The sequence below is a fragment of the Erythrolamprus reginae genome, chromosome 3 (genome assembly GCF_031021105.1).
Source record: "Erythrolamprus reginae isolate rEryReg1 chromosome 3, rEryReg1.hap1, whole genome shotgun sequence".
Lineage (NCBI taxonomy): Eukaryota > Metazoa > Chordata > Lepidosauria > Squamata > Dipsadidae > Erythrolamprus > Erythrolamprus reginae.
The window spans coordinates 19,816,231-19,960,409 of record NC_091952.1 but is presented as its reverse complement, the minus strand read 5'-3'; positions in this window follow the sequence as shown (position 1 = coordinate 19,960,409).

The following is a 144,179-nucleotide window of genomic DNA, read 5'->3' as shown; positions in this document are numbered from 1 at the left end:
TACCGTCTTACAGCTTACTGTCAAAATGACAGTAACATTTAGGGCTGCCACATGAATAGAAAGGATCAGTAGCAGCCATGGAACAGTGCCAAGAGTAGCAACACCAAAGCAGCTGCATCATAGATTGGACTTCGAAAATGTTTTGAGGAAGCTCTTTATCAAGGGTTAGGTGTAATCCTACTTGATAAAAACTTGTTTGAGACAAATGTTCACTCCTCCGAGCAAATTTTGAGGCTCAGAAAATAGATGGTCTACCCGAGGTCTGCTAGAGAAATAAGGAAGAGTTTAACTTAAGGAAGATGGCAGTGGGCATGAAGAATAAGGAGAGAATGGAATAGAATAGAATTCTTTACTGGCCAAGTGTGATTGGACACACAAGGAATTTGTCTTTGGTGTCAAGGTACATGAAAGTCATATGAAGAACAGTTGCAGGAACTGGGTATGTCTAGTTTAATGAAAAGAAGGATGAGGGGAGATATGATAGCAGTGTTCCAATATCTCAGGGGTTGCCACAAAGAAGAGGGAGTCAGCCTATTCCCCAAAGCACCTGAGGGTAGAACAAGAAGCAATGTGTGGAAAGTAAACAAGGAGAGAAGTAACTTAGAACTAAGGAGAAATTTTCTGAGAGTTAGAACAACTAACCAGTGGAACAGGTTGCCTCCAGCAGTTGTGAATGTTCCAACACTGTAAATTATTTAGAAGATGTTGGATAAGCATTTCTCTGAAGTAGTATAAGGTTTCCTGCCTTAGCAGGGGGTTGGACTAGAAGACCTCCAAGGTCCCTTCCAACTCTGTTGTTGTTATTGTTGTTATTGTTGTTGTTATTATTGTTGCTATTGTTGCTATTGTTGCTATTGTTGTTGTCATTGTTGTTATTATATCATTATCATTATCATTATCATTATCATTATCATTATCATTATCATTATCATTATCATTATCATTATCATTATCATTATCATTATCATTATCATTATCATTATCATTATCATTATCATTATCATTATCATTATTATCATTATCATTATCATTGAAAAGAAAATATACATGGTTGTCAAGAATCATGAGGTAGAAAAGTTAATGATTGTTAATAACAGCTCAATGATAATAGAAATCTGGTCATTGAAATCAAGACTTTGTTATTGTTATTTTTATTGTTGTTATTACTGTTGTTGTTGTTGTTGCTATTGTTGTTGTTATTGTTGTTATTGTTATTGTATTACTATCCCAGCGACCGATTAGGTCCCACAGAGTGGGCCTCCTCCGGGTCCCGTCAACTAAACAATGTCGGTTGGCGGGCCCCAGGGGGAGAGCCTTCTCTGTGGCGGCACCGACTCTCTGGAACCAACTCCCCCCGGAGATCAGAACTGCCCCTACTCTTCCTGCCTTCCGTAAACTTCTCAAAACCCACCTTTGCCATCAGGCATGGGGAAACTAAACATCTCCCCCTGGGCCCGCTGAATTTATACATGGTATGCTTGTGTGTGTGTATGTTAGTATAGGGTTTTTTTAAAACTTTTAATATTTTAATTAATTGGATTATGTATTGGATTGTTTTTCACTTGTTGTGAGCCGCCCCGAGTCTTTGGAGAGGGGCGGCATACAAATCCAAATAATAATAATAATAATAATAATAATAATAATAATAATAATAATAATAATAATAATAATATTGCTATTGCTATTACTATTATTATTGAAAAGAAAAGATACATGATTGTCAAGAATCATGAGGTACAAAAGTTAATGATTGTTAATAACAGCTCAGTGATAATAGAAATCTGGTCTTTGAAATCAAGACTTTGAGAACTAGAAGTGTGCAAATTGCATTCTGACTATGAGAGAGAGAAGATACAGAAGAAAGGAAAAATAACATATAACATGGATGATTGGGATCAAAGAGATGGACCGACTGCATGTGACAGACTGTTTTGCTCCCACCTACAAACATTGAAAGAAAAACCATTGCTACTTCCTCTTTAACCCACAATTTTAAAAATGTGTACATTTTACCTGGCTCTGCAAAAATAAAAATAAAAAAGAAACCTATCTGATTGTAAATGTGCAGTGCCACCACAAAATTCAGAGACAAAGCTAGAGGTTCTCACAACTGCTCCAGCCATGGTGATTTGCTGCTGCAGTGGCATGAGTGTTAGAATACCCATTAACTTGGATTGCTAAAAGTCTTTGCAGATCCTTGCCCTAAGAAAGCCAATTTGTTCCAATGGTTAAGAGGCTGGCCTAGAAACTAGGAGACTGTGAATTCTAGTCCCACCTTAGGCCTGAAAGCCAGCTGGGTGCCCTTGGGCCAGCAATTCTCCCTCAACCCAACTCACTTCAAAGGGTTGCTATTGTGTGGAAAACAAGCGGATTAAGAAGTTTAGGGATGTTCACTTGCTTGAGTTATTTATAAAAATCCACACACGTACATATCAGTGAATGGCTGCAAAAAAATTTACTACCACACTGTGGCAGTGGCTTATTTTGTAGGCATGGCTTACTGGCCATGTGACCAGGTGGGAGTGGCTTGATGATCATGTGATTGGGGTGGCTTAAAAGTCATGGGACTGGCTTAAAGGTGGCCAACTTGACGTCACTCACGTCAAGGGTTTGGATTAGGGTTAGGGTGCCTGGCCTCTCCTCCCCTCAAAGAGATACAGTTTCCCTATCTATTTACTATTACTGAACATCCAAAACATACCACTTAATTCTATGTATATATGCCATATGTGTACATACATATTACACACAGGAACACAAAAATATACATTATCTACTATATAATCTGTATATATATGTACGCACACACATGCACGCACAGCTCTTTTAAAATTATACACATTCAACCTCATTTACTGTGATAGGAAAAACATACCCAGAGCCCTACCATTTTTGCATATCTGACCAAACTTTTCCTACCAGTTCTGTGTACCTGACTGTATCCGTAAGAGCCCATCACTGATACACTGATAAATTCACTGTTAGATTCATGCGGGGATGAAGGAGCGAGACATAGGAACAGTTCAGCACCTTTCTATCTCTTAAGCTGAAAGCAATATGAACTGCCGGCAGCCTGCAGGGAAGCCACTTTTAAGGGCTTCCCTGAAGCCTGCTGACCACTGACAGTAATTCATTTTTCCCGCTGCTAGATTAGCCAATCAACAGTGGCCATGCAAATCTGTGCTTCAGAGTACAGCAATACATAACATACACACACACACACACACGCACACACACACCATAATATCTTTAGAGCTGAAGTGGCGCAGCAGACAGAGTGCAGTACTGCAGGCCACTAAAGCTGACTGTAGATCTGCGGGTCAGCGGTTCAAATCTCATCACCGGCTCAAGGTTGACTCAGCCTTCCATCCTTCCGAGGTGGATAAAATGAGGACCCGGATTGTGGGGGGCAATAGGCTGGCTCTGTTAAAAAGTGCTATTGCTAACATGTTGTAAGCCGCCCTGAGTCTAAGGAGAAAGGCGGCATTAAAAAAAAATTGAATAAATAAATAAATAAATAAATAGAATAGAATAGAATAGAATAGAATAAAATAAAATAAAATAAAATAAAATAAAATAAAATAAAATAAAATAAAATAAAATAAAATAAAATAAAATAAAATAAAATAAAATAAAATAAAATAAAATAAAATAAAATAAAATAAAATAAAATAAAATAAATAAAATAAATAAAATAAATAAAATAAATAAAATAAATAAAATAAATAAAATAAATAAAATAAATAAAATAAATAAAATAAATAAAATAAATAAAATAAAATAAAATAAAATAAAATAAAATAAAATAAAATAAATAAAATCTCAGGTGAATTGAACAGTGGTTGTTCGGACAAGAGTGTTATCTATTACCTGTAGTAATAGACCAACTCATCACAAACCGCCAGACAGCTGTTTGCAGGAAATGGTGATGGGGAGGTTGTTGAGAGAGATCGTTGTCTTGAAAAGAAAATGTCCACGAGGTATTTTCTAAATTAAAGCTCTCGGAGAGACAAGGAAGAACATAATGGTTGTCTGGAGTTCAGGAGCCAAGAGGTAGAATGAGACATTCCTGTTAGTGGAAGACACCAGACCACCCAAAAGCTCATCAGGATACAAATGAGAAGATTGGCTACAATTCCAACTGCAATGCAATTGAGCAAAAAAAACCCAAATTGCTTCTCTCTCAAACCCAGCCAATACGGTACTGTGGGATCACAGAGACCCAGGAAAAAATTCAAATTGGTTCAAAATTTTGTGGGTAGAATTACTCAGTGGTATTTGAGGAAGTTTGATGCACTTGAGATGTATGGTCTACCAATCAAATATATGGGGCTTCAGACACTCCTAAAACAGAATAATATTAAATAATATATAATGTTTAACCATGATGATGCAGTCAAGATCTTGACAAATGTATCTTTCCTTTTATGTACACTGAGAGCCTATGCATCAAAGACAAATTCCTTGTGTGTCCAATCACACTTGGCCAATAAAGAATTCAATTCAATTCAATTCAATTCAATTCTACCCTACCCTACCCTACCCTACCTACCCTCTCCTCTCCTCTCCTCTCCTCTCCTCTCCTCTCCTACCCTACCCTATCCTACCCTACCCTATCCTACCCTACCCTACCCTATCCTATCCTATCTTACCCTACCTACCCTCTCCTCTCCTCTCCTACCCTACCCTATCCTATCTTACCCTACCTACCCTCTCCTCTCCTCTCCTACCCTACCCTATCCTATCTTACCCTACCTACCCTATCCTCTTCTACCCTACCCTATCCTACCCTATCCTACCCTACCTATCCTATCCTATGCTATCTTACCCTACCTACCCTCTCCTCTCCTACCCTACCCTACCCTATCCTATCCTACTTCTTTCCACTGAGCTGTCTTGTAATCAAAATTTGGTCAAATCGAAACCTAGCAGTAACTGTACCTCAAGAGCATGATGGCATTTCTAGGCATGAATGAGCTGATGTAAGATGATGAATAAGATTCACCCCAATCACACTGATAGGCCGCTTGAGTTTTTTCAATGAAAATATGGTGAATATTGCAAACAATTGTCCCAGCAGACATTGGGGGGGGGGGGGGGCACAAAATGTTTACTTCTTCCTGGGGGGAGGGGCGTAACAGAAAATAATTGAGAAACACTGGCTTAGACAGCAAATAGACCTTTATTTTCCTTTTCCTTTAGTATGAGTTTATATTGAAAGGAATAATTTTTTAAGAATGGGAAAATTCTTCATAATCAGAGTTACAAAGGGTGGAGAAACAATAATCCTTCTACCTGTCAATGACTATTTCAGCTTCAATCGCAACAACACAAGAGCATGCAACAGATTCAAACTTAATATTAACCGCTCCAAACTTGACTGTAAAAAATATGACTTCAGCAAATGAGTTGTCGAAGCGTGGAACTCATTACCTGACTCAGTAGTGTCATCCCCTAACCCCCAACATTTTTCCCTTAGACTATCCACGATTGACCTCTCCAGGTTCCTTAGAGGTCAGTAAGGGGCGTACATAAGTGCACCAGTGTGCCTTCTGTCCCCTGTCCAATTGTCTCTCCTTATCTCATTTATCTTTTCTTCCTTTCAAATATGTTCACCTATACTTTTATATCTTTTCTTCTATTCTTTTATTTACTTATATTATTACATATCTTTCTCTTCAATGTGTATTATGTATTGGACTAACTAACTAACTAACTAACTAACTAACTAACTAACTAACTAACTAACTAAATAAATAAATAAATAAATAAATAAATAAATAAAGATACAGATAGATATTTTGAACCCTTGAAAATAATTATTTGGAATGCATGTGTATATTAAATGAAACAGCATTAAGTCTCTGAAACTATTCATGCATGTCATTTTGATAAAGAATTTTGTTAAATTATCATAGCACTGAACTTTGCTATGGTATGTGGAAGTTCTGGAGGTAGTGTTCATATGTCGAAGTCTTTGGGCCCTGAGGCAAATATTTCAAGTTGCATTTCTCACTGGTAAGAGAATTGAGGTGCCAATCCCATTTCCCAGTCATTAAAATTGTTACTTTTAATTTCCTGAAATTTTTGTTCCATGGCTTCATAGTTTGAATACACACTTGTAGATGTTTTCTTTGGAAGCATGGAATGTAAGTAGGATATTAGAAGACATCTGACATATTACATCTGCTTGGCTCATCTCTTGAAGGACAATTCTATAGGACGTAGCCTTTTTCTCATCTCCAGCTCATAGCTGAGGACAGATCATTTCATAGTTTTCTGAAACATTTATTGAATAATTTTCTGTCTACTCCAACACAAACCAACTCTTTGTATATGTGTGATGCTTAGATGAGGACAGAGTGGACAATAGAAATGGATATACCACATGGTGTTTTATTTATTTATTTATTGTTAGAGTTGAAAGGGACCATGAAGACTATCAAGTTCAACCCCCTGCCCAAGCAGGAACCCTATAGCACACCAGTCAAGTGGCAGTTCAATCTTCTCTTTAAAATGTCCAGAGTGTTGGAGTTCACAATGTCTGCTGGTAGGTTGTTCCATTGGTTGATCGCTCTGACCATCAGGAAGTTCCTCCTCATCTCCATGTTGAATCTCTCCTTGGTCAGCTTCCAGCCATTGTTCCTCGTTCGGCCCTCTGGTGCCCAGGAGAATAAAGTGATCCTCTCCTCTCTGTGACATCCCCTCGTATACTTGTAGACTGCTATCATGTCCCCTCTGGCCCTCCTTTTCTCTAGGCTATCCATGCCCAGTTCCCTCAGTCTCTCTTCGTAAGTCTTGGTTTTCAGTCCCTTAATCATCTTGGTTGCTCTTTTTTGCACCTTCTCCAGAGTTTCAATGTCTTTTTTGAGGTGTGGTGACCAGAACTGAATACTGAGTACTCCAGGTGTGATTGGACCAGGGCGTAGTAGAGTGGTATTAAGACTTCCCTGGTCTTGGAGTGTATTCCCCTGTTGATGCAGCTTAGGATTGTGTTGGCTTTTTTACCTGCGGCTGCACATTGTTGGCTCATGTTTAGTTGATTATCCACCAAGACTCCGAGGTCTCTTTCACAGTCACTACTGCTAAGAGGGGTTTCTCCCAGGTTGTATGTGTGTCCAGGGTTTTTTCTGCCTAGGTGAAAGACTTTGCTCTTGTCGATGTTAAACATCATTTTGTTGGTATGGGCCCACTGTGTTAGTCTGTCTAGGTGTTCCTGTAATTTGAGCCTGTCTTCTAAGGTATTGGCTACCCCCGCCAGCTTGGTGTCGTCTGCGAATTTGATCAGTTGCCCTTCTATTCCCTCGTCCAAGTCGTTGATGAAAATGTTGAAGAGTGTGTTGCATCTCTCTTGGCAGGTTACACATGGTGGTAATTTGATTTGTGATTTGACAGCCCCCTCTCCCTGTGACAGTACAGCTTTCATTATGCCACTGTGTGGATTAGATATTCCAAGTTATTGATAGGGAAGAAACATCAGTAAAGGAAGAATGGAAAATCCCCATCCATCCTTCTAACTGAGATGCAATAAAGAGTTAAAGCCAGTGATGGGCTCCTATGGATATGGTCAGGTACGCAGAACCAGTAGAAAAAGTTTGGTCAGGTACGCAGAATAGGTAGAAAAAAATGATTTTTTTTTCTTTTTTTCCCTTCTGGGTTCTGCGTATGTTTTTTCCTATTGCAGTAAATGAGGCTGAATGTGTATAATTTTAGAAGAGCTGTGCTCAGTTATCAGATGCTGAGGTTTATTCCATGTGCCGGTAGAATAACTATGGAATAAAAAATGATTTCTGCAAATAAACAAAATGGTTGAAACAGGAAGGGGAAATGAGTAGACATGCAGGAAATAAAAAAGATCAGGAATACAAGGGGTTAATAGAATTCTTTATTGGCCAAGTGTGATTGGACACACAAGGGATTTGTTTTTGGTGCATATGCTCTCAGTGTACATAAAAGAAAATATACATTTGTCAAGAATCATGAGATATAACACTTAATGATTGTCATAGGGGTCAAATAAGCAATGAGGAAACAATAAATAGTAATAGCTCTTCATGGCATCGGACCAGAATATCTCCGGGATTGCCTTCTGCCGCACCAATCCCAGCGACCAATTAGGTCCCACAGAGTTGGCCTTCTCCAGGTCCCGTCGACTAAACAATGTTGTGTGGCGGGGCCCAGGGGAAGAGCCTTCTCTGTGGCGGCCACGACCCTCTGGAACCAGCTCCCCCCTGAGATTAGAACTGTGCCCACCCTCCTGGCCTTTCGTAATCTCCTTAAAACCCACCTCTGACGTCAGGCATGGGGGATCAGAGATAACTTCCCGAGGCCTATATTATTTATGTATGGTATGTTGTGTGCATGTTTTTTAAATTATGGGGTTTTAGTTTTAATTATTAGATTTGTATTGTACATTGTTTTTTCTATTACTGTTGTGAGCTGCCCCGAGTCTACGGAGAGGGGCGGCATGCAAATTTAATAAATAAATAAAAATTAATAAAAAATAAATAAATAAAAATCTTAAGGATGCAAGCAACATGTTACAGGCATGCAGTCATAAGTTGGAGCAAATAACGAGAAAAGTCTATTTGTTTAGTAGAGTGATGGCCTTTGGGGAAAAAAACTGTTCTTGTGTATAGTTGTCTTGGTGTGTGGTGCTCTATAGCAAGTTTTGAGAGTAGGAGCTGAAACAGTTTATGTCCAGGATGCGAGGGATCAGTAACTATTTTCCCAGCCCTCTTTTTGACTCGTGCAGTATATAGGTCCTCAATGGAAGGCAGGTTGGCAGCAACTGTTTTTTCTGCAGGAGTGAGCAGCTAAGAGAAGGTATATAAGCGTATTGTGTTTGTCATAAATAATATGATATGGATTGGACTTAGAAATGTTAAAGGAAGATCACTGCTGCATGACTGAGGGTCCTTTAAGTCAATAGAATGCAATCAATAAATAACTTGACTAGCAACAAATTCTAGGTATAATTCTAAGTTAATCAGATTTAAATAGTCATCTACATAAATATATGGAGATAGAATCTGCATTTGCCAAGCTTTTCTTATGTGTCTCTTAAATATTGATTTCTACCACAGGGCTAGAAACCTACAGCCTGAGAGTCAATGGATCAGATTACTTTTCTAGTTTTGAACTTTGAATCCAGGAGATGAATATTTGTCAACTTAAAAGGAGAGTAAGGTGAATTTGATATTATTGTGTCTACATAAGAAGGAGGAAGGAAGGAAGGAAGGTTATACTACTTCATTTTCATCTGGGCTTATTCAAGTCTTATTTATTTATTTTTATTTTATTTACTTATTCATTTGTCCAATACACAAATACATAGGAAGAAAATAAACATGAAGTAATATATATAAGGATAAAAGTGAAAATAGAGGAAAAGATATATGTAAGGAAGAAAATATATATGATATATGAGATAAAGGAAAGACAATTGGACAGGGGACGAAAGGCCCACTAGTGCACTTATGTACACCCCTTACTGGCCTCTTAGGAACCTGGAGAGGTCAATCGTGGATAGTCTAAGGGAGAAATGTTGGGGGTTAGGGGTTGACACTATTGAGTCCGGTAATGAGTTCCACGCTTCGACAACTCGATTGTTAAAGTCATATTTTTTACAGTCAAGTTTGGAGCGGTTTGTATTAAGTTTGAATCTGTTGCATGCTCTGGTGTTGTTGTGGTTGAAGCTGAATTAGTCATTGACCGGTAGGACGTTGCAGTATATGATCTTGTGGGCAATACTTAAATCGTGTTTTAGGCGTCGTAGTTCTAAGCTTTCTAGACCCAGGATTGTTAGTCTATTTTCGTAGGGTATTCTGTTTTGAATGGAGGAGTGAAGGGCTCTTCTGGTGAAATATTTTTGGATATATCTTCCTCTATACAAAGAGGTTTCTTGTTTTCTATTGCAATATGCTAATAAATAATGGGTGATTAACAACTTTCTAAATGCAGGCACTTATGGCTATCATGATTGTGTGGTGAGAGGACATGGAGAGAAGGCAGCTTTACATACTGCTGGATTAATTGCAGCTATATCTCTACCATAGTAACCTATGCCCCCATCACCATTCATCTGGATTGCTGAACGGGTCCAAAGACGGGCTACAAGAATGGTGGAAGGTCTTAAGCATAAAACGTATCAGGAAAGACTTAATGAACTCAATCTGTATAGTCTGGAGGACAGAAGGAAAAGGGGGGACATGATCAAAACATTTAAATATATTAAAGGGTTAAATAAGGTCCAGGAGGGAAGTGTTTTTAATAGGAAAGTGAACACAAGAACAAGGGGACACAATCTGAAATTAGTTGGGGGAAAGATCAAAAGCAACATGAGAAAATATTATTTTACTGAAAGAGTAGTAGATCCTTGGAACAAACTTCCAGCAGACGTGGTAGATAAATCCACAGTAACTGAATTTAAACATGCATGGGATAAACATATATCCATCCTAAGATAAAATACAGAAAATAGTATAAGGGCAGACTAGATGGACCATGAGGTCTTTTTCTGCCGTCAGACTTCTATGTTTCTATGTTTCTATGCTGCAATATATTCAACATGGCACTCCCTATGTAGATTAGACAGAAGGTTGAATTAGTCCAGAAAAGTGGCTCCATTTTTGGAGGGGACTCATCAAGAAGAACATATTGTACTTCTGTTCAAAATTGTGCTCTGGCTTCCAATTAGCTTGTAAGAAGAATTCACAGTGGCCTTTATATTTGGCCTTTTATGCCCTACAGATCTGTGCAATGAAGAACTTGCAGGCGGTGTCTTCTCTAACCAGTTTCAATCAACCCAAGTACATTGTCCTGAAAGGACCTTCTTATTGGTCCAAAGCTTCTGTAAGGTGAGGGAAATGGACATTTATAAACCCTCGTTTCTGTTAGAACAGGGGTTCTCAACAGGGGGGGGGATTCGCACCCACTGGGGGTGCAAGACAATATTCCAAGGGGGACGAACATTTGGATTTAGAAATTTCAAAATTATAGTGTATATGCATAATTATATGCATATAGTTATCTATTTTTAAGGGGTGCAAAAAAAATATCAGCAGCATTCTAGGGATATAGAATAAGGTTGGGAACTCCTGTGTTAGAACACAAATACTTTGGAGCCGCCTCCCAACAGAAATTCAATTGGCTTCCATATTATTGGCTTTCCTACCTAATCTGCTTTGGAAATTTCAGGACATGGAAAGACAGGAGCCCATGTTATTATCTCACCTAAGATGCATGTCATTAAAAATAAAACCTCTGGACACTAAAGAGGACAGAAAAAGTCGATGTTTCTTTTGCTGTTTATGGTTGGTTGTAGCTTAGCCAGGTTCAAAGGGCAGGATCTTTTCTTTGTTATTCCCCATTTTTCCAACTCATGCTACCCACTGCAGTGATATACAGCTGAAGTATGAATCATTTGTTCATATTGGATAGCTTAGAGCAGTGTTTCCCAACCGTGGCTACTTGAAACTATTTGGACTTCAACTCCCAGAATTCCCCAGCCAGCGAATGCTGGCTGGGGAATTCTGGGAGTTGAAGTCCAGATACCTTCAAGTGGCCAAGGTTGGGAAACACTGGCTTAGAGCCTTCCAGTTCGCTTCCAGATAATCTGCACAAAAAAACTCTGCAAGAAGCATATATTGATTGAGTCAATATCTTTTTCCCCCCCTAATATGTGTGCTTTGGCTTTTGCTATCATGACATCTCTGGAATCCAGCAGAACTGAGTTTGTTGACATAGAAGGAGCAAAACAATTTCTCTAATCCTGTGCTTTCCAGAATGTGCTGGAACAGCAACTCTCAGAATTCAGAGTTTAAAGCTATATCTCTGCGTGTGTATGTGTGTGTAAGAAAAAGTTCCCCAATTTACATAGTAAATTTATTCCAAATGGCAAAACCCCCCTAGTCCTATCAATTTATTTTATTTATTTATTTATTTATTTATTTATTTATTTATATATATATATATATAAAGTTTATTAAATAACAGGGGATAAATGGGGGGGGGGAAGGAGGAGGGTAAATAAAATCAAAAGGGTAAGGGTATTTGTTACATGATATTACATTTCAAAGTTGTATATCTTACGTTGTGTTCTGTCTGGGTCACTCCAGAAGCCAATACCAACCCAAAAAGAGAAGCCAGACACACTGGTAAAAGGCAAAGGCAGTTTATATAATTCAAGGAAAACACAGGTAACAGAAAATGTCCTTACAAACAGGGGAAACGCTGGAACTTCAAATATATACATGAAGGGAATAATCCATGAAGCAATACCAGATTCTTGCTGCCAAGACGAAGCTGTAGATAGCAAACAGACGCCTCCCACGAGTCTTCCAGACTGCGAGGCCACAAGCCAAGATCAGAGATGCTGAGAATCAAAACAGGTCACCGCAACTCCAATTGATAACACTCCACATGGCTTCAAGGCCTTGCCTGCCTTTTAAACCCTGCTGATGAGGACCACACCCAAACCCAGCTGTTTCTAATTCAATGGTGAAAATATTTCTTTAACTGCTCCTTTCCTTGCTCTGAAGGTCTCTGTCTCATGTCAATGACAGCTTGTGCGTCATCACCTAATGACTCCAAGCTACTGGCTGGGGAGAGCCCCCCGGGGCTCTCATGCTGTTCTCCTTCATCCCATTCCTGACTCTCCTCTCCCCCGTCCGACTGTTCAGCCCCCTCCTCTGCGCTGTCATCCTCCTCCGGGCAAGGAGCCAGCAGAGACACAGCTGGTCCCTGAGCAGCCTCAGGCTGAATCACAACACGTTGTAACAAAAATTCATTGTTTTGATCGTTAGTATTTGTATTTTATTACTATTAATAATAATATATATCTTGTTATTTCATTTGTATTTCTTATCATATTAATTGAAACCTATAAAGATAATAAATGATAGTAAATAGTATAGAAGGAGTAGTTTGTAAAAAGGAAAATAGAGAAAGTATCATTTAAGCTGTATAAAATAATTAGGGAAAGAAGAAGTATAAATAGTGACGGGGTTAAATAAATAAGGCAGAATGGAAGGGGAAATTCTGCCTAAATAGCAGAAATTTTCAGGAGATACGACAAGGTATGTTAATATATTAATGGGTGTATAAGTAGTATATATATAAAAAAAGTGTAGTTATATCTAAGCAATAAATGATAAAAGAGAAAAAGGTATACCTTAATTAATGTAGAGTATAATAGATAATCACGTTATGAAATTAAAGTAGAAATCATTATTTTGATTAGGTTTAAAAAACAGGTAAAAAGAGATACGTTGTCGGAATCAGTTTCTGGTCAGATTTTTTAAGTCGGTATGGAATTGTTTTGTTAGTCAATGATATTTTGAGTTTAAAACGGTCAAAGATGAGAGAAATTTATTGGTTTACAAAATAAATGTTAGGTATTTTTTTGCGGTGAAATTTTTCAAATTTTTTTTTATTTATTATATTTGTCAAAAAAGTATAGAATTATAGTTTGCATTAACATAACAAAGTATAAATAAGTGATAAAAAGGATAATAGGACAGAAGGACAGGGACGGTAGGCACAATAGTGCGCTTATGCATGATTGATGCATAGGACTTATGAATGATTCTAACATAACTATAGTAAGTAGCTGGGGTGCTACCAGAATGGACCATTAGACCAAAGATGTTTCGATCAGAAAATGGCACTTTTGAATTGAAGACAGAAATAGGCTGTATATAGGATATATTTGCAGTAGTCTCAGGATGAGAAGAGGAAAACACAATCCATTCCTGTCTCGGGAAGTAAAACACCAAAATAAAACAGAGTAGTAGTGATGCGCCAAGGGTAAAATATGGATTTGCCCAATGTGAACCTTATCTTGTTGAATAAGTAAAGCAGGACAGGATTTTAAGTAAAGCAGGACAGGAAAAAAATGGGACATTTCTGCTTTTCTCTACCACCCTCCTCCCAACAGGAACATACTTTTTTCTACTGAAATCATAAGGAAGGAATTAACTGGTGCCATCGGTGAAGATAGTGTAAATAGAAACTAGTCTGGGTACCAGTCAATCCTTTTTTCCCTTTCCTCAATGGTCCTTGGACCTTTCCAAAGGTTTCAAATAAATCTTCCCCGACATTATCATAGGTTTAACTGCATATTTTTCTGTAAAACTTGTTCAAGAAAGTTGGGAGAGAAGAAAGTATAGAACAGTGTGCTGTATTTATGTAGCAAGAAATGTAAAATTATTATTTAAATTACCTCTGAGCTTTAAAAATCATATTTATAGAACTATGCATGTATTGGGAATTAATAAAATAAGTAGCATTTCAGAAGACTGATTTGATAAACGTTACCGAATGTTACTTTTAAGAGACTGGAGAATTCTAAATATAGTTCTACACAAGTAAAAACTATTGTCACTGAAATATTATTATTCAAGTATGAATCAGAAAAAAATAGCTGGCCTTAAACTTTTCCATAATAAGTGTTGGCTTATGCCTTCATTGAAATATAAGTTATACATTGAGTGTTGAAATCAAGCAGCATGGATCCAATATGCATTTCAAAAAAATTGCCCCGAGTCTACGGAGAGGGGCGGCATACAAATCTAATAAATAATAATAATAATAATAATAATAATAATAATAATAATAAGACAAGTATGCAACTTCAGCTGTGTCTTGAGGGAAAGAGGGAGAGAGGGAGGGGGAGGGAAGGAAGGAAGCAAAGGAAAGAGGGAGGGAGGGAGGAAGGAAGGGAGGAAAGAAGGAAGGAAGGAAGGAAAGAAGGAAGGAAGGAAAGAAGGAAGGAAAGAAGGAAGGAAGGAAAGAAGGAAGGAAGGAAAGAAGGAAGGAAAGAAGGAAAAAAGGAAAGAAGGAAGGAAGGAAAGAAGGAAAAAAGGAAAGAAGGAAGGAAGGAAGGAAAGAAGGAAGGAAAGAAGGAAGGAACGAAAGAAGGAAGGAAGGAAGGAAGGGACTGAAATTATTATTCCGTGATTATTGAATAGGGCTGTGATTAATGACATATGCAACCAGTGGGATTTTTCTGCTCAGTTCATTGTCTTGAAATATCCTGGAAGAATCAGATAAAAAGGCAAACATGACCTATTAGGTCTACAGACAAAAACTTAGAACTTTCTTCATTTCAAATAGAGATGATGACAAACCTGGTTTGAAACATAAGGCAGACTGTTGTCTGAATTTTATTAAAAATAGATGCTCATGGGGAAACCCCTCAATTATCTAGAAAGTAATTAATCCATCAGGGTCTTCCAAAATGGGGCACCTGATTCCCTGGGGGGATCAAAGCTTGATTCCTAAAAATGGGAGGCCCTGGCATTCAATTTATGCTCATGTCAGATGCATTAATGCAATGCGGAGTAAGTTCCATCAGTTTATTATTATTATTATTATTATTATTATTATTATTATTATTATTTATTTATTTATTTATTTATTTATTCATTCATTCATTCATTCATTCATTCATTCATTCATTTATTTATTTATTTATTTATTTATTAGATTTGTATGCCACCCCTCTCCGTAGACTCATTTATTTGGTTGGATTTCTATGCCGCTCTTCTCCACAGACTCAGTTTGAAGTCTACATCATCCTTTGTATGATATATGAGCCAGGGTGGTGCAGCAGATAGGGTGCTGTACTGCAGGCCACTGAAGCTGACTGTAGATCTGAAGGTCAGCGGTTCAAATCTCATCACCGGCTCAAGGTTGACTCAGCCTTCCATCCTTCCGAGGTGGGTAAAATGAGGACCTGGATTGTGGGGGCAATAGGCTGGCTCTGTTAAAAAGTGCTATTGCTAACATGTTGTAAGCCGCCTTGTGTCTAAGGAGAAGGGCGGCATAAAAATTGAATAAATAAATAAATGAGTGGGTGGGTGGGTGGGTGGGTGGATGGATAGATAGATAGATAGATAGATAGATAAATAAATATTAAAGGCTCCAGTGCAAACCTGGGCAGTATTGGAGGTCCATTTTAAAAGGAGGACTCGGAAATTTAAGGAGATTGAATACTGAAATTCTTAAATCCCTCAGACCCTTTGTAAATACAAAAATATGAATACAGTTTGTTGATTCCATCCATAGTGAGACAGGTTCTAAGAAGTACAAAGCAAATGTAGTGATATAATTTGGATTAGAAGAAGCATCCTAATATTAGATCCAATCCTTAACGTTCTAAATTTGAGCTAAACCTGGCCGTTATTTAGATGAAACAACCAGGTTCAGTTTGGTTAAAACGTATCTTTCATTTACCAAGAACCGAATACATATTTTTGGAGACCAGTTCCACCAACAACTGAAAGAATGAAGGATTTGGAGATATATCTTTGTTTTTTCATCTTGCAATCCATTGGACAGTTCTTTGAAAAGCCATCACATGACCATGCTGTGTCCAATAGAAAATCTGCAATCCCTTCTCAGATTTTATATATGTAGAGATTTACTTATGCAGAGATTATTCTCATGAAGTTTTTCTTCTACCTTTCAATTTGTTTTTAAAATAACATCTCAGCTAACTACAAAAGCCCTCAAGTTTGCATGCTTCATGTCACCTTTCAGTTAGTCTACTAGAAGGTATAAACATGAGTTTTGGTGGCATTCCAAGTTTCAGTTAAATACCTTGCTTGTGACTATATTCAAATATGATGGTATGTCACTTCTACTGCCTGCAAGAGATCTTCTGGATAATGGGCTAAGTATAACGTCTTCAGTCAAACTATCAAATATATATTTATGCAGGCCTATTTATTTATTTATTTATTTATTTATTTATTTATTTATTCATTCATTCATTCATTCATTCATTCATTTATTTATTTATTTATTTATTTATTTGTTTGTTTGTTTGTTCATTCATTTGTCCAATACACAAATACATAGGAAGAAAGATAGACATGTGATAATATAAAAGAGGGTGAAAGTGAACTTAGAGGAGAGGATATATGAAAGGAAGAGAATATATAGGATAGTTGGAAGAAAGGAAAGACAATTGGACAGGGGACGAAAGGCACACCAGTGCACTTATGTGCACCCCTTACTGGCCTCTTAGGAACCTGGAGAGGTCAATCGTGGAGAGTCTAAGGGAGAAGTGATGGGGGTTAGGGGTTGACACAATTGAGTCCGGTAATGAGTTCCATGCTTTGATAACTCGGTTGTTGAAATAATATTTTTTACAGTCAAGTTTGGAGCGGTGCGTATTAAGTTTGAATCTGTTGCGTGCTCTTGTGTTATTGCGGTTGAAGTTGAAGTAGTCATTGACCGGTAGGACATTGCAGCATATGATCTTGTGGGCAATACTCAAATCGTGTTTTAGGCGCTGTAGTTCTAGGCTTTCTAGGCCCAGGATTGTTAGTCTATTTTTGTAGGATATTCTGTTTTGAGTGGAGGAGTGAAGGGCTCTTCTGGTGAAATATCTTTGGACATTTTCAAGGGTGTTGATGTCTGAGATGTGGTATGGTTTCCAGACAGATGAGCAGTAGTTTAGGAAGAACCAAAAACTTACATAGATGGACACCAAAAGTGACCTAAACAATAGCCAGAATTGATGGCAGCATGATTGATAAGTGGCTATATATATCTACAGTATATATCTATCTATCTTGGGCCAAGAGGCAAAAAAGGAGCTGTGATGTTCCTTCAATATACCAGGGTGATTCGACACAAAAAAATATGTAACCCTTCCCTGGTAAAGAGCTGAAGGGATTGGATACTCTAGCCTAGAGGTTAATTCTCTGCCTTACAAGGCAAAGGTTGCAAGTTCAAGTCCCAGTGAGGGTATTACTAGCTGTTGAGGCCAAAATAAGGCCAAAATAGATCTATCCTACTCTCCCTTAATTTTCAACTTCAGCAAAAACATGTGACATATATCTCTATCTCAATCTGTGTCTATCTCTCTCTATATATATCTTTAAACATTGAAAAACATTCATGGGGGCTAGTTTTCACAGATGAATGGCAACATCCATTGTTAAAATCACCATATTTCATTAATAATAAAGAACTGCATCATATGTACAATCAATATAAAATAAAATAACTTCTGACATTCACTTTAGCAAAGCAGCCAGTGGAAAAACCTACCAGCGGACGTTGTAAACTCCAATACTCTGGACATTTTTAAGAGGAAATTGGACTGCCATTTGGCTGGGATGCTATAGTGTTCCTGCTTTGGCAGGGGGTTGGACTTGATGACCCACATGGTCCCTTCCAATTCTAACAATAAATAAAATAAAACAAACAAACAAACAAACAAACAAACAAACAAATAAATAAATAAATAAATAAATTTCATGCTTCCCCTTAATATTGGTGGAGATTAGATATTTGGTAATCGATCTCCATTTTATAGAAGTCTATTATCTGAATTGCAATTTAAAGATCTCCACGATTCAGTTGCTGGAGTTTCATCAAGTTACATTGATATAACATATTCTATACCAGTGATGGCAAACCTTTTTTCCCCTCAGGTGCTGAAAGAGCATGCACACATGCTGTTACACATGTGTGAGTGCCCACACCCATAATTCTATGCCTGGGGAGGGCAAAAACAGCTTCCCTCACTCCCCTGAAGCCCTCTGGAGGCCAGAAATGGCCTGTTTCTCAACTTTTGGTGGGCCCAGTAGGCTCGTGTTTCGCCCTCCCTGGGCTCCAAAGACTTCCCTGAAGTTGGGGAAGGGTAAAAATGTCCTTCCCCATCCCCTTGGAGGCTTCCTAGAAGCCCAAAATGCCCTCCCTGAGCCTTTTTGTGAGCCAAAAATCAACTGGCCAGAACGCACATGCAAGTTGGAGCTGAACTAGGGCAACCCACCTCTGCCATCAGGTATGGGGAAATTGATTCCCCTGGGGCCGTTTCATTTTATGTATGGCTTGTCTGGGATGCATGTCTGTTTTTTATAATAGGGTTTTAAACTGTCCTTTTTTAACCATTAGATTTGTACTATGTATTGTTGTTGTAAGCCGCTCCGAGTCTCCGGAGAGGGGCAGCATACAAATCTAATAAATAATAATAGTAATAGTAATAGTAGTAGTAGTAGTAGTAGTAGTAGTAGTAGTAATAATACTAATAATACTAATAATAATAACAACAGCTCACATGCCAGCAGATATGGCTCCACGTGCCACCTGTGGCACCCGTGCCATAGGTTCGCCATCACTGTTCTATACCATTATTTAAAGAGGCAGAGAAGATTTGTAGTTCATAATAAGGATTTAGAAAAAAGCTCGGCTTAAGAAATATTAGTTAAACTCTGATTCAGATATAAATACAACGTATTGATTTTGATTTCTAAAAATCCATATGAGGCTTCCTACATCATAGGTTTTGCTAAGTAAGTTCCTGCTTAGCAGGAATAATATGAATATATTTTATATTTATTTTATTCATTTATTAAATTTGTATGCCACCCCTCTCCGTAGACTCGGGGCGGCTCAAAATAGTAATAGAAAAAACAATGTAGAATACAAATCTAATAATTAAAACTAAAAACCCATTTTTTATTTAACAGATTAACAGAGTTGGAAGGGACTTTGTCGATCATTTAACCCAACCCCCTACACCATTTCTGACATATGACAGTCCAAGTCTCTTCTTGAAATCTTCCAGTGATGAAGTTCCCACAACTTTTGAAGGCAACTTCTGTTCTACATTCTTTTCTCCTTTAAAACACACACACACACACACACACACACACACACACACACACACACCACACCTCCAGAGATGAAGACTAATCCTTGGCAGTTCAATTTGGATTAGTCATGCTGTGGAGAGACTGAGGATAGGTAAGTTAGGATAAATTGTGTTATGCAAAGAAAGTAGGAAGACTGGCTGGAGAATTCTGGGAGTTAAAGTCCTCCAGGCTTAAAGTTGCCGAGGTTGAGGGCCCCTGATTTAGATCACCGGAAAGTAGAGAATAATGATTATTTATATTTTTATTGGAAACTACAGTGGTATCTGTACTTACGAACTTAATTTGTTTCGTGACCAGGTTCTTAAGTAGAAACATTTGTAAGAAGAAGCAATTTTTCCCATAGGAATCAATGTTTCCTCCCAGGAGATTCCTAGAGAGGCCCTACGGAGGCTTCTCCCCACCTTTTCTGGCTGTGTTTCCTCCCAGGAGATTCCTAGAGAGGCCCCACAGAGGCTTCTCTCTGCCTTTTTTGGCCTTGTTTCTTTGGATTTCCAGTGGATGTGGAACAGAAGAGACCCCTCTTATAGAGGTGTGCAATTGACATTTGAAATTAGGGTGGAAGACCCTATTGGTATCAAGGTTTATCAGTTAAAGGATAAAATACCAGTGTTCCCTGATACAGTGATATCTCTACTTATGAACTTAATTCGTTCCATGACCAGGTTCTTAAGTAGAAAGGTTTGTAAGAAGAAGCATTTTTTTCCATAGGAATCAATATAAAAGCAAATAATGCGTGCGATTGGGGAAACCACAGGAAGGGTGGAGGCCCTATTTCCTCCCAGGAGATTCCTAGAGAGGCCCCACGGAGGCTTCTCCCTGCCTTTTCCGGCCTTGTTTCCTCCCAAGAGATCCCTAGAGAGGCCCCACAGAGGCTTCTCCATGCCTTTTCCAGTTACAGTTTCAGAGGCTCGGGTTTGTAAGTGGAAAATGGTTCTTGAGAAGAGGCAAAAAAATCTTGAACACTAGGTTCTTATCTAGAAAAGTTTGTAAGTTTGTGTTCTTAGGTAGAGGTACCACTGTATATGGAAATTAAACATGAACACAGTTATTGAAAAGGATTTTTTTTTTAAAAAAAAAAAAGTCCTGACAACAATTTATGCGGTCACTTCTTTAAATATTTGGCGTGGCTGAGAAAACTCGGCAAATGCTCAGAAGCAGAAGGAAAAGTATACAAGAAAACCAGCCAAAATGGGGGCAGTGTGCCAATTCCCTCCCACTCCAAAACACATATTTGTTATACAACGCTAAGAGCTCTAGCAGCTTGCAATGTTGAAAGATGGAGGATTAAAAAAAAGACAGAGATGCCTGCACTTGGATGTCTGCCTATATTTGGACAGTATTTGTTATTCCCCTTCTATTAAGGTGCTTAACATTCATAGTTAGGTTTAGACAAGAAATAAATAGCAAGGCAGCTGTGGCTACATGTCTGCTTACTATGACTCATCCATACAATTGTTTTATAGAAGGTTTAGATTTGCTAGAAAAACCTACCGAGAATTCCAGATTGAAGCACACTATGGAGCAAAAGGGTTGATCTTTGATAATAGGAGTTTGTGCTTATTTGTTGGTTTTCTTAGGAAGAAACATGATCTGTTTTCAAGCAGGTTGAAAGAGTAAAGATCAGTTGTTGCTGTGTTCAGATTTATTTATTTATTTTATTTATTTATTTATTCATTTGTCCAATACACAATACATATGGAAGAGAATAGACATGAAGTAATATATGCCGCCAGGCATGTGGGAATTGAGATCCTCTTTCCCCCTAGGCGTTTACAATTCTATGCATGGTATGTATGTATGTATGTTTTGGTTTTTATATTAATGGATTTTTAATCATTTCTAATACCAAATTACTATTGTACACTGTTTTATTGTCGCTCTTAGCCGCCCCGAGTCTCCGGAGAGGGGCGGCATACAAATCCAATAAATAAATGAATAAATAAATATAAAAAGATAATATGTAAAAATAGAGGAGAAGATATATGAAAGGAAGAAAATATATATGATATATGAGATAAAGGAAAGACAATTGGACAGGGGACGAAAGGCACACTAGTGCACTTATGTACGCCCCTTACTGACCTCTTAGGAACCTGGAGAGGTCAATCGTGGAGAGTCTAAGGGAGAAATGTTGGGGGTTAGGGGTTGACACTATTGAGTCCAGTAATGAGTTCCACGCTTCGACAACTCAATTGTTAAAGTCATATTTTTTACAGTCAGGTTTGGAGCGGTTAATATTACGTTTGAATCTGTCGCGTGCTCTTGTGTTGTTGCGGTTGAAGCTGAAGTAGTCATTGACCGGTAGGACGTTGCAGCATATGATATTGTGGGCAATACTTAAATCGTGTTTTAGGTGATGTAGTTCTAAGCTTTCTAGACCCAGGATGTAGACTTCTTTTGACATGAGGTTTCTGTGCATAGCAATTCCTTGCTCATTTCCATCCACTGACTTATTTGAAAATCAGTGAAAATCGCGACGGCCCCTTTGTCAATCACTTTGCTTGATGTTACTGCCTGGGGCCTATGTTAGGGATAAGTAGAAACTGCCTGTGGTTGGGAATGGAAATGTATCAGGGATGAATTGTGGGGCTGGAGTTGAAGTAACTGTTCTTGGATGATGGGATCTGAATTCTGTGCAGGGTGATAAGAAAACAGGGAATGTCCTTCAAATAAATCAGGCTTTAGTTGTCTACTTAAAAGGAATCTGCAATCATCTACAACTTTAAGAGTTATGACTGAGGAATTCTGGGAGTTGAAGTCCACAAGTCTTTTTTTAAAAAATATTTTTAAATTATTTTTCAAAGGACAGACAAAAACAAACAACATTCAACATTCAAGGAACTACCATTGCTCCGCTTGTCGTAGAAGTCTAACTAGTACAGAAAAGAAAAAAGCCTAACTGTAATCAGATCAATAACACACGCATTCTATATTCTTATTAAATTTAACTGTATTCTTTGTAATGATTAATTTTCTTATCTATAAAATATCAAATACTTATTCAAAAAATAAAATATAAAAAAATAACACTTCTAAATTTATCATATTGTCAAAATACTCTATGTTTATATTGTTTTCAAACTATTACATTCTATCTATTAACCTTCAGATTAATAAGTTCAAATAATTATAAATTCTTACTTATTTAATTTTTAGAACTATTTTTAAAATTCCACCATTTATATACTTTATCCCATATTTTATAAAATTCTGTTTCAACTTGATTATTCAAACGTTTTGTCATCATGTCTAATTCTGCACATTCCATAATTTTTTTAAATACTTCTACATCTTTTGGTATTTCCTTTTCTTTCCATTTCTGTGCAAATGTAATTCTTGCCGCAACCAATATATGTGTTATTAAATAATACATTTCTTTTTTATACTTCGTATTTGTAATACCCAGTAGGAAAAATTCGGGAGATTTTTTAACCTTCTCCTTTGTTATTTCATTTATCCATTTCTCTACTTTATTCCAATATAAGTCTTAAAGCTGCCAAGGTTGGAGACCCTGATCTACACAGCATACCAGTAGGGTGGGGATAGTCCGGACCTCAGGAGGTAGCTGGCTCCAAAGAGTTGGAGCAGGTCCTCCCCTGCAGGCCCGCCAGCTGATACTGTATAGTTGATGGGACCCGGAGAAGATTAACTCTGTGGGCCCTTATCATCACTAGTAGCTAGGTAGTAGAAGGTGGTCTCGAAGATCGTCTAGCCCTGAGCCATATAGGGCTTTAAAGGAAATGACCAACACCTTGAATTGCACCCAGAGACCAATTGGAAGCCAGTGCAGCCTGCAGAGAATTGATGTAATGTGGGTGTACCTAGGTGCACCCATAAGAAGTCGTGTGGCTGCATCCTGGACCAGCCGTAGTCTCCGAATGCTTTTCAAGCGTAGCCCCATGTAGAATGCATTGCAATAATCTAACTGTGAGGTGATAAGGGCATGAATGCCCATAAGAGGAACCTCCTGATTCAAGTATGGTCACAGTTGGTGCACTAGGCAAACCTTATAAAACTATAAACAAACAAATAATCCCCCCCACACATATAATTAATCAATCAGAATAAACCTGGAAGGACCTTGGAAGCAGGGGTGAAATTCTCCCAGTTCAGACTGGATTGGGCATACTGGTAGCAATGGTCACCGGTGGTTCGCCAAGCTGGTAGCGATGGTTGGCTGGCCATGCCCCCAAACTGGTCCCCCAGTCACTGCTCTCTCACCCTGCCCTGCCCAGTCTTGGTTCCGCAGCTTGTCTGCCTGAAGTGCTGGGCCCAGATCTGCCTGCCATGTGAGCCTATGAAGTCACGGACAGTAATGGGCCCCATACAGTATGAATGGGATTGGCAATCTGGTAGGACTGTTTTGTGGGTTCTGGAGGCCAGGGGTGTGTGCATGCACTCCTGTGTGAGATTTTGGTTCTGCACATGTGCCTGAAATGAGGTTTTGGCAGTTTTTGCCTTTTTTTTTTGCTTCTGTGCGCTATTATTATTATTATTGTTGTTGTTGTTGTTGTTATTGTTATTGTTATTGTTATTGTTATTGTTATTGTTATTGTTATTGTTATTGTTATTGTTATTGTTATTGTTATTGTTATTGTTATTGTTATTGTTATTGTTATTGTTATTGTTATTGTTATTGTTATTGTTATTGTTATTGTTATTGTTATTGTTATTGTTATTGTTATTGTTATTGTTATTGTTATTGTTATTGTTATTGTTATTGTTAATTAGATTTGTATGCCGCCTCTCTCCGAAGACTCGGGGCGGCTCACAACAGCAATAGAAACAATATAACAGTGAAACAAATCTAATATTAAAATAAAACATATTTAAAACCCCAGCAATTTAAAACCATACAACACATACATACCAAACATAAAATATAAAAACCTGGGGGAGGATGTCTCAGTTCCCCCATGCCTGGTGATAAAGGTGGGTCTTGAGTAATTTGCGAAAGACAAGGAGGTTGGGGGCCATTCTAATCTCTGGGGGGAGTTGATTCCAGAGGGCCGTGGCCGCCACAGAGAAGGCTCTTCCCCTGGGGCCCACCAAACGACATTGTTTGGTCGACGGGACTTGGAGAAGGCCAACTCTGTGGGACCTTATCAGCCGCTGGGATTCGTGCGGTAGAAGGCAGTTCTGGAGGTATTGTAATTGCTAAAATCTTGCTGCACTAGCATCCCAGTGTGAGATTTTACTTCGGGCGCATGCCCAGAAGCTAAATCTCTCGCAGGGGCACAGGCACATGGGTCAGGCATGATATCCCAGTACCATAGGAAAAGGAAAGTGGAGCCCATCCCTGGTCATGGCCTACTCCTTCCCCCCCACTATCAAAGCCTGTCTTCTCTACTCCATTTCCCACTGCCCACAGCCCCAACATGCTATCCTGCCTTACACATGGCCTTCCCAATGTTCCCATGGCCAGATTGCGAAGGCAGGAAAGTGGAAGGCCACATGCCCTGGAAGACAGGAAAGCATGTTGAGGTAGGCCGGGCATGGGGAAGGGAGGTACTCAAAATTTCCGCTACAGGTTCTCCAGAACATATCCAGAAACTGCTGGATTTCACCCCTGCCAGAGAATGCTGAACTTCTCACTAGGTCTTATGCCGGGCTTCACGTTATGAGCCCCAATTAAGTCAGAAATGTAAATTCAAACACACACACTGTTGCAAAATAAACAGAAAAGCCCTTTATCCAAAATAAAGCTGTGCACACACACTTTAAACTGAGCAAATTACAGATTACAGTCCTTGAAAGTTGCGGGAAAAAAAACAAGCAAAGCAGATAAGAGCAGCTGTGGAAGCGTCACAGCCAGACCTCTTCCATTCAGTCCACAAGTTTTTACTTAGCTGTGAAATATCTCCAAGAGTCTGTGAAAAACCAGGAACAAAATGCAAACATGACGTCTCCTTCTCCAAACGGATAATCTCCCACATGTGCTTCCTGCAACGCTGGCAATTTATCAGCAGCCCTATTAGCCTAATTGCCTGGGCTACAGGTTTTCTCCCTTATCTATGACGATACCTATGCAGTTGGTCCCTTCTAGCCATGAGCCTGCGCATTCTGGCATCTATCCACCGATCCTCCGAGTCTGAGTCCGATGACCCACTAATGGGGTCATTAACTAATGGGTTGACTGCATTCATCTCTCTATCTGATTCTTCTGATTATCCCCAGCATCTAACCTTGGCAAGGAATCCTCACTGTCCAAAGCTGATTTATTTATTTATTAGATTTGTATGCCGCCCCTCTCCGCAGACTCGGGGCGGCTAACAATGGAAAAAGACAATGTAAACAAATCTAATATTAAAAAAATCTAAAAACTCCAATTTAAGAGATCAGTCATACATACAGTCATACAATACATAAATTTTATAAGCCTAGGGGAAGGGAATATTTCAATTTCCCCATGCCTGACGACAGAGGTGTGTTTTTAAGAGCTTATGAAAGGCAAGGAGGGTGGGGGCAACTCTGATATCTGGGGGGAGTTGGTTCCATAGGGTCGGGGCCGCCACAGAGAAGGCTCTTCCCCTGGGTCCCGCCAAACATTGTTTAGTCGACAGAACCCAGAGAAGGTCAACTCTAACTGGTCTTTGGGATTCGTGTGGCAGAAGGCGGTCACGGAGATGGCAGTAAGACAAGTCTCTGGGAACCTGAGGACTCTCCTAAACCAACATCCAAATTCCCCGTTGCAGGAGCTGGCTCAGAGCCAACCACAATACTAGGCATGGAAAAACAATTGAGTTTTGGGGAGTGGGAGATGAACTTTGGGAGGAAAAGAATGAGCGCAAAACATTCCCGCCTACTTTTATACTTTTATCTGCTGTCAAAGGGAAAGACTGAGTATGCATTTCATTTCTGTCAAAGTGAAACAGGAGACAAGGATTTTCTAAAAGTACCGGTATCACAGTGACATATTTTTTAATGCTGCAACGGTGTTGGTTTTATTAGAAAACAGCCCTCGGCAGGAACGTGATGGGTTGTTGTGTCTGCCTGCTGCAGTTTTGACTAGCAAATGCGAGCAGGTGATGATGAACTTACAGGAGCCTGACAATTTGTTTATTCTCCTGCGTGGCAGACACGCATGGCTTTTTAATAAAACAGGTTGGCTAGGAACCTGTGCCTGGGGAAGAGCAGTGGGAGTGAGTGGGAGACAACAGGTGCACTCATTAAAAGGTTGAACTTCGTGTCATCGAAAGGCAATCAGAATATTAGCATAGGAAGGCTGAGCACGAAGTTATGTATGTAGAGCCTCGAGACTGGCTTGGATGGAATTACTTTGGCAGCAATGATTGCAAACTGGTTAATAAATAGAAAACACTTTTGTGAAGTTTGCAATAAAGAACGGTTGCAGGAACTGGTTACATAGTTCCCTCTAAGCTGAGCAGTGGGCAATCGCTCACTTAAAAATCATAATCAACTCAGAGTTTTCCAAACCTGCCCAGAAGCCGAGAGGGAAAGAGTGAGAGGGAAGGAGAGAGAGAGGAAGAGAGGAAGAGAGAGAAACAGATAGAAAAAAGAGAGGAAGGAAAAGAGAAAGAAAAAGAATGGGAGTAAGGAAGAGAGAAAGAAAATCAAAATCTAGTTTGAAACTAGCTCAACTATTTAAGTGGCATTTTGATATTGATAGAGTTGCCCTATTATGAGCTCACTGTTATAGACACACAGTACAGGATTTTATTTTGAAATTCTCTGAGGCAAAACAGGGTGGGTTTTTTGTTTGTTTGTTTGTTTGTTTATTTATTATTTCTGTGCCGCCCAGTCCCGAAGGGACTGCCGCTCAGGCACTATACTTTTCTGCCCCCCCCAAAAAAAAAATTTGAGGGGACACTGACTGGTTATGCAGTTAGATGAAAAGAAGAACTAGAGGTGACAAGACAGCAGTGTTCCAATATCTCAGGGGCTGCCCCAAAGAAGAGGGAGTCAAACTATATTCCAAAACACCTGAGAGTAGAGCAAGAAATTTGATTTGATTTGATTTATTGGATTTGTATGCCACCCCTCTCCCGAGACTCGGGGCGGCTAACAACAATAATAAAACAGTATACAAAATAATCCAATACTAAAAATGATTAAAAACCCATTAATATAAAAAACCAAACATACATACAGACATACCATGCATAAAATTGTAAAGGCCTAGGGGGAAAGAATATCTCAGTTCCCCCATGCCTGATGGCAGAGGTGGGTTTTAAGTAGCTTACGAAAGGCAAGGAGGGTGGGGGCAATTCTAATCTCTATCGGGAGTTGGTTCCAAAGGGCCACGGCTGCCACAGAGAAGGCTCTTCCCCTGGGTCCTGCCAAGCGGCATTGTTTAGTTGACGGGACCTGGAGAAGACCCACTCTGTGGGACCTAACTGGTCGCTGGGATTCGTGCAGCAGAAGGCGGTCCCTGAGATAATCTGGTCCGGTGCCATGAAGGGCTTTATAGGTCATAACCAACACTTTGAATTGTGACCGGAAACTGATCGGCAACCAATGCAGACTGCGGAGTGTTGGTGTAACATGGGCATATTTGGGAAAGCCCATGATTGTTCTCGCAGCTGCATTCTGCATGATCTGAAGTGGAAACTAATCAAGGAGAGAAGCAACTTAAAACTAAGGAGAATTTTCTGACAGTTAGAACAATTACATTAACAAAGGCATTATGGGATCTCTTCAATCAGTTCATTAACATTTAAATCAGTTTGTCAAGGTATAGATACTCTATAAAGCAGTATTGTGTTGCTACATGGGGCTACCTTTGAAGAGTGTTCGGAAACTACAAATCATACAAAATATAGCTGTGCGAGTGTTCCTGGGTGTTCCTAGGTATACCCATGTTTCTCCAAAACTCCACGAACTGTAGGCCTAGGGGCGTCCCTAATCACCCGTGTCTTCTCAGGGGTGGGATGGATTCCCTCCCCATCTACAGTGAACCCCAGGAATTCCACCCTTGGGACCCCAAACACACATTTCTTGGCTTTCAGCTTAAGCCCCGCGTCCCTGAATTTAGATAATACCTTCCTTACCCTTGTCATCAATTCGTCTATGGAACTCCCCGACACCAGGACGTCGTCAAAATATGGGACCGTTCCTTCCAGCCCTGGAATATTCCTGGGGCAATGGAGACCCCAAACTGCAAGCGATGGCATTTGAAAACCCCCCTGTGGGTGATGATAGATTGGGCCTCCGCGGTCAGGGGGTCGACGGGGAGCTGCTGATAAGCTTGAGAGAGATCAAGCTTTGCGAATACTCGACCCTTACCCAGGGTATGCAGTAATTGCTGCACAACTGGCAGCGGGTATGAATGGTGGGCCAACGCTTTGTTCACGGAACACTTATAGTCCCCACACAACCTGATACCCCCATCCCCCTTGAATGCAATTACCACAGGGGTCTCCCACTTAGCCTGGTCTACTGGTTCTAAAACCCCTTGGCCAATTAATCTGTCCAGCTCAGCGTCCACCTTCGGGCGGAGAGGAATGGGAACCCGGCGGGCTTTTAAACAAACCGCCGGAACTTGGAGATTTAAACTAAATGAAATAGGGGTCCCCGTATAACATCCCAAGTTGCCATCAAATACTGAAGGAAATTCCCTCGCCAAAGTCTCAAAACCCCCAGTCTCGTTAACTGCATTTACCCCCGTAACAGAGAGTCCTAACGACTTGAACCAGTCTAATCCTAGAAGGTTAGAGAATGGCCCATTTACCACAATCAGTGGCAATCTGCCTGCAAAAGTCTTGAAGCGGACCGCAAAACGACCCTCTCCCAGAACCGGAATTGGTGCTCCTTGGTAGTCCTTTAAGTTTAAAGTACATGGCTGCAAGCGACCCTTGTTCATAGTGGGGAAACAACGTTTTAGTGTAGCCCAAGAGACTAGTGAATGGGCAGAGCCAGTGTCCACCTGCAAGTGGCACCACGAACTGCCCAGTTGAACCTCTACCGAAATGTTCTCCGTGGAGTCAGACATCTCCCTGACATACGTGGTAGCCAAACGTGGCTGGCTGTAGACGGCGTTGCAATCCTTGCGTCGACTTGAGGAAAATTTCCGCTGCCAGCGGGGGTTGAAACCTTGGGGCTCCCTCTGCTCCCTGGCGGTGGCTGGAGAAGATCTGCGAGAACGGCAGACCCTGGCAATATGGCCCTTGGCACCGCAGTGCCAACACGCCGAGTCTCGGGAAGGACAGTTGGACCTGAAATGATTACCCCCGCACCCCCGACAAGGTGACAGTGGGGTCCGGGGCCGTGCAGGAGGCAGGTCTCAGCTCCGACTTGCCGCCAGCTTGCAAACATCTTCCTCCTCTGTTCCCAAACTGCCTTCCTCTTCTGGGGAAACTTTGGCTTTATCCGCTTTTTCCGATACCTTTTGAGTGGCATTTACGGCGCTGCCCATGACAGCCAACGATTGCGTTGACAGCTCGAAAGCACGAGCCTCCGCTAGCGCCGCCTGAAATGTCAGATCGCGGATGGCCAGGAGGCACCGCTTAAGGCGACCATCCCTCACCCCAAAAACTAGCCTGTCAAGCAGATAGTCATTAAGATCCACAAACTCACAGTATAAAGCCGCTCGGCGAAGAGCGGCCACATAGTCATTAATCGACTCTCCCTCGGCTTGGTTTCTCTGATAAAATTTGTAACGCCGCGCACACCGTGAGGGCGCGGGGGCATAATGGTCCTGTAAAGTCTTTAAGAAATCTTCCCAAGAAACATCGTGGATGGAGATTGGGGCAAATAGCGCTCGGGCAGTCTCAAACATCTCGGGGCCACAAAACCCGAGGAAATATGAACGTTTCCTATCCCCAGAAATCTCCATGTAGCCATTGGAGATCAGGAAGCAATCAAAATGGGTGACATAGGAGTCCCACGTCTCCCCTTGTGGGTCAAAGGGGGCAAAAGTAAGTTGCACGGACATCTTCACTTACTGTCAGTGTCTACGTATAACAATCCCTCAATGGATGGCTTGAATCCTCGTCGCCAGTATAACAAGTGAGGCCTTAATTAATCATCATGTTTAATACAGAACTCGTGCCAGGCTGGCAGGTACAGGCTTAAAGCAATAACAACATACACGGTCTAATATACCACACACAGGCTGAGGCAGGAACCAATCCATACACAGTAACTTTCCCGCTTACAATGTAACTGGGGATACGCGACCTATCAGTACCTTGGATAGGGACGCCAATCGCATGGCTCTAACTGGCCGGCTGTTACTAAGCAAACACAGCACGAGTGTTCCTGGGCGTTCCTAGGTATACCCATGTTTCTCCAAAACTCCACGGACTGCATTGGCTGCCAATTGGTTTCTGGACACAATTCAAAGTGTTGGTAATGACCTATAATTCCCTACACGGCATTGGGCCAGTTTACTTGTGGGACCGCCTTCTGTCATATGAGTCCCAGCGACCGGATAGGCCCCACAGAGTCAGCCTTCTCCAGGTCCTGTCAACTACACAATGGTGCTTGGCGGGGCCTGGGGGAAGAGCCTTCTCAGTGGGGGCCCCAGCCCTCTAGAATCAGCTCCCTCCTGAGATTCGCACTGCCCCCACCCTCCTCGCCTTCCGCAAGACTAATTTATATGCTGCCAGGCTTGGGGCGATTAGACCTTAGCCCCTTGGTCGACGAATGATATTTTAGAAACATAGAAACATAGAAACATAGAAGACTGACGGCAGAAAAAGACCTCATGGTCCATCTAGTCTCCCCTTATACTATTTCCTGTATTTTATCTTACAATGGATATATGTTTATCCCAGGCATGTTTAAATTCAGTTACTGTGTATTTACCAACCACGTCTGCTTCAAGTTTGTTCCAAGGATCTACTACTCTTTCAGTAAAATAATATTTTCTCATGTTGCTTTTGATCTTTCCCCCAACTAAGTTCAGATTGTGTCCCCTTGTTCTTGTGTTCACTTTCCTATTAAAAACACTTCCGTCCTGAACCTTATTTAACCCTTTAACATATTTAAATGTTTTGATCATGTCCCCCCTTTTCCTTCTGTCCTCCAGACTATACAGATTGAGTTCATTAAGTCTTTCCTGATATGTTTTATGCTTAAGACCTTCCACCATTATTGTAGCCCGTCTTTGGAGCCGTTCAATTTTATTTATTTATTTATTTTGTCCAATACACAATAATACACAATGAAGGTTATAGAGGATATAGTAGAGAAGAAATACGAGATATAGGAGAGACTATAGGACAGGGGACGGAAGGCACTCTTGTTGTTTGAATGGGTATGATAGGTTTTTAATATAATCGGAGATTTTAGACCAGTCTACGTAGTTTTAATTATGTAATTGGATTTAGCTTATTGTATTCTACTTTTATATGTTGTAAGCTACCCCGAGTCCTCAGAGAGGGGCGGCATATAAATCCAATGAATCAATCAATGAATCAATGAATCAATAAATAATAAAATAAGCACGATGCACTGGTAGCAAAAGTTGCATCGCGCACACAGCTTCTGTTATCCTGTGTGTGTGTTTTCCAGCATGTTTTTGCTTCTATGCATACACAGGAAGGAAAATCTTGTGAAGGGATGATTTTAGCTTTTTTCCCCCCTTCTGCATATGTCCAGAATAAAAAGAAATCACTGAAATCTTAAGTGCGCACACATCCTCTCACAAGATGCGCAGAAGCAAAAACATGCTAGGATCCAGCTGACATTGGAACATCATCTTTCGGCTGTGGCGAGGAGGGCATTTGCCCAGGTTCACCTGGTGTACCAGTTGCGGCCCTATTTGGACAGGGAGTCATTGCTCACAGTCACTCATGCCCTCATCACCTCAAGGTTCGATTACTCCAATGCTCTCTACATGGGGCTACCTTTGAAAAGTGTTCGGAAACTTCAGATCGTGCAGAATGCAGCCATGAGAGCCATCGTGGGGCTTCCTAGATTCGCCCAGGTTTCTGCAACACTCCGCAGCCTGCACTGAATGCCGATCGGTTTCCGGTCACAATTCAAAGTGTTGGTAATGACCTTTAAAGCCCTACATGGCATTGGGCCAGAATACATCCGGAATCGCCTTCTACCGCACGAATCCCAGCAGCCGATAAGGTCCCACAGAGTTGGCTTTCTCCGGGTCCCGTCGACCAAACAATGTTGTTTGGTGGGCCCCAGGGGAAGAGCCTTCTCTGTGGCGGCCCCGGCCCTCTGGAATCAACTCCCCCCAGAGATTAGAACGGCCCCCACCCTCCTTGTCTTTCGCAAATTACTCAAGACCCACCTTTGTCTCCAGGCATGGGGGAGTTAGGATATTCCTTCCCCATGGCCATTACAAGTTATGTATGGTATGTTTGGGTGTATGTTTGGTTTTTATAATAAGGGTTTTTAGTTGTTTTATTAAATTGGATTGTTACACGTTGTTTTTTTATCATTGTTGTTAGCCGGCCCGAGTCTGCGGAGAGGGGCGGCATACAAATCCAATAAATAAATAAATAAAATAAATAAATCCGCACGCATAAATGAGAAAGAAAGCTGCATTTGTAGCGCACCGGTAGTAGCGGGAGTGAGACTCTGCCTCTAATGAAGGGGCAGGATTTTTTTTAAAAAAAAAATGGATTCAAAGAGAGGCTTTGAGATTTTGAGCCTTACACTGCTATTTTGTGACATAGTGATTTTATTATGTATTTTGTCTGTATTTTAGTTTAATTGCATTTGTCCCACTTGTTAGTCACTCTGCTTTGAAACGAGTGGCATATAAGTACAATCAAAATAAAATAAATAAATAAATAGTAAAATACAATTTCAGACAGCGAAATGGTGGAAGTTCCTGATATTAAGAGTACAGTCCTTACATGTGACATGGGAAGGAATCTCTTGAGCAGCTGTCCTTGTGAAGCAACAAGAAGATTGATTGATATTGGCAACCAGAAAGCATCCTGGCCATATAGTGGCGAAGGAGATAGGGCTGACCATAAGCAATATTGTGAAGCTTTGACAGAATGTGACAGTTTGTGTCGATTTGACCGCTAGCAACATTGCAAGACTTTGACGGAATATGTCATTTTGCGTCAATTATCTCCCAAGTGCCATGTCAAATTTGTGTCTTTGCAACAGGCATCTTTCTCTTATGCCATTGAAAATGGCCTTATCAATGTCACGAAGCCAAGGAGAATTGGCACTAGAGGATGCAGCAAAGTGGAGAAGGCTTAGCATACTTTCCAGCAATTTGGAAACAAGCACAAAAGACATTTTTCTAAGGTAGAGTTGGGTGAAAATCCCCATAATGTTGTTTCTTCCATTTTAGATTTTTTTTAATACCACGATCTTTCCTACCCATCCATAATGAAGAAATGTGGACATTTTGATGATGATGATTTTTTTTAAAAAAGTAATTTCCTGTGCACTGGTATAGTCCAGTTTAATACATTCATTTATTTTGGATCACTGAGAGGCCCACATTAGGGGTTCAGCAGCACATTAGGGGTTCAGCAGCACTTCCTATAGATTTATTCTATACCCAAGATGGTGATAACCAAGTAGGAGGTGAGGCTCTTGCTCTAAAGTTTGAGTTTGAGTTTAATTGGATTTGTATGCCGCCCCTCTCCAAAGACTCGGGGTGGCTCATAGCACATAAAGAGACAGTAATAAGCAATCCAATTAATATACATAAAAAATAAACCTTAAAAGTATACAGTGTTCCCTCGATTTTCGCGGGTTCGAACTTCGCGAAAAGTCTATACCACGGTTTTTCAAAAATATTAATTAAAAAATACTTCATGGGTTTTTTCCCTATACAATGGTTTTTCCCACCTGATGACATCATATGTCATCACCAAACTTTCATCTGCCTTTAATAAATATTTTTTAAATAAACTTTAATAAATAAACACGGTGAGTAATAATCTAAATGGTTGTTAAGGGAATGGGAAATTGCAATTTAGGGGTTTAAAGTGTTAAGGGAAGGTTTGTGATACTGTTCATAGCCAAAAATAGTGTATTTACTTCTGCATCTCTACTTCGTGGAAATTCGACTTTCGCGGGCGGTCTCGGAACACATCCCCCGCGAAAATCGAGGGAACACTGTATATATATATTTTAAAAACCCTTCCATAACAATTCATGCAATGGTCATACTAGAAACATTCACTGGTCAAGGGGAAGATCTAATAACCCCAGGCCTGGAGGCAAAGATGAGTTTTTAAACTCTTTCGGAAGGCAAGGAGGGTGGGGGCAATGCGAATCTCTGGGGGGAGATGATTCCAGAGGGCCGCCCCCCACCCACAGAGAAAGTTCTTCCCCTAGGTCCCACCAGCCGACATTGTTTGGTTGATGGGACCGTAAGGAGACCAACTCTGTGGGACCTCACCGGTCGCTGGGATTCGTGTGGCAGAAGGTGGTCTCGGAGGTGCCCACCTCACCCCTACAATGATAGGATTGTCGCGAAGCACCGTGAATCTAGGAAAAATTTACTCACTACACCCCTACCTCATGAGTGTCACCATCAATCCTTGAATACAGCTCATGTGTCTGGAACCCACATCACATTTCAGACATAGATGCATTAGAAAGTGTCCAGAGATACTTTACGAGAAGAGCCCTCCACTCCTCTACTCGCAACAGAATACCTTACGCAACCAGACTTGAAATCCTGGGCTTAGAAAGCTTAGAACTACGTCACCTTTGACATGACCTAAGCATAGCTCATAAAATCATCTGCTACGACGTTCTTCCTGCCAACGACTACTTCAGCTTTAACCACAACAATACACGAGCACACAACAAATACAAACTCAAAGAAAACTGCTCCAAACTCAAAGTTGAAAATATGACTTCAGCAAGTGAGTAGTTAATGCCTGGAACTCACTACTAGACTCTGTAGTTTCATCACCAAACCCCTAAAACTTTACCCGTAGATCTCCAGACTCCTAAGAGGTCAATAAGGGGCATGCATAAGTGCACCAGCGTGCCTACTGTCTCTGTCCTAATGTTTCCTTCTTATTAGTACCCATCTCATGTATATAAACAGCATTATATCTATGTATATTTCCAATATGCATTTGACTGAATAAATAAATAAAATAAAATAATCAAGAACAAGGATCAGCTATTTTGAGAGAGCACAAACAGATGGTGTCATCTTTAACCTGCCTTTAGATTTCCTTCCCCGAAAAAAGCAGTAGATTTCTTCTATACCCTAAAGGTGCAACACCTGAAAGTATTGTTGTGATATATCATTCCGCTGTCTTACTTCCCACTGACATTGCATAGTGTCAGGACTGAGAACAGGTTTTGCTTTCATTGCACCAATGTCCTCAAAAGATTTATTCCTAGAGAGAAAAACAAAACTTGGGAGTCGGGAGACAAAATGGTCTCTCTCAGTTCTGTTGGGTGTCTTAGTTTAGTTATGATAAGCTTCTCTAACATGTATACTAGCTCCAGCATTACAAGTCTTGGTGCACAAATATAGGAACAATGTATTAGATTATATCCTAATGTTGAGAACTAATGTATACCATGTAAACATTTTATTTTTCACTTTTGTGGCTTGGTCATGTTTCCTTCCTTCCTTCCTTCCTTCCTTCCTTCCTTCCTTCCTTCCTTCCTTCCTCTCTTTCTCTCCCTAGGAACAATATATTAGATTATATCCTAATGTTGAGAACTAATGTACTGTATACCATGTAAACATTTTATTTTTCACTTTTGTGGCTTGGTCATGTTTCCTTCCTTCCTTCCTTCCTTCCTTCCTTCCTTCCTTCCTTCCTTCCTTCCTTCCTTCCTCCTTCCTTCCTCTCTTTCTCTCCCTAGGAACAATATATTAGATTATATCCTAATGTTGAGAACTAATGTGTACCATGTAAACATTTTATTTTTCACTTTTGTGGCTTGGTCATGTTTCCTTCCAGCCTCTCCGCAGACAGGGCACTTTTACTCCAAGGATTTTATCAGGGAAAGAACAGTTGGCTAGCGTAATATGGTTGGAACCCCAAACCTCAACGGACTCCATTACAAAATGTTGAAACTCCACCCTGAATTTCCCATCACCCACCCTTAAATACCTATGGGGAGTTGTCAACAATTCCCTAGAGTTAACAAACGATGGACTGCTTCCTTTTCCCATGCAAGTATTCTTGTCTTTTTCTTAGTCTTCTAAAGTGGGCATCTAACAAAGGTTCATGCTCTTCTTCCTCCTCCTCTTCCTCTAAGTAAGACCCTACTGTCATTGGCATATCTGCCATCTCTGGTGGTGTTTCAGGTTCATCTAGGTCTACTTCTCCCTCACTCTCTCTCTCTGCATCAGTTGGCAAAACCACTGGCTCAGGGTACCAAGGTGGGCCTGGCTCATCCTCCCCAGAATCTACAATTACCAGAGTTGGTCGAGGACCACTCACAACATGGAGGTAGGAATACTAGGTATACAATAATATTAGGTATAACAAGCAGGAAGGGGGAGATTGTGATCCCACTGTATAGAGCGCTGGTGAGACCACATTTGGAATACCGTGTTCAGTTCTGGAGACCTCACCTACAAAAAGATATTGATAAAATTGAATGGGTCCAAGGACGGGCTACAAAAATGGTGGAAGGTCTTAAGCATAAAACTTATCAGGAAAGACTTAATGAACTCAATCTGTATAGTCTGAAGGACAGAAGGGAAAGGGGGGACATGATCGAAACGTTTAAATATGTTCAAGGGTTAAATAAGGTTCAGGAGGAAAGTGTTTTTTTAATAGGAAAGTGAACACAAGAACAAGAGGGCACAACCTGTGGTTAGTTGGGGGAAAGATCAGAAGCAACGTGAGAAAATATTATTGGACTGAAAGAGTAGTAGATCCTTGGAACAAACTTCCAGCAGACGTGGTTGGTAAATCCACAGTAGCTGAATATAAACATGCCTGGGATAAACATATATCCATCCTAAGATAAAACACAGGAAATAGTATAAGGGCAGACTAGATGGACCATGAAGTCTTTTTCTGCCGTCAATCTGCTATGTTTCTATGTTTCTATACTTGTGCCAGCTTAATGGGGGGGGGAAAGGGGCGGGGGTTAAAATTAAACCAACCCAGCCAACTTTATCTATTTCTTTATTAAACGTTTGTGCCTGCTAAAGATGTGTTACAGAGCTTTAATTTCAATTCATTAATGGGGCAGCGCCTTCCAACTTCTTCTTATCCATGATTCTACGCCCCTGTACTTTCATTTCTAATATAACCAATTCAAAACGATCTGTTGTGGGGATTCTTATATAATTGCTTATATAATTGGCATGACACAAAATTCCCAGCAAAGCAGTCAACTTCCAGTTCTGCGGGGAAAAACGATTGTCAGCTATTCAGTCTGTAGGCTCATTGGATGGGTGAATTCTAGAGTGAAGCTAAGGATGTACATCGAGGAGGATAATATGGTGGTTATTCCAGAACTTTTAAAATATTGTGTGCCAAATAAATTAAGCTGACAGGATGTTTCCCATGTAATATTTAATTTGTTAAAAGGGAAAAAAACCTCTCTTTGTCAGCACAGCAGGCTGAGTTAACATTCCAGACAAAGTTTAGTATATAATTCAAGCAAAGGAGAGCCTCTGATGTAGCACAATTGTCCAAACAGCATTTCTGTGGTTCACCACTCCATCTTTAAAGCACTTTGAGCCTTCTTCAGATTTTTGTTTGTTTGTTGGAATTCTTCAATTTAACCCCAAGAGCCACTTTCAGTCATGACAAAAATTAATACGCAACCTCCCATTAAAAGACATGGAAAAATTACATACCACGAACAAAATTTAACCCCCCCAAAACACTAATAGAGGGGGCACAATCTCAACAGTAGCCACACTAATAAGCCGACAAAACAGTGTTTGCATGAACTCAGTTATGAAGAAGGGGATTTTTCTAATCAATCATTCCTGTTTCGTTATAGGCGGCCTCATCATTTCTCCACACTTAATATTAAATGAACAAGTATTTGTTTGTTTGATTGATTTATATTCTGCCCATCTCCAAGTAAAATTAAGAGTGATAGTGGGAAGTTTGTAGTGAGGATGGGAAGAAGATTAAAAATTTACCTTCAGATTTTCAAAATTCTGCTCCTGTAGCCTTAAAATAAAGTAGAATTATCTATCTATCTATCTATCTATCTATCTATCTATCTATCTATCTATCTATCTATCTATCTATCTAATCTATCATCTATCTATCTATCTATCTATCTATCTATCTATCTATCTATCTATCTATCTATCTAATCTAATAATCTATCATCTATCTATCAACTATCTATCTATCTATCTATCTATCTATCTATCTATCTATCTAATCTATCATCTATCTATCTATCTATCTATCTATCTATATAATCTATCATCTATCTATCTATCTATCTATCATCTATCTATCTATCTATCTATCTATCTATCTATCTATCTATCTATCTATCTATCTATCTATGTAATCTAATCTAATCTATCATCTATCTATCTATCTATCTATCTATCTATCTATCTATCTATCTATCTATCTATCTATCTATCTATCTATCTATCTAATCTAATCTATCATCTATCTATCTATCTATCTATCTATCTATCTATCTATCTATCTATCTATCTATCTATCTATCTATCTATCTATCTATTTATTGGATTTAGAATTAATTCCTATAGTCAGTTCCACTTATATCAACCTCGCAAGTCTGAAAGTACAAATTTCCTGAGCTGCTTTAAACTGAATGAACAGTTAAAAATGTCTCTGAGAGTTAAATCACTGGGGACTTCTCCCTCCTTTGTCTTATTGTTTTCTAGTGTGAGAAGCTTAATATCCAAATATATTTCATTCTTTATAGCCTTCCATCCTTCCGAGGTAGGTAAAATGAGGACCTGGATTGTGGAGGCAATAGCCTAGCTCTGTTAAAAAAGTGCTATTGCTAACATGTTGTAAGCCGCCCTGAGTCTAAGGAGAAGGGCGGCATAAAAAGCAAACAAATAAACAAATAAACAAATAAATAAATAAATAAATAAAGAAATAAACAAACAAACAAACAAACAAACAAACAAACAAACAAATAAATAAATAAACAAACAAACAAACAAACAAACAAACAAACGGGTTGCCTTGAACTCTTGTACAATAAGCAGAATAAAAATCTTATAGATGAATAAAAGCAACATACAATGACAAGGTCTTACTGTGATTTCATGTAGCTCAGGGGAATTCAGGAAGAGCAGCTGGTTGAGCTAAATGCCTGTTAGCAATCTGCCCTCATAACTAATAACTCTTGGGCTGTAAGTACTACCTGCCATGGATTATTGCCTTAAACTGAATTTAACTTTATTGTAAGTTTGAGCAGAATAAATTTCTGCCTTAATTTTCATGCATATTCGCTGAAATTTTCAAGTTGTACTTGAAATGATCACGTTGATATTTTATTGAAAGCTAACTCAAATCAAAAATTATTTTCAGAATAATTTATTGTGTTGTGATATTCAACTATTACAGTTTGGTAGAATGCTTAAGGCAAGCTAAAAACCTGGCTGTGAATTTTGGTCTTGCTTTAGGCATGAAGTCAGCTGGATGACCTTGGGGTATTCTTAGAAAGCTAAGAATAATTAGGTAATACTGTAACTGGAATATTATTGGGTAATGCCAGGGCTATAGGCTAAACTGGGAAATTGAAAAAAGTATTAAGGAAGATGACATTGAAAAATCATTAATACGTTGTTGCCAAAAACCTAGACTAATATTCCCATATAATTAAGGAACTGATTTTGACTCAAGGAGGACTTTTTAATAATCCAAATGAATGCAAATTAGTTGTGAATACTTTCAATATATATATATATATAAATGTAAGATAAGAAAGGATGACTTTTTTATCATTGCTTTTAGGCAACTTCCTTTTAAGAATTTTACATTTAAAATTGCAGTTGTAGTTTTTTAAAAACTATGGTATCTTCCTGACCTAATTTCTAAAGCATTATTTAATTCCTGATTCCCAAGAGATACATTCATTTATATCCAAGGTATTGTCTTGCTGCGCAAAATGAGAACTTCATTCATCTAGAAATGCCTTTGTTTGTTTTCAAAAGGAAAGTTTTATTTACTTTGAGTTGAAAAATGAGAAGCCTATTGTCACAGAGCTGGGGTGGATAAATCAGCTTTCTCTGAGAGTTTTTTCTCTTAATGAGGATTTGATGAACAAGGTAACACTTAGAACACTCAATTTTACCTTCTACCTGTATGGTGGAAGGTGACTTTGGGCCAATCACTAGGAAAAAATACAACTGTAAAAAATACAACTTCAGTAACCGAGTTGTCAAAGCGTGGAACTCATTACCGGACTCCATAGTGTCATCCCCAACCCCCCAACACTTTACTTTAGATTATCCATGGTTGACCTCTCCAGATTTCTAAGAGGTCAGTAAGGGACGTACATAAGTGCACTAGAGCAGTGTTTTTCAACCAGTGTGCCACGGCACACTAGTGTGCCGTGGAACATGGTCAGGTGTGCCACAAGAGGGGAGAGAGAAAGAGAAAGAAAGAAAGAGAGAGAGAGAGAGAGAGAGACAGATAAAGAAAGCGAAAGAGAGAGAAAAAGTGTGTGAGAGAGAAAGCAAGATAGAGCAGGGGGAGAGAAAGAGAGAGAAAGAAAGCAAGAGAGAGAGAGAAAGAGAGAAAGAGAAAGAGAGAGAGAAAGAAAGAGAGAGAGAGAGAAGGAGAGGGAGAGAGAGAAATGTGAGGAAAAAAGGGGAGAAAAAAAGAGAAATGAGAAAATGATTGAGGCAGAGAATGAGAGGAAAGAGAGAGAAACAAAAGAGAGAAGTGACTTTTGATTTAAAGCATATGATTAAAAGCACCCAAAGAATAAGAGAGAAAAACCCCCCAGCCCTCACCTATTTTTGGAAATGGTATACACACACGCACAACGGGGGAGATAATATGTATAATATATACTGTCTTAGAGTGTCATTTTGGTTGGTGATGTGCCCCAGGATTTTGTAAATGTAAAAAATGTGCTGCAGCTTAAAAAAAGGCTGAAAATCACTGCACTAGAGTGCCTTCCATCCCCTGTCCTATTGCTCTCCTATATCTCCTATACCTTTCTTCTATTCCTATATCTCTTCTTCGATTCTTTCATTGATATATTTTATTCCTATACTGTATCTTCTATTTTATTCTTTCTCAGATATATTTTACTATAAGTATATCCTCTATAACCATCATTACGTATTTTACTATGTGTATACCCACTAAAACCCTCATTGTGTTATGGACAAAATCAATTAAAAAAAATAAGATTATGTGTTCCAGTCTTGCTTTAGGAATAAAAGCAAACTGGGTGACTTTGGATCAGTCATTCTCTCTCAGCCCAACTCACCTCACAAGATTGTTGTTGGGGAAAAAATAGGAGGAGAAAGGAATAGTAGGTACATTTGACATCTTGAGTTACTTAAAGGTGGGATAAAAATCTAATAAATAAATAAGTAAACAACTAGCTTTGACTCTGAATGACAATATTCTCTTTTGTAAGTATTATAGGAATATACTTTTTCTCTATATTATCCAAGCTTTGAGATTATGCATACTTGGGATTATGGTTTATGGACTATAATCTACCATAAAATATTTATAGACTATGACTATTTAAAATATTTGAATATTTTGTATGTACACACAGAAATAGGATATTGTGAATTGAATTCACACTTCATTATTTCCTCTTTTTCAAAGGCATTTTGAATTGCCATGGATTCTTATTATCTTTCCACTGACAAGAGGAAATATTTTCCCTTCCTCAGTCGTATTTTGAGATACGGTGTTAATTTTTACTAGCACATTTGGTTAATTTCAGGGTGACACATCCAGATTATTCTGCACATTTTTCCCTCTACATAATTGTGGGAATTGACTTCCATTGTAGAGTTTAATTGCCTTCCCATTGATTCCTCATCTTTTTCTTCCCCCACGGTGCATTTGGAATAAGACTTATCAAAACACAGATGAAAATCTCACGAGTTATCATAATTTATAATTATATTTACTATGAAAGAGCTCCCATCCCAGGCTTTAGGCATGCAAGAAATGTTCTTTTAACAAGACTAATAAGCAGATATGTGGTTTGGACACACACACAAAAAAACTTGTCCTTTAGTCAACTCTGACACTATGTTGTTACTATGGTATGCTTGTTTTTCTACATGGCCAAACTCAATTGCAGGAAACACGACTTCAACAACAGAGAGATCAATGCCTGGAATATACTATCTGACTCTCTGGTTTCTTCCACAAACCCCTAAAACCTTAATTTAGACTATCTACTGTTGACCTCATCTCTTCTTAAGAGGTCTGTAAGAGGCATGCATAAGTATACCAACGCACCTACTGTCCCCTTTTATTCATATCAATTTTATGTATTAATAACCATGTTTATATTTATAACTGTTATCTAATATATGCTTGACAAAACAAATAAACAAACAAACAATAAAATAAATCAGAAGCCAACACTACAAATATATGCTAGTGTTTAAGCTGTGAGATTTGTGATGCTATCATTCAGATTAATATTAATAAATCATGGCTCTTCCATTTTAAAAATTGTGAAGAGAAGCATAATCTACACCTAAATGTTCCATAATGCTCCGTTCTTAGGTAAAAGTACATTGATGGATGGATGGATGGATGGATTCATTCATTCATTCATTCATTCAATTATTCATTCATTCATTCATTCATTCATTCATTCATTCATTCAATCATTCAGCCTTTATTTAGCCTACAGTTTCTTCTTTTTCCAGACACTTAATAACTGCCTTGATATCACTTAGCCTTTATCTACTTGAGTTTTTTTTTTAGCTTCTATGTTTTTCCCCCTTTGGCAAACTGACTTAGAACAACTTATCAAACATTAACTACAAGCAGTTTTGTGGTTCTCTTTAAGCCCATAAAGGAAAATCCATGCATCATAAGAATTGTGTTGTCCTTTAAAACATACTTTATATGTGGCTATCAATTTAAGATAATGGCACACAAGGTTTTGACACTGGGAAAATGTAGCCGGATTCCTGCAGCTGGCAGAAAGGGTAAAATATAAACTCTTGGCCGCAAGTACAAAACTCCTATCTGCCATAACCAGAGTTCCCCGGGTAGCTTTCATAGGCTAGGACCTCTCTTCCCGTTGAAAAGGCCTACAGGGATTTTATAGCTGCTAAAATCTCATAAAACAAACCTGTTTGCAAAACGTGGAAAAAATGCAGCACATCCAGAAAAACTGGATCTATTTGGTACAATTATTTGAAGTGACAACTAAGCACAAACAAACCGGCTATTCAGAACCACGGTCTAAAAAGGTTGCAAGGGGGAGGGAAATAAGAAGGATAAATCTAAGATTCCTACTAATATAAAATAAATAGGTCAAGCATCCTTTTGGTCCTAAGCTCTCTTTTGTTGTCTTCTTGTATGTTATTCTGTGCACTTGGGTTTCGAGCCCTTTGGTTTCTTGTACTGCTAGCAAATAAAATAATTAAAAATTGTGTTCTTTTTTAAAGAGGGAATGGAGGGAAGGAGGGAGGGGTGGAGGGAGGGAGGGAGGAAGGAAGGATTTTTAGGAAGTTGAAAGTGTTATTTTGGAGAAATGTTCATTTTGATAAAATGTCCAACCTTTTTTGGGATATTCAGTTTTGGTCACCATGATGCAAAAAGGATGTTGAGACTCTAGAAAAAGTGCAGAGGAGAGCAACAAAGATGATTAGGGGACTGGAGGCTAAAACATATGAAGAACAATTGCAGGAACTGGGCATGGCTATTTTAATGAATAGAAGGACCAGGGGAGATATCAGTGATGGACTCCTACAGCAAAATTTTGGTCAGATACACAGTACCGGTAGCAAAATTTAGATTTTTTTTCTTTTTTTCCTTTCTGGGCTCTGGGTATTTTTTAAATTTATTTTATTTTAATTGGATTTGTATTCCGCCCCTCTCCGATGACTTGGGGCAGCTCACAGCACATAATAAAACAGTAGAAAAACAATCCAATTAATAACACAAACAATTGTTAAAATGTTGTTTTTCCTATCACAGTAAATGAGATTGAATGTGCATAATTTTAAAAGAGCTGTGCATGCCTGTGTATATATACACTTTATTTAGTAGATAATCAGGAGTGGGCTACTACCCAGATGGGGGGAACGCAGTGGGGCAGCGAAAATGGAGCTCCACCCCAAAATACCTAATTTGCACTGAAAGATGTTGAAACAAAATGCATAAGCCACGCCCACAGTGTGGTAGTGAAAATTTTGGTAGCCCATCAGCTGGAGACATGATAGCAGTCTTCCAGTATCTCAGTGGTTGCCACAAACAAGAAGGAGTCAACCTATTGTCCAAAGCACCTGAGGGTAGAATAAGAAGCTATGGGTGGAAACTAAACAAGGAGAGAAGCAAGTTAGAAATTTCCTGACAGTCAGAACAGTTTATCAGTGGAACAGCTTGCCTCCAGAAGTTGTGAATGCCCCAACACTGAAGATGCTAGATAACCATCTGTCTGAATTAATGTAAGGTTTCCTGCCTAAGCAGGGGGATGGACTAGAGGACCTCCAAGGTCCCTTTTAACTCTGTTGTTGTTGTTATTGTTATTGTTATTGTTATTGTTATTGTTATTGTTATTGTTATTGTTATTGTTATCGTTATCGTTATCGTTATCGTTATCGTTATCGTTATCGTTATTATCTTTGTCAGAGTTGGTCTACAAATATATAGAGTTTGCTACAGTATATGACATATCAACCCTCATAGCAAAGAAGACATTCCAAAACAGATAGAGTATTTCCCTTTGCATTAAGTATATGAATCTTGTACCCTCTGCGTAGTTTGTCCATTCTTGTTTACAAGTGTAATACTGACTTTCTCTGTCTGTTTCTTTTCCAGGGCACCGAGGAACAACGGACGAGGAACAACGGCTGGAAGCTGACCAAGGAGAGATTCAACCTGGAAATAAGGAAGAACTTCCTGACGGTCAGAACGATCAACCAGTGGAACAACCTACCAGCGGACGTTGTGAACTCCAATACTCTGGACATTTTAAAGAGGAAATTGGACTGCCATTTGGCTAGGATGCTATAGGGTTCCTGCTTAGGCAGGGGGTTGGACTTGATGACCCGCATGGTCCCTTCCAACTCAATAAATAAATAAATAAATAAACAAACAAACAAACAAACAAACAGTTTCTCAGGAGGAGGTTTGACACATGAGCTGTACTCAGAACCGGTAGAATTGAATGCATGTCATGTAGTCATTGAATGGGTTTTCATAAAGAGGAGAGAAACCATCATTGTACCTGTCTTGTGTTGTTCTGTTTTTATCTTTGCATGTTTTTTGTATTTTTAATATTTTATATTTATGACTTTAATTGTGATCTGCCCAGAGGCATTTTGCAAAATGAGAAGGATGCATATAAATTTAAATAAATACTTAGATATTTTATATAAGCCTCAGATGTTAGAGTTTGAAACCCAGACATGAAGCTATGGATCACATCTCTTTCCACCACCACCTCAGCTGTAAAATTCTTTATGAAGGACAAATGAATGGCCTCCCTTCCATCTAAGACGTTGTTTTGAGGTGCTTAAAAGATGAAGACTGAACAATTATTACTATTAATATAATGCCATTTTATAAAGATCTTGACAATAGACATGTTTCAGGTGTACCTCTATGATGCCTAAGCAATGACCTTTGTCTTGAGATGCTTCTCCATTATTGGTTTCAACTTTTTCCTTACATGCATTTAGGAGTAGCAACAGTCCCAGTATGTGTTATACTATATGTATATTTCAAGATGCATTGCATGTCAAGTTGCATGTATATATAGCCGCCTAGAGTCCCTAGGGAGATGGGCGCCATACAAATTGAATTAAATAGCCGCTCAGAATCCTTAGGGAGTTGGGCAGCATACAAATTGAATGAATGAACGAACGAACTAAGTAACTAACTAAGTAACTAACTAAGTAACTAACTAAGTAACTAACTAAGTAACTAACTAAGTAACTAAGTAACTAAGTAACTAACTAACTAACTAACTAACTAACTAACTAACTAACTAACTAACTAACTAACTAACTAACTAAACAAACAAACCAACAAACAAACTTTTCTTGCAACAATTACAAAGGATTTTTCTTAGGTAATTATATTAGAGCCATATCTGAATGAGGGGGTGTATGTGTGTATGTGAGAGAGAGACACAGAGACAGACAGACAGACAGACTGATAGAGAGACAATCAATCAGACAGAGAGACCGAGAGGAGGAGGAGGGAGAGAAAGATGAGCACAGAGAGACACACACAGTGACAGAGAGAGAGAGAGAGAGAGGGAGAAGCAGGGGAGAGAGAAAGACAGAGAGAGGGGGGAGGAGGAGAAAAGAGAGAGTGAAAGAGAGAGGGAGAGGAGAGAAAGAGACAGACAGACAGAGAGGGAGGGAGGGAGAAGCAGGAGAGAGAGAAAGACAGAGAGAAGGTGAGGGGAGAAAAGAGAGAAAGATATGGAGAGAGAGGGGGAGGGAGAAGGAGGAATGACACAGAGAGGGAGAAAAAGGGAGAAGGAAGAGAGAGAGAGACAAAGAGAGGAGGAGAAGGAGGAGGAGAGACAGAGACAGGCAGAGAAGGATGGAGAAGCAGGAGAGGGAGAAAGACAGACAGGGAGGGAGGAGTAGAAAGAGAGAAAGAGAGAGAGGGAGAAGGTGAAGGAGGAGAGAGACAGAGACGGGGAGGGAGAAGGAGGAGAGACAGACAGACAGAGTGAGTGAGTGAGAAGGAGGGGAGAAAGAATGAGACACACAGAGATACTCTTACTATTTAGCATTTCCAGTTAAGCTGATCTTGAGGAAGATAAAAAGGATGCCAAAATGACTAATCTTTTGTGACTATGGAGGCATTTTTTTTAAAAAAAAAATGCTAATAGAAGATTTTTTTAAAAGTGTATTTTCAGGTTACAGGAGAGATTTCAGAGATCCTGCAATTATTGATAGTGGCCTCTGCTGAATTTCTCCAAACAGCATGGAACCCAAAACATTGCATCAGGTTAACTATGTGCTAACACCACTTAGGCAGACTGCCATTATTTATTTCTAAAGATGTAGCTTGGATCGTGTTGTGTGCTTCTGTGTGCGTGGGGAGGAGGCCTCGCTTTGACAAGACCTGGCTTTTCAGAACACCTACTTGCTTCTACCCAACTTCCCTGTAGAGTGATGACATTTTATAGATCAAACTTCAAAGCTTAGTCATGTAACAGCACGCAACCTAATATATACATATATGGCTCATTTGTGTGTGGGATGCATGTACCTGCAGATTCCAAAATTTGGAATCTGGCCAAAGAAAGGGGAGATGGGGGAAAGTGGAACCATACGCAAGAAACAAGGCTGAATGTGAAATTTTGGCACATTTTCAGCTCCAGCTAAGACAATTTGCTTATTATTATTATTATTATTATTATTATTATTATTATTATTATTAATTAGATTTGTATGCCGCCCCTCTCCGTAGACTCGGGGCGGCTCACAACAATAACAAGAACAATGTAAGAACAAATCTAATAATTTAAAAAACACTAAAAACCCCATTGTTAAAAGCAAACACACACACAAACATTTCATGTTTAAGCTGTATAAGCCCAGGGGAGATGTGTCAGTTCCCCCATGCCTGACGGCAGAGATGGGTCTTAAGAACTTTACAAAAGGCAAGGAGGGTGGGGGCAGTTCTAATCTCCGGGGGGAGCTGGTTCCAGAGGGTTGGGGCCACCACAGAGAAGGCTCTTCTCCTGGGTCCCGCCAAACGACATTGTTTAGTCGACGGGACCCGGAGAAGGCCAACTCTGTGGGACCTAACCGGTTGCTGGGATTCATGCAGCAGAAGGCGGTCCTGGAGATAATCCGGTCCGATGCCATGAAGGGCTTTATAGGTCATAACCAACACTTTGAATTGTGACCGGAAACTGATCGGCAACCAATGCAGACTGCGAAATGTTGGAGTAATATGGGCACTTTTGGGAAAGCCCATGATGGCTCTCGCAGCTGCATTCTGCACGATCTGAAGTGGAAACTAATCAACACTTTTCAAAGGTAGCCCCATGTAGAGAGCATTACAGTTTATATTTATTTATTCATCAAACAAAATTTACAAATTCGAATGAATAAAGTAAAATGTGACAGGGATGATAGGAAAGTTAGTGCAATTTGGATGCCCCCTTAAATATAAGATGAGGTCCACAGAAGTTAAGTTGGAACTTAAACAGTCAGTGAAGGGCTGCCATTTTTTTTTACTACCACACTGTGTGGGCGTGGCTTATTTCATGGGTGTGGCTTGCTGGCTATGTGACCAGGTAGGTGTGGCTTGATGATCATGTGACCGGGGGGTTGATTTAAAATTGGCCTAAATGTGGTCAACTCGACGCCACTCAAATTAAGGGTTTGGGTTAGGGTGCCTGGCCTCTCTTTGCCTCAAAGAAATAACAATTTCCCTATCTATTTACTATTACTGAACATCCAAAATATACTTTTTAATTCTATGTATATATGCCATATGTTTACATACATATTACACACAGGTACTGTTCTGTCGGGCTCTCTGGTAGAATCCTCCCAAATATTCACAGGGACAAATTTCAGACACACACACGTTTGAAAATTCAAAACAATGTTCTTTATAATGAAAGTTCACTTAAACCAAGCCCTCTTTTGGTATAGCAAAGAGAACTCGTCTCCAGACAAACTGGTAATTTGTACAAGTCCCTTATCAGTTCTGAGATACTTAGCTTGCAGCTGTGAGGCAATTCACAGTCCTTCTTCTTTCACAAAGTGAAACACACTTTGCTCTGGTTTAGTTTCAAAGCGGGGGAAAATCAGCACACAAAAAGTCAAAATCACAACGATCAGATAATCCTCCACAATGGCCAAACCCACAGTCACTAATTACCACAGCCCCACCCAACCACAGGTGGCCTCATTTTCTTTGATAATAATCTCTCAGTTGTTGATGCCTATGCATGGCTCTCCTCATGCGTGGCTGTATCATTAACTCTTGTTCTGAATCCAAGGAGGAGCTAGATAATTGATCTCCTTCTGAGCTGTCTGCCACACTCTCCTCCTCCCTGTCACTCATGTCTTCTTGGTCAGAGGAGCCTTCATCAGCAGATTCCACCGGGGGCAAAACAGGCCTGCAGCATGTGGATGTCTCCCCCACATCCACAGTCCTTGGGGCAGGAGCTGGGCCAGAGCTAACCACAACAGGTACACAAAAATATACATTATCTACTATATAAAATGTATGTATATGTACACACACACACACACAGCTCTTCTAAAATTATACACATTCAACCTCATTTACTGTGATAGGAAAAACATACTCAGACCCCAGAAGGGGAAAATTAGAAAAAAAAAATCAATTTTTTTCTACCAGTTCTGCATATCTGACCATACCCGTAGGAGCCCATTACTGAAAACAGTGAAAGTGAGTAGCTGAAACAATTATCCACAGGAAAAAAAAACCCTTACACCTAATTCAACACGCAAAGGTTTGCTTCCTCCGAGCAATCAAATTTTGATTTCCACATCCCAGATGTTGTCCTGAGGTTTACGTTTATGAGGATCCAGGGAGAATACATTTCCCCCCTTGGTGTGCCCAACTGAGCGAGTATCCTCTCTCCTAAAACTGAGAGTGCAAACTTTTTTGCTCTAGTCTCCAAGGAGGTCAACAGCCTCTGGCTTTATGGCACTCCTTCAATTCAGTCTTGTCAGCAAGAAAGAAATCTGTATCAACAAGGAGATTAAAATCAGTTGCCCCAAGGATACCATGTCCAATTTCTTTAATAAGGCAGCACTGTAATAGACAGATGGTTGTCACTTACGCTACGGAAAACTGAGCCAGAATTTTCTTTCGATAAGATAGCAGTCAACTTTTACAAAAATGGAACCTCTGTGGCCATAAGTAGCTGTAGCTGCCACAGTCACTGTACTGAGTACCGTGACTTACAAGAGGTTATTTAGCTCAGTGTTTTTCAACCAGTGTGCTGCGGCACACTAGTGTGCCATGAGACATGGTCAGGTGTGCCGCGAAGTTCAGAGAGAGAAAGAAAGCAAGAGAGAGAAAGAGAAAGAAAGCAAGAGAGAGAGAAAGAGAAAGAAAGCAAGAGAGAGAAAGAGCGAGTGAGAGAGAAAGAGAACAAAGTGACAAAATTAGTGGACCAGGGGAACACCGTCGATTTAATTTAATGGACTTCAGTAAGGCATTTGATAAAGTAGTCCATAACTTACTTCTAGATAAAGTTGAAAAATATGGGTTAGACAGCAACACCACCAGATGGATTCAAAAGTGGCTAACCAGCCGCACTCAACGTGTAGTTCTCAATGGAACTGCATGTACATGGAGGGAAGGATGCAGTGGAATACCCCAAGTCTCTGTTTTAGGCCCAGTACTCTTCAACATCTTCATCAGTGACTTGGACGAAGGGATAAATGGAGAACTCATCAAATTTGCAGATGGCACCAAACTGGCAGGAATAGCCAACTCTCCAGAAGATAGGCTCAAGATACAGAAGGATCTTGACAGACTTAAATATTGGGCAGTATAAAACATGCACAGAAACAAAAAATAGCTAAAATTGGGCACTCGTAAGTGTTCTGCCGGGCTCTCTGATAGGAGCCTCCTGAAAATTCAAGGGCACAAATTTCAGACACACACACGTTTGAAAATTCAAAACAAAGTTCTTTATCACAAAATTCAAAATAGACTAAGCACTCTTTTTGTATTGCAAAGAGCACTCTTCCCCAAAACAACCGGGTAGTCTGTACAATTTCCCTTAAGCAGTCATTAAGTACTTAGCTAGCAGCTGTGAAGAAACTTCACACTCCTTCTTCTTCCAACGAAGTGAGACACACACACACACATTGCTCTGCTTTGGTTTCAAAGGTGTGAAAAAGCAACAAAGTCCAGCAACACAAGATTCCTGACGAACTCCGATCAGATAGTCTTCCACAATGTCCAAACCCACATGCTGCTATTTATAGCAGCAGCCCTAATTACTGGAGCCCCACCCAAACACAGGTGGCCTCCCTTATTTCCTGTAATATGTTCTTACTTGGTTTCTTCTACGCATAATTCTGCGCTTGCGTGGGTCCAAAACGTCATCATCTGAATCAAAGGAAGATAAGGGAGATTGACTGCCTGGGCTGTGTGCCAAGCCCCCCTCTGCTGAGTCACTCCCACCTTCTTCTTCGTCCAAGGAAACTAAACTCTGAACTGATTCTGTTGGCAATAACACAGGCCTGTGACATGTCGAATTTTCCCCTGCATCCACCTCTCCATTCCCTGGGGCAGGAGCTGGGCCAGAGCCAACTACAACAATAAGTGTCCCCTCATGAGATTTTGGCACAATTTTGCTTCCTGCACATGCATGAAAGCAAAATTGTGTGAGGGATGTCATGCAGCTGCACCTGAATGAAGATTTGCAGGTAAGTGCAACTCACCGCCCACTGCCAGTATCTCAATAAGCATAGGATGGGATATGTATATCAGGAACTCATTAGAATAAGAGTTCACCAATAGTACCAGAACACATGTTCACTAGATTTTTAATTAGAATAGAAGAGAATACCCTTTTGGTCTAAAACCCAGATGAATAATTTTTAGCTGCTTATTTTTTTAAAAGAAAATCTGTGAATTTAGATGGAAAGGCTAGAATTATTCCCCAAATTCTCAACAATGTTCATTCCCTGTATTTTTGGAGGAAACTACATCAGAAGTGGAATATCAAATATTAGAAATGTGGTATAAATAGGTTACAGTCAGTTCATACCTTCTGTATGATCCTTCCAATATTTATTTATTTATTTATTTATTTATTGTTAGAGTTGGAAGGGACCATGCGGGTCATCAAGTCCAACCCCCGCCAAAGCAGGAACCCTATAGCATCCTAGCCAAATGGCAGTCCAATTTCCTCTTAAAAATGTCCAGAGTATTGGAGTTCACAATGTCCACTGGTAGGTTGTTCCACTGGTTGATTGTTCTGACTGTCAGGAAGTTCTTCCCTATTTCCAGGTTGAATCTCTCCTTGGTCAGCTTCCAGCCGTTGTTCCTCATCCGGCCCTCCGGTGCCCTGGAGAATAAAGTGATCCCCTCCTCTCTGTGGCAACCCCTCATATACCTGTAGACTGCTATCATGTCCGCTCTGGCCGTCCTTTTCTCTAGGCTATCCATGCCCAGTTCCCACAGTCTCTCTTCATAAGTCTTGGTTTCTAGACCCCTGATCATTTTGATTGCTCTTTTCTGCACCTTCTCCAGAGTTTCAATGTCTTTTTTGAAGTGTGGTGACCAGAACTGAACACAGTACTCCAGGTGTGGTCTGACCAGGGCGTAGTAGAGTGGTATTAAGACTTCCCTGGCTTTGGAGTGTATTCCCCTGTTGATGCAGCTTAGGATTGTATTGGCTTTTTGGCTGCTGCTGCACATTGTTGACTCATGTTTAGTTATATTGCCTTTTAATTGGTTACCTGTAGGAGATGACTAGGTTGAGCTGAGGGAGGAGTGAAATGTGTCATAAGTCATGAGTCCGTGTCCACACACAAGAGATCCAAGTTCAGTTCACTTTGAATGTCTCTTTTATCTCCTGCACATTTCCCTTAACAGCCAATTGGCCTGATTCTTGTAGAGCGCTTAAGTTTGCAATCAATCTTTATGCTCATTTGAGCCCCCTGAACTTCTTGATTTCCCTGGAGCTTGACATTATCTTTTGTTTTGCAATGGAGCTCAGAGATTTGTTGGGAATGAGAAGCTACAACAAAAAGTAAATCATAAAATTAATTATAGGCACCAGAACAGGTTTATAAGGGTCATCTTCATCTCAGACATTGAAGTAACTCTTGATTTGTTTGCAAGTTCATAGCCTGAAACCAAACTAGATAGCTTAGCATACGTAACAGCTGGAACAACCAACTGCTATAATATTGTCTTGCAAGTTAGAATGATACCAACAACTAGGGAGTTCTAAATTTATTTATTTATTCATTCATTTATTCATTCATTTATTCATTCATTCATTCATTCATTTATTTATTTATTCATTTATTTATTTATTCATTCATTTATTTATTTATTTATTTGTATTTATTTAGTCCAATGCATAATACACATTGAAGAGAATAGATATGTAGTAATATAACTAACGAGTCTACGGAGAGGGGCAGCATACAAATCTAATAAATAAATAAAAATAAATAAATAACTAAAGAAACGAGTAGAAGAAAAGATATAAAAGTATAGGTGAACAAATTTGAAAGGAAGAAAAGATAAATGAGATAAGGAGAGACAATTGGACAGGGGACGGAAGGCACACTGGTGCACTTATGCACGCCCCTTACTGACCTCTAAGGAACCTGGAGAGGTCAATCGTGGATAGTCTAAGGGAAAAATGTTGGGGGTTAGGGGTTGACACTACTGAGTCAGGTAATGAGTTCCATGCTTCGACAACTCGGTTGCTGAAGTCATATTCTTTACAGTCAAGTTTGGAGTGGTTAATATTAAGTTTGAATCTGTTGCGTGCTCTTGTGTTTTTGCGATTGAAGCTGAAGTAGCATATGATCTTGTGGGCAATACTTAGATCGTATTTTAGGCATCGTAGTTCTAAGCTTTCAAGACCAAGCATTGATGCAGAAGTGTCCTGGGTGGGTGGTTGGAGCCTCCTGCCACCGCCACTATTGGTTCACAGAACCAGGCCAAACCGGGAGTAACTCACTGCTGATTCCAACCATATTTTGTACCATCAGTGATTTATTAATACATGCTGGTCTGAATTCTGGAATGTTTGCAAGCTTTAATGCATGTTTTATTAATCGTAGCATCAAAGTAAACCAGACAGAAATTTCTTTAAATACAGTTTGGTGAGATGTCTAAATTGTGCCAAAGAGCTGAACTCGTAAGGTTGTATTCATATCTTTCTTTTGCCCGGAACTGCTGATGGAATGATGGCTAGGAAATAAATTATTCTCACTTGCTTCTGTGTCACTGATAAGACTTGGGCAGGCCCACTGTGAATGATGCTTGCTGACTTTCTTATCTAGGGAGGTTGATCTTTCCTTGTGAAGCCACTTTGTCTTTCCCTATACTGGCAAATTAATCCCCGACACACCTGCTTCCCTTTGATCTGGTTCTCCTGTATAGCTCAGACTTTGAAAATGTAGCTGAACAGGATGTCAACTCCTTTAACCTCCTACTCAGAAGTGTTGGCTCCCACGCACTGTTAACACCATGACTTGTCTTGAAAGTCAGAATCTGTGATCTTATGAGAATTGAGCAAGTTTGGAATTTGGGAGGACATTTTATGGATTTCATAGTAGGAAGGTGTTAGTCAATCTGGAAGTTTCACTCTTTCTCCTCCTGGATTGTGAGTGATCCCTCGCCATTCCTATAAAAAGCCTACAACACTTTAAGGCAGTGCTTCTCAGTTAATTTCTGTTACGCCCCCCCTAGGAAGAAGTAAACATTGCACACACCCTCCTAATTCTCCACTAGGGTGATTGTTTGCAATATTTGACACTTTTTCTCTGAAAAACTTCAAGCGGCTTATCAGCATGATTAGATTTATTGGATTTATATGCCGTTCCTCTCCACAGACTCGGGGCGGCATGATTGGGGTGTAATGTGTTTAACTGGCACCTTAATTTATTTGGCTTCATGCTCTCCACTGCCAACATTTTTAGACACAGTAAACATACCATTCTTTCATCTCCCACCATAGTCACAGTGAAGCCAAGCGCTACATACGCTTCATCCTATTTCCTTGTCTTAGCTTTCAGGAGACTTACGTTTGTCTCATTAGCTCCGTCTCTCTCCTCCTTTCTTTTCATCCCTGTTAAATATTTTTCTATGCTGTCTCTTAAGGGTTTGTTATCTAAACTTCATATCTCCTGCTCTGTGCTGTGTGCTATTGTTCAGTGCAAAAAACCCCTACTCCCTGCAGCAAAAAAAGCATGTTCCTGGGATCATGCAACCCCTTGGCGGGGGACACACTATATGAAGAACACTGATTTAAGGTAAAGGTAAAGGTTCCCCCACACATGCTTGCCAGTTATTTCCGGTTCTAGGGGTAGTGCTCATCTCCATTTTAAAGCCGATGTCAAGGTTCCAGGTAGCATCCAAGCTAAATCAGAGTCTAAGTCAAAGTACTCCTCAAAGTTCCAATTTCTTGCAGGAGCCCATTGATCAATCAATCCATTGATTCTTACATAAGAACATAAGAAGAGCCATGCTGAATCAGGCCAAAGCCCATCGAGTCCAGCAATCTGCCAATTGTCCATGGGGATCTTGAGCAGAAAGAGAAGGCAAAACCCTCCCTTTCCCTTGACCCCCAACAAATGGTACTCAAGGAAATCCTGCCTGCCTCAACCAACATAGAGGCAGCACATGGACATCCGTTTCAATATCCACCGATACACTTGGCATCCATGAATCTGTCTAATCCTGCCTTGAAGCTAACAAGGCTGACAGCTGTCATGATCTCTTCTGGAAGTGAATTCCATAAACTAACGACTCTCTGAGTGAAGAAATATTTCCCTTGATTTGTCCTCGCTTTCTTACCTATGAGCTTTATGGAGTGCCCCCTAGTATTGTGTGATAGAGAAAATAATTTTTCTCTATCCACCTTTTCTATCCCATGCATGATTTTATACACTTCGATCAAGTCACCCCTTAAACGCTGCCTTTCAAGGCTGAAGAGACCAAGGCGTTGCAACCTGGTTTCATAAGGGAGATGCTCCATTCCCTTGATCATTCTTGTGGCTCTTTTTTGCACCTTTTCCAGTTCCATTATATCCTTTTTGGGGTGTGGTGACCAGAACTGTGCACAGTACTCCAAATATGGTCTCACCATCGATTTGTACAGAGGCAATACAACACTTACCGAATTATTTTCGATTCCCTTTCTAATCATGCCAAGCATGGAATTTGCTTTTTTTTTTTACTGCTTCTTGCCCTGCCCTCAAGCACTTTGGGAGAATAGCTTGACTCCCTCTTCTTTGTAGCAGACCTGACTTATTGGAACATTGCTTAAGACCATTGGATCTATTCTGGTCCATGGATTACAGCAAGGAACATATTTTACACCAGTGATGATGAACCTTTCTTTCCTTGGGTGCTGAAAGAGCATGGGTACGTGCTATTGTGCATGTGAGAGTGCCGACACCCACAATTCAATGCCTGGGGAGAGTGAAAACAGCTTCCCCCAGCCCCCAAAGGCCCTCTGGAGGCTGGAAACAGCCTGTTTCCTAACTTCTGGTGGGTCCAATAGGTTCATGTTTTACCCTCCCCAGGTTCCAAAGACTTGCCTGGAGTTAAGGGAGGGTAAAAATGCTCTCCCCCATCCACTCGGAGTCTCTCTGGAAGCCAAAAATGCTCTCCCAGAGCTTCTGTGTGAGCTGAAAATCAGCTGGCCGGCACACACATGCACGTTGGAGATGAGCTAGGGCAACAGCTTGGGTGCCAGCAGATATGGCTCCATGTTCCACCTTTAGCACCCATGCCATAGGTTCAGCATCACTGCTTTACTGCAGTGCTAAGACTTATTTGTTTTTCATCAGTGGTAGGTATATAAAGTGTATTAAGAATTGCTTAAAAGATCTGTTTCTAAGTGGGAGGAGGTTTCTTTTGTTTGGCAAAATGCAACACAAAATATTTTGTGTGGCAAAATAATATTAACACAAGAATAAAACTCATTTATTAAGTAACAGAAATCCTGGTTGTCAAAACAAAAACATCACAAAGAAAGTAAGCAGATTAATAATACAATTCTGGGGAAATTCCCTGCACCAATATTTGCTTATTTGTATTATATGTTACTTAACTTCCTAACGGTGCGTTCAAGATTAATGATAAAGCAAAGAATGTAAAACAGATGTAAGAAAATTAAACTGCATTTTATATAAGTTGTTTATTAATCTTCAGATGGGTGTGTGGATGGCCAATGATTATGTGTTTTCTTCATTTATTTAACTATTGATAAACTTGCATAATATATTCAGCCACATTAGTAACAACCAAGCATCTTGATTTGGACAATGTGTTAAATTTGCTTAGACATTTTGTGCGTTAGCTTATCTAGTTACTTTATGCCTCCTTCGTGTTGTATGAATATAGTCAATTTCTTTCTAGGACTTCACAGCTTGATTCTTCTAAATGATAGATTCCAGGAAATGAAACCTAGGATAGTGATGATGATGACAATAACAATTCAAAACAGTTTTCCTTGAGTTCTCTTTGCCGCCAGCAAATTTTCATAGGTAGAATTACATGTTAGTTAATGCCTTACTTAATACCATGTTTAAATCTTAGATGTGACACCACCTGGCATTGGATTTTGAATACCCAAGCAATCCTGAAAATATACTGGTAAAAACATCTGGCAAAACCCTATCCTAAGACAACCCCACCCAGCATTGAAGAAGACAGCTCTTAAAGGACTCAGCTGTTCCATCTGAGTCATTAATACAAACTTTAGAAATAAAGCTAGATCTACCTAGAATTATACAGAAGTTCAAACCCCACGGTTGTTGTTGTTTTGAAGTTGCTTTAAAATGTGAATTTGGTCTGCATTTCATAGCTAAACAAAAGTTATATCTGCCAGACCTTGGATTAGCAGAAAATTTATTACAGCATACAACTGTATCCCTGCTTTCAGTCTCTAGCAAATGGTTCTGTCCCAGTTTGCAGGACTTATGACAAGGATAAGTAGTTTCTTACATTTTTATTTCACTCTCTTCTCTCAAAGCAACATCAAAGGTTATGACCTTTAAAGTCCTACATGGCATTGGACCAGAGTACCTCCGGAACCGCCTACTACCTCACGAATCCCAGCGGCCGATAAGGTCCCACAGAGTTGGCCTTCTCCGGGTCCCGTTGACTAAACAATGTTGTTTGGCGGGCCCCAGGGGAAGAGCCTTCTCTGTGGCGGCCCCGGCCCTCTGGAATCAACTTCCCCAGGAGATTAGAACTGCCCCCACACTCCTTGTCTTTCGTAAATTACTCAAGACTCACTTATACCGCCAGGCATGGGGGAGTTGAGAAACCTTTCCCCCAGGCTTCTTTATATTTTGTTTCATGATTGGTATGAATGTGATGTTTGGTTTTTAAATATATGATAGGGTTTTATATGCTTCTTTTAATATTAGATTTGTTTTGTTATAATATTGTTTTTATTGTTGTGAGCTGCCTCGAGTCTTCGGAGAGGGGCGGCATACAAATCTAATAAATAATAATAATAATAATAATAATAATAATAATAATAATAATAATAAACTGGAAAGAGAACATCTACCAATCACTCTCCATAACATGAACCAGGATAGGAAAGGCAAGGAAAGAAGTTTTGACATCAAGCTAGACCAGTGGATTTAGCCATTCTTACAACTCTAGTTTACCATAAGCACTTTGCATGGGTGCCTTCAAAGCAGTGAAGAGCTACCAAAATTTTTACTACCACACTGTGGGCGTGGCTTATTTTGAAGGTGTGGCTTGATGGGCATGTAACCAGGTAGGAGTGGCTTGCCAGCCAAGTGACCAGGTGGGAGTGGCTTGACAACCAAGAACCTCAAAACAATCCCCATATCAATGGACTCAAAACTAGCAGGTCATTGAATTCACCCACATCCTAGAAGTGAACAGCTATACTGTAGAACAGTGAAATGACAGAAACATCTCACTTAGAATTTTGAAAGCACATTTGGAGCATTGTCATAAAGGTGCCTTCATGATTGAAATGGCCATTAACAAAATAATCACTTATTCAAAGGCAACAATCTAAAGGGTTCCTTGCTACTTTCACAGCCTAAGTAAACATCCCAAAATGCTCCATTCCACATAATAGTCCTCCTTCCTGCCGACTACCAAACAAAATCAAGGTTTCTGGCAAAACATTAAGTTTCAAGCATTATTCACTTGGCAACTTTAAGATTTGTGAATTTCAACTCCCAGAATTCTTCAGCCAGCTATGAAGACCTCTGTTCTGGAGAAAACTACAGTGTTGCCTCGATTTCCGCGGGGGATGCATTCCGAGACCGCCCGCAAAAGTCGAATTTCCACGAAGTAGAGATGCGTAAGTAAATACACCATTTTTGGCTATGGACAGTATCACAAGCCATCCCTTAACACTTTAAACCCTTAAATTAACATTTCTCATTCCCTTAACAACCATTTACTCACCATTGTTACTGGTACTCACGATTGAATAAGACAGTGATCCTGATATTTATCAACATTTTATTTATTTATTTATTTATTTATTTATTTATTTATTTATTTATTTATTTATTTATTTATTTATTTATTTATTTATTTATTTATTTATTTATTTATTTATTTATTTATTTATTTATTTATTATTTAGATTTGTATGCTGCCCCTCTCCGCAGACTCGGGGCGGCTCACAGCAAAATAAAACAATTCATCACAAATCTAAATTGTAGTTTAAAATATTTAAAAACCCCATTTACTAAACAAACATACATACAAACATACCATTTATAAATTGTATATGCCCGGGGGAGATGTCTCAGTTCCCCCATGCCTGACGACAAAGGTGGGTTTTAAGGAGCTTACGGAAGGCAAGGAGAGTAGGGGCAGTTCTAATCTCCGGGGGGAATTGGTTCCAGAGGGCCGGGGCCGCCACAGAGAAGGCTCTTCCCCTGGGGCCCGCCAACTGACATTGTTTAGTTGACGGGACCCAGAGAAGGCCAACTCTGTGGGACCTAATCGGTCGCTGGGATTCGTGCGGCAGAAGGCGGTCTCGGAGATATTCTGGTCCAATGCCATGAAGGGCTTTAAAGGTCATAACCAACACTTTGAATTGTGACCGGAAATTGATCGGCAACCAATGCAGACTGCGGAGTGTTGGTGAATATTTATTAAGAATAATTATTTTTTTTGTTATTTATTTGCAAAAATTATTAGTTTGGCGATGAAATATGATGTCATCAGGTGGGAAAAACCGTGGTATAGGGGGAAAAACCATGAAGTATTTTTTAATTAATATTTTTTGAAAAACCGTGGTATAGGCTATTCGCGAAGTTTGAACCCGCGAAAATCGAGGGAACACTGTATAGCCATTCGAAAGGAGGGGAAGGCAGAAACCCAGAAGACATAGAATTCATTCCAGATCTTATCTCCTTATTCTTTTCCTAGACACTTTTGTTTGTAGCGGAATCTCCAGCTTTGGGGGTTTTAAATGCTTTCAGGAAGAACGCAGAGGCTGCCCAAAGAAGATGCCCTTAATTTTCTTTCAACATCTTTCAGTGCAAATTGGGTGCTCCATTTTTGCTACCCCACTGTGTTCCCCCAGTCAGGGCAGCAGCCCACCCCTCTTCAAAGTGAGCTCCATTATTAGTTCATAGCAACTGCTTGTGAGGATTTGTGTGTGTGTGTGTGTGTGTGTGTGTGTGTGTGTAGACTGCTTTAGTTGTATTCCAGAAGAGGGTTAAACTAATGAAGGAGCAGATATGACACTTTCTCCTGCTTCAGAAGACAGCCATGCCCTCTACTGCCACTTCTAATCAGTTGTTCTTCAAGCTGATCCAGCTATCTGAGCCAGAAAGCATAGAGATGCAGGAAGTATCAGGGAAAAGGGCAATTTAAAATAACTCGTGCCCTGGGGGTAAATTATCTTGAAAGATAGTGCCCAGGGGGCCAGAGGAGTGGCATGCCTGCATTCAGGCTAAAATGGCAACCTATGAAGGATCGTTTCCATTTTCTAGGGGTGACCAAATTGCAATACTAACCTAATGGTCAGTGAAGTGCAGCAGATTGCAACCATTGCAGAATTGCTGTGGTTTGTTCCTGGCTTAAAGAGGGGAGGTAGTTCTTTAGTGTAGGAGCTAAGGTAAATTTCAAGTTGCCTCAGGTATGGGTTGTAAATGAGATGAAAACAATGTCAAAAGGACATATCGTAACAGGCGGGGAAAAGAGATTGCTAGGCGATGTTCTTTCTTTCTTTCTTTCTTTCTTTCTTTCCTTCTTTCCTTCTTTCCTCCCTTCTTTCCTTCTTTCTTTCTTTCTTTCCTTCCTTCTTTCTTCCTTCCTTTCTTCCTTCCTTTCTTCCCCCCTTTCTTTCTTTCTTTCCTTCTTTCCTCCCTTCTTTCCTTTTTCTTTCTTTCTTTCTTTCTTTCCTTCTTTCCTTCTTTCTTCCTTCCTTTCTTCCCTCCTTTCTTTCTTTCTTTCTTTCTTTCTTTCTTTCTTTCTTTGATTTGATTTCTATGCCACCCTTCTCCTGGGACTAAGGGTGGCAGGTAAGTATATACATGATAGTTCTTGCTGTGGGAAGGATTCCTGTGCCTCTTGTAACTGGCAGTCTTAGGGATGTTTGCTCCAAAGTAAGGCCTGCTGAATTTAATAAGACTTTTTCTTCATTTGTGTGCATGAAATTTCAGTTTAAATATATGGTGAACATAGCTTGCAAATTCAAAACTCGGGGACAGTCATCTGCAGAGCAGAGTGTGGGAGTGGTTTAGTGTTGCTTTCCTCATTTTATATCTCATAGAGATGAAGCCAGAGATAGTGCTAGATTTAAGGTGGGGATAGGCAATCTATTTGGGCTGGGTGCACATTTTGGAATTTTGGAGCATGAGCTGGATTCACTCACATCTTGGAGCATGAGCTGGATTCACTCACATGACTCTTAAGACATTCTAGTGCAGAGGTAGGCAAAGTTGGCTCTTCTATGACTTCTCAACTCCCAGAATTCCTGAGCCAATCAAGTTAGCTCAGGAATTCTGGGAGTTGAAGTCCATATGTCATAGAAGAGCCAACTTTGTCTACCCCTGTTATAGCGTATAGTCTAGCAAAGAGAAGGACCAGGGAAGACATGATAGCAGTGTTCCAAAATTTGAGGAGCTGCCACAGAGAGGAGGGGGTCATGCTATTTTCCAAAGCACGTGAAGGCCAGATAAGGAATAATGGATGAAAACTGGAAAAGGAGAGATTCAACCTGGAAATAAGGATAAACTTTCTGACATTGAGATCAGCCAAAGGAACAGCTTGCCTTCAGAGGTTGTGAGTGTTCCAACACTTGTGACTTTCAAGAATAAGTTGGATTGCCTTTTGTTAGAAATGGTGTAGGGTCTCCCGCTTGAAGAGGATTGGATTAGATGACCTACAAGGTTCCTTCCAACTCTATTAACCTGTTAATTTACCAGAAAGTAAACTAGGCCCCCAGGATGGAAAGTCCAGGAAATTGTCAACCTTCTATGTTGCTATGTTTCTAAATTGGACTTCGTATACACTTGAATTTGCTATAAATTTTATCTTTAAAATTTTATTTTGGGGATATTGTGATTGAAGGCAGAAAATTCAAATAATATAGGTATGGGGGAATACCCCCAACAGATTCAAAACAAAGTAGACTAAGAGTAAAAATAAGTATCTATCTTATCTATCTATCTATCTATCTATCTATCTATCTATCTATCTATCTATCTATCCATCTACCTACCTACCTATCTACCCACCCACCCACCCACCCACCCACCCACCCATCCATCCATCCATCCATCCATCCATCCATCTATTCAACTTCTATGCCACCCAATCTCATTGGGACTCAGGGTGGCTTACAACAAATAAAATGCAATACAACAATAGTGAGAAGTCAAATATAATTATCAAACTATAAAAATCCCATTGAAAACATTATAAAATCCCATAATAAAACCCACCATACAGTCCTATCAAACAACACACATACCAGTTGACATATTTTGGTCGTGACAGGTATTAATATTCATGGCCCCCAGGGAGCAATACGGACATCAGGGGGAGTTGGTTCCATAGAGCCGGGGCAGCTACAGAGAAGGCCCTCCCTTGCGGTCCTCCCAACCTGCATTGCTTAGTCGACAGGACCTGGAGAAGGCCAACCCTGTGCGATGTTATTGATCTCTGGTAGATATGTGGCAGGAGATGGTCCCATAAATAGCCTAGTCCTAAGCCAATTAAATAGCTCAGAATGATTTTTGAACTCTTTCTCCTCCTCCTCCTCCTCCTCCTCTTCCTCCTCCTCCTCCATTACAACCACCATCATTTCAATCAGACAGGGAACTTTGTGAGTGCAAAAAGGGTATCTGCAGAGTACTTTGATTTTAGGTGTTGTGGTTAGCTCTGGCCCTGCTCCTGCCCCAAGGACTGTGGATGTGGGGGAGACATCCACATGCTGCAGGCCTGTTTTGCCCCCGGTGGAATCTGATGATGAAGGCTCCTGTGACCAAGAAGACATGAGTGACAGGGAGGAGGAAAGTGGGGCAGACAGCTCAGAAGGAGATCAATTATCTAGCTCCTCCTTGGATTCAGAACAAGAGTTAATGATACAGCCACGCATGCAGAGAGCGATGCATAGGCAGCAACAACTGAGAGATTATTATCAAAGAAAATGAGGCCACCTGTGGTTGGGTGGGGCCGTGGTAATTAGTGAGGCTGCTATAAATAGCAGCCTGTGGGTTTGGCCATTGTGGAGGATTATCTGATCGTTGTGTTTCCTGACTGCTTTACTGACTTTGACTTTTTGTGTGCTGATTTTTCCCCACTTTGAAACTAAACCAGAGCAAAGTGTGTGTCACTTTGTGAAAGAAGAAGGACTGTGAATTGCCTCACAGCTGCAAGCTAAGAATCACAGAACTGATAAGGGACTTGTACAAATTACCAGCTTGTTTGGAGACGAGTGCTCTTTGCTATACCAAAAGAGGGCTTGGTTTAAGTGACTTTTCATTATAAAGAACATTGTTTTGAATTTTCAAATGTGTTTGTGTCTGAAATTTGTACCTGTGAATTTTTGGGAGGATTCTACCAGAGAGCCCGACAGAACATTAGGAATTGTCTTATTTAGCCTCAGTGGTAGCAAGTCTCTTCACAATCTCCCAAAAAAACCCAAACCCCCTTTCAAAACTTTGTTTTCCAGGTCTCCTCCCCTCCCAAATGATGTTCAGCTTAGACTGCTGTGTTAGTAATTGTTTTGCTTTTTATTTGCAAAGCTGCGCTAAATCTTTATCAAGATGACATGCATGTTGGAAAACATGCAACGGGGCTATTAATAAAAAATATGGGTGACGCAGATAATGGAATGTCTTCACCAATAATAATAATAATAAAAAAGATGTTGATGCTGGTGATTAATAGCAAGCATTACTTTGCCAGACTTCATTTTCCTTTTTGCCCCACCTCGACATCTGGCAGGCATTTTTTTCCCTGAAAAAAATTGAGGGTGGCACAAGGGTGGGGAGAATGGAGAATCCAATTAGGAAAACCTAATTTTTCATTTGTTGCAAGCAAGCCTAAGGTGCAGTCCTGTGTGCATTTACTGGGAGTTAAGTCTTAGAAACATAGAAGACTGACGGCAGAAAAAGACCTCATGGTCCATCTAGTCTGCCCTTATACTATTTTCTGTATTTTATCTTAGGATGTGTTGTGATTCCGTCTGAGGCTCCTCAGGGAACGGCTGAACCTCTGCCGGCTCCCTGCTCAGAGGGGGAGGAGGATGAGGAACAGGAGGAGGAGGAGGAGGCCCAGGCAGAAGGGGAGGAGGAATATCAGGCCGAGGGAGAGGGAGGACAGCCAGAGTCCCCCGGGGTGGAGCTCTCCCCAGCAAGCAGCCTGGAGTCCTTAGATGAAAATGCTCAAGCCATCATCGATCACAGGCAGAGAAGAGCAGCACAACGAAGGGGACAATTAGCCAGGTACTTCCAGTCCTAAATAGGTAACAGCTGGGTTTGGGTGTGGTTCTCCCCAGAAAGGCTGAAAAGGCAGACCCACCCTTCCTGTATTGTGGAGTATTATCTTTGGGAGTCATGGGACCTGGCTGTGATCTTTGGCATCTCTGATTCTGGCTTGTGGCCTTGAAGGCTGAAACCTTGGGGAAAAAGGCGTGGGGGCTTATTCTCTACAGTGGTGTGTGTGCCAGCAAGAAGTCTGCTGTATTGTCTGGCCGTCAGGACGTTGCTGTGAAGCCTCATAGCCTGCCTGTTGGGAAGAACAGGTTTTTCTGTGTGTTTATTTTTCAAACTATAAAGTGCTTTTGCTTTTACCAGCGTGTCTGGCTATTTTTTCCAGTTGGTGTTGAAGTCTGGGGGCACCCAGACAGAACAGGATGGATATATGTTTATCCCAGGCATGTTTAAATTCAGTTACTGTGGATTTATCTACCACGTCTGCTGGAAGTTTGTTCCAAGGATCTACTACTCTTTCAGTGAAATAATATTTCCTCACGTTGCTTTTGATCTTTCCCCCAACTAACTTCAGATTGTGTCCCCTTGTTCTTGTGTTCACTTTCCTATTAAAAACACTTCCCTCCTGAATCTTATTTAAACCTTTAACATATTTAAATGTTTCGATCATGTCCCCCCTTTTCCTTCTGTCCTCCAGACTATACAGATTGAGTTCATTAAGTCTTTCCTGATACGTTTTATGCTTAAGACCTTCCACCATTCTTGTAGCCCGTCTTTGGACCCGTTCAATTTTGTCAATATCTTTCTGTAGGTGAGGTCTCCAGAACTGAACACAGTATTCCAAATGTGGTCTCAACAGTCTTGTTGAACGTTCTGAGACTTTAGTGATGGGGCGGGCAGTCAATAAAGGCTCTTACGCCTTGTTGGATCTGCATTACCTCTATATGAAGGAGACAGTCTATTTATACGGCAAGCATTGTTCTCCTCCTCAAACTAAGCTGATGATTAATGTGTGGGTCAAACTAATTGAGGTTTCCATTCCACACCCTTGGATGCTGCTTTCTCAGGTGATGCTCTCCTACTGATCTTCTTCCTTAATCTCTCCCTTGCATTTAATGCACTTCCTTCTTGGACTGCACAGCAGGGCCAAGTCAACAACCTTTTCCGCCTTTCACACACTACTAAGTCGCCTAAAAGCTTAAATCAAACAGGGATAGGACCTGCAAAGTTGTTGAATGCTCTTTGTGTGACTAACCACACGTTTAGCCCCAGGACAAAAAGAGTAGTTGGTTATTATATATTTAGTTTCCTTCTCTCTTTCTCTCATCCTCCAAAGCAGAAGAAGCCTCCTTCTCCTGAAGGCAATTCCAAGCTGTTATCCAAGAATGAAAATTGATATTAGTTATAGCTGTACTCAGCCAGTCTTAATTTTACTGATGCCCCAGGCTAGCAAATATGAAAATGTCAGTTTCCTGGATGATGAAGTGATTCAATGCAAACAGTCCAAGGGTTTTTGATAAAAGAGGCAACTGCTGGTAATTGTTGCGATTTAGCAAAGAGCTCACTATGCATGTACTGAAAAATATATTAAGATCAAATATGCGAGAGAGTTTAATTTGAAGCAAAATCACATTGTGCAATAGCTAGGCTGCATGTCCCAATTTACAAATCTCCACAGGCTTGTAGGAACTGTGTTCGGAAACTTCAGATCGTGCAGAATGCAGCTGCGAGAGCAATCATGGGCTTCCCTAAGTATGCCCATGTTATACCAACACTCCACAGTCTGCATTGGTTGCCGATGGGTTTCCGGTCACAATTCAAAGTGTTGGTTATGACCTATAAAGCCCTTCATGGCATCGGACCAGAATATCTCGGGGACCGCCTTCTGCCGCACGAATCCCAGCGACCAGTTAGGTCCCACAGAGTTGGCCTTCTCTGGGTCCCGTCGACTAAACAATGTCATTTGGCAGGACCCAGGGGAAGAGCCTTCTCTGTGGTGGCCCTGACCCTCTGGAACCAACTCCCCCCAGAGATCAGAGTTGCCCCCACCCTCCTCGCCTTTCGTAAGCTCCTTAAAACCCACCTCTGTCGTCAGGCATGGGGGAATTGAGATGTTCCCTTCCCCCTAGGCCTATAAAATGTATGCATGGTATGTCTGTGTGTATGTTTGGTTTTCTTAAATAAGGGTCTTTTAAATTAATTTAAATATTAGATTTGTTACATATTGTTTCATTATTGTTGTTAGCCGCCCCGAGTCTACGGAGAGGGGTGGCATACAAATCTATTAAATAAATAAATAAATGAATGAATGAATAAATAAATAAATAAATGAATGAATGAATGAATGAATGAATGAATGAATGAATAAATAAATAAACTGTTGATCTTGCAGACTAAAACATATAAACAACGGTTGTAGCGATTAGGTATGGCCTGCCTAGATAAAAGAAGGACTATTATTATTATTATTATTATTATTATTATTATTATTATTATTATTATTATTATTATTATTTATTGGATTTGTATGCCGCCCCTCTCCGCAGACTCGGGGCGGCTAACAACAATGATAAAAAACAATATGTAACAATCCAATTTAATGGGTGACATGACAACAGTATTCCAAAATTTCAGCGTCAAGCAAAAGTTTGCTTTTCAGAAAGCAAAAACATGGTCAAGACATTTGAGATGGCATCATACCTAAAAAAAGAGATTGATTTCCTATCGTACTGCCAGGGCCGCCATCTTGATTTCTTTAGACCTCCTCTTGCAGAAAACCTCCCCATTGCAGTTGGAAGAAGAGGTAGTGGAGACACAATTACTGGAGGAGAAAGTTTAAACAATTACTCATCCCACCCCTCTCCTGATCTTGATTCAAATGATGCCAATGGGTGATTCTCTCCATGTGGAAATCTCATTGAAGGAGATTTCCCCCCGAAAAAAATTGGAGCAGAAGAAGTAACTAACGTTCTTGGTTTATGTTATGATCTTGATTCTGTTCACCTCCCACCAACAGCCTCTATTTACATCAGATCCACCACACATGTAGAGACACATACAGATATTCATTTAAAAAAAATGCTTTTCATGCATCATGTTTGTTTCTGGTGTTCACGGCAGACAGCTTTATTGAAAGCAGACAAAACGTCAGATCTAGTATTTTCTGCTGTGTTTCTTGTGTTGACTTTCAGATTGTAAACCCTCAGGACTTGGCGCTCTCTTTGTCTTCTTTGTAAAGTGCTGAATATATTGGTGGTATTGGGTAATAATACTTATTACTAATGAGTGTCTATTTATATTGCTGTCACAGAGCAGAATTGCAAACAACTGAATGAAAGTGAAAACAAGGTACTGACTGTTGTGGTTAGCTCTGGCCCAGCTCCTGCCCCAAGGACTGTGGATGTGGGGGAGACATCCACATGCTGCAGGCCTGTTTTGCTCCCGGTGGAATCTGCTGATGAAGGCTCCTCTGACCAAGAAGACATGAGTGACAGGGAGGAGGAGAGTGTGGCAGACAGCTCAGAAGGATATCAATTATCTAGCTCCTCCTTGGATTCAGAACAAGAGTTAATGATACAGCGACGCATGCGGAGAGCGATGCATAGGCAACAACAACTGAGAGATTATTATCAAAGAAAATGAGGCCACCTGTGGTTGGGTGGGGCTGTGGTAATTAGTGAGGCTGCTATAAAGAGCAGCCTGTGGGTTTGGCCATTGTGGAGGATTATCTGATCATTGTGTTTCGTGCCTGCTTTACTGACTTTGACCTTTTGTGTGCTGATTTTTCCCCATTGTGAAACTAAACCAGGGCAAAGTGTGTTTCACTTTGTGAAAAAAGAAGGACTGTGAATTGCCTCACAGCTGCAAGCTAAGTGTCACAGAACTGATAAGGGACTTGTACAAATTACCAGTTTGTTTGGAGACAAGTGCTCTTTGCTATCCCAAAAGAGGGCTTGGTTGAAGTGAATTTTCATTATAAAGAACATTGTTTTGAATTTTCAAACGTGTGTGTGTGTCTGAAATTGTATCTGTGCATTTTTGGGAGGAGTCTATCAGAGAGCTCGACAGAACACCGACAAAATAAGACAAATATTTTAATTGGGGGTGGGTTCGTCAGTGGATAATAAAAGTCTGTCTAATTTTAACGGTAGTGTAGCAAAATTTAGCCACATTCAAAAAGACTGACTCATACTGATTTGATAACAACGGCACCCGTTTTGAGTTTAGGTAACCCCCCCTCCCTCCTCAGTATTTCATTTGAATTCACCTGGAATTCAGAAATTTAGATCGGACCATTTCAAGAGGAGCAAATGGAAGGTCCTGGGCACTGAAAAATAGTTGTGAGTGTGCCTTAACTCAGTGATTTTCAACCTTTTTTGAGCCGCGGCACATTTTTTTACATTTACAAAACCATGGGGCACATTGGGGGGGGGGGGCTAAAAAAGGTTTGGACAAAAAAATTATCTCTTCCTCCCTTTCGCTCTATTTCTCTCTCCCTCCATCCCTTTCTCTCTTCCTTCCTCTTTTTTGCTCTTTTTCACTCTCCCTCCTTACCTCCCTCCTTACCTCCCTCTCTTTCTCTCTCTTTCTTTCTTTCTCTCTCTTGCTCTCTCTCTTGCTCTCTCTCTTTCTTTCTTTCTTTCTTTCTTTCTCTCTCTTGTTCTCTTTTTCTTTCTCTCTCTTTCTTTCTTTCTCTCTCTCTTTCTCTCTCTCTCTCTTTCTTTCTTTCTCTCTCTCTTTCTCTCTCTCTCTCTCTTTCTTTCTTTCTCTCTTGGAGCTTCGCGGCACACCTGACCATGTCTCACGGCACACTAGTGTGCCACGGCACACTGGTTGAAAAAACACTGCCTTAACTGATTGAAACTCTCAGTGTTACATGCAAAGCAACAAAATAATCAAAATAACGATACCAATAAGAAGAAATGATAGAGGACCTGAAATAGTGATACTACAGCCAGACAATACAATGAGCCGGGGTGGCGCAGCAGGTAGAGTGCAGTACTGCAGGCCAATAAAACTGACTGTAGATCTGCAATTCAGCAGTTCAAATCTGACCACTGGCTCAAGGTTGACTCAGCCTTCCATCCTTCCAAGGTGGGTAAAATGAGGACCCAGATTGTGGGGGCAATAGGCTGGCTCTGTTAAAAAGTGCTATTGCTAACATGTTGTAAACCACCCTGAGACTAAGGAGAAGGGCGGCATAAAAATCAAATAAATAAATAAAAATAAATAAATACAGATGAATATATTTAGACATAAGACAGAACTGTGAGGATTAGGTGTTTAGCAGATTGAAGGCATGAGTGGAAATAAACTGTCCCTTTGTCTAATTGTTTTGGTGTGCAATGCCTTATAAAGGTATTGGGCTGGATAAAACAGTTTATGTCCAGGATGTGAGGGGTCTGTAGTTCTATTCTGTTCTGTTCCGTTTTGTCCCGTCCCGTCCCATCCCATCCCATCCCATCCCACCCTACCCCATTCTGAACTTCATCAAATGTATTTCCTTTCCTTTCCTTCCTTTCCTTTCCTTCCCTCTCCTCTCCTCTCCTTCCTTTCCTTTCCTTTCTATCCTTCCCTTCCCTTCCCTTTCCTTTCTATCCTTTCCTCTCCTCTCCTCTCCTCCCCTCCCCTCCCCCTCCCCTCCCCTCCCCCTTTCCTTTCTTTCCACTCCACTCCACTCTACTCCATTCCATTTTATTTTTTCAGCTCTCTTTATCACCCACAACTGAAGAACTGCACTCTGAACTTCATCAAATGCAGTCCCTCCCATTCCCTTCCCTACCACTCCACTCCACTCACTCTTTCAGTTCTCTTTATCATCTACCACACAACTGAAGAACTGCACTCTGAACTTCATCAAATGCAGTCCCTTCCATTCCCTTCCCTACCACTCCACTCCACTCTTTCAGCTCTCTTTATCATCTACCACACAACTGAAGAACTGCACTCTGAACTTCATCAAATGTATTTCCTTTCCTTTCCTTTCCTTCATTTCATTTCCTTCCCTCTCCTCTCCTCTTCTTCCTTTCCTTTCCTTTCCTTTCTATCCTTTCCTTTCCTCTCCTCTCCTCCCCTCCCCTTTCCTTTCTTTCCACTCCACTCCACTCTACTCCATTCCATTTTATTTTTTCAGCTCTCTTTATCACCCACAACTGAAGAACTGCACTCTGAACTTCATCAAATGCAGTCCCTCCCATTCCCTTCCCTACCACTCCACTCCACTCCCTCTTTCAGCTCTCTTTATCATCTACCACACAACTGAAGAACTGCACTCTGAACTTCATCAAATGCAGTTTGTTTATGGTTTTTTAAAACTATAACTTGACAGTCAAAAAGAAGCTATGAAGATGCCTTTTTGTCTCTCTTCAGATGTGCCCAGATTAAGCTGTCAAAGTTCGGTGACAAAGTAACTGATGTTTGGCAGTAATGATCCTTTTCCCCTTCAAGTGGATGGTTGGGAAGAAAAAAAAATAACATGATGTTTCCTTTACTATTTATTTATTTAATTGGATTTATATGCCGCCCCTCTCCGAGGACTCGGGGCGGATCACAGCATGTACAGAAAAACAGGAAACAATAATAACAATCCAATTATAACTGAAAAAACAATCTTAAAATTCTAATTAAAAACTATCAATATCATTCATTCAGTAGTCAAACTAAACATTCATCGGTCAGGGGGGGGAGGTCTAAGGAACCCCAGGCCTGGCGGCAAAAATGATTTTTTAAACTTTTTCGGAAGGCAAGGAGGGTGGGGGCAGTACGAATCTCTGGGGGGAGCTGATTCCAGAGGGGCGCCCCCCCCACAGAGAAGGCTCTTCCCCTAGGTCCCGCCAGCCGACATTGTTTGGTCGACGGGACCCTAAGGCAGGGGTCCCCAAACTTTTTACACAGGGGGCCAGTTCACTGTCCCTCAGACTGTTGGAGGGCCGGACTATAAAAAAAACCTATGAACAAATCCCCATGCACACTGCACATACCTTATTTAAAGTAAAAAACAAAATGGGAACAAATACAATATTTAAAATAAAGATTGTAATAAGTAATTAAGTAATTAATAATTAAGTAATAAAGTAATTTATACTTCTTTATTAACAAGTAAATTTAAACTTAAATCAACAAACTCCATTTCTCCTTCCTTCCTTCCTTCTTTCCTTCTCTCCCTCCTTCCTCTCCACTTCTCTCTTCCCTCTTCCTTTTCTCTCATTTGTTTCATTTTCCTCTCCCTCATTCTTTCCCTCCATCATTTTCTCATTTTTATCTTTCTCTCTCTCTCTTTCCATCTCTCCCTCTCTATCTCTATCTCTCCCTCTTTCTCTTTCTTTCTCTCTCTCTTCTCTCTTTCTCTCACTCACTCTCTTTCTAACTCTCCCTCTTTGTATCTCTCACACTTTCTCTCCTTTCCCCCCTCTCTATTTCTCCCTTTCTCTCTCTCCCTTTCTATCTCTCCTCTTCATTTCTCTCTCCCTCTCTATTTCTCCCTCTTATTATATCGATCGGTAAAATCTCGTGTGCTGCCGCGGGCCGGTTAAAAGACCTAAGCGGGCCACATCCGGCACACAGGCTGTAGTTTGGGGACTGCTGCCCTAAGGAGACCAACTCTGTGGGACCTTACCGGTCGCTGGGATTTGTGTGGCAGAAGGCGGTCTCAGAGATAATCTGGTCCTATGCCATGTAGGGCTTTATAGGTCATAGCCAACATTTCGAATTTTGTCCGGAAACAAATTGGTAGCCAATGCAGTCTGCGGACTATCTTGATTAACAAATCATGGTTAGCATTAAATTATAATTGATTTGATTCAAACCACAATCGCACCATAATTTACTGAATGAAGCCACAAGGAAATAATTCTGGTTCCTTGGAAATGGAAGCAAATAGTGAAATGTAAATAAAGGAGGAGACGCATAGTCATTCTCACCAAGTTTAATTATGATGCAGCAATAAATTTTCAGAACGTAACAAAACTAGATATCCCCAAGCCTTCACTGAAAGACCTCACGATGAACTAGAATAATTGTATATAGTGTCTGAATCCAGCAGAATTCTTTTCTTCTTGTACTTTTTCTGCACCATTCTTTTCAGCTTTTGTTGGAGATTTTACAAACAGTGTTTTAAATAAACATTCGGAGTGTTCTTTGTGTAACATTGGTAACTGAAGGGTAGCTTTTATAATAAAATAAGTTAAGGTTTTGGTTTTTTTGAATTCTTACAAAGACAAGGATTGTTTTAATAATGGCTCTACCTTACCAGAAGCAGTCTCTAGGTCTCTGAATACACAATAACCAGCCCATTTAAATGTATTAAGTAGAAACCTTTTCTTCCTCTCTTCTGTTGTGTATTTAGAGGCCAACTCTGTTGTCTTGATATTGTCTGCTGTACAAATATTGGCCTATTCCTTAAAACTACTTTCACGAAAAGTTTAGTGCAGTCCGAACATATGCTCTATAGGCATTGGATAAGGTAAATGATACTAAATAAAATGTAGGATTAAGGCATGCCACAACCTGAGGGCTCTCTTTCTCTACCCCTCAACTCAAACAAAATTTATTGTTGACTTACATTTTTCAATTAGGTGTGTACAATCAGCATGGGGAGCATTTCGCTATCCCATCAATTGATTTCCATTCTGTGCCAACTCCCTGTAATGTAGCTACATACCAGGACTCTCCATTATGCAATAACCAGTGTATTCCACTCAGTTTTTTGTAGTGTGAAAGATCCCACTAAAGAACTTTCTCTTTTATCTCTCTCTGAGTTTAATTTTTTCTTAATGAGCCTTGGTCCCAAATAGAGGTCACTAATATAATTTAATTATTTAATTTATTTGACTTCTATGCTGCCCAATCCCTTTGATTTTTTAAAATTAATTTTCATAAAATAGACAAACAGACATATATACATTCAACATAAAAGGTGGGGATATATTTTCCCCGCTTATCTCAAAAGTATGAATTTAAGTACAGAAAAAAGAATACATAATTGAATACATGATTGAATGTTAAAAAATGATTTGTTAAACTTTTCATTAAAGAATTTTTTTATATATATATTTAATCTAATGTTAAAAAATTCTTCTCATAATAATTCTTTGTATATAAACTAATTCTAATATATTTCTAAACCAAACTTAATTTATCTAATACTATTATAACCTAAAAAATCTTATCTTTACCAAAACAATTTACACATTTATTTGTTTACATATCTTAATTTTCTATTGTTTTTTCTTATCTATCCATATATAAACTTTGTTCCATGTTTCATAAAATTTCGTATCTTCTTGATCATTTAAGCGTCTTGTCATCATATCCATCTCGGCGCAGTCCAATATTTTTATGATGACTTCTTCTTCTTTGACTCTCCATTATGCAATAACCAGTGTATTCCACTGTGAAAGATCCCACTAAAGGACTTTCTCTTTTATCTCTCTCCAAGTTTAATTGTTTCTTAATGAGCCTTGGTCCTAAATAGAGGTCACTAATATAATTTAATTATTTAATTTATTTGACTTCTAGGCTGCCCAATCCCAAAGGACTCAGGGCGGCTTATTATAACAGTACAAACAATACAATAATAATAATAAAAAGTAAACTATTAATAATAGTTATAAAACCCAAACTAAAATTATTAACGCAATCATCCAACAGTGATAATCTTGGCATTTTTCACATGTATTCCTCTCAAAAAAAGATAGATTAAGTTACATTCTGGAGAACCCGGTATAGCATTCAAATAACTTTTTGTGTCTGAATTATACAGTGGTACCTCTACTTAAGAATGCCTCTACTTAAGAACTTTTCTAGATAAAAACCGTGTATTCAATATTTTTTTGCCTCTTTTTAAGAACCATTTTCTACTTAAGAACCCGAGCTGGGAAAGATTCCCCAGGAAATTTGAGAGCGGCACAAAAACCTGGCCAGTTTTCTGCCATTCCCCCTTTAATCCCAGCCATCCGGGCTGCCACAGAAGCCTTTTGGTGGTGCTTAAGGAGGCTTTGGCAGTCCAGAGCAAACAAAGCATTTTCCTTTCTCTGGGCGCTTGGAGAGGGAATAAACCTCTGCCAGCACCTAGAGAAAAGAAACGCTCCCTTCACTCTGGGCAGCCAAGGAGTCACCACAGGGAAGGAAAGGTGCCGGCTACAAAGCGAGCGAGAGGAGAGGGGAGCCCTTCAGCATGGGAAGGAAGAGGTAGCAGATAGCAGCAGCAGCAGCAGCAGCCAGGGTATGGGAGGCAGTGTATGGGACGTAGCCTCACGCCGGGTGTATTAGAGGCGCATTCTCCACCTTGCCGCCGCAGTCTCTCTTTTTTTTTTAAGCTTTAAAGTTTTGGATTTTGTTTTATTCCTCTCACCTCACCTTCTTCCTTCGACAGCGACTCTCTTCCTCCTCTTCTTCCTCCTCCTCCTCCTCCCACCAAATTCCGAGCTTTTATTTCTTTCCTAATGGGTTTGCATGCATTATTTGCTTTTACATTGATTCCTATGGGAAAAATTGCTTCTACTTAAGAAAGTTTCTACTTAAGAACCTGGTCATTGAACGAATTAAGTTCTTAAGTAGAGGTACCACTATACTTTCCTATTTACAAATATTTCTAGCTGCTCTTAGCATTCAAGATACAATGCAACTTTACTTATATATATATAATTTTCAAATTCAGCAAAAAAAAACCCATGTGACACATATATATATATATGATGGTCTTGGTATATTCGGGTTTCTTCCCGTGTAGGATTTAGAAATTTCTGGCGACGTTTTGACGAGGTCCCATGAAACGTCGCCAGAAATTTCTAAATCCTACATGGGAAGAAACCCGAATATACCAAGACCGTCATACCTATACCCGTGAAAATCTACAAAAACATATATATGTTTTTTTGCTGAATTTGAAAATTAAGGGAGACTGGGATAGATCTATTTTGGCCTTATTTTGGCCTCATCAGCTAGCCATACCCACTGGGACTTGAACCTGCAACCTTTGCCTTGTAAGGCAGAGAATTATCCTCTAGGCTACAGTATCCAATCCCTTCAGCTCTGCACCAGGGAAGGGTTACATATTTTTGTGTCGAATCACCATGGTGTATTGAAGGAACATCACAGCTCCTTATTTGCCTCTCGGCCCAACCCAGAGCCATTTCCAAGGCAGTTAATTTTATTGATAGCCGACAATTCTATCTGTATGTGTCACATGTTTTTTTGCTGAATTTGAAAATTAAGGGAGACTAGGATAGATCTATTTCGGCCTTATTTTGGCCTCATCAGCTAGCCATACCCACTGGGACTTGAACCTGCAACATTTGCCTTGTAAGGCATAGAATTATCCTCTAGGCTACAGTATCCGATCCCTTCAGCTCTGCACCAGGGAAGGGTTACATATTTTTGTGTTGAATCACCCTGGTGTATTGAAGGAACATCACACACACACACACACACACACACACACACACACACACATATATTCTACTTGCTGCAAATGACTGATAATTTTGGAGCTCTTTACATTATAGATTCAGAAAAGAAAATGTGTCTTGAAGAATGTCTTTTTTAAAATTACTATCTCTGTGTAATGGATAATTCATTTATTCTATTTACTTAAAATACATGGTGTTTGCCAAAATTATTATAAAGTCTAAAGATGCGAAGAATTGAATTAATATGGTTTTGGTATGTCATTTAAGGAAACAGATCAGAGGTGAGTTCCTTCCAGCTCACACTAGTGGAGTCCCCCATCTTTTGGGGGATTTTTTTTTTTTGGATTTTGTTTTTTGGGTGAGAAATTTTGCTTGGTTTTTTTTAGAAACCTCTGCAATAGACTTTCTCATCCTGGGTGGCCTTCAAATGAGTTTTTGGCATTGTACATGTACTATCATCTTGTTTTGGGGCCTTTTTGGCTTTTTGTGTGTGTGTGGGGGGGGTGTTTTCAGCACTGTGCTTAATGTAAAGCTCGTGAATGCACAAGTGTGGTTGAGATTTTAATTCTTGAGTGTGCAAGTGAAAAAAAGGAAGATCCCATCACAGGAAAACAATGCAAGTATACAAAAGGAGAGGCCTTTATTAGAGTAGAGCATAGATTAGATGTAATTAAATGTCATTAACGCAGTCATGGTAGAGATAGCATAAGATGGAATTTTGGAATGCCTGAAACTATGATAGGGGTTTTTTGGTATGTTTTCTCACCAATGTGATACACCATAATTATAAGTGTATTCTTTTTGTGCTTTACTGCAACAGTCATTAATATTTATAATAATGTATGTTTAAAAAACGTCATTGAATGTTTCCATTGAACTGGAACCTATTATCACATTGCCCATTGAAATACCATTTTGGTTAGTGCAGATTTGAATAATGTAACATTTCAATGGATTCATTAACTGCACCAGTTGAGACCTACTTGTATGTGAAAGGTGTTATTTGGCGGCTTATGATTTTCAAGATAAAATGTCATTAGTGTTTATGATGGAATGCAATGACATCCATCCATCCATCCATTCATTCCATTTTTATGACTGCCCATTTCAGTTATGGTATTCCCAATTTTTGGTCTGGGGAAAACACTTTCTAAGTTAATTTTTGACAAGATAGTTGTGCATGCTTTTCCCAAAAACATATACAGTAGTATATAGACTTTTCCAAATTGGGAACTTTCCAATTACAGTAGACTTCAATCTTAGCAATAGCTACATTAACCCAGCGGTAAAGCTTGCACATTTGAAGGCCACCCAGGATGAGAAAGTCTATTGCAGAGGTTTCTAAAAATATTTTCTAGTTGCCTCTTCTTTTCCCATTAGGAACTGTGTATACATCTTATAACACACCCAGTGAGTAATGTCAGATAGAACAATAACGATGGGTAAAGAAAGACAAATAATCATGACCAACCTGTAACTGCATTTAGAAGGTATTCCATAATCACGTTGAGATTTTTCACTTCAGTCAAGCAATAGGTGAAAATGAGGGTAGGAACTTTAATCATGGTCTTAATTTGTTCTGCATTTATTGTGAGAGTCTGGAAGGATTTGGTCAGCTAATCAATCAATCAATCAATCAAACAAACAAACAAACAAACAAACAAACAAACAAACAAACAAACAAACATAGAAACATAGAAGACTGACGGCAGAAAAAGACCTCATGGTCCATCTAGTCTGCCCTTATACTATTTCCTGTATTTTATCTTACAATGGATATATGTTTATCCCAGGCATGTTTAAATTCAGTTACTGTGGATTTACCAACCACGTCTGCTGGAAGTTTGTTCCAAGGATCTACTACTCTTTCAGTACAAACAAATGTTATTTATGATCATTACACAGTTACTTATCAAAAGGCTAACTCTTTGGGTGTCTAAATTTGAAAAAGGAGATTATTCAATGATTTTGGCCTGTAGGCAGTATTGGAAAAAAATTTTTATAAAGTAAATGGATTCTCTGTGCCTCTTTTATGTCCACAAAATCCTGATATTACAGCATTAGAAAGATAAATGAATGGCCACCCTTCACAATAGAATGTGCTAGCTGTGAGTGCATTGCCTATAGGCATAGACTTTGTATGGACAAGCATAATGAAATAGAAGATTCAATTTATACAAAATGCAGTACATTATGTACTTGAATATCATTTACATGAGTTAAGTATATATTTTGAACTGTACTTGTTTACTGTTAAAGTGATATATTATCCTTTTTTCTTCTTTTTCCTTTTGGTAAAGCCAACAGATGAGAATATTTGCAGTTCTGGGTTGAACTGTAGGGTCCTTGGTGCTCTCTGAGCTTGACGGTTTCATTACATTTCATTACCAAACTAGATAGCATCAAGTGTGTGTGTGTGTGTGTGTGTGTGTCTGCATACATACATACATACATACATACATACATATATACATATATATGTAATGTATGTAATATATCTGTGTGTGTGTGTGTGTGTGTGTGTGTGATATATGTCCACTGGCAGGGCCTAGGGGAAGAGCCTTCTCTGTGGTGGCCCCGGTCCTCTGGAATGAACTCCCTCCAGAGATATGTACCGCCCCCTCCCTCCTGGTCTTTCATAAAGCTTTAAAAACCTACCTCTGCCAGTGGGCTTGGGGACCGTGAGTGATGAGACTGTCTCCAGACGTTGCTAGATATGATTGGATTGGACTGGATGAATGTGTATGAGTGTATATGGGATCTTTTAAAATGTGTTTTTAAAGTAGATTTTCATAATTTTTATAGTTATTTAGATTTTTTATATATTGTTATATTTAATGTTGTACGCCGCCCTGAGTCATCTCGAGAAGGGTGGCATAGAAATCAAACAAACAAACAAACAAATAAATAAATAAATAACCTTTGCTGCTTCCCAAATGTTTTATTCAGTTTTGGAAAAAGACCCCCTGTTTTATTTTTATCTTAGTCTCAGGGTAATTGAGAATTTGTTTTGAATGATTGAAGTCATCCCCACCCCCTCCGTTCTGTATTTTTGTGTCAGTCCAAAGTTCCCCAATCTGTAAAAGCACAATAAATTCTCTCCTGAAAGTTAATCTTGGGAATTAATGGAAGCCAAGAAACTAGGGAGGCTACTGATGGTTGGGAAGATGATTCTGTAATGAAAGACAGGGCATTCACCCACACCCTTGGCCACCTCCTAACCAAACAAGCGCAAGAACAGCACACTCCACCCATGAGAATTTGTGTAGATTCTGTTCTTCTTTGCAAGATATTTCAACAGCAAATTCACTTTTATCCAATTGATTGAGAATTTACATCAGAGGACAATGCGTGGAAATTTTCAGCTTAGCATGACGTATATCCCAGCACTTAAGCATGGAGGAAGGCTAAATTCTCTTAGTACTTTTTTCAAAACTCTTCCACAAGATCACTGAACACAGGCTAAATTCTCTTTAGAGTCATCAGATGAATAGACTGTTGTGAAAAGTATGAGTTAGGGAAGAAACATAGAAACATAGAAGTCTGACGGCAGAAAAAGACCTCATGGTCCATCTAGTCTGCCCTTATACTATTTTCTGTATTTTATCTTAGGATGGATATATGTTTATCCCAGGCATGTTTAAATTCAGTTACTGTGAATTTATCTACCACATCTGCTGGAAGTTTGTTCCAAGGATCTACTACTCTTTCAGTAAAATAATATTTTCCCATGTTGCTTTTGATCTTTCCCCCAGCTGACTTCAGATTGTGTCCCCTTGTTCTTGTGTTCACTTTCCTATGATGAGATTTGAACCGCTGACCCAAAAGGAAAGCAAAAGCTACCAACAGTCATGGGCTCGTCCCCCCACATGGAGGGTGCTGTCCAGGTAATAGAAATGGCCCAGGAATGGCACGACCGACAGATTTCTGGTGAAAATCGCTGGTTTTTCACTTCTGTGCATGCATGGAAGCAAAAATATTGGTGACAATAGCCAAAATCTCATTTGTGCTCATGAGATTTTATCGATTTTCACCGTTTTTTTGCTTCTGCGCATGCGCAGGAACAAAAATATTGGCAAAAATAGCCAAATTCTTATGTGATTTGGCTTGCTAATCATGCACTGAAGCAAAATCTCATGCAGGGTGTGCAAATGCATGTGTCGGGAGTGTGCCCGCCCGTGCCGGCCGCTGAAGACGGTCTGTGGAATATTGGAATACTGTGTTCAGTTCTGGAGACCTCACCTACAAAAAGATATTGACAAAATTGAACGGGTCCAAAGACGGGCTACAAGAATGGTGGAAGGTCTTAAGCATAAAACGTATCAGGAAAGACTTAATGAACTCAATCTGTATAGTCTGGAGGACAGAAGGAAAAGGGGGGACATGATCAAAACATTTAAATATGTTAAAGGGTTAAATAAGGTTCAGGAGGGAAGTGTTTTTAATAGGAAAGTGAACACAAGAACAAGAGGACACAATCTGAAGTTAGTTGGGGGGAAGATCAAAAGCAACGTGAGAAAATATTATTTCACTGAAAGAGTAGTAGATCCTTGGAACAAACTTCCAGCAGACGTGGTTGGTAAATCCACAGTAACTGAATTTAAACATGCCTGGGATAAACATATATCCATTGTAAGATAAAATACAGGAAATAGTATAAGGGCAGACTAGATGGACCATGAGGTCTTTTTCTGCCGTCAGTCTTCTATGTTTCTATGTTCCTATGTGCAGTGAGGTAAGTGGCTGCCCGCCAATGGCTACCAATAATATTTTTAAATATTTTTAAATATTAGATTTGTTATTGTACATTGTTTTATTATTGCTGTGAGCCGCCCCGAGTCTACAGAAAGGGACGGCATACAAATCTAATGAATGAAATGAAATAAGGAAAGCTCTCTTGAACATATGCCCCTATTAGTATCATTGTTTTGGTTCTTAAAAATTCTAAGAGCCAACATGGTTGACTGGGGAATTCTGGGAGTTGAAGTCCACCTATTTTTAAATTGCCAAGATTGAAAAGCGTACAGCAAGATGGTGGCGCCATGGTGGAGCAGTGGTTACAATGCAGTATTGCAGGCTGACTCTGCTCACTGCCAGGAGTTCAGTTCTGACCAGTTTCCATCTTTTCGAGGTCATTATAATGAGGACACAGATGGTTGGGGGTAATAGGTTGATTTTGTAAACCTCTTACAGAATGCTGCAAAGTACTGCAAAGAGGTAGATAAGTTGAAGTGCTATTGCTATTATAGCCTGTGTTTGATCATTACGATCAGTAATGGGGGGAGGAACGCAGTGGTGGGAGTAAGTTTATGCACTATTTATTGAATACTTAATAGTTTTTTTATTGTCCTTCCTTCTCTAGTACCTTAGATCCTTAATTACTTTTAAAATAGGAAATAATTAAATAGTATGTTTTTACCTATAAACACTTTAAGTATTTTAATCGTTATCTAGAACCGAACTTTTATAGCAATTAAAGAAAATTGAGCTACTTGCCTAACCTATTATCATACTGAACCTTGTGGGCTCAACCTTAACCTTACACCTTAAGGTACAAGGTTTCAAACCTTAAAATGATACTGTGCTCCTCAACAAATAATGCTGTCTATCATTTGTCCTTTTTGTGACTATTTAAATAATGTGACATAATCAACTGAAAAACTTATCTTGGTTGGCAATTTCCGGTCACAATTCAAAGTGTTGGTTATGACCTATAAAGCCCTTCATGGCATCGGACCAGAATATCTCCGGGACCGCCTTCTGCCGCACGAATCCCAGCGACCGGTTAGGTCCCACAGAGTTGGCCTTCTCCGGGTCCCGTCAACTAAACAATGTCGGTTGGCGGGCCCCAGGGGAAGAGCCTTCTCTGTGGTGGCCCCGACCCTCTGGAACCAGCTCCCCCCAGATATCAGAGTTGCCCCCACCCTCCTTGCCTTTTGCAAGCTCCTTAAAACCCACCTCTGTCGTCAGGCATGGGGGAATTGAAATTTTTTCTCTTCCCCCTAGACTTATAGAATTTATACATGGTATGCTTGTTTGTATGATTGGTCTCTTAAATTGGGGTTTTTTAAGATTACTTTTTAATATTAGATTACATTGTTTTCTTTATTGTTGTTAGCCGCCCCGAGTCTTCGGAGAGGGGCGGCATACAAATCTAATAAACAAACAAACAAACAAGCCAGTCCCACCCAGTCACATGGTCTTTAAGCCCCTCAGTCACATGATTATCAAGCCACTTCCACCTGGTCACATGGCCAGCAAGCCACTCCTACCCGGTCACGTGACTATCAAATAAGCCACACCCACAGCATGGCAGTAACATTTTGACAGCCCATCACTGATTACGATGGGCAAAGATTGAGAAGCACTTGAAAGCAAGATGTAGAGAAAAGAAACGACCTCTTTCAGGAAGCTCCAAGGAATATATGTGAGTAATCAAAGTTTCCTGACTTTCCAGGAGCCTCGAGGCGAATTCCACTTGTAAACAGGGCCGCTGTTAGTAAGGCAACCTTAATGCTATCCTGCTAAATAGCAAATGACACTCAGTCCTAATTCTTGCCACAACCAAAAAAACCCCCCAAGATGCAGAAAAGGGCAGTCACAATAATAAGAGGTGAGAACAATTCCCTCAGAAAGGAAGTGACAGCGTTTAGTGCTCTTTTTGCTTTGAGAAAAATCAGAGCAGGGAAGAAATGCTAGAGGGAAAAAGCTGGAGGTATACAGTATATATATATATATATGATCAGCCATGGAAAATGAGAACAGAGAGATGTTGTCCCCTCCAAGCTCTCACTGTAATCAGGATCAGAAGATTCAGGGCTGATAAAAGGAAAGGTTGCATAGTCCATATAAAGTCCTACCTGTGGGACCATCCTCTGCCTCATACATCCCAGTGACCAATAAAAGCCCACAGAGTTGGGCTCTTATCGGTCCAGCAATGCTCAGCAGGGCCATGGGGAAGGGCCTTCTCTGTGGCAGCTCCAGTCCTATGGAACCAACTTCCCTCGGAGATTCATATGGCCCCAACCTGGGGCCATTGGGCATTATATTCTGCTCCGGCCAGTAGTTATGAATACATGCAGTATGAATGCTTAATATTGGGCGCTTTAAATTATATTATTATATTATGTTATGTTATGTTATTTGTTTGTTTGTTTGTTTGTTTATTTATTTACTTACTTACTTACTTACTTACTTACTTACTTACTTACTTACTTACTTACTTACTTACTTACTTACTTACTTACTTATTGTTAGAATTGGAAGGGACCATGCGGGTCATCAAGTCCAACCCCCTGCCTAAGCAGGAACCCTATAGCATCTCAGCCAAATGGCAGTCCAATTTCCTCTTAAAAATGTCCAGAGTATAGGAGTTCACAACGTCCGCTGGTAGGTTGTTCCACTGGTTGATCGTTCTGACCGTCAGGAAGTTCTTCCTTATTTCCAGGTTGAATCTCTCCTTGGTCAGCTTCCAGCCATTGTTCCTCATCCGGCCCTCCAGTGCCCTGGAGAATAAAGTGATCCCCTCCTCTCTGTGGCAACCCCTCGTGTACCTGTAGACTGCTATCATGTCTGCTCTGGCCCTCCTTTTCTCTAGGTTATCCATGCCCAGTTCCCGGAGTCTCTCTTCGTAAGTCTTGGTTTCTAGACCCCTGATCATTTTGGTTACTCTTTTCTGCACCTTCTCCAGAGTTTCAATGTCTTTTTTGAAGTGTGGTGACCAGAACTGAACACAGTACTCCAGTTGTGGTCTGACCAGGGCGTAGTAGATTGGTAATTAAGACTTCCCTGGTCTTGGAGTGTATTCCCCTGTTTTTATTATTGTATTCTAATATTATGTTATTTATTCTTGTAAGCCGCCCTGAGTCCACTTGGAGAAGGGCACCCTATAGATTTATTTAAATAAATGAAATAAAAAATAAATAAATCCTACTTAATTTGATGCCCCCAGATGTGGTAGTGGCCACGGATTGCGATTTAAAAGGGGACAAGACAAACTGATGGAAGGTCTTGAGAGATAAATGATCATTCCTGAATGACAACAGTATGACTTAACTGGGGAAATAGCGTTCAATAAATATTCCCAAGGATATTTATTTTAAAAAATTATTATTATTATTTTTCTATTAATTACATAATGTTGGTGGCCCCATCCCGCTGTATAGAGCGCTGGTGAGACCACATTTGGAATACTGTGTTCAGTTCTGGAGACCTTTTTATTGAATTATTTACATTAAAAACAGAACATAGGAAAAAAAACACAGAGAAACAAAACAAAACAAACAAACAAAAATATCTAATGATTAATTATTTTGTACATATCCATCAAACACATCTTAGAGTAAGTCAATTCGGCGGCTGATACGAGCGACAATGTAAGAAAATTGGTTTTGGTTATTCACTTAATTTATGATTTTGTTGTGGTTTTGACCGCTTAGAATCCATCGTATGTATCATAATACATTTCTTATATATCAAATTATTCATAATTTGTCTCAAAGAGTTTAACGTTTATGTAAATTCATTCCTTTTTTTAAAAAAATATGTATATTTATTTATTTAATTTATTTATTTATTAGATTTGTATGCCGCCCCTCTCCGCAGACTCGGGGCGGCTCACAACAGCAATAGAACAATTCATAACAAATCTAATAATTTGACAATATTTTTAAAAACCCATTATTAATCAGACATACATACAAACATACCATACATAAATTGTATAGGCCCGGGGGAGGTATCTCAATTCCCCCATGCCTGGCAGCAAAGGTGGGTTTTAAGGAGTTTATGGAAGGCAAGGAGGGTGGGGGCAGTTCTAATCTCCGGGGGGAGCTGGTTCCAGAGAATCGGGGCCGCCACAGAGAAGGCTCTTCCCCTGGGAACCGCCAAACGACATTGTTTAGTCGACGGGACCCGGCGAAGGCCAGCTCTGTGGGACCTAATCGGTCACTGGATTCGTGCAGCAGAAGGCGGTCCCGGAGATATTCTAGTCCGATGCCATGAAGGGCATATATATCTATTTCATATAAATATCTCATTTTTATTTATTTCTTATTTTTAACCATTCATAAAAATCATTCCAGGTTTTATAATATCCGGAGTCTTCTTTATTGTTTATTTTGAGTGTCATCATGTCTGCTTCGCCACAGTCCATAATTTTTCTTAGTAATATGGAGTCATCTGGTAGATCTTCTGTGTTCTGTGTTAACAATAACTTCAGAAGAGAAGGATTTAGGGGTAGTGATTTCTGACAGTCTCAAAATGGGTGAGCAGTGTGGTCGGGCAGTAGGAAAAGCAAGTAGGATGCTTGGCTGCATAGCTAAAGGTATAACAAGCAGGAAGAGGGAGATTGTGATTCCCTTATATAGAGCACTTGTGAGACCACATTTGGAGTACTGTGTTCAGTTCTGGAGACTTCACCTACAAAAAGATATTGACAAAATTGAACGGGTCCAAAGACGGGCTACAAGAATGGTGGAAGGTCTTAAGCATAAAACGTATCAGGAAAGACTTAATGAACTCAATCTGTATAGTCTGGAGGACAGAAGGAAAAGGGGGGACATGATTGAAACATTTAAATATGTTAAAGGGTTAAATAAGGTTCAGGAGGGAAGTGTTTTTAATAGGAAAGTGAACACAAGAACAAGGGGACACAATCTGAAGTTAGTTGGGGGAATGATCAAAGGCAACATGAGAAAATATTATTTTACTGAAAGAGTAGTAGATCCTTGGAACAAACTTCCAGCAGACGTGGTTGGTAAATCCACAGTAACTGAATTTCAACATGCCTGGGATAAACATATATCCATTGTAAGATAAAATACAGGAAATAGTATAAGGGCAGACTAGATGGACCATGAGGTCTTTTTCTGCCGTCAGTCTTCTATGTTTCTATGTTTCTATCTTTCTGTTTCCAGAATTGTGTGATTGAAATTCTGTCCGCTGTCAAAATATGTAATATTAAATATTATTATTATTTTTTCTTCTGCGCAAAGGGTTATTACCCGGATTTGATGCACAGGTGCATGCACAAAGCTTGCCCTGCTGACATGATGTGTGGACTTCCAAACTGGTAGGGAAGGTAAGAAACCCACTCCTGGTCCAGTTGGTCTGGCTGGTAGATTTTTTAAAGATAAAAATTACACCTCTTTCTTTCTTTCCATTAAAAATGATGAGCTGTGCACATACTTTGTACATAGAGTAACTCAGTAGCAAAGAGGCATCTTCCCTTCCCAAGTGACATCTCTAAAAAGTAAACATAGACCCAGCATTGCCATTATGCATATAAAATTTCTGCAGGGGGGGGGGGAAGGGAAGGAAAGCTGCTTTCTCTGATAGTTTTACATTTCGCCAAAGTCTGTCTCAATTAACAAATCCCCAAACATTGTTATCTTTCAAGCAGGGAGATACAGATATAGACATATGTTTATTTTGTCCCGCTCTGTCAATGTTTAATTCTTTGGCACAGCTTGTAAAGGGTTTTGTTTTGGGAGGTGAGCAGGATTTTTTAAATTTTTTTAAGAAACAACATATAACTGACTGACTCATATCCAGGTCTACTCAGCCAGTATCTGCTTTTCTCTTGTGATCTTTTCAGTACAGAATTGGTTGGGTCTTGTTTATCCTTGATGAGGCAGAGATGGGTAATGAGAGGGTCACAGAGATGAGAGGGTTAAGCAAAATGTGCAGGGACTTGTCATATATGGATGTGGCTAAGTTCCTAGTTTGTGTTCTTTCTTCCCATTCTCCCTTTCATCTCGGTCCTTCCTTCTTCCCATCTCTTCCTTCTTCCTGTCTTTTAGGAAGGGGGTTGGACCCAATGACCCTGGAGGTCCCTTCCAACTCTTTGATTCTAACCATCCCTTCCTTCCTTCCTTCCTTCCTTTCCTTCCTTCCTTCCTTCCTTCTTCCCTTCCTTCCATCTCTTTCCTTTATGCTTCCCATCCCCCCTCCCATTCTTCTTTTCATCTCAAGCCTTCTTTCTTCCCATTTTTTCTAACCCTTCCTTCCCTCCTTCCTCCCTTCCTTCTTCCCTTCCTTCTTCCCTTCCTTCCATCTCTTTCCTTTATGCTTCCCATCCCCCCTCCCATTCTTCTTTTCATCTCAAGCCTTCCTTCTTCCCATTTTTTCTAACACTTCCTTCCCTCCTTCCTTCTTCCCTTCATTCCTTCTCTTTCCTTCCTGGTTCCTTTCCCCCTTCCCTCCCTCCCATTCTCCCTTTCATCTCTTCCCATCTCTTCCTGCTTCCCATGTTTTCTAACCATTCCTTCCTTCCTTCCATCCATCCATCTCTTTCCTTCCTGCTTCCCATCCCTCCCTTCCTTTTCTCACTTTGTTTACCTGAAAATGGTGGGAAATTTTCCTATCAATATCCTGTATTAATGTCCAAAGGCAAGCAATGCAAACGGTGGACTGGAGGAGTTGGTCTGCAGATTATTCATCCCTCCCATAAAAAAACCCCCACTGGATCAGTCTAGAAATTCACTGTGCATTTACATACATCTTGGCTGAGTTGAATAAAGGTGTTCCACAGGGACTTAGTCTCAGGGTGAAGGTGGTCTCAGGTTGACCATGTTGCAGAGATAAATACTAGGAATCATTTTCCAAACCTGTTTCAGAGAAGCTCACCAAAATGACCATAGCTTAACATGTGTTTAATGCTGTATTGGTCCTTCTCTCCCTGCCATGTAAATTTCCATTGGATACAGAAGCCTAAGAACAACTGAAGATTAAGCACACTTTGAAAATATCTGATAGCTTTTATCCATTATAATGAACCAGATGGTTACTCAGGCTGCTGATAAAGATATAAAAGGTCAGTAAATGTTTTGTCTACAGTACCAAATAATATGTATATAAACAATGTCATTTCTTATATACTACCAATACGTACTTGATAAGTAAGTAAGTAAGTAAGTAAGTAAGTAAGTAAGTAAGTAAGTAAGTAAGTAAGTAACTAACTAACTAAGTAACTAAGTAACTAAGTAACTAAGTAACTAAGTAACTAAATAAATAGAGACCTCCATCTGAGAAGAAATGTAGACTACAAAGCTCATTCACAATGTTGCCATGATTTTACTATTTTTTGCAGAAAGATCTAAAAGGAGATCTCTTTGCCCAAATATAATAGAAAGCTCCCACAATATTAGCATCCAGGTAAATATGCTTACAAGTGACTTTCAAATCTTTACTCCAACCGCATGACGATCTCTTAAGATAGTCACACGTATGGGAATGTTGCAACAGGGCTGGCATGCATTTAGGTTTTTCAATCTCTAGTTAAAATTCCTTTGTACTCTAGATGAATCCCTTCATAGGCATTTTAATAAACTGGTACCCTGTATTGTCCTAAATTGTCCTTTTGTTAGACTTCACAGGCTATAGAAAAGAGAAATGTTTAAATTGAAATATTAGCTTTGAATTTAAATTGAAACAGCCGCCCAATTCTTCCCAAAGAGCTTTTAGCTTATTGACCAAAAGGTCAGAGGGACACCCCCACTGTAAATGCCTGATTGGTCAGATTGTAAAAAATATAGTATGTTCCAAGGGGCCAGAATAGAAGTTTTAGTTCCTAACACCATGGGAAATTTGTCTTTTCCCATGGTCTTAGGTGACCTCTGTGAAACAGTCGTTCGACCCCCAGATTGAGAACCACTGTACTAGATGCATATGTTCCTAACAACTCAGTTGAGTTGAGTTTACTATGGCTTGGAAACAATATTTTTACCTGGTGGAAGGTTAATCGAATGTGTAGCTTCCCCACCTATAGTCTCCTAAACCCTGACAGTGCTTTAGTTGCCCAGAGACGAGACCTTCCTTCTCTACTTAGGATAAATATTGGAAGTGAGCATCTTTTGAACATAATTTAAAAGCACTTCAGAATTTGTGCATATATAGTGTCCAGGGGCAGATTGCCATCATCGCCACTACCACTGTGCACACTGCTTCAGTTCTCTTGCGTGCTATGCGTGTGTTTTCCAGTGTGTTTTTGTTTCTGCGCATGTGCAGGAATCAAAAACATGCTGAAATCTCATGAAGAGATGTGCGTGAGCATGCGCAAAAGCAAAAAACCACTAAAATCTCTGTCTCGTGAAGGTACCATCACAAGATTTTGTTTCTATGCAAGCAAAGGAAGCCAAAACATGCTGAAATCTCAGGAGGGGACATGCGTGAGAGATTTCAGCTTTTTTTTTTGCTTCCGCGCATGAGCAAAAGCAAAAAAAATCTCCAAAATCTCTGTCTCATGCACATCCCCTCGCAGGATTTTGCTTCTGCACATGTGCACAAAGCAAAGATACCAAAAATTGAAGGAAAAAGATGGTGGTGGCAATAGGACTGGCACCGGTAGGAGCCACACGCAAATTGCACAATCTGGAAGCCGCTAGTGATGCGCTATCCCCTATCATACCGGTAGCAACCCACTACTGATAGTATCTCTCTGCTATTTATTAAAGCAACCTGCTTTAGGTTTTAGTTTTCCACATTAGCCTGGGACAGGGTGGGATGGGGACAACCCTTCACTCCTCCACTTGAAACAGAATACCCTACGAAAGCAGACTATCAATCCTTGGTCTTAAAAGCTTAGAACTACGACACCTAAAACACGATCTAAGTATTGCCCACAAGATCATATGCTGCAATGTCCTACCTGTCAATGACTACTTCAGCTTCAATCGCAACAACACAAGAGCACGCAACAGATTCAAACTTAATATTAACCGCTCCAAATTTGACTGTAAAAAAATATGACTTCAGCAACCGAGTTGTCGAAGCGTGGAACTCATTACCTGACTCAGTAGTGTCAACCCCTAACCCTCAACATTTTTCCCTTAGACTATCCACGATTGACCTCTCCAGGTTCCTTAGAGGTCAGTAAGGGGCATGCATAAGTGCACCAGTGTGCCTTCCGTCCCCTGTCCAATTGTCTCTCCTTATCTCATTTATCTTTTCTTCCTTTCAAATTTGTTCACCTATACTTTTATATCTTTTCTTCCATTCTTTTCTTTAGTTATATTACTACATATGTATTCTCTTCAATGTGTATTATATATCGGACTAAATAAATAAATAAATAAATAAATAAATAAATAAATAAATGAACGAACGAACGAACGAACGAACGAACGAACGAACAAACAAACAAACAAACAAACAAACAAACAAACTAACTAACTAACTAACTAACTAACTAACTAACTAACTAACTAACTAACAATTTGTTCAATATGGAAAATCTTCTTTAATGAACAGCAGAGACATGCTCTTCTCAGGTGAGATCCAAAGCACGTCTCCTTAATTATTTTTCAAGGATGTTTTCTTGAGCTTTTCAGACAGGTGAGGTATTCTTGATACAATGTGGTTTAGCTGTTTGGGCACTGGAAAAGAACTGAGAAGATCATGATTCAAGTCAATTCTCAACTATAAAAACTTAATGGTCACCGTTCAACACGCTCTTGGCCCAACCAACTTCCCAGAGGGTTTGAGATAGGGATAAAGTAAAGTCATCATATAAATTGCCTTGTGGACCTGGCAGAATATGGAGATTTAAATATAACTTATCAAACAAACAAATTAATAAAATGAAACTATGGCAAAAATATGCATTCCCAGTGTACTCTCTGGAGGTGCTGGATTTCAAAGCATAGTATACCTGTCTAGTACTAAGAATTGTAGGAACTGGATTTATTTATTTATTTACTTACTTACTTACTTACTTACTTACTTACTTACTTACTTACTTACTTACTTACTTACTTACTTACTCAGTCAGTCAGTCAGTCAGTCAGTCAGTCAGTCAGTCAGTCAGTCAAGTATGTATTGGTAGTATACAAAGATATAACAATGTTTGTAGATATGATAGCAGTAAGAGAGAAACATTAGGGCTGGGGACGGAAGGCATGCTGGTGCACTTATGCACACTCCTTACTGACCTCTTAGGAATCAAGAGAGGTCAACAGTGGATAGTCTAAGAATAAAGTTTTTGGTGTTAGGTGATGATACTACAGAGTCATGTAATGAGTTCCATGCATTACCTACTCAGTTACTAAGTTGTATTTCCTGCAGTTGAGTTTGGAGTGGGTTATTTATTCATTTATTTATTCATTTTTTGTGCCGCCCTTCTCCTTAGACTCAGGGCAGCTCACAATATGTTAGCAATAGCCCTTTTTAACAGAGCCAGCCTATTGCCCCCACAATCCAGGTCCTCATTTTACCCACCTTGAAAGGATGGAAGGCTGAGTCAACCTTGAGCCAGTGATGAGATTTGAACCGCTGACCTACAGATCTACAGTCGGCTTCAGTGGCCTGCAGTACAGGACTCTACCTGCTGCACCACCCTGGCTCTATCCCGGTTTACTTTAAGTTTGTATCTGTTGTGTGCTCGTGTGTTGTGGTTGAAGCTGAAGTAGTGGTTGACAGGAAGGACGTCTTAGCAGATGATTTTATGGGCTATGTTAAGATCGTGTTTTAGGTGATGTAGTTCTAAGCTTTCTAAACTGTTCTGTCGGGCTCTCTGGTAGAATCCTCCCAAAAATTCACAGGTACAAATTTCAGACACACACACGTTTGAAAATTCAAAACAATGTTCTTTATAATGAAAATTAATTTAAACCAAGCCCTCTTTTGGTATAGCAAAGAGCACTCGTCTCCAAACAAACTGGTAATTTGTACAAGTCCCTTATCAGTCCTGTGATACTTAGCTTGCAGCTGTGAGGCAATTCACAGTCCTTCTTTCACAAAGTGACACACACTTTGCTCTGGTTTAGTTTCAAAGCGGGGGGAAAATCAGCACACAAAAAGTCAAAGTCAGTAAAGCAGGCATGAAACACAACGATCAGATAATCCTCCACAATGGCCAAACTCACAGGCTGCTGTTTATAGCAGCCTCACTAATTACCACAGCCCCACCCAACCACAGGTGGCCTCGTTTTCTTTGATAATAATCTCTCAGTTGTTGTTGCCTATGCATCGCTCTCCGCATGCGTGGCTGTATCATTAACTCTTGTTCTGAATCCAAGGAGGAGCTAGATAATTGATGTCCTTCTGAGCTGTCTGCCCCATTCTCCTCCTCCCTGTCACTCATGTCTTCTTGCTCAGAGGAGCCTTCATCAACAGATTCCACCTGGGGCAAAACAGGCCTGCAGCATGTGGATGTCTCCCCCACATCCACAGTCCTTGGGGCAGGAGCTGGGGCAGAGCTAACCACAACACTAAACCTAGGATTGTAATTCTGTGCACCTCGAAGGTATAGAGCTACTGGAAGCAGATTCAGAAAAAAATCAGGTTGTTATATTTTTAGTGCTATTTTTTACAGTTGTTGGAAGAAATTTCCTTCTGGTTCAGTTCCATGTGGGGAGAAAGACATTGGAAACATGGAGGCTGATTGGAAAGATGCAATGAAGCAGAACCACCGAGCACATGCTCCTGGTGCAGCTGACCACATGAAGTTGAGAATGAGGGGTATTTATACCCACCCTTGGGCTTCCTGTTCGTGTGCAAGAGCATGTATTCTATTGGCTGTTGTCAGACTCCCAAGGAGCCATGTGGGGTCATGTTTGTCTGAGATAAGTTTGGTTGGCATTTACTGATGCAATGTCCTTAGGAGATTTTGCAATGCAGTGAGCTCTGCTGCTAGATAATTCTATCTGGAGGCTGATGTCTTAAACCCATCACCCTAGACAGGCTGGCCCAATCTTTCTTAATGGGCACCAAATATCAGCCGCCCCGAGTCTTCGGAGAGGGGCGGCATACAAATCTAAGTAATAAATAAAATAAAAAATAAAATCTGCTGGGGGTAGGGAGCTGGGTCTGAGTTTCTGCCTCCCTTAAGATTTCCATTTCTTTTTTAAGGGAAATACAAGGTTCTGCCTCTTTAAATTTTTCTCAAAATATTTCATTCTTCTACGAGGGGGTGACTTCCCTCACAGTCTTTCATGCTAAACGCACTTTAGCCTTGCTCCCATGAAAGTTAGGTGCGTAGAAATTGTTGTTTTAGCAAATGCCAGTCCGCCCTCACCTTGTCAACTATCGGTGCCTCTTTGCCACAGTCTCCGAAGCAAGCCTGAGTGCATTTGCCAGCAGTATAATTGAGATGAATTTTTTAAAAAAAATGGTTTCCATTTTACACGTCCCTCCCTCCCTCCCTCCCTCCCTTCCCTTCCTAATAATGTGATAAGTACTGCAGTTAGAGTGTACCTGAGAAAATCTGATTCCTTAAAATTCCAATGTGATCTCTCTCTCTCTCTCCCCCTCTCTCTCCCCCCTTTCTCCCTCTCTTTGTGTCTCTCTCTTTTATTTATTTATTTATTTATTGGATTTGTATGCCGCCCCTCTCCGTAGACTCGGGGCGGCTAACAACAGTAATAAAAACAGCATATAACAATCCAATATTAAAACAGTTAAAAAACCCTTATTATAAAACCAAACATACATATAGACATACCATGCATAAAATTGTAAAGGTCTAGGGGGAAAGAGTATCTCAGTTCCCCCATGCCTGGCGGCAGAGATGGGCTTTAAGCAGCTTACGAAAGGCAAGGAGGGTGGGGGCAATTCTAATCTCTGGGGGGAGTTGGTTCCAGAGGGCTGGGGCTGCCACAGAGAAGGCTCTTCCCCTGGGTCCCACCAAGCGACATTGTTTAGTTGACGGGACCTGGAGAAGACCCACTCTGTGGGACCTAACTGATCGCTGGGATTCGTGCAGCAGAAGGCGGTCCCTGAGATAAACTGGTCCGGTGCCATGAAGGGCTCTTTCCTTTCTGGGAGTTTCCATATAAACCCCCACAGTCCTGTTCTATTATAGGAAACAGCCTCTGGAGCAGGGGTGAAATCCAATAGGTTATGTCAGTTTCTGAAGAAACCATAGTGGAAATTTTGAATAATTTGGAGAACCTGCAAATACCACCTCTGGCTGGCCCCAGAGTGGGGTGGGAATGGAGACTTTGCAATATCCTTCCCCTGCCACACCTACCAAGCCACGCCCACCAAGCCACGCCCACCAAGCCACGCCCACAGAACAGGTAGTTTAAAAAATTGGAGTTCACTACTACTCTGAAGAAGTTCTGAAGTTTTGGGTCATTTTACTGCTAGCACTTTCTGCTTTGTCTTTAGTACTGTCCAATCTGTACTGCTTTTATTGTTATTTTTTTCTAGTAATATTCAAAGTTGCTCCCCCTTTTTTTTGCATGTGAAAAGTCACCGCAACTTATGAAAGACAAAGATGAGTTTGCTTTTTGTTGTTGTTGTTGTTGTTATATATATCTTATTGTTAATGCACATGTTTGTATTAAAATATAACCCTTCATTATTTGGTGGCATAAGGTATTTTTTTGGGAGCAGAGGAGTGGAGGCCTCTTCTCGTGAAATTTTGTTCAAACTGTTTATAGTTTGTTCAAACTGTTTATAGATTGCTTTGGAATGCAGATCTCAGCTTGTATAATTTGTTCTTGTTAAAAAAAAATTCTTTTAAATGCCTACATCATTGTTTTTATCTAAAATAAAAACCCTTCTAGACTTGATTAATGTAAAAGTTGTAACCCAACACTGCACATTCCAAAGCCATTTGGGCCTATTTTAAAGTAGGGAATTTGAAGTATTAATTTAAAAGTTGAGTCCTGATATGGGGCAATGTCTGTGCCACCCCCACTAGTATCTAGGAGGTAGGACATATCCTCATTCAAAAATGGGGTTCCCAACTGTGTAAAGTGGAGTTCCTGGAAGTGGGAATACTTGACGCTCAAGAATACGTCAAAGAAGATAATATAACAGTTCCTTGGCTCATTAGAATTGTTGATTCTATTAGCATTGTCTGATCTATCTTTCCATAGTTAGAAGAAGCAAAGGCAGGAATCACTTAAGTGTGAGCAGAAACCATAAAATGTCTAGCACTTCTAGGCATCTATTGTTAGCAAAAGCTTTCTTGTTCCCACTGCTGAAACAGAAGTGCTACTTTGCTGTACAACTGTCAAGGTTTTCTTAAGCCTTTTGCCTGCAGAGATAGATTTTGCTGTCTTATGGACAGATTCCAGGAACTGTTTCCGCGTGTACTCCATGCCAAGCTCTGTCCTAAATGGCTGTGGTTAAAATGTGGCTGTCAACCCATTAAATGCTTGAAAAGCAAAGATTTACGGAAGTTTTATCCAAGCTGCTCTGAACTGTGCCACAAATACGGGGAGATCCAACTTAATATGTTTAGTTACATGCTGTGGATGATTCATTCCATTGTCTAACAGCTGATCTCATGCCTTGTTCTAAAGCAACATCCTTCATCTCACTACACAACCATAACCAACTAAGCAATCACCAGGGCTAATTATTGCAATTCGTCCTCCTCCTATGTAAAGATCTCTGCCTAGGAACCTCTAAATATTTGTCATGAAATTCCTGGGCATTGACAAGACTCTTGTAGACTTGAGTCTGCAGGCATGAACCTGCAGAGCAATCCCCAAGTCTCTGAGCCTGTTTCTTTTCATGCACCAGTTGAATACAACCAAAAACCAGGATATCCTCTGCAATGGTCATTAGCTTCAAAATAATGGGTGCAACCAAATGATCAAAGCTCCATCACCCTTTAATGGCTTTTACAAGCACTTCAGGTATGTAGAAAGGGGCAGCACTTCAATTGCCCGGTCATGCCCACTATTTTGAAGCCTCTAAATGTCACCATGGCTACCCTGTGAAATGTTGGACCTGTACTTTCCCATAAGAGCACATATAGCAAGGGTCAGACCTAATGTCAGATATGGGCAAATATGGAGTTTATGTACCCTAGGACAACCAATATTATTTATTACTAGGATCCTAAAAATCAATACAGTGATACCTCATCTTACAAACGCCTCGTCATACAAACTTTTTGAGATACAAACCTGGGGTTTAAGATTTTTTTGCCTCTTCTTACAAACTATTTTCACCTTACAAACCCACTGCCACCGCTGGGATGCCCTGCCTCTGGACTTCCGTTGCCAGCGAAGTGCCCATTTTTGTGCTGCTGGGATTCCCCTGAGGCTCCCCTCCATGGGAAACCCTACCTCCGGACTTCCTTGTTTTTGTGATGCTGCAGGGGAATCCCAGCAGGAGAATCCCAGCAGTGCAAAAATGGGCGCTTCGCTGGCAACGGAAGTCTGGAGGTGGCGCTTCCCAGCGAGGGGAGCCTCAGTGAAATCGCAGCATCGCAAAAACACAGAGGTCCGGAGGTGGGGTTTCGAGCACTTTGGTGTTTTTGCGATGCTGCGATTTCACTGATGCTCCCTTCACTGCGAAGCCCCGCCTCCGGACTTTCGTTGCCAGCGAAGCGCTCATTTTTGTGATGCTGGGATTCCCCTGCTTGGATTCCCCTGCAGCATCGCAAAAACACGGAAGTCCAGAGGTGGGGTTTCCCATGGAGGGGAGCTTCAGCAGCACAAAAACGGGCACTTCGGCTGGCATAAGGGGTGAGTTTTGGGCTTGCACGCATTAATCGCTTTTCCACTGATTCCTATGGAAAACATTGTTTCGTCTTACAAACTTTTCACCTTAAGAACCTCGTCCCAGAACCAATTAAGTTTGTAAGACAAGGTATCACTGTACGTCATTTTCCAAAATAAGCTTTTCCAAAAAAAATTGGTTTTCTTGTTTTTCCCACCTGAAAACATTTCAACTCTCATCCAAGAAGGTTCTTCAGAACTGAAGAAGCTTCTGGAATGATCAGATCTTGACAGCCTGACAAGACCAGATTACTGGAGTTGGATATCAATTTTTCTCTCCAACATAACACCAAATTTGGCTATGGTTTCACTCCAAAAAGCTTCTCAGCAAATGCCTTCATCTAGTATATGTTGTTCCAATATCTCAGAGTCTACCACAAATGATCTATTAAAACAGAATAGGGAGTCAAGCTATTTTCCAAAGCACCTGAGGGTAGGATAAAAAGCAATGGGTGGAAACTAATCGAAGAAAAAAGAACTTAGAACTAAGGAGAAATTTCCTGACAGTTAGAACAATTAAGTTTCAAGTTTTATTGGATTTATATGACGCCCCTCTCCGAAAACTCGGGGCGGCTAACAGCAATCATAGACAATATACAATAATAATCCAATTCTAAAAGCAAATTAAAACCCCTTAATATAGAAAATCAAACACACATACAAACATACCATGCATACAATTGTAACGGCCTAGGGGGAGAAGAAATCTTAATTCCCCCATGCCTGGAGGCAGAGGTGGATTTTAAGTAGCTTACGAAAGGCAAGGAGGGTGGGGGCAATTCTAATCTCTGGGGGGAGTTGGTTCCAGAGGGCCGGGGCCACCACAGAGAAGGCTCTTCCCCTGGGTCCCGCCAAGTGACATTGTTTAGTTGACGGGACCCGGAGAAGGCCCACTCTGTGGGACCTAACTGGTTGCTGGGATTCGTGTGGCAGAAGGCGGTCCCTGAGGTAATCTGGTCCGGTGCCATGAAGGGCTTTATAGGTCATAACCAACACTTTGAATTGTGACTGGAAACTGATCGGCAACCAATGCAGACTGCAGAGTGTTGGTGTGACATGGGCATATTTAGAGAAGCCCATGACTGCTCTCGCAGCTGCATTCTGCACGATCTGAAGTTTCCGAACACTTTTCAAGGGTAGCCCCATGTAGAGAGCATTACAGTAGTCGAGCCTCGAGGTGATGAGGGCATGAGTGACTGTGAGCAGTGACTCCCGGTCCAAATAGGGTCGCAACTGATGCACCAGGCGAACCTGGGCGAACGCCCCCCTCGCCACAGCTGAAAGATGTTTCTCTAATGTGAGCTGTGGATCGAGGAGGATGCCCAAGTTGTGAACCCTCTCTGAGGGGCTCAATGATTCTCCCCCCAGGGTAATGGACGGACAGATGGAATTGTCCTTGGGAGGCAAGACCCACAACCACTCCGTCTTGTCTGCGTTGAGTTTGAGTTTGTTGACATCCATCCAGAAGTTGTGACTAGAAGACCTCCAAGGTCCCTTCCAACTATTCTATTCTATTCTATTCTATTCTATTCCTTTGATTTTTGATCTTAACATTCTAAATTTCTACCACATGAAGTGGCAAAAACCAGGCCTTAGGGCAGAATTAAGGACTCCCCAGCTCAAAATAACCCACCAATGATAACTAATAACTCTATGAATTGTAGACAGCATCAGAAAGCCTCAGTACCAATTCCTGGGCTGACAGAGGCAAATTTGAGAACTTCCTTCAAATTTTCACTTTTGAGCTCCTCCTGTAGTCTTTCCCCACACGTTGAAACCTCCCTTGCCATCCATACTTCCCAATATGAAGAAACACCACAGAAGAATGCTACGAGAGGTCTTGGGATATAAGTAAGACATGGAAAATCAGGAAGACAGGAATCCTTCAGATAAAGGATTATACAATCAGAGACAGGATACAGTGGTACCTCTACTTAAGAACTTAATTCGTTCGGTGACCAGGTTCTTAAGTAGAAACATTCTTAAGTAGAAGCAATTTTTCCCACAGGAATCAATATAAAAGCAAATAATGTGTGCAAACCCATTAGGAAAGAAATAAAAGCTTGGAATTTGGGTGGGAGGAGGAGGAAGAAGAAGAAGAGGAGGACAGTCACTGCTGAAGGAAGAAGGTGAGGTGAATCAAAAAAATCCAAAATTTTAAGGTTTTTTTTTTAAAAAGAAGGACTCTGAGGTGTTGTGGTTAGCTCTGGCCCAGCTCCTGCCGCAATGACTGTGGATGTGGCAGACAGCTCAGAAGGAGATCAATTATCTAGCTCCTCCTTGGATTCAGAACAAGAGTTAATGATACAGCCACGCATGCGGAGAGCGATGCATAGGCAACAACAACTGAGAGATTATTATCAAAGAAAATGAGGCCACCTGTGGTTGGGTGGGGCTGTGGTAATTAGTGAGGCTACTATAAATAGCAGCCTGTGGGTTTGGCCATTGTGGAGGATTATCTGATCGTTGTGTTTCATGACTGCTTTACTGACTTTGACCTTTTGTGTGCTGATTTTTCCCGGCTTGGAAACTAAACCAGAGCAAAGTGTGTTTCACTTTGTGAAAGAAGAAGGACTGTGAATTGCCTCACAGCTGCAAGCTAAGTATCACAGAACTGATAAGGGACTTGTACAAATTACCAGTTTGTTTGGAGACCAGTGCTCTTTGCTATAACAAAAGAGGGTTTAGTTTAAGTGAATTTTCATTATAAAGAACATTGTTTTGAATTTTCAAACGTGTGTGTGTGTTTGAAATTTGTACCTGTGATTTTTTGGGAGGAGTCTACCAGAGAGCCCGACAGAACATGAGGCGACAAGGAGGAGCACGCGCCTCCCATACACCCGGTGTGAGGCAGCCTCCCATACACTGCGCCAGAGAGAGAATCCCAGGGGGAATGGCAGGAATGGCAGGAAACTGGCCAGGCCTTCGTGCCGCTCTCAAATTTCCTGGGAAAGTTTTCTGGGCTTGGATTCTTAAGTAGAAAATGGTTCTTCAGAAGAGGCAAAAAAATCTTGAACACTCAGTTCTTATCTAGAAAAATTCTTAAGTAGAGGTACCGGTACCACTGTACTTGCTTCTGCTCCTGGGCCAGCTCATCACCCAGACATTTCCTCTGATTTCCCACCCTGGCCTTTAAAAGAAACTTCAGAAGCAAATGCTTCTCCATTCTGTTAGATACATGATATTTCTCAAAGATATACGACAAAAATCATCAAAAGCTGAACGTTAGATGGTTGACCACGCTTTTCTATCAAATAGAAATTTTCTTTAACTATCAGACGTGCAGCTTCTGATGTCTTTATCAATAAACATGCAACAGCGCACAAATAGCTTTAAACTAGCACCAGAAAAATGTAATGATCCCCTAAATGATTCTTCACTAATGGATCTAATAATTTATGGCTACGGAAGAGCCGACTAATTTGTGGTTAATGGGGTTTAAATGATAAACAGCCCGAGTTTATATTTATATTTACATATAAATTTAATAAATAATAATGTCAAATCAGATGTTTCTAACCTACACACTTGAGCCCAGCCAGTATGTTCCAATAAAAGACAATCAGCCAAAGAGATGTATATCCTAGATCAGGGATCTCCAACGTTGGCAACTTTAAGACCCGTGGACCTCAACTCCCATAACAGAAGCAAAGCTGGCTGAGGAATTCTGGGAAGTCCACATGTCTTAAAATTGCCAGCGTTGGAGACCCTTGTCCTAGATAATAATTGAGACTCCTTTGGCATCATATCTTAAAACCAGATCAAAACGTACTAAAATATGAAGCAGGCCTTATTTTTATTTTTATTTATTGTTAGAGTTGGAAGGGACCATGCGGGTCATCAAGTCCAACCCCCTGCCTAAGCAGGAACCCTATAGTATCCCAGCCAAATGGCAGTCCAATTTCCTCTTAAAAATGTCCAGAGTATTGGAGTTCACAACGTCCGCTGGTAGGTTGTTCCACTGGTTGATTATTCTGACCATCAGGAAGTTCTTCCTTATTTCCAGGTTGAATCTCTCCTTGGTCAGCTTCCAGCCGCTGTTCCTCGTCCGGCCCTCCGGTGCCCTGGAGAATAAAGTGATCCCCTCCTCTCTGTGGCAACCTCTCGTATACCTGTAGACTGCTATCATGTCCGCTCTGGCCCTCCTTTTCTCTAGGCCAGTGTTTTTCAACCAGTGTGCCGTGGCACACTAGTGTGCCGCGAGACATGGTCAGGTGTGCCGCGAAGCTCAGAGAGAGAAAAAAAGCAAGAGAGAGAAAAAAAGCAAGAGAGAGAAAGAGCGAGTGAGCGAGAAAGAGAACAAGAGAGAGAGAAAGCAAGGGAGAGAGAAAGAGAACAAGAGAAAGAAAACAAGAGAGAGAGCAAGAGAGAGAAAGAGAGAGAGAAAGAGAGGGAGGGAAGGAGAGAGAGAAAAAGACATAGAGGGAGGTAAGGAGGGAGAGAAAGAGAGCAAAAAAGAGGAAGGAAGAGAATGAAAGATGGATGGAGAGAGAGAAAGAAAGAGGAAGGAAGGGAGAGAGAATTTTTTCCTCCAAACTTTTTTTAGCCTCCCCCCCCCGCCCCGCTTAATGTGCCCCAGGGTTTCGTAAATGTAAAAAATGTGCCCTGGCTCAAAAAAGGTTGAAAATCACTGCTCTAGGCTATCCATGTCCAGTTCCCGGAGTCTCTCTTCGTAAGTCTTGGTTTCTAGACCCCTGATCATGTTGGTTGCTCTTTTCTTTCTTTCTTTCCTGCATCTTCATTTCCTTTTGCCTTCTCAATTTCCCACAACCACTTCTGCCTGAACAAAGCAGTTCAATGATATCCAATACTTGGACTAAAACATCAGCAATGTGTGCTGTAGTTTGTGCATGGAATATCCAGTGATGGGCTACCAAAAATTTTACTACCACACTGTGGGCATGGCTTATGCATTTTGTTTCAACATCTTTCAGTGCAAATTGGGTGCTCTGGGGTGGAGCTCCAGATTTTGCTACCAGAACTGTGTTCCTGACCTGGAATCCAGGAAGTGATCACCTTGGCATCCTTAGCAACCTGCCGGTATATGTGACGTCAAAGCTCCGCCCCCAGAATCTCTTCGTGGGAGGGATTCCCCAGCTCCTTTTGTGCCTCCCTCCCAGCCTCCCGACCGGCCGACAGCTCCCCGGTGTTCGCCTTCCTCCGCCGCCACCCGGCTTCTCCTTCCCTTCTCAGCAGATGACAACCGGGCGATGGCTTTTGCGGTGTTCGGCACGAAGGCCGAACCAAAGCACGGGGTTTTTTTTTAAATCGGGTTCGGGTCCAGCATGCCGAACACCACAAAATTCGGTACGGACCCGAATTATGCGGGTTTGGTTCTCCCAACACTATTCAGTTACTGTGGATTTACCAACTACGTCTGCTGGAAGTTTGTTCCAAGCATCTACTACACTTTCAGTAAAATAATATTTTCTCATGTTGCTTCTGATCTTTCCCCCAACTAACCTCAGATTTTGCCCCCTTGTTCTTGTGTTCACTTTCCTATTAAAAACACTTCCCTCCTGAATCTTATCATATTTAAATGTTTCAATCATGTCCCCCCTTTCCCTTCTGCCCTCCAGACTATACAGATTGAGTTCATTAAGTCTTTCCTGATAAAGTTTTATGCTTAACACCTTCCATCATTTTTGTAGTCCGTCTTTGGACCCATTCAGTTTTATCAATATCTTTTTGTAAGTGAGGTCTCCAGAACTGAACACAGTATTCCAAATGGCCTCCTTGTTCTTGGCCTCCTTGTTCTCCCAGCTTATTTCTTGAGAGGTGTATCTACTGAAATAACTTCTCCCAAACTCTAAAGTCACACTTTTCAACTTCAAATGTAAATTTGAATCATCTTTCCCCAGGGTTGGGCAAATAAGAAGTAACATTCCAAACTGCTAGAAAAAGACGTCTCATGATTAAGGAATATTTGGGGCCTTTTCTGAATTATCCTTCTGTTGGCTTCTTCCCAATAAACAAAGCTGCATTGTAGCCTTCCTGTTGGGTCATAATTAATAATGAAATGGTAGAAAGACTCATAGTTTGTAGATTGCAAACTTTTAATCAAAGCAACTTCTTGCAACATGCTTGGAAAATATTTACGTTTTTGTTTTAAACAATGATTACGCTTCTTAGCTTTAGAAATCACCAACATCCTTTAGAAAAATCATAATATGAAGACTAGCTGAGTAACAGATCCATCTCATAATTCTTGAAAAAAAGACAGGGGACTCTCTCTTCTTCTCTTCATGCTGTCTTTGATTGTACGAACATCTTTCATTGCTGCAACAAAAACCCCGTTGCGGCAAAAAGATGTTTATGACCAAAAATCTGGACTAAAAATAAACAGACATGGTCTGAACAAATCAAATCATTCATCAGCTTCTTTATGTGCAGTACGGTTTAATCCTCTTCATGAGCAGATCCAATGAGTGGAGTGACTTTATGTTTGTTTTACTTTCTCAAACAATTCACGATGAGGAGTGGCTTTGTGAACATAATGCATTGTGAATAGCATGAAGGCATTCTCTGAACCCGACTGTCATATTAGCCAGCATTTTCCCTTCCCCCTTCTTAGGAGTAGAAAATTAAACTTTTAATCTATCAAGCTCTTAAACTTCCTCTTAGGGTAAAGCTATGTTTAGTAGGGAAAGGTGCAAGGGATGCAGTCCAAATTTGTTATACTATTATGAACACATTCTGTAGAGGACCTTGGAATACTAATATCGAATGACCTAAGTGCTAAAGCCCACTGCAACAATATCGTCAAAAAAGCCTCTAGAGTTGTTAACCTGATCCTACGCAGCTTCTGCTCAGGCAACCTCACTCTACTCACAAGAGCCTACAAAACTTTTGCCAGACCCATCCTAGACTACTGCTCATCTGTCTGGAACCCATACCACATCTCAGACATCAACACCCTTGAAAATGTCCAAAGGTATTTCACCAGAAGAGCCCTTCCCTCCTCCACTCGAAACAGAATATCCTACGAAAATAGACTAACAATCCTGGGCCTAGAAAGTCTAGAACTACGGTGCCTAAAACACGATCTGAGTATTGTCCACAAGATCATATGCTGCAATGTCTTACCAGTCAATGACTACTTCAGCTTCAACCGCAATAACACAAGAGCACGCAACAGATTCAAACTTAATACGAACCGCGCCAAACTTGACTGTAAAAAATATGATTTCAACAATCGAGTTATCGAAACGTGGAACTCATTACCGGACTCAATTGTGTCAACCCCTAACCCCCAACACTTCTCCCTTAGACTCTCCACGATTGACCTCTCCAGGTTCCTAAGAGGCCAGTAAGGGCCTTCTGTCCCCTGTCCAATTGTCTTTCCTTTCTTTCTCTTATTCTCTTCCTTTCATATATCCTCTCCTCTAAGTTCACTTTCACTCTCTTTTATATTATCACATGTCTATTTTTCTTCCTATGTATTTATGTAATGGACAAATGAATAAAATAAAAACAACAAAAATCCTTCCTTTATCTTTTCTTCTGCATTTTCCCATCAAAAACAAATTGCCAATTACTTCCGTGTGAATATTTTAGTGTAGCGGCTAAATTCACTGGACTAACAATTGGAAGACCACAATCTCTATTTTAAGCCATCTGTATGACCTTCGACCAATCATTCTTTTTTCAGCTCTACGAAGGAGAAAATGGCAAATGACTTTTGCAATCTTGCCAAGCAAACAGCAATAATCTGTCCATAGATTCAATTGTGGTTGAAAAGAAGAAACTGTGGATTGACGGGAATAGTAGAATAGAAGACAGCGAATGGGAGAAGGTCATAGAGTATCAATATATGGAAATCAGAGTTGAAAGATTATGGCATAAACTAGCTGTTATTGTCACACTGGGTGAAAACAACTTTTATAAAACCTGCATATTGACAACATTTCCATCTGTCAATTTTAAAAGGCCACATTGCTTGAACCCACTGCACATGTACTACACCAATACAATACAAGGGTTGATGTTATTGAAAATAACTTGATGTGTATGGGGGGCAATATCAATTAAAGAATTGGCACATAGTTAAGAATAAATTAATAACAATAAAAACAACAACAATAACGATAAATGTGGCAATGCCTGGAGATAGCAGAATAGAAGAGAAAGAATTGGAGAAGATAACAAACTACAAAGACCTACACATATAAATTGAACATCTATGGAAATAGTAAGCAAGGGTAGTACCAATAGTAATAGGTGCCTTAGGTGCAGATCCAAAACTACTTGAACACCATAGGCATTGTCAAATTTGCCATCAGTCAATTGCAGAAGGCGGCTTTACTTGGAATAGCTTCCATCCTGTGATGATATCTGTGCCTATTCTGCTATCTCTAGGCATTGCCACATCTATTGTTGTTGTTGTTGTTATTGTTATTAATTTATCAAGGGAAATATTTCTTCACCCAGAGGGTCGTTGGTTTGTGGAATTCACTTCCAGAAGAGGTCGTGAAAGCTGTCAGCCGTGATAGCTTCAAGGCAGGATTAGACAGATTCATGGATGCTAAGCATATAGATGGTTATTGAAAGGGATATCCAAGTGCTGCTTCTATGTTGGTTGAGGCAGGCAGGATTCCCTTGAGTACCACTTGTTGGGGGTCAAGGGAAAGGGAGGGTCTTGCCTTCTCTTTCTGCTCAAGATCCCTATAGACAATTGGTGGGCCACTGTGTGACACAGAATGCTGGACTCGATGGGCTTTGGCCCGAATCAGCATGGTTCTTCTTATGTTCTTATTCTTAACTAAATGAGGACACAATAGGTACACAAAATCTCAAACTCAGTCTGAACATCTGTCTGACTGATAATAATCATGATCATAATCAAAGTCATAGTCATAATCATGATCATGGCCTAAGGAATCGAGAATCCCTATGGGAATAACATTAAGATTCTGAATGAAGAAGATCACTGCAAATACCAGGGCATCTTTCAATGTCAAGGACACTAAAATCCAGAAGTTTACAAGTGAATGCATCACGAGAATGAAGTTGAACTTAAAATCCAAACTGAATGAAGGAAATGTCATTAAGGAAATTAACATCTGGGCAGTTCAAGTCATCAGATGCAGCTGGAATAGTGGACTAGACTGAAGCAGAACTAGAAGCCCTGAATAGGAAGACCAGAATAATACTAACAATGAATCATGCTATTTATTCATGTAGCAAAACAGAAGAGAAAGAACAGGAGAAAATCACAAAACATAAAGATCTGTAAACAGAAGTAGAACAATTGTAGCAAAGATAATACCAATAGACTCCCTGGGTACAATTCCAGAACATCTGGAGCACCCATTGAATGCACATCAGGTCTGACAAAATCACTATCAATCAGTTGAGAGAGCTTTATTTGGAAGAATTTACATCCCGAGACAATATCTTGTCAATATCTTATCAATATCTATCAAACAGCATCTTCCTATATCACGTTCTTGGGAAGGATTTGATAGGTGGATAAAAATGCCAAAATCCATATTTGGCTGCAAGTGTATTTGGCTGCAAATGTAACCAGCCATCCATGATAATATCAATTGAGCACAGGAGTGCCTGCAGGAGGGCAGAGTGGTTAAAAAATGTGTAGAATGCAATTACAGATATTAATGAAGCCTGTCCATTATGGTTGTAAGTCATGACAGATGTAAAATGGATCGGTCATGTGGCTGATCTGATTTCAAAAACTATTTTGTGGTGATTGTTATGCAAACTCAATAGTTGTAAAGCAAAACTATGGATTGATGAAAACACGATTTTGGGAAATAAAAATAAAAATTGAAGGGTTAGTTTTTAACAAAACCATTGAAAAACATGGTCAGAAGGATGCTATAAACCATAAATAGAGTCACATTGCTGAGCACCCAATGTTTGGTCACAGAACCATGGAAATCGCCTGACCATAGTAACTTTTGAACTGGGTCATAGTAACTTCAGAACTTTTTTCAGGAGGCAACTGGACTTTCTTGTTTTTCTTTTGAAGATGTTTCGCTTCTCATCTAAGAAGCTTCTTCAACTCTGACTGGATGGTGGGGAATGGAAGGAGCTGTCAGAGCTGAAGAAGCTGCTTAGATGAGAAGAGAAAAGTCTTCAAAAGAAAAAAAACAATTGCCTCCTAAAAAAAGCACCTTTGGGATAATCATGACTTGGATGATTGAGAATTTTTCCAAACTTATAACGGTCCTCTGGGACCGTCTTCTGCTGAACAAATCCCAGTGGCTGATAAGGTCCCACAGAGTTGGCCTTCTCTGGGTCCCATCGACTAAACAATGTCGTCTGGCAGGCCCCAGGGGAAGAGCCTTCTCTGTGGTGGCCCCGGCCCTCTAGAATCAACTCCCCCCAGAGATTAGAACTGCCCCCACCCTCCTTGTCTTTTGTAAATTGCTTAAAACCCACCTATATCGCCAGGCATGGGGGAATTGAGACATCTCCCCCAGGCTTATAGAGTTTATGTATGGTGTGCTTGTGTTGCCTGGTTTTTAAATGTTGGGTTTTTAATGTGTTTTCTTTTAAACATTAGATTTGTCACATTGTACATGGTTTTGTTATTGTTGTGAGCCGCCCTGAGTCTGTGGAAAGGGGTGGCATACAAATCTAATAAATAATAATAATAATAATAATAATAATAATAATAATAATAGTTGTTGTTGTTGTTGTTGTTATTATTATTATTATTATTATTATTATTATTATTATTATTATTATTATTATTATTATTATTATTATAACTTTACAACCAGTAAGCTTCAACCATGTTTACTCAGGAATTCTGGGAGTTGAAGTCCCCAGGTCTTAAAAGTTGCCATAGTGGCCCACCCTTGGATTACAAGGATATACCATTTTGTGGCAGGCTACAGCATCATCAGCAAACCATGATGATGTCAATAAAAGAACAAGTCTGCAATAGTTTAATCACACAAGTGCTGCCATGGGTGGGACAGAAAGTTGTGGTATTTTAAAATGATTTTTTGTGTGTTGCTCTTCCCATTAAATTATTAAAGCACTCTTGTTGTTTAATCCTTTGCTCCCCTGCAGGTTGATCCTTTACTACAAAGAACTTTAGCTTGTATCTTGTAATAAAAGAAATCTGAATCAATAACTCATGGTATTTGCTGCTAGAGATTTTATTGCCCCTAACTTAAAACAGGGATTTTGTTTTGTTTTGAAAGATTAGACAACTGGGATGGTAGGTGGAATGTCATTTTGGAGATTAACAAGGAAAAGCTGTTGCTTTCATATCCCATTTCAAGTGTTTCTGAAGACACACAATTGGATACTATTGCAGACAGTGGCTGCATTGCCACAACATGCTTAATCTGATTACTGTATAAACCCAGTTTTGTAAGTTGCTTCCAATTTAACTTGATATTTTGTGATGTGGTTGATCGGGAAAGGATAGCATAATATCAAACAATCTCCTGATTGTTTGGAGGTTTTTCTATCTGTCCATACATACATACATACATACATACATACATACATACATACATACATGATCCATCCATCTGTCCATCCATTTATATTCCCAAATAATAGTGGGAACTATAGCTATTTTCCCCATTGTGTTGTTAACACTATCACTGAACTACAGATTTAGATTTTTTTGAAAAATTGCGGAAGGAGAAATAAAGAAGCAATAATTTTTACATGGTATAAAAAAATACCTGAAGTACTTTTTCCAGCTACCTGAAGTAGTTGAATCCCAAGTCTGAGTTCTGTGTTTATTTAGAAAAGAATAGAAAAGAAGAAAAAGACAACAGAGAATGAGGTGACTGGATGAAGTAACTGAAGCAGTTGACGTCAGCTTAAATGGACTCCCATATCGCATCTCAGACATTAACACCCTTGAAAATGTCCAAAGATACTTCACCAGAAGAGCCCTTCACTCCTCCACTCGAAATAGAATACCCTACGAGACTAGACTTTCAATCCTGGGCCTAGAAAGTTTAGAACTAAGATGCCTTAAACGAGATCTAAGTATTGCCCACAAGATCATATGCTGCAACGTTCTGTCTGTCGGCGACTACTTCAGCTTCAACCACAACAACATAAGAGCACACAAAAGATTTAAACTTAATATTAACCGCTCCAAACTTGACTGTAAAAAATATGACTTCAGTAACCGAGTTGTCGAAGCGTGGAACTCATTACCGGACTCCATAGTGTCATCCCCAAACACTTTACCCTTAGATTATCTATGGTTGACCTATCCAGATTTCTAAGAGGTCAGTAAGGGGCGAGTACAAGTGCACTAGAGTGCCTTCCGTCCCCTGTCCTATTGCTCTCCTATATCTCCTATACCTTTCTTCTATTCCTATATCTCTTCTTCTATTCTTTCATTGATATGTTCTATTACTATATCTTATTTTCTATTCTTTCATAGATATATTTTACTATGAGTATCTCCTCTATAACCTTCATCATGTACAGTATTTTACTATGTGTATATAGATATATACCCACTAAAACCCTCATTGTGTATTGGACAAAATAAATAAATAAATAAAATAATAAAATAAATGACAGAGGACAGGAAGGCCTGCGGGAATGTTGTCCATAGGGATGTGATGGGGCGGACATGATTTTGCAACTAACAACAACAGAATAACAGAGTTGGAAGGGACCTTGGAGGTCTTCTAGTCCAACCCTGCTGCTTAGGCAAGAAAACCTATACTATTTGAGACAAGTGGTTATCCTATCTCTTCTTTAAAAAGTTCCAGTGTTGTAGCATTTACAATTTCTGGGGGCATTTCTCTCTCGTACTTCCCTGTCTTTGGAACAGGTCAATTTTGGGTTGTATTGAGACTGAATTCTAGGATACTTTGTGAATGATAAAACTGTACTTTCTAATAATAAATGTGTCACTTTCATTTATTTCATTTCTCAACGTTCAGTAGCTGGAAAATCTGACCCCAATGCAACTGTGAGAGGAGACATGAAAAATAGGATAATAATCATGTTTAAAAATGTTCCAAGTGACTCCTTTCAAGAAACCCTTCTGCAATTTCCCAAGGATGCTTCTCATTCTTATTTTTCCTTTTTCCTTTTTCTTTTTTGGCTGAAGATGTTGAGGTTTGGCTGACAGCACCTGGAATATTCTGATGGTAATGTCATTGGCAGCAATTTAGGCTGAAGGCTGACAAATCTTGTTTTCTCTCTAAAAAAAAATCGAGTCAAAATCAATCCATCCACATATTCACCGCAGTGAAGAACTCGGCTGTCCTATCTTTCAAAATGTTCTAGCATTTCTGCTTTGCTACAGCAAATGCCTTAACAGAAGGAGACAAGTATACGCAGTCTCAACTGGGTTGAGAACAACTGTATAAGAGAAGCTGAACACAACTAGCAGAGCCCTGATAAGGTCAAGTCAAAAGAAAAAGCACAGCTAAAAAAAAAATCCATCTTGTTTAAAGATCTTTGCTCTTCAGGTGCAAAACATGTTAGGCAAGATAATCCTGTTTTTCTTTCTGACTATTCCCTTTTATGTCCTCTCCATCTTGACCTGCCAGTAACTTCCTTGATTATTTATCTCAAGGCCTTCTGAGTGGCTGGAAACCAGTCTCTGCAAAGCCAGACTACTGCAATGCTTTGAACAAAGTTCGGAGACTGAAAATAGTGCAAAATGCAGCCGCATCAGCTATTACGGGTCTTCCAAGATCTGCCCACATTTCACCATCACTCCGTGAGCTGCATTGGTTGCCGATTGGTCTCCAGACGCAATCCAAAGTTTTGGTTATGACCTGTAAAGCCTTACATGGCTTAAGACCAGATTACCCACAGGAATCCCAGCAACCCAAGCTCAAACTCAATCCAGGCAAGATGGAGTGGCTGTGGGTCTTGCCTCCCAAGAACAATTCCATCTGTCCGTCCATTACCCTGGGGGGGGGGAATTATTGACCCACTCAGAGAGAGTTCGCAACTTGGGCGTCCTCCTCAATCCACAGCTAACATTGGAACACCATCTTTCGGCTGTGGCGAGGAGGGCGTTTGCCCAGGTTCGCCTGGTGCACCAGTTGCGGCCCTATTTGGACAGGGAGTCATTGCTCACAGTCACTCATGCCCTCATCACCTCGAGGTTTGATTACTGCAACGCTCTCTACATGGGGCTACCTTTGAAAAGTGTTCGGAAACTTCAGATTGTGCAGAATGCATCCGTGAGAGCTATCGTGGGGCTTCCTAGATTCGCTCACGTTTCTACAACACTCCGTGGCCTGCACTGGCTGCCGATCGGTTTCCGGTCACAATTCAAAGTGTTGGTAATGACCTTTAAAGCCCTTCATGGCATTGGACCAGAATACCTCCGGAACCGCCTTCTACCGCATGAATCCCAGTGGCCAATAAGGTCCCACAGAGTTGGCTTTCTCCGGGTCCCGTCGACCAAACAATATCATTTGGCGGGCCCCAGGGGAAGAGCCTTCTCTGTGGCGGCCCCGGCCCTCTGGAATCAACTCCCCCCGGAGATTAGAACGGCCTCCACCCTCCTTGTCTTTTGCAAGTTACTCAAGACCCACCTATATCGCCAGGCATGGGGGAATTAAGACATATCCCCCAGGCTTTCTTATATTTTATGTTTGGTATGTATGTGTTGTATGGTTTTTTAAATTGTTGGCCTTTTTTAATGTAATTTTATTATTAGATTTGTTCCATTGTTATACTGTTTTTATTGTTGTTGTAAGCCGCCCCGAGTCTTCGGAGAGAGGCGGCATACAAATCTAATAAATTGAATTGAAATTGAATTGAAAACTGGTCAGGTCCCACAGAATCAGCCTTCTCCAGGTGGGGTCTAGGGGAAGAGCCTTCTCTGTGGTGGCTCCGACCTTGTGGAACCAACATTCGTAATGCCCCCACCCTCCTTGCCTTTCACAAGGCCCTGAAGACCCATCTCAAAGAAAGTGGTTTCCCTACTCTTTTCCCCCCAACACTGGAGTGGTGCGCGCTCGGTCTCTTCTCCAACCCGCCGATATATATCTCTCTCTGTCTCTCTGTCTCTCTCTCTCTGATAGCGCCGAAGTTTCAGGCCACCACTTCATTTTTTCTTTCCCCCACTCCCCACTTTCCATCGGCAGATTTGGGGACTTTAAAAATTGGGACTTTTAAAAAACACTGCAGGACAAATTGCTCAAAAGCGGGACTGACCCGCGAAAAGCGGGACATCTGGTCACCTTAGTTAAAAACTAACTCCGGCCGATGTCATGAATGGTTAATTCAAGTGGATAAATGTAGATGATTGGTTTTTTTTAGGAAAATGGGATTTTTAGAATTTTTAGAATTTTTTAATATTAGATTTCTTATACTCTTTGTATTTGTATTTATCTCTGTTGTCAGCCGCGCTGAGTCAGTTGAGAAGGGCGGCATAGAAATCTAATAAATAAATTTTTGACCAGTTGGGGGGAAAGTCCTCCTCATTAGCCTCTATCACCAGTGGGATTCACCTGGAAGACCTGCAAATAAAGACAATGTTACATATGGCCATACATAGCAAGGATTTGCATAACCACCACTGATTGGCTAATCAAGTGATAGGCGAAATAAACTGCTATTAGTGGCCAGCTGGGTTACAGGCAAGCCCTTAAAAGCGGCTTCTCTGCAGCCACCCAGCAGTTCATATTGCAATCCATCTAAGTTAAATAAAGATGGTGAATTGCTCCTAAGTCTCATCTCTTCATTCTCGCACACTCTAACAGAGAAATCTTCCCTAAGAGAAGACAGAAGGTACCCAAATGGATGGTCACAGGTTAGGTTCAGGGAATTAGTATTTCAAAGTCTGAAAATAATCAATTGCAACTCCCTCTATCAATTAGGGGCAAGAGGTGGTGCTGAGCATAAAATTTTGCTATTGACACGGGTTATATATTTGTTAGGTATGGAGATTTTATATTTAAAACATACTGTAAGCAGACTCTATTCCAGAAGTTCTCAAACTAAGGGTTGAATGATCATTTCACAGGGATCGCCTAAGACCACCGGAAAATACAAATTTCCCATGGTGTTAGGAATTAAAGCTTCTATTCTGGCGCCTTGGAGCATATTTTTACAATCTGACCAATCAGGTGTTTACAGCGGGGGTGTCCCTCTGATCCTTCCTGCCAATCAGCTTAAAGCTCTGTTGGGAGAATTGCACTACACTTATTATATTAAGGGGTCACGGCATTAGAAAGGTTGAGAACCACTGCTCTATTTTCTATTTTTCTCTCTCTCTCTCTCTCTCCTACCCCCCTATCTACCTATCATCTACCTATCTCTCTAGAGAGTAGTGGTCCTCAAACTTGGCAACTTTATGAATTGTGGACTTCAACTCCCAGAATTCTCCAGCCAGCTATCCTACGCTATGCTGACTGGAGAATTCTGTGAGTTGAAGTCCACAAGTGTTAAAGTTGCCAAGCTTGGGAACCATTGCTCTAGAGAAATATGCTAACAATTGTGGTTTGGGTACTACTTTCAGTGATAGACTTCCCCCCCCTCAGAATGTCTGAACTAATTCAGCATGCATGAAATAATAAAATAATAAAATATGGCAGCTATGAGGATGGGGAGGGAGAGGAGAGGACGCAGGGGAGGGGAAGAGAAAGGGAAGGCAAGGAAAATAGAATTGAGAGAAAGAAGTAATAAAGCTGATTTTCTTCATAGTATGGGTAAGTACTAAATATTAAAACTTTCAAAGGGATTTTCCAGTTACAAAGAGGCTTCAAATAAAACACCCTCAACACTGCCCTCTTGCTTCCAATAGCAAAATGAAGCACCAACCAACATCCTTTTCTACCACCTCATTTTACTTCTGGGGTTCTTCTGTCTTTTTCAAAAGGCTCGCACACAACCCTCAAGGTTATCTTCGGAGTCTTCGGAGAAGGGCGGCATACAAATCTAATCTAATAGTATTATTATTATCCGAACCAGCCTTTCGAAGTAATGCAAAATGCATCGTTTTCATGTGGAAAATGAAATTGTCTATGTGGCATCAAGCCGTTCGTCAAGGTGAGTCTCTTCGCAAACCCGACTGGATATATTCTACATTTCACAGCTTAGATTTGCAGCAATGTTGGGAGAGGGAGAAGATAAGAACTTCCTGCCGAGGCAATGACAGATCTAACCTCTGCATGATTTGCTCTCTCTAGGGAACAGCAGCTCTGCAGACCACAATGCAGATGATGCTTAGAATAGAATAGAATAGAATAGAATGGAATGGAATGGAATGGAATGGAATGGAATAGAATAGAATACCTGGAAGGGACCTCAGAGGTCTTCTAGTCCAACCTCCTGCTTTGACAGGAAGCCTTATACCAGTGATGGCAAACCTTATTTTCCTTGGGTTCCAAAAGCACGTATGTGTGTGCTGTCACACATGCACGAATGCCCACCCCCTTAATTCAATGTCTGGGGTTGGTAAGAATGGCCTGCCCCCCCAAGGCCCTCTGGAGGACTGAAACAGCCTATTTCCCAAACTCTGGTGGGCCTGGTAGGCCCATTTTTCACCCTCCCCAGGCTCCAGAAGCAAAAATGCCCTCCCTATCCCCTTGGAGAGTCTCCAAAAGCCGAAAATACCCTCCTAGAGCCTCCAGGCAAGCCAAAAAATCAGCTGGTTAGCACACACATGCACTTTGGAGCTGACCTAGGGTAATGGCTCACGTGCCAGCAGGTATGGCTCTGCGGGCCACCGTGCCATAGGTTCGCCATCACTGCCCTATACCATGTCAGACAAATGGTTGTCCAATCTCATCTTAAAATCTCCTGTGTTGGAGCATCCACAACCTCTGGAGGCAAATCGTTCCACTGATTAATTATTCCCTATGTTAGGAAATTTCTGCTTAGTTCTAGGTTGCTTCTTTCCTTGATTAATTCCCATCCATTGCTTCTTATAGATTTAAGAAATGTCCATGGTGTAGTGGTGGAGGAATGATAAACTTCTAGCTTGTGTTAATATCTTTTTTAAACTCTATATAGAAAAGATTGCCTCTTTCAAATACACCAGACTAACAACTTTGCCTTGTTACAAACTTGTTATTGTTAATTGCGAAGTCGTGTCCGACCCATCGCGACCCCATGGACAACATTCGTCCAGGCCTCTCTGTCATCTACCATCCTCTGGAGTCCAATTAAGCTCACACCTACTGCTTCAGTGATTCCATCCAGCCGCCTTCTCTGCTGTCCCCTTCTTCTTTGGCCCTCAATCTTTCCCAGCTTTAGGCTCTTCTACAGTGAGTCCTTCCTTCTCATTTAGTGGCCAAAGTATTTGAGTTTCATCTTCAGGATCTGGCCTTCTAAAGAGCAGTCTGGGTGGATCTCCTCTAGGACTGAGCAGTTTGATCGCCTTACAGTCCAAGGAACTTGCAGGCATCTTCTCCAGCACCATAGTTCAAAGGCCTCAATTCTTTGATGCTGAGCCTTCTTTATGGTCCAACTTTCACAGCCATACATTGCAACTGGGCAAACCATAGCCTTGACTATACACACTTTTGTTGACAGGGTGGTGTCTCTGTTTTTTAGTGTGCTGTCTAGATTTTGCATAGCTTTCTTCCCCAGGAGCAAGCGTCTTTTAATTTCTTGGTTGCAGTACCCATCTGCTGTTTTCTTGGAGCCCAGGAAAATAAAAATGGTCACTACCTCCATACACCCACGTTTCTTCAACACTCCGTGGCTTGCATTGGCTGCTGATCAGTTTCCGGTCACAATTCAAAGTGTTGGTTATGACCTTTAAAGCCCTACATGGCAATGGACCAGATTACCTCCAGAACCGCCTGCTACCGCACGAATCCCAGTGGCCGATAAGGTCCCACAGAGTTGGCCTTCTCCGGCTCCCATCGACTAAACAATGTCATTTGGCGGGCCCCAGGGGAAGAGCCTTCTCTGTGGCGGCCCCAGCCCTCTGGAACCAACTCCCCCCAGAGATTAGAACTGCCCCCACCCTCCCTGTCTTTTGTAAACTACTCAAGACTCATTTATACCACCAGGCACGGGGGAGTTGAGATAGCTCTTCCCCCTAGGCCATTACAAGTTATGCATGGCATGTTTGTGTTTATGTTTGGTTTTATAATAGGGGTTTTTAGTTGTTTTTATTATTGGATTGTACATGTTGTGTTTATTATTGTTGTTAGCCACCCCGAGTCTGCGGAGAGGGCCAGCATACAAATCCAATAAATTATTATTATTATTTCTTCCCTATCTATTTGCCACGAATTGAGAGGACCAGGTGCCATGATCTTAGTTTTCTTAATGTTGAGTTTCAAAATCAGCTTTTGCGCTCTCCTTCTTTACCTGCATCGAAAGGGTCTTTGGTTCCTCTTCACTTTTTGCCATTAGAGTGGTATCATGTGCATATCTGCGATTGTTGATATTTTTCCCTGCAATCTAGCGATGGTGAAATTTCCCTTGCCTTGTATTAGCCTTTCCTAATGTAATTCCCAACACTCAAGATGAATTAGACTGCAGTTCCCATTATTAGCATTTAAGATGGCCAGAAATAGTGAAAAGCCAGAGATACATGGGTAACAGATCAAAACATCAACCTTAATTTGTCACAATAAGCTTTTTCTCCCCACCAAGAGCTTGGGTAAAATAATACTCTGCACTTTAATGCTGCAACCTGCCCCTTGTATTAAAATTCAGTATTGGTGCTTTTGCTATAAATTTCTGCATTCAATTCTATGGAAGTGAGAAATTAAAAAGTGTAAAGCTTAGTGCTAAGTGCAGAATTATACATTCAGAGATGTATACATACATCACGCCTTATCTCTTCTTTTCCTTTGTCTCTGCTACAGATTCATGTCCAGAAACCAATCTAAGACTCTGTGGGCAGCTTCAGCCACAGATTTCATCCCTTTCCAGGATCCCTTTTACAAGTGAAGCAGACAGTGGAAGAAGAGAAGTATGCATTGCCTGACTATGTGAAGGAGAGCAAAGAGTCAGCGTTGATGGAGGTAAACAATAGGAAGCTTCTCAAGGTGAAGCAAACTAAGGACCAGTACAGAAAAACTGTAACTCAATGTTGTATGGACAGTTGGCGGAACAAAGCATTGCATGGCCAGTTCTTGGAGAAGATTGAAGGCAAAGTGGATAAAGGAATTGAAAAATCAACAGACGATCCAAAGTGCAGACTCTGTAAAGGAACAGATGAAACAATCGATCACATACTCAGCTGTTGCAAAAAGATCACACAGACTGACTACAAGCATAGACACGATGCTGTCGCACAGATGATCCACTGGAACTTGTGCCAGAACTACCATCTACCAATGGCAAAGAACTGGTGGGATCACAAGCCCGAATAAGTGGTCGAAAATGAGCAAGCAAAACTACCGTGGGACTTCCGGCTTCAGACTGACCGAATTCTGAAGCATAAAACACCAGGCATCCTGATTGTGGAGAAAAAGAAAGTATGGATCATCGACATTGCAATTCCAGGAGACAGCAGAATTGAGGAGAAGCAGCTAGAGAAATTAGTGAAATACGAAGATCTAAAAATCAAGCTGCAACGACTCTGGCATAAGCCAGTGAAAGTGGTCCCAGTGGTACTCGGCAAGCTGGGCGCAGTGCCAAAGGATCTCAGTGGACATTTGAAAACCATTGGAATTGATAACATCTCCACCTGTCAATTGCAAAAGGCCGCTTCTTGGAGAAGATTGAAGGCAAAGTGGATAAAGGAATTGAAAAATCAACAGACGATCCAAAGTGCAGACTCTGTAAAGGAACAGATGAAACAATCGATCACATACTCAGCTGCTGCAAAAAGATCACACAGACTGACTACAAGCATAGACACGATGCTGTGGCACAGATGATCCACTGGAACTTGTGCCAGAACTACCATCTATCAATGGCAAAGAACTGGTGGGATCATAAGCCCGAATAAGTGGTCGAAAATGAGCAAGCAAAACTACTGTGGGACTTCCGGCTTCAGACTGACCAAATTCTGAAGCATAAAACACCAGACATCCTGATTGTGGAGAAAAAGAAAGTATGGATCATCGACATTGCAATTCCAGGAGACAGCAGAATTGAGGAGAAGCAGCTAGAGAAATTAGTGAAATACGAAGATCTAAAAATCAAGCTGCAACGACTCTGGCATAAGCCAGTGAAAGTGGTCCCAGTGGTACTCGGCAAGCTGGGCGCAGTGCCAAAGGATCTCAGTGGACATTTGAAAACCATTGGAATTGATAACATCTCCACCTGTCAATTGCAAAAGGCCGCTTTACTGGGATCGGCTAAAATAATTTGCCGCTACATCATGCATAATAATAATAATAATAATAATAATAATAATAATAATAATAATAATAATAATAATAATAGCAGTAATAGTAATAGTAATAGTAATAGTAATAGTAATAATAATAATAATAATAATAATAATAATAATAATAATAATAATAATAATTTATTATATTTGTATGCCGCACAAAGTTGCTAGTATAGCACAATTCAAGAGTCCTCCCAGAAACTCAAAAACTTGGTGGTAGCAAGGTTAGGAGAGTCTTTGCATAAGGCCACCTTGTGAGCCAATCACACCTGTTCTTGAATTGGAAGACCTGCTCAGAATGCATCATACCGTGGCCACCTTGTTTGAATTATTGCAATGGACTCTACATGGGCTGCCCTTGAAGGCCATTCAGGAGCCACAGATGGTCCACCTAACACTTGACGTCTTGGCAGAGTTGGGTTATTTACAGGACCACTATTTCCAATTATAATTACTTACCTCTCAACATACTCCAAGTTCTATCTACTGAACAGTGTCACTGGGCTGGACCCTGGTCCTTTACCTGTCCTTGATTGGCTCCAATTTTACAGGCCTTTTGTAAGGCAGTGAATGCTTGGTTTTCCCCTCAGGCTTTGTGACAGGAGGTTTAGATGAACCTGTTTTCAGAGGCTTATTTGTGCATCTATATGAACTGCCTCAGGCTTGGGGTGTTCTTAATTTCCGATCGTTTATTTTGTTGCTATTGTTAGCTTAATGGTAGATCCCCAGAGTTGCATGGCAAGTGGGTGGCCCTTCAAGTCAAATCAAATCAATAAGTAAGCTTAAGCAATCGGAAGCATAAAACACACAGAGCATAAAGTTGCCAAGTAACATAGAAGCTGGGCCTCTAATTGGGCGTGCATGCCAATTCATCCCTACTAATGTTTTATTCGATGGGTAAATTCTTCTGGTTTAATCCAATGTGTAACCTCCTGAGAAATTTTGCTTAGGTTATTTCAATTGAGAAAAGGGGACTGAATGTAATTACACTGTTATGAATAAATCAAGAAATACACATAGATTTTCATGGAACCCAACATTTACCTCAGGAAGTTTTCAATATACAGTATTGTAATTTCCTGTTTTGTTCATTTTGAGGAAACTATAATTATCCAGTTTAGGAGAAATAATGAACTTAATCAGGGTTTGATAATTTTGCTTACTAAGCTTTGAAATAATGCTGAAACTTTCTCCAAATAAAGTTTGTTTCCATTTCCAAAGCTTAGGATTTATTGACCACTGTTTGAAGTTGGATTAAAACAGGCCTTGTTTTCAAGCTGATAAATATGGTTTTCTGGTTCTGACAAAACAATAACAACCACCCTGTGATTAATGGAAGATTTTATTGTTGTTTACTATGTGCCAGGCTTTTTTATACTTTGTTGTATGTTTGGTATGAATGTGCTGTTTGGTTTTTTAAATAATGATAGGGTTTTATATGTTTTTAATATTACATTTGTTCCACTGCTATATTGTTTTTATTGCTGTTGTGAGCCACCCCGAGTCTTCGGAGAGGGGAGGCATACAAATATAAATAAATAAATAAATGAATGAATGAATGAATGAATGAATAAATAAATAAATAAATAAATGCCAATGATGAAGAAACCCAAACCCACTGCGAAATGTGAATGATCACATGGTCATTGGTGGTCACGTGGTTGGAACATATTATGAACAAAGACACCTTGAAGACCTTCCAAGTCATTCGAATTCCAGACAAAATGAGAGAAGTGAGGCTGTGGTACAGACATGTGATCAGGGTTGATGTGGAATCCATCACGAGGCAGACACTTGCACTCAACCCAATGGCTGGTGGTTCCAGAGACAACGACAACAAAAATAAATAGATGAATTGCTTGCATGAAGACATGCAAGCTATATGTGTATGTCCCACCAATTCTGCAGACCAGGAGAAATGGTGGGAAAAATGCAAAATTGTGGATCGTGAGATATGATGGGAAGAACACAAAGAAGAGAGAGAAAGAAAGAAAGAAAGAGAGAGAGGGGGGGAGGGAAGGAAGGAACAAAGAACTGATATATGAGTAATTCTATGTGATGAATTGGATTCATGTTTTCTAACCATGAAACTGGAGGGGGGGGGAACTAACATGTATTGCTGCAATGTAACTTCTAAATTACATAGAGTTTTTAAAGGCATATTTATTCATTGAAAAATGTAAAAGGGGATAACAAAAGAGACAATTTGCCATGGCACCCTTAAACTATAGACTGAGATCTCTTTCAATTAGTATGTAACAACAAAGCATAAACATGCCCTGATAAAATGTTTCTTTTACTGTTTCCCCATGGGCCAGACCAGGGATAGGCAAAGTTGGCTTTGGACTTCATCTCCCAGGATTCCTGAGCTAGCATGAGTGGCTCAGGAATTCTGGAAGATGAAGTCCACAAGTCACAGAAAAGCCAACTTTGCCTACCCCTGGGCCAGACTATCTTCGAGACCGCCTTTTACCATATAACTCCCAGTGACCAATAAGGGCCCTCAGGATTAGTCTTCTCTGGGTCCCATCAGCTAAACAGTGTTGACTGGTTGGTCTGCAGGGGAAGACCTTCTCTGTGGTGGCTCCGGCTCTTTGAAACCAGCTACCTCCTGATATCCAGACTACCTCCACCAAACTGGCCTTTTGGAAAGCCATAAAGACCTGGCTTTTCCTGGGGCCGTTGATCTGAGGGTATACCAGTGGGATCCAGCCATTAATGACATGCATGGATTTTTAACTATTTTAATTGTTTTTCATTGTTGGTTTTAAATTGTTTTAAACTGTTTTAAGGGGTTTTAATATTACATGGTGATAAATGGTTACAAATCCAAAACAATGGCAATAACAATAACAACAGCAACAATATATATGGTACGAAGGTTTTGGTATATTCGGGTTTCTTCCCATGTAGGATTTAGAGATTTCTGGTGACGTTTCGACGAGGTCCCACTCGTCATCTTCAGGCTGGTGCTTCTGTCCATGTTCGCCCTAGAACAAGGACAGAAGCACCAGCCTGAAGATGACGAGTGGGACCTCGTTGAAACGTTGCCAGAAATCTCTAAATCCTACACACACGCACACGGCTAGCTGATGAGGCCAAAATAAGGCCGAAATAGATCTATCCTAGTCTCCCTTAATTTTCAAATTCAGCAAAAAAAACATGTGACACATGCGGAATATAGTTGTTGGCTATGAATAAATTAACTGCCTTGGAAATGGCCCTGGGTTGGGCTGAGAGGCAAAAAAAGGAGATGTGATCTTCCTTCAATATACCAGGGTGATTCGACACAAATAACATGTAACCCGTTCCCTCAAGCTATATAAAATACTAGGCTATGTCACTCATGACCATTCTGACCTCAGTGACTCGTTTCAGTTATTTCCAATCACCTCCAGCTCTTTGTGACCCAACGGGCAGCAGTTCACCAGACTGTCCTTCTTTGAGTTCTTATAAGTTCATGTTTGTTGTATCATTGAAGATCGGTAGTCTTTTGCAATCAGTTTTCCCAAGAATCCTGGGTTTTTTTTCCAACTTTTTGCATTATATTCAGAATATTCAAACTTTTAACTTTGGTATCATGTTTCCAGTTTGTTCTTCTTTCTGTTGAGGGTACTCTAAATCAGTGTTTCCCAACCTTGGCAACTTGAAGATATCTGGACTTCAACTCCCAGAATTCCCCAGCCAGCATTCACTGGCTGGGGAATTCTGGGAGTTGAAGTCCAAATATCTTCAAGTTGCCAAGGTTGGGAAACATTGCTCTAAATAATTCCCCAGCATCACAGTTCAAAGGCATCATTGTTCCTTGTTCAGCCCTTCTGATGCTCTGGCTTTCACAGCCGTGCATTGCAATTAGCAGGACCATGACCTTGTCTTTCACATTTAACAAGAGATTGCTGAAATCTTTCTCACCTCCAGCTATCTGTAGTTGTTAATATTTTGCCCAGCAATTTTAATTCTAATTCCCTTTTCTTCTAGCCCAATATTTCTCACACTGTATTCTGCCTGTGAGGCAAGTACATTTAGCAAAGTATACAAGCTTGGTGTGCTCCTTTTCCAATTTTGAACCAATTTATTTTTATTTATTTTATTTATTTATTTTGTCCAATACACAATAATACGCAATGGAGGTTATACAGGATATAGTAGAGAAGAAATACGAGATATAGGAGATACTATAGGACAGGGGACGGAAGGCACTCTAGTGCGCTTATGTACACCCCTTACTGACCTCTTAGGAATCTGGAGAGGTCAACCGTGGATAGTCTAAGGCAGAGGTCCCCAACCGCCGGTCCGCGGACTGGGACCGGGCCGTTGGGGTTTTCCAGCCGGTCCGCGGCGCCGCTGCCCTCCCGGCAGAGGACATTATGCAGGACAGGGTGGGGCGTCGGGCAGGGCGGGGAGAATCAGGAGGCTCCTTTGGCGGCTGGGGGCTGCCTGGCTTTGTGATTTTGGCTGGGGGGGACTTAGGAAGGTCCTACTTCTCCCCCCCCCCAGCCAAAAACTCAAAGCCTATCTGCTGGATACGGGCGATGAGCGGGACGAGCGGCGCCGAAGCCGGTGGCTGTGGCAGCTGCTGCAAGAGGCTTCCGCGCCGCTCTGTCCCACTCATCGCCCGTATCCAGCAGATAGGCTTTGAGTTTTTGGCTGGGGGGGGGGGGGGAAGTAGGACCTTCCTAAGTCCCCCCCCAGCCAAAAACTCAAAGCCTATCTGCTGGATACGGGCGATGAGTGGGACAGAGCGGCGCGGAAGCCTCTTGCAGCAGCTGCCACAGCCACCGGCTTCGGCGCCGCTCATCCCGCTCATTCCCCGTGTCTGGCAGAAGCTGCTGCCCGAGTGCTCTTGGCTGGCGGGATTCAAAGTGCTGGGGTGGGGGGTGTCCTGACAGCCCCCCCACCCCAGTGCTTCGCCTCCCGCTGGGACACCCCCCACCCCAGCACTTTGAATCCCGCCGGCCAAGAGCACTCGGGCAGCAGCTTCTGCCAGACATGGACAATTAGCGGGACGAGCGGCGCCGAAGCCGGTGGCTGTGGCAGCTGCTGCAAGAGGCTTCCGCGCCGCTCGTCCCACCCATTGCCCGTATCCAGCAGAAGCTGCTGCCCGAGTGCTCTTGGCCGGTGGGATTCAAAGTGCTGGGGTGGGGGGTGTCCCAGCAGGAGGCGAAGCACTGGGGTGGGGGGGCTGTCGGGACACCCCCCACCCCAGCACTTTGAATCCCGCCGGCCAAGAGCACTCAGGCAGCAGCTTCTGCTGGATACGGGCGATGGGTGGGACAAGCGGCGCGGAAGCCGGTGGCTGTAGCAGCTGCTGCAAGAGGCTTCCGCGCCGCTCTGTCCCACTCATCGCCCGTATCCAGCAGATAGGCTTTGAATTTTTGGCTGGGGGGTGGAGAAGTAGGACCTTCCTAACTCCCCCCCCAGCCAAAATCACAAAGCCAGGCAGCCCCCAGCCGCCAAAGGAGCCTCCTGATTCTCCCCGTCCTGTGGAGAAGTGTGGAGGGCTGCGTCACTAAGCTCCACCCCTCCATAACCCCACCCCCATATGATCAAAGCCCCGCCCCCCGGGCCGTGGAAAATTGGTCTAGCTTAAAGCCGGTCCCTGGTGCAAAAAAGGTTGGGGACCTCTGGTCTAAGGGTAAAATGTTGGGGGTTAGGGGATGATACTACAGAGTCCGGTAATGAGTTCCACGCTTCGACAACCCGATTACTAAAGTCATATTTTTTACAGTCAAGTTTGGAGCGGTTAAAGCTTGAATCTGTTGTGTGCTCTTGTGTTGTTGTGGTTGAAGCTGAAGTAGTCTTTGACAGGCAGGACATTGCAGCCTACAATCTTGTGGGCAATACTTAGATCATGTTTAAGGCGTCGTAGTTCTAAGCTTTCTAGGCCCAGGATTGAAAGTCTAGTTTCGTAGAGTATTCTGTTTCGAGTGGAGGAGTGAAGGGCTCTTCTTGTGAAGTATCTTTGAACATTTTCAAGGGTGTTAATGTCTGAGATGCGATATGGGTTCCAAACAGATGAGCTGTATTCTAGGATGGGTCTGGCAAAAGTTTTGTAAGCTCTTGTAAGTAGTGTGAGATTTCCAGAGCAGAAGCTACGTAGGATTAGATTAACAACTCTTGAGGCCTTCTTAGCGATGTTGTTGCAGTGGGCTTTGGCACTTAGACCTTTAGTTATTAGTATTGATCTTATTAGTATTATTATTGGTCCATAGTCTTATTTTAATTATTATCTCCTGGTCAGCAAAAAAAGGGAGAATATTTATGAGTTAATGCCATCTCTTGGGAGAACTAAATTGATCTGTCAGTTGTTTCATTCCCTATGCCAAGCCAACATTTTCCTATTTTTCCTGTTTTTCACTTTCAACTTTAATGTTCCAGTTGCTTATCAATCAGAATACAGCTGGAAGGGACATTGGAGGTCTTCCTAGCCCAGCTCCTGATCAAGCAGGAGACCATATACAATTTGAGACAAGTTACTGTCCAGTCTCTTCTTAAAAAACCTTCAGTGATGGAGCATCCACAATTTCTGGAGGCAAGCTGTTCCACTGGTTAATTGTCCTCATTGTTAGGAAATTTCTCCTTAATTCCAGGTTGCTTCTCTTCTTGATTATTTTCCATCCATTGTTTCTTGTCTTTTCTTCTGATGCTTTGGAAAATGAGTTGACCCCCCTTCTTCTTTGTGGCAGCTCCACAAATACTGGAATACTGCTATCATGTCATCCCTGGTCCTACATAAGATGTGTTTTGGGGAGGTAGGATGCTATGTGACAAGGTATATAAATATAAAAATGTTCCGTATCAATTTATGGTGCATCTGTGGTTATGGGAGAACATAGATTTCGTCACCTTAACATTTTAAAGGACTCAAATTGAGTTCACTTGGTTATTATGAAGGAGTTCTTGAACACTAAATTTAAAATTGTTTTTGAATAATGAAGGCTACACTAGTTTTTGTATGATTTTCTTATGTACAGTAGATGATCTAGTATCTTTTTGCCATCAGATGAGTCATTCTAGTTGATTCCATTTTGCTGTCTAATCTTAATATTTCTGCTTTGATTACATCAAATTTGTGCTGTTGTATAATAATAATAATAATAATAATAATAATAATAATAATAATAATAATAATAATATAATACATGGTCATGGCTTAGGACTGATACTGGCGGCACAAGAACAGGCCATTAGTACAAATGCTGTCAAAGCCAGAACTGAAAAATCAACAGATGATCCAAAGTGCAGACTCTGTAAAGAAACAGATGAAACAATCGATCACATACTCAGCTGCTGCAAAAAGATCGCACAGACTGACTACAAGCATAGACATGATGCTGTGGCACAGATGATCCACTGGAACTTGTGCCGGAACTACCATCTACCAGTGGCAAAGAACTGGTGGCATCATAAGCCCGAAAAAGTGGTCAAAAATGAGCAAGCAAAACTACTGTGGGACTTCCAACTTCAGACTGACCGAATTCTGAAGCATAACACACCAGACATTGTGATCGTGGAGAAAAAGAAAGCATGGATCATCGACATCGCAATCCCAGGGGACAGCAGAATTGAGGAGAAGCAGCTAGAGAAATTAGTGAAATACAAAGATCTAAAAATCAAGCTGCAACGACTCTGGCATAAGCCAGTGAAAGTGGTCCCAGTGGTACTTGGCATGCTGGGCACAATGCCAAAGGATCTCAGCAGACATTTGAAAACCATCGGAATTGACAAAATCTCCACCTGTCAATTGCAAAAGGCTGCTTTACTGGGATCAGCAAACATAATTTGCCGCTACATTGCGCAGTCCTAGGTGCTTGGGAAGCGCCCGACTGGTGATGAAATACGAAATCCAGCATAGTGATCTCGTTTGCTGTGTTGTATTCACATAATAATAATAATAATAATAATAATAATAATAATAATAATAATAATAATATATTAGATTTGTATGCCACCCCTCTCCAAAAACTTGGGGCGGCTCACAACAATAATAAACAATGTACAAATCCAATATTTAAAAACACAATTTAAAAACCCCTTATAATTAAATAATCACACAACCCAATCAAAACATACATAAATCAAAATAGTTAAGGGAGAAGTCAATTTCCTCATGCCTGGCGGAAAAGGTGAGTTTTCAACACCTTGTGAAAGGCGAGGAGGGTGGGGGCAGTTCTGATCTCCGGGGGGGGAGTTGATACCAGAGGGCTGGGGCCACCACAGAGAAGGATCTTCCCCTGGGCCCCACCAGACGACATTGCGTAGTCGATGGGACCCAGAGAAGACCCACTCTGTGGGACCTAATTGGCCGCTGGGATTCATGCGGCAGACGACAGTCCAGGAGGTATTCTTGTCCGATGCATGATTCTGGCAATCAACAGAATCATACTTTATTTTTTATTTTCAAACTTAGGTTAATACAAGGTATAATAGTTTCCCACCCTTCATAGTTTTTGATTTGTATGTATACAGATATGCCTGTGAGAATTTGGTCTCATTTAGCCTTAGGATCTTCCATCTTCTTTCATAGTTTGTGAGGTTCCAGTCCAGTGGATTTAATCCGTAACCAAGCTGCTTAGCCTCCTCCAAATTTTGGCCTCTTCCTTTAATCAATTTCCATCTTGTCTTCCTCTTGTTACAAATGTCCCCCTCCTCCGTGTGCGCATGCACACACACATATACACAACTTTTTTTAATTGGTTCAAAGTTTTTTCCCCCTTAAGCAACAGAGGTAATTGCAAATATTGTGGCATTTCCTTTCTTAATTAATCCCAACTGTTTCTCCTGAGCAGTACGGAAAGCATCCGCGTTTGATGAGGACTTTATGATTTCTTTGCTGAGGAATGGCTGCTGCCTTCCTTTGCTGTGTCTGTAAGCAACAGACAAGCCACAGACCCAACCCTAGAACATGTTCTGGCTCTGATTATAGACCCAGACTGGAGAAGCACCCAGCTGTGTCCTCCTATAAGTTCTTTCTTGTCTTTCAAAGCTTGTTAACATGCTAAAACAAAAGGAAGCAGGATTGACTTCCAGGAATTTACTGCTACTTTTAAACTTCAAAGATGAAAAGCTCATCTTTGAAAAAAACAAAAGAAATGGAAAAAAAGATGAAAAAAAGTGCATCTACCTGACTCTGTAGTTTTGTCACCAAACCCCCAAAACTTTATCCTTAGATTGTTGACCTCACTTGATTCCTAAGAGGTCAGTAAGGGGCATATATAAGTGCACCAGTGTGCCTACTCTGCCTTTCCTAATGTTTCCCTCTTATTAGTATCCATCTCATGTATATAAACAGCATTATATCTATGTATATTACCAATACAATGTCATCTGGCGGGACCCAGGGGAAGAGCCTTCTCTGTGGCGGCCCCGACCCTATGGAACCAGCTCCCCCGGGAGATCAGGACTGCCCCCACCCTCCTTGCCTTTCGTAAACTTCTTAAAACCCACCTCTGCCATCAGGCAAGGGGGAACTGAGACATCTCCCCTTGCCTATGTAATTTTATGTATGGAATGTTTGTGTGTATGCTTTTATATAAGGTTTTTTTTAGATTTTTTAATGTAAAATTGTTATTTCAGATTTTAATATTAGATTTGTTATTGTATATTGTTTTTGTCACTGCTGTGAGCCGCCCCGAGTCTGCGGAGAGGGGTGGCATACAAATCTAATAAATAATAATAATAATAATAATAATAATAATAATAATAATAATTCATGATTGTGCGGCTCTCTGACATTGAGAATTTCTGCGGCTTTTTGATTTCTAAGCTTTGTTTGTTTTGTTCCTGTAGCTCATTTGTCGATGGCTGCCCAGGTTCCACAGCAGCCACCGCGGTCCTTTTTGTCCTGGGCGACGACCGAGCCAGTATGGACTTCTTTTTGTTTTGTCTCTCCATTAGTTTAAATGGGTTAGGTACGTTTAGTCTGGCTCCTCTGCTTTGACCACTCCGGCAAGGTTAGACCTACCAGTAGTTTACACTACCTACGGCACAGCTCTCAGCTTCATTGAAGCATACAAGCCCCACTACCACAACAAGGCATACCCATCAAATCTCCATCTGTCAATTGCAAAAGGCCGCTTTACTGGGATCGGCAAAGATAATTCGCCACTACATCACACAGTCCTAGGTGCTTGGGAAGCGCCCGACTGGTGATGAAATACGAAATCCAGCATAGTGATCTCGTTTGCTGTGTTGTACTGACATAATAATAATACTAATACGTACTTGAGAAAATAAAAACATCGCTCATTGCTTGTATTAGTTTGGTTCCTATTCATTATAGTTGGTTACTGTTGTTAACAAGTTAGTGATCAGTCTGTAAGCCTTGCCTTCAGGTGGCAGCAGCATTAGAAAAAATGTCTGGTTATCCCAAGCTGGTTATCAAAAGCTCCCTAAGCCATTTGTTTAAAATAGCTTATCCCATCCAAGCAATAGGCCATCTAAACAAAAGTTGACCTCAAATGAAATGTTTCCTTCCTTTGCGAAAAATAGTTTTGGTTCTCTCACCTTAGTTTTAGGAAACGATGAGTGTTTATTCAAAATTTCTCAGGATGGTAGTTTTGAACCCATGTAGAAGTAGCTTCAAAGTATTGGTTATGACCTATAAAGCCCTTCATGGCATCGGACCAGAATATCTCTGAGACTGCCTTCTGCCGCACAAATCCCAGTGACCGATTAGGTCCCACAGAGTGGGCCTTCTCTGGGTCCCGTCAACTAAACAATGTCATTTGGCGGGCCCCAGGGGAAGAGCCTACTCTGTGGTGGCCCCGACTCTCTGGAACCAGCTCCCCCCGGAGATTAGAACTGCCCACACCCTCCTTGCCTTTCGTAAACTCCTCAAAACCCACCTTTGTCATCAGGCATGGGGGAATTGAAATATCTCCCCCGGGCCTATACAATTTATGTATGGTATGTTTGTATGTATGTCTGCTTAATAATGGGTTTTTTAAAATATTTAAAATTTTAAATTATTAGATTTGTTATGAACTGTTTTATTGTGTTGTGAGCCACCCTGAGTCTACGGAGAGGGGCAGCATACAAATCTAATAAGTAAGTAGGTAGGTAGGTAGGTAGGTAGGTAGGTAGGTAGATAGGTAGATAGGTAGATAGATAGATAGATAGATAGATAGATAGATAGATAGATAGATAGATAGATAGATAAATAAATAAATAAAATTCCTGCTGAGGTTGATGTCAGTTTCACGTCTGTTACGGGACCGTCTCCTGCCTCATGTGTCCCAGTGGCCGGTCAGATCCCACAGAGTCACCTTCTCCAGGTCCCGTCAGCCAAGCAATGTCATCTGGAGGGGCCTAAGGAAAGGGCCTTCTCTGTGGCAACTCTGGCCCTCTGGAATCAACTCCTCCAGAGATTTGCACTGCCCTCACCCTCCTGGCCTAAAAGGCTCTAAAAACACACTTTGCTGGCAGGCCTGGGGCCATTGAACGTTGACATCTTGCTCCAGTTGATAGTATGATTGTGATCGGGATGAACTTGCTTGAAATGGTTTTAAATGTCTGTGGTTTTAAGATTTAGGTTTTAAGCTTGGGTTTCATAAATTTTGTATTTTGTATTGATATTATTCTGTAAGCCGCCCTGAGTCTGCTGGAGAAGGGGGGGCTAGAAATCCAAATTAAATGAATGATTGAATGAATGAATGAATCTGTCTGTCTGTCTGTCTGTCTGTCTCTCTGTCTGTCTGTCTGTCTGTCTCTCTGTCTGTCTGTCTGTCTGTCTGTCTGTATGTATGTATGTATGTATGTATGTATGTATGTATGTATGTTTATCTATCTATCTATCTATCTATCTATCTATCTATCTATCTATCTATCTACTCTACAGCTTTCCTATCTGCCCATAATTTTCATCCTAAAATGGTCCGTGGATAAATGATCACTTTCTTTGAAAATAATAATTATGGGTTCGTCTGCAATTGGCTTCCGTCCCCTGTCCTATTGCTCTCCTATATCTCCTATACCTTTCTTCTATTCCTATATCTCTTCTTCTATTCTTTCATTTATATGTTCTATTACTATACCTTCTTTTATATTATTTCTTAGATATATTTTACTATGAGTATCTCCTCTATAACCTTCATCATGTATTTTACTATGTGTATATAGATATATACCCACTAAAACCCTCATTGTGTATTGGACTAACTAACTAACTAACTGACTAAACAAACAAACAAACAAACAAACAAACAAACAAACAAAAAAACAAACAAAAAAACAAAAAACAATAAGCAAGATTAGAAGAAAGCAACCCACAAGAAGCTAGAAGAAGCAAAATGGTGCTGGGTAGGTGTCTGTACAAATTGAGGATGTCCATTTGGAAGAGCATCAGTCTGTCCATCCTCCCCCCACCAAAGGTACATCTTTCTGCCTTGATAAAAATTTGAGGTGGCTGCTGTACCTTGCAACATCACCTTCTATTCTGTTTATTGGAACTAAGGCATCACCTGGTCTTGGAAAGGCACTTTGAAAGTTCACAATGAAGCCTCCTTTGAACATGTGAAAAAGAATCTACTATTCTAAAATGCAGGGCAGTGTGAGTGAAATAATCTCTCAAAGCAGCCATGCCCATAGCATGTTCCTACACACTAAATGCAAAGAAAGCACTGGTCAGTCAGGCTGAGTTTCCTTCTTGCCTTGAACCAACTGAATATCTCCAGAACATGATCTGTATCTCCCCAGAACTACTTTTTTCAGAGAAGGATTAATAATGGCATGCAAGTTATTGTTCAGGAACTCTTTCCCACCATTATAGAAACATAGAAACATAGAAACATAGAAGACTGACGGCAGAAAAAGACCCCAAGGTCCATCTAGTCTGCCCTTTTACTATTTCCTGTATTTTATCTTACAATGGATATATGTTTATCCCAGGCATGTTTAAATTCGGTTACTGTGGATTTACCAACCACGTCTGCTGGAAGTTTGTTCCAAGGATCTACTACTCTTTCAGTAAAATAATATTTTCTCATGTTGCCTTTGATCTTTCCCCCAACTAACTTCAGATTGTGTCCCCTTGTTCTTGTGTTCACTTTCCTGTTAAAAACACTTCCCTCCTGAACCCTATTTAACCCTTTAACATATTTAAATGTTTCGATCATGTCCCCCCTTTTCCTTCTGTCTTCCAGACTATACAGATTGAGTTCATTAAGTCTTTCCTGATACGTTTTATACTTAAGTCCTTCCACCATTCTTGTAGCCCGTCTTTGGACCCGTTCAATTTTGTCAATATCTTTTTGTAGGTGAGGTCTCCAGAACTGAACACAGTACTCCAAATGTGGTCTCACCAGTGCTCTATATAAGGGGATCACAATCTCCCTCTTCCTGCTTGTTATACCTCTAGCTATGCAGCCAAGCATCCTGCTTGCCTTTCCTACCGCCCGACCACACTGCTCACCCATTTTAAGACTGTCAGAAATCACTACCCCTAAATCCTTCTCTTCTGAAGTTTTTGCTATCACAGAACTGCCAATGGAATACTCAGATTTAGGATTCCTTTTCCCCAAGTGCATTATTTTACATTTGGAAACATTAAACTGCAGTTTCCATTGCTTTGACCATTTATCTAGTAACGCTAAATCATTTACCATATTACAGACCCCTCCAGGAATATCAACCCTATTGCACACTTTAGAGTCATCAGCAAATAGGCAAACCTTCCCTACCAAACCTTCTCCTATGTCACTCACAAACATATTAAAAAGAATAGGACCCAGAACAGACCCTTGTGGCACACCGCTTGTAACCTGTCTCTGCTCAGAATACTCGCCATTAACAATAACTCTCTGATGTCTATGCTTCAGCCAGCTTGAAATCCACTGAACTATCCAGGGATTAATTCCAATCTTCACTAATTTATCTATCAGCTCTTTATGTGGAACCGTATCAAAGGCTTTGCTGAAGTCCAGATAGGCAATATCCACGGCACCACCTTGATCCAACACCTTTGTGACATAGTCAAAGAACTCAATGAGATTAGTCTGACACGATTTGCCTTCAGTAAAGCCATGCTGATTTGGGTCCAATAAGTTATTGTTTTTTAGATGCTGATTTATCCTCTTTTTGAGTAGCGTCTCCATCATTTTAACTACAATTGATGTCAAGCTAACTGGCCTGTAGTTACCAGCTTCTTCTCTACTGCCCTTCTTGTGGATAGGCACAACACTGGCCATTCTCCAATCCTCAGGAACATCTCCTGTTAACAGGGATTGGTTAAACAAATCAGTCAGGGGGGTAGCAATGACAGATCTGAGTTCTTTAAGAACTCTGGGGTGGATGCCATCTGGACCCATTGCCTTATTTATCTTTAATCTTTCAAGTTCTTCTAAGACATCGGCTTCTAAGATCACTGGAGCTGAATCCGTACAGCTGGAAGCAATGCTATATCCCTCTATAGTATTATTTTGTAAGGTGTCTTTTGAGAAAACTGAACAGAAGTAGCTATTGAAATGGTCAGCGATCTCCTTATTTCCATCAATGCATGTATTATTCCCGGTACTAAGCTTTGTGATGCTGCAGTTTTTCTTCTTCCTATCACTAATATATCTGAAGAAGGTTTTATCCCCCTTCTTTACAGATTTTGCTATTTCTTCCTCTTTTGAGGCTTTAGCAGCATATATTATCTGTTTTGCCTCCTTCTGTCTCATTTTATACACCTCTCTATCAGCTATACTTCCAGACTCTTTATACCTCCTATAGGCAGCCTTTTTTTCATTGACTATAGCCCTTACATCATTGCTAAACCATAGCGGTTTCTTCTTCCTTTTACCTTTAGTTACTTGCTTTACATAAAGTCTTGTGGCTTTTAAGATGGCCTTTTTTAATACAGTCCACTGGGTGCTCGCTCCTGCCATTTTATCCCTCCCCTTTAATTCATTATTTAAATATTCCCCCATTGCATTAAAATTTGTTTTTCTGAAATTCAATACTTTGGTTGCAGTATAGGATTGCTCACAATCAGTTTTTACATCAAACCACAAACATAGATGGTCACTGCAACCTAAATTTTCTCCCACCTTGACCTCTGAAACCCGATTCCCATTTGTAAAAACTAAATCTAGAATATTCTCCCCTCTAGTTGGTGTCTTAACTAGCTGTGCCATAGGACATCTCAAAGGTGATACTTCAAGAGATAACTGGACTTTGTTTTTCCTTGAAGATGTTTCACTTCTCATCCAAGAAACTGATCCAAGAGGTCACCTACATTAAAATTGAACAGCCCTCCTTCAACAAAGGGGAAGATACATCACCACCATTTTCTTGTTTACCACACAATCCTTTCAGCAGTTCCAAGAAGGTTCTACACCCATTTACACTATTCAGTTGACTCTGAGGGCATAGGTGGCCTTAACAAAACTCAGGTAATGACTAGATCAGTGATTTTCAACCTTTTTTGAGCAGCGGCACATTTTTTACATTTACAAAATCCTGGGGCACACCACCAACCAAAATGACACAAAATGACACTTGAGCTCTTTAAGAAGATGACCCTTCAGGAGGCCATATACAATATAGATAACATTGTGATGCATTGTGATGCATTGTATATCACCCTCTGCGGGGGCCTCTTATAAAAAGAAAGAGGTCAAATATCTATATACACCATCAGAATAAACATAACCAGCTGAGGCTTCATCTAGTGGTGGCAACATTTACCTCCAGTCCTGACCAGGATTAGAAATCGGGACCATGGGGAGGAGTAGCAGCTTCAACTACTCGCCGCAGCCACACAGTGACAAGTGCGTGGCAGCCTGAGCGGGGACCTTCCTAGGTGTGGATGAGAGGCGGCCTGCTATTGGTTCATTGCTAGTGGTCGGGATGAATCCTAGAAGGTGATTGGTCAGTGAGCATTCCCTGTGCCTCCACTCTTCCTGTTGCTGATAGGTGGAGGGATTGTGAGGGGAATGTTTATGTATGGATGGAGGCGGTTGGCAGCGGGTTGGATAAATGGCCTCTGTGAGCTGTATCCGGCATGTGGGCCGTAGTTTGGAGATCCATGTTTAATTTCCCCACGGCACAGCTGACCATGTCTCACGGCACACTAGTGTGCCGCGGTACACTGGTTGAAAAACACTGGACTAGATAGAAACATAGAAACATAGAAGACTGACGGCAGAAAAAGACCTCATGATCCATCTAGTTTGCCCTTATACTATTTTTTGTATTTTATCTTAGGATGGATATATGTTTATCCCAGGCATGTTTAAATTCAGTTACTGTGAATTTACCAACCACGTCTGCTGGAAGTTTGTTCCAAGGATCTACTACTCTTTCAGTAAAATAATATTTTCTCATGTTGCTTTTGATCTTTCCCCCAACTAACTTCAGATTGTGTCCCCTTGTTCTTGTGTTCACTTTCCTATTAAAAACACTTCCCTTCTGAACCTTATTTAACCCTTTGACATATTTAAATGTTTCAATCATGTCCCCCCTTTTCCTTCTGTCCTCCAGACTATACAGATTGAGTTCATTAAGTCTTTCCTGATACGTTTTATGCTTAAGACCTTCCACCATTCTTGTAGCCCGTCTTTGGACCCGTTCAATTTCATCCATATCTTTTTGTAGGTGAGGTCTCCAGAACTGAACACAGTATTCCAAATGTGGTCTCACCAGCATTCTATGTAGCGGGATCACAATCTCCCTCTTCCTGCTTGTTATACCTCTAGCTATGCAGCCAAGCATCCTACCTGCTTTTCCTACCGCCCGACCACACTGCTCACCCATTTTGAGACTGTCAGAAATCACTACCCCTAAATCCTTCTCTTCTGATGATTGCAAGGTATATAAATCCTTCCATTCCACACCATTCAGAACTGGACTTTCATGGATGAGAAGCAAAACGTCTTCAAGAAAAAAATATAAGTTCAGTTGCGTCTTGAAAAAGCATCTTTGGGACAACCATGACCTGTATGGCTGAGAATCTCCATAAACATACAAAACCTCACTGACAGGAATCTTGAGAGGATGCCAAAATCCCAGAAATTGTCTGACTGGAATTCTGTTTGAACATTACTGCTGTAGTGAAACAAAAGACTATTCAAATAGGCACAATTGATTAAGGTCTCTATTAACATTCTGAAGTTGGAATCTGAAGAATTTGGAAGTGCAAAAATGAAGGCCACATTGGCCTGCTGAGTTAATTATAGAGAGAGAGCAGGCGGCTACAGCCGATGTGCTCAGCAATAAAAGTGTCAAATAACAAGCCATCAAAATGACCTCTTGATTGAATTTATGTATCTGTATGGAAAAACTAAAGCCAACACCCAATCTAACATATCCTTTTGGTTTTCACCAAAACATTACCTATTACAATGGGGTTTCTAAAATTATACAGAGTTTATATTTGTAAAAGCACCAAAGTAGCATATGGTCAAAATTAAGATGATTAAAGTTACATAAAAACATCAGTGTAATAAATAAAACAATGTGATGCTGCAGGTAGGAGAAAGATGGGTATTAATCCAAATTGAAGTTTTCAGGAAAATGACATTTGTGCCTATTTATGAAGAAGCAGAAAAAGAAAGAATAACCCCTCTCAGAGAGATAGCCCACCCTCCTTGCCTTTCGTAAACTTCTCAAAACCCACCTCTGCCGTCAGACATGGGGTACTTGAAATATCTTCCCCAGGCCTATATAATTTATGTATGGTGTGTTGTGTGCATGTTTTTTTAAAATTATGGGTTTTTAACTTCGTATTATTAGATTTGTATTGTACATTGTTTCTATCACTGCTGTGAGCCGCCCCGAGTCTACGGAGAGGGGCGGCATACAAATTTAATAAATAAATAAATAAATAGCTTCAACATTAGGATGCCAACATTAAACATAGAAACATAGATTATTGACAACAGAAAAAGACCTCATGGTCCATCTAGTCTGCCCTTATACTAGTTCCTGTATTTTATATTAGGATATATGTTTATCCCAGGCATGTTTAAATTCAGTTACCAACCACGTCTGCTGGAAGTTTGTTCCAAGGATCTACTACTCTTTCAGTAAAGTAATATTTTCTCATGTTGTTTCTGATCGTTCCCCCAACTAACCTCGGATTGTGCCCCCTTGTTCTTGTGTTCGCTTTCCTATTAAAAACACTTCCCTCCTGAACCTTATTTAACCCTTTAACATATTTAAATGTTTTGATCACTTCTGAAGAATCACACCAAGAAAACTGCAGGAACCTGTCCAAGCAGCCTCAAACATAACTGATATTGAGGGGATAGAAAAGTGGATTGAAAGAATTATACTGGTCTGTCGGGCTCTCTGGTAGACTCCTCCCAAAAATTCACAGGTAGAAATTTCAGACACACACAAATTCAAAACAATGTTCTTTATAATGAAAATTCCCTTAACCTAAGCCCTCTTTTGGTATAGCAAAGAGCACTTTGTCTCCAAACAAACTGGTAATTTGTACAAGTCCCTTATCAGTTCTGTGATACTTAGCTTGCAGCTGTGAGGCAATTCACAGTCCTTCTTTCACAAAGTGAAACACACTTTGCTCTGGTTTAGTTTCAAAGTGGGGGAAAATCAGCACACAAAAGGTCAAAGTCAGTAAAGCAGTCACGAAACACAACCATCAGATAATCCTCCACAATGGCCAAACCCACAGGCTGCTCTTTATAGCAGCCTCACTAATTACCACAGCCCCACCCAACCACAGGTGGCCTCATTTTCTTTGATAATAATCTCTCAGTTGTTGTTGCCTATGCATCGCTCTCCGCATGCGTGGCTGTATCATTAACTCTTGTTCTGAATCCAAGGAGGAGCTAGATAATTGATCTCCTTCTGAGCTGTCTGCCACACTCTCCTCCTCCCTGTCAATCATGTCTTCTTGGTCAGAGGAGCCTTCATCAGCAGATTCTAGTGGGGGCAAAACAGGCCTGCAGCATGTGGATGTCTCCCCCACATCCACAGTCTTTGGGGCAGGAGCTGGGCCAGAGCTAACCACAACATATACATAGATATTTACCAGCCACATATTCAATTTTATTTAGTAATTGACAACATGGGAGATTTTGTATTTGAAGCTTATTAATATTAACATTACCATCAGAAAAGCATGTTAATTTTTTAAGTTGAGGGGGAAAATACATTCAGACTGTGAGCTCAGCATTTCTCATCCTCATTGAATAAAACAGCAAATTTATTTCTTTTTCTTGCAAACATTAATTTCTCAATCATAATTTGATTAATTTGGGTTCTGAACAATAGGTGAAGAAAGGAAGCATAGACGAAACAGAATAAACAAACAAATAATAATACGTTAGCATACATAATCTAAGCTTGCTCTTCACACATTTCTTTTCCTGACAACTTGTTAAAAGTTGGCAAAAGAGGTGCTGTTGAAGGACTCTTGTTATTCGGTGCTAATTAGAGTGAAGTTAAGCAATTTTTTTTCCCTTAAAAAAAACTGAGTGCAGGAGAGCTAGAGTTTTAAACCACACACACAAACACACAAGAATTCTATATCCCAGCTTGTTGAAGATTTAAGATATGGAAAAGCAATGGAAATCAGAAACAGTTTGATGCTCCTTTGAGCACACTCAGTCATCAAAACAATTTAGAAGAGTATTATTTGTGTGTGTGTGAACTAGTGGTTTATATGCTACGTTGTTGATCAGAAGGTTGGTAGCAGGGGTGAAATGCTACTGGTTTGGCCTCGTCTGAATGTACCGGTAGCGGCAGCTGCCACTGGTTCGGAGAACCTGCAGTGTGGCAGCAATTCAATTCAAATCAATTTATTAGATTTGTATACCGCCCCTCTCGGAAGACTCAGGGTGGCTCACAACAATAATAAAAACAATATTCCCACGAAAACAAATCTAATATTAAAAAGCACATAAAACCCTATCATATTTTAAAAAGCAAACAACATATACATACCCAAACATAAATATAAAAAAGCCTGGGGGAAAGGTGTCTCAACTCCCCCATGCCTGGCGGTATAGATGGGTCTTGAGTAATTTATGAAAGACAAGGAGTGTGGGGGCAGTTCTAATCTCTGGGGGGAGTTGATTTTTTTATTGATTTTAAAATATAGAATATAAAACACACACACAAAATACAACAAGTGATTGGTGCCCACCACCAGACAAACATTCACACCCCTCCACCAAAATGGGTGCATTTCTTATATATACCATTTTAACTCAAGAGCAATATATCTATTTACATATTATAAAGTGATTCCAATTTATTCCTTGTAGCTTGGTCTCGGATTCTACTAACCATCTATCGTCTTACCTTGTCCTAGTCCTCGTGACCTTTGATACTGTAAAAGAACCAAAAAAAGAACACCAGGATTGGCCATGTTTCATGGTCAGGGATTGAAAAGAAATGGTGCCTCTTAGAGGCCAACACTGTGGTGTTTTACTCATACAAACACAGTGTAGTCCCTTGTTATGTATTTCCTGAAACTTTTCTTCTGAGTGAGCACATGCCTCCCAAATCACAACTGTGAAGTTTTAACAACTTTCAGGTAGTGTAATAACAGTTTATTCCCAAAAGATAATTCTATGAAGCATTTGTTGTTTATGTACTTGTTGATTTTCTGCATTTAGATGTTGCTATGTGTGTCTTCTTATTGTTAGAAGAGGGATTATTTAACAAAGATCTTTAATTTTGTAAGTTCAACAAGTCTTCTGCTGGCAGGCAACAGTTTATAAAGGAACAGAGAATTCACACTTACTGAATATTGCAGTCTCGCAGTGTTTTCTCTCTTTCTCTCAAGCCAGACTATCTCACAGTTTGCAGCTGTCAGGATCAAATAGAGATGCAGGCAGATCTTAAATGCCTAGAAAAGCAGGATATAAATGTAATAATAGCAATAGCAATAGCATTTAAACTTATATACCACTTTACAGTACTTTACAGCCCACTGTAAGCAGTTTACAGAGTACCCCCAACATTTTACCCAGCTAGGAAGGATGGAAGGCTGAGTCAACCTTGAACCTGGTGAGAGTTGAACTGCCAAATTGGAGGCAGTCAGCAGAAGTAGCCTGCAGTATTGCACTCTAACCACTGTAATACCGCAGCTCATAATAAATAGACAAATTCATTCATTCATTCATTCATTCATTCATTCATTCATTCATTCATTCATTCATTCATTCATTTCGACTTCTATGCTGCCCAATCCCGAAGGACTCAGAGCGGCTTACAACAATATACAGTGATCCCCCGGTTATTGCATCCCCGACCATTGCGAACAGGCTAATTTGCGATTTTTCAACCCGGAAGTCAAAACACCATCTGCGCATGCGTGCCCTTTTTTCTATGGGCACGCATGCGTAGATGGCGCCGGGCAGATCAGCTGCTGGGCGGCTTCCCTAGGTCTTCCCCCTCTTGCTGGCGGGAGGGCGAGCAGCGGGCATCAGCAAGGAGTTTCCCCACCGCCCACGCAAACTCCTCGCTGCCGCCCGTCCTTCGCCTGCCCATGCCGTTCATTCTCGCCGCTCCCCAGCTGAGTCCTGAAGCGAATTTGCTTCAGGACTCAGCTGGAAAGCGGCGAGAGCGAGAGCGAGCGAACGGCTTGTCTGCTGCCCGCTCATGCATCGCCCGCCCACGCCGTTCATTCTCACCGCTCCCCAGCTGAGTCCTGAAGCGAATTCGCTTCAGGACTCAGCTGGAAAGCGGCGCGAGCGAGCGCGAGCGAACGGCTTGTCCGCCGCCCGCTCGTGCATCGCCCGCCCACGCCGTTCATTCTCGCCGCTCCCCAGCTGAGTCCTGAAGCGAATTCGCTTCAGGACTCAGCTGGAAAGCGGCGAGAGCGAGCGCGAGCGAACGGCTTGTCCGCCGCCCGCTCGCGCATCGCCCGCCCACGCCGTTCATTCTCGCCGCTCCCCAGCTGAGTCCTGAAGCGAATTCGCTTCAGGACTCAGCTGGAAAGCGGCGAGAGCGAACGGCGAGAGCGAAGATTGGGGGCGGCGCGGCTGTTTTAAAACGTCGCGCCGGCATGGGGGGCTTGCCAGCACCCCCTGGACCCCCAACCCGGGTTTGGGGGGCTGCTAGGAAGCCCCCCCATGCCGGCGGTGATGTTTTAAAACAGCCGCGCGGCTTCCCAATGAGTCCCGAAGACAAACGCGGAAGTTCGCCTTTGACGTTTGTCTTCGGGACTCAGTTGGGAAGCCGCGCGGCTGTTTTAAAACGTCGCCGCCGGCATGGGGGGCTTCCTAGCAGCCCCCCAAACCCAGGTTGGGGGTCCGGGGGGTGCTGGCAAGCCCCCCATGCCGGCGGCGACGTTTTAAAACAGCTGCGCCGCCCCCAATCTTCGGCTCCTCGCTAGCGCTGCGGAAGTAAAAACACCATCTGCGCATGCGCAGATGGTGTTTTTACTTCCGCAGCGCTACTTCGCGAAAACCCGCTCGTTGCGGGGGGTCCTGGAACGGAACCCCCGCAATGATCGGGGGATCACTGTAATAATAATAATAATAATAATAATAATAATAATAACAACAACAACAACTACTACTACTACTACTACTACTACTACTACTATTATTATTATTATTATTATTATTATTATTATTATTATTATTATTATATTTGTATGCCGCCCCTTTCCGAGGACTATATAAAAATACAAGAACAATTAAAAAGAGGTCAAATATACAATTCTAACTATAAAATCCAGATTAAAACCCACACTAACTAAACAATCAACATGCATACACAACATACATACAATTTGGGCATGATGGTTATTAATTCATGGGCCCCAGGCCTGACGGCAAAGCCAGATCTTCATGGCCCAATGCAAAGCCATTAGAGTGGAAGCAATATGAATTTCGGAGGGGGAGGGAGTTGATTCTATAGAACTGGGGCGGCAACAGAGAAGGCCCTCCCCTACAGCCCCAGCATTGCTTAGTCGATAGGTAATCCTCAGTTTATAACTACAATTTAGCCCAAAATTTGTGTTGCTAAGTGAGACATTTATATGACTGATTTTTAATGCAGTTGGGGTTTTTAGATTGTTTAATTTTAATTTAATTGGATTTAGCTATTGTAATTGTTGTTTGTATATGTTGTAAGGCGCCCCAAGTCCTCAGAGTGGGGCTGGATATAAATCCAATAAATGAATGAATGAATGAATAAATAAATAAATAAATAAAAATAATATAAAATAAATAAAGTAAAATAAAATAAAGTAAAGTAAAGTAAAGTAAAATAAAATAAAATAAAATAAAATAAAATAAAATAAAATAAAATAAAATAAAATAAAATAAAATAAAATAATAAAATAAGTGAGTTTTGCTCCATTTTACGACCTTTCTGGCCACATTTGTTAAGTGAATTACTACAGTTATTAAATTAACAACACATGCGACCAGGGGGATACTGCAGCTGTCATAAATAGGAGTCAATTGCTAAGCATCTGAATTTTGATCACATGACCATGGGAGTGAAAAATGGTCATAAGCCATTTTGTTCAGTGCCAATTGTAACTTTGAGTGGTCGCTAAAAGAACTGTGGTCAGTCGAGGACTTTCTGTAAATCAATAGCTATTCTTTCAGGCTATGCTGTTTCCGTCTCCTCCTCCTCTCTCTCCTCCTCCTCCTTTAGATAATGTGTAAATCTCCTCCATTTCCCTCAGTTTCTAGCTTCTAAACCACGGGTGTCAAACCCAATTGCGTCACATGACATGTCACAACATTTTTTTGCCTTTGTGGAGATGGAGTGAATGAAGCCTGCATGTGATGCCTCTGAACTACAAACCAGCAGTATGACAGGCCTGTTTAAACTGTAGTGAGCCATTGACCTTGAAGTTCCCCTTTTGAGTTATTCTGCACTGGAAAGTTCGCATGCTTGGCTTTGCTCTCTTCCTCTTGTGAGTTGTATGTTAATCACAGTTTTTATAGCAGTGAAGGGCTACCAAATTTTTTACTACCAAACTGTGGGCGTAGCTTCTGCAGGACACCCTGCATTTTCTTTCAACATCTTTCAGTGCAAATTGGGTGCTCAGGGGTGGAGCTCCATTTTCGCTACCCCACTGCATTTCCCCCCCCCCCCGGTTTGGGCAGTAGCCCACCCCTGGTTTATAGGCAACACTTCCAAAAGCACAGGGGTGGGCTACTGCCGGGATGGGGGGGAACGCACCCAATTTGCACTGAAAGATGTTGGAAGAGAATGCAGGGCATCCTGCATAAGCTATGCCCACAGTTTGGTACTAAAGAATTTGGTAGCCCATGATCTTCAGCTCCATAAGATGAATGCCTGAAGATAATTCAGCTCGCTTATGTTGTGGTTAGCTCTGGCCCAGCTCCTGCCCCAAGGATTGTGGATGTGGGGGAGACATCCACATGCTGCAGGTCTGTTTTGCCCCCCGGTGGAATCTGATGATGAAGGCTCCTCTGACCAAGAAGACATGATGACAGGGAGGAGGAGAGCATGGCAGACAGCTCAGAAGGAGATCAATTATCTAGCTCCTCCTTGGATTCAGAACAAGAGTTAATGATACAGCCACGCATGCGGAGAGCGATGCATAGGCAGCAACAACTGAGAGATTATTATCAAAGAAAATGAGGCCACCTGTGGTTGGGTGGGGCTGTGGTAATTAGTGAGGCTGCTATAAATAGCAGCCTGTGGGTTTGGCCATTGTGGAGGATTATCTGATCGTGGTGTTTCGTGCCTGCTTTCTTGACTTTGACTTTTTGTGTGCTGATTTTTCCCCACTTTGAAACTAAACCAGAGCAAAGAGTGTTTCACTTTGTGAAAGAAGAAGGACTGTGAATTGCCTCACAGCTGCAAGCTAAGTATCACAGAACTGATAAGGGACTTGTACAAATTACCAAAAGAGGGCTTAGTTTAAGTGTCTTTTCATTATAAAGAACATTGTTTTGAATTTTCAAACGTGTGTGTGTGTCTCAAATTTGTACCTGTGAATTTTTGGGAGAAGTCTATCAGAGAGCCCGACAGAACAGCTTATATTTCAGTTTTCTGTTTATGTGAGTTCTTATTGTTGTAATTATAACCTTTAATAAAAGTTTAAAAAGGTAATTCCTGATTATCGTGATCATAACATCTCTATTTATTTATTAGATTTGTATGCCGCCCCTCTCTGTAGACTAGTAGACTCTAGCAGGAATGGTTTGGGTTTTACATAAATTAATAATAATAATAATAATAATAATAATAATAATAATAATAATAATAATAATAATAAATAATTTATTAGATTTGTATGTTGTCCCTCTCTGAAGACTATATGGCTTTGTATGGCATATAGGGCATTTTCTAGAAACACAAGATGGCCGAGTGCCTTAAGCAGAGGAGAAGGTTGCTTACTTTAGTCCTTACATTTCTGAAAGGACATCCTATATTTTTCCCTGGACGGCAGTGACTTTGGGTGGTCAGGCCTTCTTCTGGACCAGCACGGTCAGTAGACAGATTGGGCCAAAAGGTAGAATGTATAACAGAATAACAAAACCATTTCAGACACATGTCAGTCCAGTCTCTTCTTAAAAGCAGCCAATATTAGAGCACCCACAACTTTTGGAAGCAAGTCACTCCACTGTTATTTTGTTCTCACTGTCAGGAAATTCCTTCTTAGTTCTAGGCTACTGCCCTCCTTGATTAGATTCCATCCATTGCTTCTTGTCCTGCCTTCAGGTGCTATTGAGAACAGGTTGACTCCAACCCCTCAGGCACTGGAACTTTGGTATTATGTCACCCGTAGTCCTTCTGTTCCTGGATTGGCCTTGGATTCTGCCAAAGGATAGACTGGTACAC